This window comes from Juglans regia, chromosome 2 (genome assembly GCF_001411555.2).
Source record: "Juglans regia cultivar Chandler chromosome 2, Walnut 2.0, whole genome shotgun sequence".
NCBI lineage: Eukaryota > Viridiplantae > Streptophyta > Magnoliopsida > Fagales > Juglandaceae > Juglans > Juglans regia.
Window position 1 is genome coordinate 1020665 of NC_049902.1, and position 142632 is coordinate 1163296.

Sequence of the window (142632 nt, forward strand, 5' to 3'; positions counted from 1 at the left end):
GAAAGTTCTGCATTGCTGAATAATTTTTATGAAGCGAAATAGATGAGAAAGGGGTTAGGGTTTGAGTATAAGTTCATATATGCATGAAAGAATGATTGTGTTTTGTTTTGGAAGGGGAATGAGGAAAAACAGGCTTGTCCTGTATGTTGAGAGTTGAGGTGGAAGAGTAAGAAAAATATTCTGGCGAAGATTTTACGTTATTTCCCACTGAAACCCAGATTGCAAAGGCTATATATGTGTAAAAAAACAGCTCAAGATATGAGGTAGTATGAGGAGAAAAGAGTTAAAGGATGGCGAATATATGAGCCACCCAGCTGACTCACTTGTGTGGAAAAGGTTTGATGATCAATACCCAGATTTTGGAAATGAAGCTCATGATGTGCGTCTAAGACTAACAACGGATGGATTCAATCCATTTGGCAATATGAGTACAAGTTACAACACTTGGCCCGTAGTGCTGATTCTATATAATCTTCCACCATGAAGGTGCATGAAGGCGCCAAACTTTCTGTTAACTTTACTTAACCCCTATCCAAAATCACTTGAGAATGATATTGACGTATTCATGCAGCCATTAATTAAAGAGTTGAAAGATTTATGGGAGACAGGAGTCAGAACTTTTGATGCATATACATCGACATCTTTTCAGATGCATGCTGCAGTAATGTGGATGATAAATGATTTCTCAGCATATGGGAACCTTTCCGATTGGAGTACTAAAATGAAGTTAGCATATCCCACGTGTAATAAAGAAATTACAAGTGAGTGACTAAAATATTCACAGAAGATGTGCTTTACGGGTCATCGACAGTATCTGTCAGTAAATCATTCATGGCGACGGGAATGCACTAAATTTGACGAGAGAGTTGAGGACAGAACTGCATCGAACTAGTTGACTGGGGACGAGATAGTCGAATAGTTACTGGAAGTTAAAGAGAACAATTTTGACAAAGGTCAGAGAAGGACAAGGGAAAATGAGGCGCTGTAGAATTGAATTGGATAAAGCGTAGTATTTTCTTTGACTTGCCATATTGGCCATCATGCATGTTGCAGCATAGTTTGGATGTAATGCACATAAAAAAGAATATTTGTGATAATAATGTGGAGAAATGGATGAGCAGTAACAAAAAGATGAATGACACTATTAAGACGAGGAAAGATCTTGAGAGAACGAGAATTAAATATAATCTGCATTTGCGAATGGAATGTTAAATAGGGTGGTTATGTCGCATGCACGTTTTACGATGACAAAGGATGAGATGATTGATTTTTGCAAATGGTTGCAAGGTGTGAAGTTGCCAGATGGTTATGCGTCCAATCTCGGTAGATGTGTGAGCCCTGATGACTGGAAAATAAGTGGATTGAAAAGTCGTGATTGTCACGTATTTTTGCAAAAATTGTTACCAATGGGAATTCGTGGGAAATTGACTTCTAATGTACGAGTCACCATAACCGAACTTTGCATATTTTTCAAGGATTTGTGCTCTCGGGTTATAAATCGAGATATGTATGGAAGAAGAAATTACTACTATACTGTGTAAATTCGAGCAGATCTTTCCACCATCATTTTTTGATGTAGTGGTCCATTTAGCAATACATTTACCTTGAGAGGTACTGTTAGGTGATCCGGTGCAGTTCCGTTGGATGTATCCAATTGAAAGATATTTGGATAGATTGAAGCGCACTGTTGGGAATAAAATCCGAGCTGAGAGTTCAATAACAAAGGCATATATACACGATGAATGGTTGACATTTTGCTCTTTATATCTTCATGGTGTTGAGACACAATTTAATCATGAAGAGCAAAATGTTGATCTTGCTGCTCCTCTCCTTTGTGACCTATCAGCATTTTCTCATAATGTACGGCCTTTGGGTGCACAAACAGGATACAACTTAATTGGTGGAGAGTTAGGAAAAGCTCGGTGGTACCTGTCGAATAATTGTCAAGAGATTAATAACTATCTCAGGTATGTTGCTGCATACTTGGAATAATTCTAATTAAAAATATTAGTAGTCTAACATGTTATGTAATGCACATATTCTATTCTTTTGTACTTCCATATAGTGATTAAATGGACAAATTTAGGACAGAAGGCATAGAGAATATAGAAGACATGTGAGACACGAAGAAGAATTTTTCGGATGGTTTGAACAACGCATATGCATTTTAAATGTCTCATGACTTAAAATCACTATGAACTATTTTAATTGTTGTTTACTTTTATTAATTTTGTTACTATTTCAATTGTTAGATTTTGGAATAATGTGCTAATAATCCCGCATTAGCTCGTGATCCCTCACACAAAGCACTTCGATCACTGCATGCACGGTTCGAGATTATAGATTTCATACTATGGACCTTAAACGTAATCGAAAGATGCAAAAATGTGGTGTGTTGGTCAAAAGAAGTCATGGAATAGATGATATTGACTACTATGGTGTCATACGTGACTTTATCGGATTAAAATACCTATGTGAGAATGTGAGATATGTTTTTAAATGTGATTGGTGGAATATAGGCGGTGGTCGGATTTTGATAGAGATAGTCACTTTACGAGTGTCAATATTGCATGTAAATGGTACGAAGATTATCCATTCGTATTGGTTTGTCAAGCTACTCAAGTCTATTACTTAGTTGATCCAATGAAAGGGGTCAATGAAGATACTGGAGAGATAACTTAGCGAGTCATACAAAACTTTGTGCCTCAGAACATATATGATGCAGGAATGGTAGTGGATCACGATCATAGTGGAGACGAAGACGACACTCCGATCATAGAGGCCTACCAGGAAAATGGAGAGGATATTAATTTATTTGTTGATCTCGGTGCACTTGAACTAATCCCTAATGTAGAGATGACGTCTCACCCTTACATCTTGACTCATCCATATTAAATGAACATTCAGTTCATGAAGTAAGTGAAGAAGAAAAATATGAGTCTGAAGAGGAGGTCGATGAAGAAGATGAAGAAGAAGATGATGACGACGAATATGTTATTGAAGTCGATTCTGAAACAAGCATGAAAAATATTTCTGGAAATGAAGAATAAAAGTATTAAGTATTTTATTTACATGGGTGACAGTACAATACATTTTTTATAAATTATTTTATACTAATTTTTTTAAAATATTAATTATTTTCAGGAATGATACCAAAACGAAAACAAGAAAATGTGCCTCCTCCCCAAAGTCCCGAACTCGTTCACGACTCCTCAACTGAGGACTCCACTCTTGAAGACAAACAACCAATCGACACCTACCAGTAAGAAAAATTTGTTGATAATTAATTATATTTCAATACTTTGAGGACTGTATTTACTTATTTTAAAAATATTAAATTATGTTTTATCACGTCGCAGACATGGCTACACACGTGGCCTTGCTCTGGAAAGAAATAGAAGGTATGGAAAAATCAAGGTCAACATTCCTGATAACTTCACTGGAGGAGTGGACGACAATGCAACGTCGCTTTCCTCCTATGTCAGCACACTAGTCCAAGCTTATGCCACATTTAATGTGCAATCATGGAAAGATGTTCTAAATGAGATAAATGATCACATTTGGAGTCGTGTACTGGTGAGTTTATATACGAACGTAATTTTTTTAGAGATGTTTTGATTTAATATTTTTGACGCAATTCACTTCTTAAGATGAATTCAACCTCACTTTTGGCTGTAGCGAGGATGTGCGAACTGTGAACGAGTTGATGGTTACATTATTTCGACTTCACAAGGGACGATGTCATGACCACTTCAAAAAGTTCGAGACATTGGAAGAGGTTGTTCAGTCTCCTTTTCAAAAAAATGAAATTAGACGATTGGAGGAAGTATTGTGATCTTTTCACAAGTCCAGGTTTTTAGGTATTCTAGATTTATTCTCGTTAAGTTATTTACATCTATATTGGTTTCATATATTATATTAACATTGTTAATTTCTCATGCATCACTTAAGTTCTATGAATGTACAGAATAGAACGACTTTGACAATCCACCATCGCGCTAGCTCAAGGTCATTCCAACATCTTACCGATAAAATGGTAATTGATAACTTATTAATTCTCACCCATTTTTATCATATTCTTTCATTTAAGTACTAATATTATTTTTTAAAATTATTAATGTGTATTTGTTAGAAACGTGATGATCCTGAAAATTTCTCTCTCATTTATGTCTATGCCGCTACTCATACTGATGAGCACAGTGAGTGGGTTGATCCTATCGCTATAGATAATTATGTAAGTAGGTTTATTTTCTATGAATAGATTATGCAACATGTGAATTCATATTATGTTTGATTCCTCATTTCTTTTAATGTGTTACTTATTGTGTGTTTTTGTTGTAATTGTAGGAAAAAATTATTGAAATCCAATCAGCCTCTAAGGAATCCTCTTTTAGTGACATTAACATATTTACGCAAGTGCTCGGGATAAAATCTGGTTTGGTAAGAGGTTTGAGACGTTCTTTCAAATGTTTCGATTCATCCTCCAAGATCTCGACTTCGGAAGTTAACAATTTTATTAAAGATTTAGATGCAGCACGCCAAGAAATTGAGCAGATGAGGTCGAAACAATAGGAGTTGGAGTCTCTCTTATCACGACAGTCTGACTTAGAGACACATTTGTAGGAGCAAGAAAGAGACTATGATGATAGAATATGCATTGAAGTCCAAGAGCAAATACAGAGGGAGATGATGATCCAGATGGAACGTGTTATATCAATTCAACAGGATCGCAGTGGACGAGCAAAGAAGAAGAAATGATCAATATATCGTTATCATTTTTAGAAATTTTTATTGTCTATTTTTGTAACTCTATAAGACATTATTAGTTCTTACATTTATGGTGTAATGTGAAACAATTTATATGCTTTTTAGTTTTATGAAATTACTATTTTTTATCAGAACTTCGCATGTAAACAACAAACGTTTGAATCTAGCTTCACGTTCGAACTAAATACCAGCGAATTCGAACAAAATTCTCGAATGTAAAATACTTTGTTCGCACGTTTTAACACACAAACAATTTAAACGTTCGAATGATTATAATAGATACGTGCGAACGAAAAACTAACATCCGAACGTTAAAAATTTTACGTTCGAACTATTGTCTTTTAACATTCGTTCGAACTATTGTCTTTTACCATTCGAATGCTACATTTAAACGTCTCTGAGTTAACGTTTGAACGTAACTTATCATTCGTGCGAAGCAAAAACAACGAACATCAATTTTTTTACGTTCGAATCGTCATCAGTTAGGTGTTCAAATGTAGGTTTATATGTGCGAACGTTACTTTTTGTGACAGTTTTTAATTGTCACAAAAAATTATCACATTCAAACGATACATCTCACGGAAGACTTCCAACTGCCACAAAAAATATTTTGTGATGCCTTTTAGGTGACGATCTCAAACCATCACAAAAATTTTTTGTGACGGTTTCGTCCGTCACAAAAGCCAAATTATGTTGTAGTAATAAGAGCCATTATTCAATTTGCTTCTTGGGGTTTGGGGATTGTTTCTGCTTTGCAGTCTCGAAAATGGAAGAGAGCTTAGCTCGTTGCCTGAAGTTTTTCACAATTGTGTACCGCTTGTGTTTGGCAACTTTGAGCTTTGCTTTTGCTCAAGTTAGAGGGCTTGACGAGTAGCCACTGTCAAATATTACCATACTCAAGACCACTCTCGCACCGCGTGACTCTGTCTCCATTAAAGCCAGCCCTTAGATTCTCGAGTTACGGGTACAGATTGCAATAGTCCTTTATCAAAACGATCATTTTTTGTAGTTTTAATTTATGTGAAAGGTCAAAGTTATTGAGATTTTTAGTTTAGTTCTAATTGTATTAAAATCTAGTTTATATTAGGGTTAAGTACTTCTACTTTGGCTCATTGATTGTCATATAGACCGGGAAGCCAAGTCCTTCCACTTTTTGTGGCGCCTTAATTGTGCCCATCATATGATAAAGCTATGCTAGTTTTATGTTGGTACATTTTATATTGTGATTTGAGATGGTCCATTGGCTAATCTAGTAGAGGATGAAGTTTTTGGATACATTTGCCAAAAATCTCTTAGGTGACATGTGTCTTGTTTATAGCGCGGATGATGAATTCATTATTTGTCTAGTAAAACCTCATTGAATTTTAATTGGTTACTTTTGAGTTTTGATGTTCACGATATGCATATTTTTTTAACGGTATGAAGTTTTTATGTGTGGTTTTCTTTACATGATTACAGGGTAATGATATTGTTGGAATAGGTTGCAATATATATTTAAATATTGAAGGAAGAAAGTTTGTGAAAAGATTTAAAAAAATATGTGTGAACCAAGCCTCTCAAGTTATGGAAAATAAAATGAAAAGGAGCTTGGGAGCTGGTGGGATTCGAACCAGTGCATGGGCTGGAGAAGGGACACACCTCAACCACTTGCATCACTTCATTTGTGCTTTTAAGCATTATATTATTTAACATAACTTCAAACAATTAAGTTACAAAAGGTGCAATTTTTCACAGGCGTCTCCTTCAAGTCTATAAATCAGATATGTATGAACGCGAGGAAGACTTCTTCTTCTCTGTCCCAGTTTCAAACTTCGCCATAGAAACTCAAGAACTCTCCAAAATTGCTATTTGTAGAGTTATAGGCTTTGTTGTATCCTAGAGACGATTTGCTAGGAACCTATTAGCAAACTCTAACCGAGTGGGGGTAGATATTGTCTTAAAGACAATATTTCTATATGCCTCAAAGCCTACAAATTTCTCAGATTCTCTTTTCAATTTCTTATTTTTCAACAATTTTAAAACGATATTTCAATGGAATGAGGGTCTAATGCAGCAGGTTTCAAAGTCATGAATCAAGATTTTGTGAGATTGGATAGATTTGTTGGAACCAATTTCACACGTTGGCAAGACAAGATGAAGTTTCTTCTCACTACACTAAAGACTTTCTATGTTTTGGATCCAAATCTGAAGCCAATTTTTTATCTAGCTCCTAAAGATACTGAAAGTACTAATGTAGAGAGGAAGAAACGTGAAGAGGATGAACTTGTCTGCAGGGGTCACATTCTCAATACTCTTTCTGATCGTTTATATCATCTTTTTATTGCTATTAAGTCTCCTAGAGAAATTTGGAATGCTCTAGAAGGAAAATATAAGACAGAAAAATTAATTACTGGTAAATTCATAATTTTGAAGTATTTTGAATACTAAATGGTTGATAATCTATTTGTCTTAGACCAAGTGCATGAGTTGCAAGTTTTGGTTAACAAACTTCGCGGTCTGTCAATTAGTATTCCTAAGTCTTTCCAAGTGGGAGCAATCATTGCAAAACTTCCACCAAGTTGAAATAGCTACAGGAAGAAACTTCTGCATACGACAGAAGAACTCACTTTAAAAAAAATTGGAAAACATCTACAAATTGAAGAAGAGAGTAGAATTCGTGATGACAACCATTTTGATTCTAAAGTGAATGTTTACAGTATTCAAAAGGGAGATGACAGAAAACAAAATTATCTTACGACAAAGAAGGAAAATACCTTCAAGAAGAATTATTCGAATAACAAAGACAAGAAAAATAGGCCATGTTTTAACTATGGAAAAAAGGGCCATTATATTCGTGAATGCAGATTTTTAAAAAATAAGAAGAAAGAAAATGTTAGTAGTTCAAACATGGCAAATGCAATTGAAGAAATCATTGCAATTGTAACAAATAGGGAAATTGGCATGATAACTGAGGTGCATTTCACTTCTACTACAAATTCCTCCGATTGGTGGTTTTATTCTAGAGTTACTGTGCATGTGTGCAATGAGAAAGCACAATTCGAGAACTATGTTGTGGCTACTGATGGCCAAGAAGTTCTTGTGAGAAATCACAATTCTATTCAAGTTCATGGAAGAGGATATGTAGACATGTTGCTTACTTCTTGGAAGAAACTAATTTTAACCAAGGTTCTTCATGTCCCAGATATTAAAAAGAATCTTGTATCTACCAATTTGCTATGTAAAAAGGGCATAAAAGTTGTCCTTGAATCTGATAAGTTGATCTTGTCAAAGAATGGGGTATTTGTTGGAAAGGGATATTTTTGTGATGGAATGTTCAAACTCAGTATTATGAATGAAGATGTTACATATTCTTCTTATATTATTGAGTCATTTTCCTTATGTCATGGTCGTTTAGCGTATTTAAATTTTAAATATATGAAACATATGTCTAAGCATGGTTTAATTTCTTACAAGAATGTTGATGATACAAAGAGTGAAATTTGTATTCAAGCTGAAATGACTAAGAACCCATTTCCTACTGCTAATAGAAATTCACAAATTTTAGTACTTATACATTCTGATACATGTGAATTAAATGACATTTTGACTATAGGAGGTAGGAGATATTTTATTACATTTATAGATATTTTTTTAGATATACTATTGTGTATTTAATGAAGAATAAAGATGAGGCTTTTCACATGTTCATTTGCTATAAATCTGAAGTAGAAAATCAAAAGGAAAAGAATATAAAAATTCTTAGAACCGATAGAGGTGGAGAATATTTCTCACGTGAATTTTCTAATTTTTGCGAAGAACATGGAATTGTTCACCAAATGACTACACCTTACACACAACAACAAAATGGTTTGGCTAAATGGAAAAATAGGACACTTGTAGACATGGTTAATGCTATGATTTTAAGTGCAAAGTTGTCATTCAATTTGTGGGGAGAGGCATTACTTAGAGCATGCCATGTGCATAATAGAATACCATATAGAAAATTACAAATGTCACCATATGAACTATGGAATAGAAGAAAACCAAATCTAGATTATCTTAAAGTGTGGGGGTGTCAAGCCTTTTACAAAATTCCTGATCCAAAGAGGACTAAGGCTTCATTTGGTTACGCAGTCAGATGAGATGATATGAGATATTTTGAATGGTAGTAAAATTTTTGAGTTAAGATGAGATGAAATAGTTTGTAAAAAAAAAAAAAATGTATTTGGATAGTGAGATGAGATGAGATAGTTTTTAATTTCTGGGATTTGAAAAAGGTGTGGGTCCCACTATTAATTAGAGAGCCAAAATGTCACTGTTTACTGTCAGTTTTCACTGTTCACACACTATTCACTTACTATTTAGTTATTATCCATTACTGTTTATTTAAGTTGATGTTTTTAAAATCTAGAGATGAAATATAGTGTGTTTAGATAGGAAAAACTAGTGTACAGTACAAAAAATCTCATATGTATCGTGTAACCAAACCGAGCCGAAATTAGGACCTAGAGTAATCAAAAGTGTGTTTGTTGATTATGCTGAAAATTCCAAGGCATATAGACTATTAGACTTAAGCTCTAATGTCACAGTGGAATCAAGAGATGTTGAATTTATTGAAAATAAATTCAATAATGTTACTGAATATGTTTCAGAACCTAATCAAACACAAGTTTCTAACTCTAATTCGAGTATCTCTCTTAATAAAAATAAGAGAAAGTCTACAGATTTGCCAGTAGAGCAAAGAAAGAGTCAGAGAGTTAGAAAAGAAAAGAATTTTGGTCCTGACTTTATATTATCTCAAGCTATAGTCTTCCTTGTAGAAGGAGACATAAATATAGTCCTTAATAAAATACCCATTGTTCTTAACACAAAGGATGATCCAAAAAGTTTTGATGAAGCTATGTCTTCTAGAGATGCAACTTTTTGGAAAGAAGCTATAAATGATGAAATGGACTCAATATTATCTAATAATACTTGGGTGTTAGTGGATCTACCTCCAAATTCAAAAACTATTGGTAACAAATGGGTATTAAGAATGAAATTTAATTTTGATGGATCAATCCAAATTTTTAAAGCAAGGTTAATTGCAAAAGGCTTTAGTCAAAATGAAGGAATATATTATTTTGATATCTATGCTCCAGTGGCAAGGATCACATCTATTTATGTACTTATAGCTCTTACATCTATATATGACTTATATGTACATCCAGTGGATATAAAAACTGCTTTCTGAAATGGTGATTTGATGAGAAAGTATAGACGGAACAACCTGAAGGGTTTGTTCTGCCTGAAAATGAAACGAAAGTATGTAAATTAGTTAAGTCATTATATGGTTTAAAACAAGCACCAAAACAATGGCATGAAAAGTTTGATTATGTTATTTTATCTTATGGTTTCAAACACAATTGTGCTGACAAGTGTATCTATTCAAAATTCAATAAAGATTATGGTGTTATTATTTGTCTTTATGTTGATGACATGCTAATTTTTTAAACTAATATGAAAGGCATATGTGAAACCAAGAAGTATTTGACTTCAAAGTTTAAAATGAAAGATCTTAATGAAGCAGATAGTATTTTGGGAATCAAAGTGAAAAAACATAGTGATGGTTATGCACCATGTCAATCTAATTATATGGAGAAAGTGCTTCTTAAATTCAAACATCTAGGAATAAAAGAAGCAAATACACCATATGACTCTAGTGTAAAATTAAGTAAGAATTCTGGAAGGGCAATAACACGGCTTGAGTATGCTAGTGTAATTGGTAGCATGATGTATGCTATGCATTGTACCAGACCAGATATTGTCTTTGTAGTATGCAAACTTTCTAGATACACTAGTTGTCCTAGTATAGATCACTGGAAAGCAATTGGCAGGGGGCTTGGATATTTAAAGAAAACATTCTACTTATGACTCTTTTATTCAAAGTTTCCAATTGTACTAGAAGGATACTCATATCCTAGTTGGATTACTAGCACAAGTAACAATAAATCCATGTCTGGTTGGATATTTACCCTTGGTGGAGGTGTTATTTCTTGGGCATCAAATAAACAAACATGTATTTCTCATTCTACAATGGAATCAAAGTTTATAGCATTAGTAGCAGCAGGAAAAGAAGCAAAATGGCTTGGGAATATGTTGTTTGATATAAAGTTATGGCCACAACCTATGCCAACTATTTCCTTGCATTATGATAATGAAGCTACTATGTCTAGAGCATACAATAAAGTGTACAATGAAAAATCTTGACAGATAAGTCTAAGACATGATTATATTAGACAATTAATAATTGATGGAATTATTACGATTTTCTATGTAAGGTCAAGTTATAACTTGGCAGACCCTTTTATCAAAGGTTTATCTCGAGAATTGGTAATGGTTACATCTATTGGAATGGGACTAAAACTCTTTCAAAAGAATCACCAATAATGGTAACCCAACCTTTTTTTAGATTTAATTTGAAAACGAGTTTAATAGGTAATAACAAGTTACTGATTTGTGATTAGTTGAGCACTACAATAACAAAGTCTCATTCAGGATGGATCAGTGTTGTCTGTTACGATTACGAAGGATGAGTTTTACTATTAATAAAGTTCAAATATAGAAGTGTCTTGGTACAAGGACATAAAAGGAACTTCGCCTATATGAACATAGAAGTGGTGCCTCTTCAAACAATAAATTTGGGTTTATACTTGTAAATGTTCATTAAATCTGGGTGTAGCACAAGGCCATAATAGTGCTAATAACTATGAACCTTTATTTTGAATTAGATATTCTCATATGTTTGTTATTTCTGGTTTTGAGTTAAAACGTTTTGGTTTAAGCCTAGGCCACTAATTACTTTTTAGAACTTTGAATTAATCACACTAAGAGAAGGTTTAAATCGAAAGATACATTCTTTTATGCATGATAATATCAATACTGAAACTGAATATAAAATATATATTAGAGCCTAGTGGGGGATTGTTGGAATATGTTGCAATATATATTTAAATATTGAAGGAAGAAAGTTTGTGAAAAGATATAAAAAAATCTGTGTGAACCAAGCCTCTCAAGTTATGGAAAGGCACATGGGGGCTGGTGGGATTCAAACTAGTGCATGGGTTGGGGAAGAGACACGCCTCAACTACTTGCATCACTTCATTTGTGCTTGTAACCATTATAGTATTTAAACCTAACTTCAAACGGTTAAGTTACAAAAGGTGCAATTTTTCACAGGCGTCTCTTCAAGTCTATAAAACAGATCTGTACGAACGCAAGAAAGACTTCTTCTTCTCCATCCCAGTTTCATACTTCGCCATAGAAACTCAAGAACTCTCCAAGACATCCATCAAATAATGGGGGGCGCAATACCCATTCAACATTGCCATAAGAAGCCCGACTTGAGCAAAAGGGATTTTTACAACAAACATTCTTCTAACTCTCTGCCAGTGACATGATGTAAGCAGTCCCTTCCTATTCAAGAAAAATATTTGGTACAATGGTAAAGTCTTTTCTAGCATACAAGAATCAATAGGAACCAAACTCAGGAAGAGTATAGTCTAACCCCAACCCAACAAATGGTTTGCCTTGGACATTAAGCTGTCTGAACAAAAGTATATAAATCCACTGCAGATTAGCTATAACCAGTTTCTGGCACCAAAAGTGCCACTTCTCTCATTTTACACAATTGAAGCTCTTGCACGCAACTAGATGGTGCGCTTTACTTTAAACAAAAGAGCTGATGATCTTTCACAAAAGCATATCTAGTACTCCGTTTATTAATTGCTATTTAAAGGCCTAAGATCCATAGAAAATAAAGCCACTTGAGAATTTAAGGTGTTGATACTCCAGATTAATAATTGACTGGAAGACCTACTATTTAATCCTCTGTACAATTTTTTCTTTTTAAAGGATCCTCTCAACCAGATTTTCAATCGTGACCATAGACCAATTTTATCACGGATTTGCCAAAATGAATGTATGTTGAGCACGAAGAAAATATTAACTAAATTGAAACCACAATGGTTATTTGTGGCACCTGTATATCTGGCACTGCCAAGAAGAGTTTCTTGCTAATTAGTTTTTTAAGGTGAAGGTTTCAGAGATGCATTGAAGGATTATCCACTCACGAGATGGGGGTGCTTCATTGGAGCAACCATCAACAAAATGTATGGACCAAACTAATTTGGCAAGAATAGATTATTTCATACGCAGAAATAGCAGCATCCGATTTAATAAAGAATGATCTTTTGCGTGAGCACAGAGATGAATTATAATATTACATATTTTTTTTATATGAAATGGAGTACCTAAGACCATCAACACAAAGGAGTTTGTTATCGTCGTGTGCAGAAGAGAATTGGGAGAGATGTGTGCGTTGAGAAAAAAATTTGGAGGAGATAAATGGCGTTGGTGACATAATGCGTTGAGGATCAAGAGATTTGGGAGATCTGAACGCGAGCTGCATTTTTCCCTCCTAAAGTGTTTGTTTCTATTCTTTGCATTTTCTTTCTTTTTACTTTTTTTTTTTTATTATTATTTTTATTTCTGATAAAATTCTCCACGTAGGCCGTTGGTACGAAATCGGTATGCACCATCGCTTGCGCCCAGAAGAACTGGTCAAAGTTTTAGGGCGGTTTCCCAGTGACGCAAGGGGGGACGTATGCATGCAAGATATTGAGTGAACTTATAATATAATTATAGGCTCCATTTCTGGAATTAATTTGAATATTGGTTTCGCTTTTTACACGTTAATTAAAACCCTAATATATAAAGGGAGAAATGATATTCATCCAGCAAACAAGGAAATTAATTAACACGCTATAACACATGCAATACATGTGACAGCTTGAAGTACGTACTACGTAGACGATCGATTAGCTTTGGTAAGGAGATCCGTAGGCCGGCTTATGCAATTATGCATGATTTCTGGGAATCTTAGGTGCGGTTGGACAGGAGATCATGAGATGATGATAATTTTAGATGAAAATTAAATAATATATTATTAATATATTATTTTTTAATATTATTATTATTTTAAGATTTGAAAAAGATGAATTATTTATTATATTTTGTGTGAAAATTTAAAAAAATTGTACATCTAAATTCATCTTAATTGAGTTCTACAAAATTCACTCTATCATCTCAATTCACTGATATTAATAAAGAATTGAATTCATCTCAATTCAATTTAACTCAACGTCCAAACGAATCGACCTAAATGCATTTTTTTCCTTCTTATAAGCACGATCGAGGTCCCCTCAGTACTAATTGTGGCCTTTAAAAAAGAACTATGTATGAGAAGAACTCAATATTACTACAATATTAATTTTTCCTGTGGCCTGTAGCGATTTACCAAAGGACATGTCGGGTGGAATAATGTTTTGCATACCAATGGACACCACCTAAAGAAAGGGTGGCATTAGCCTCTTTTCACATATAGAAAGAGAATCTCAACTTTGGTTTCAACTCCTAAAACAAGAAGGGAGAAAGATAACTTGGGAGGAGCTCTTGAGAGGGTTGCATATATATATATATATATATATATATGCACATTATAATGATGAACTTGCTTAATTGCTCGATCTATTTGGTGAGCTCACGAAGTTGCGACAAGAGGGTTCTATACGCGAGTACCAAAGCCGATTTGAATCACTGTTGTCAAGATAGGAGTTCTCTCGCCTAAAAAACAGGGCAGTGCTTTTGTAATTAAGTGACCTTAAGGAGTACTCTATTAAAGAGGATGTGAAGGAAGCAAGGCCACAAGACCTATCAATGACAGTGGGGCTATCAAGAATTTATAAGGCAAGGACTAATGCCTTGCGAAAGACGACATGGGGGTAACTAAAGAAGAATATCGGAGACACTCGTGGGGGAGAAATGAAGACAACGCTGACGGTCAAACGACTAACCCCAGCAGAGCTCCGAGAACGGCAAAAAAAAGGCTTATACTTCAAATGCACTGAAAATAAAAGGCTTAAACAAGTTTCTAGAAGATAAAATTAAAAATCAAAGTAATTACACACCGCGTTTAGGTATCGCCCTCATTTACTTTTTTTTTTTTTTTTAATGTTTTCAATTAAAGAAATTAAATAAAAAATGAAACTTTAACAACCGGTACTGATCACTAAATTATTACAGTGTATATAATAATTTTGAAAAGTGATATAAGATTTTATATATAAAAATAAATTTATAAATTAAAGTGACTTGATCATGTAACGTAACATGTTAGACTTACTTCATAATAAAAATAATTTTATAATTTAATGTATCAATAGATCAAATTACATCAATTTATAAATTTATTTTTGTAAAATTTATTTATAACTAAAACAGTTATAAATAACGACTTTTATGTCATGCAAAAGTGAGAGGAATTTCGAAAACGCTAGCACTACGTACCGTGCGTACGTAATATGTATTGTTTGTTTTTAGAAATCTAGAAAAAGTAAGATTAAGTTGTGTTTGGATGTTGAAGTGAGTTGAATTGAGTTGAGTTGAGATAATAAAATATTGTTAGAATATTATTTTTTAATATTATTATTATTTTGAGATTTGAAAAAATTGAATTGTTTATTATATTTTATGTTAGAATTTGAAAAAATTGTAATGATAAGTTGAGATGAGTTGAGAAGATTTAAGAAACCAAACGAAGCTAAATTAAGGATTCGATTGAGAAACACTCTTAAATTCATTGCATCTCATCATTATAATTTTTTTAAATTTTTACATAAAATATAATAAATAATTCAACTTTTTCAAATTACAAAATAATAATAATATTAAAAATAATATTTTAATAATATTTAGGTTCCGAAGATTTTTAGGTTGTGTTTAGTTGTTGATCAAACTCAACTCACCTCAAATCAATCATTGAAATGAGACTCACTATTTTTTTACCTTTCTATAAAAAAAATTTAAATTCATCTTAAACTACTTCAATATACATTTTAATCTAAAAAATTAAACTCATCTCAATCTTAAAAAATTAAATCTATTTTAATAAAATCTATAAAATATTATTATTTATAACTCAATTTAACTCAATATACAAATGCAACTTAGCGGCTAAAAAGCACGTTGTAACAACAATAGTTTACTATTCAAAAATAAAAAAACAATAGTTTACAAGCTCGTGATCATCGAGTCTCTTGGCCACTAGCTCCTCTATATAACACGCCAATGTTGCCTCTCTCTCCCTCACAGCCTAATAACCCCAGCTTGCAACCTCCATTAATGGCTTCTTACAACTACTTCAGCTAGCTGAGTTTTCTTTCTTCTCTTCTCTGCATTTCTTCACTCATTCCAGAACTCCCCTGGTCCTTCTAAGCCAGAAAAAAATTAGGTTAACAAAAATGGCAGACACGGCCTGGAGCTGCGGCCTGATGATAAAGTTGTTTACAATGGGGATGCTATGGTGGTTGGGGAGCATGGGCTTGGCATCAGGTCACGGTCATGGCAGATTTGACAAGCACCCACTCTCTGAGATCGACATTTACAAAACAACTCTTGCCCTCCGTGACTCCGTCTCCATCAAAGCCAGCCCCCTCATTCTTGGCTTGAAGGTATCTCATGATTTTTCTCATCCACGTACAATTAATTAATGTATGCTAACTGACAGCTCCACGCTGCCAAGTTTTATTAATTTCTCTCGTTCTTTTCATGTCATGTCATGAATACGTTGTAATTTAAACTTCAATGATACGTGCGATATTATATATATATATATATATATATTTATATATGCAGGCCGCCCATATTCGTTCGTTGGCAGGATCAGTAATTTCATATATTATATTTGATTTGCTTTTCTTGGTGGAAGAGCTAGCCATTCATGTAGTCCATATGGCTGTCAGATAGAAAGGAACTTATCACCCAGAAATATGATCAATATATTAAAAGAAAAAATTAAGGAGCTAGCATCGACATGCAGTACTAGTGATGGCACAGGTAGGCCATGCACCAATATCCGTGTGTGTATATATATATATATTAAGATGAGTAATATTTTGTACAATATATAAGTTTTGCAGAGTCATTTTGTACAAAGAATCAGTGCAAGATCGACTTGCTTAGACTATACCTGAGATTACTCTTTTAACAAGTACTACACAAATGAGTTACGTACGATACATGTTTGTAAAAATTAAAATATAGGATAAATACGGTTATAATTATTTGATTGATGATTTGTTCATCCTATTATTGTAAGAGGATCACATATTTTAATCATTTATTATGGACGCAAAACTTTATAATATAGATTCCATAAGCTCGTGCATTTAAAATATTTTAAGAACATAATTAATATATTGAAGTTTAAAATGTTTAGATAAGCTGATAGACGCACGTACCTCCTTAATTAATTTTGATTATTTTATTAGAGGCATTATTATATATATCGGAAGGTTGGCCGCATGCGCCATGCAGATGGAAATCTTATGAATATTATATAAGATGATTTAAAAAATTATTATTTTTATTTATATGTTAATCTTTCGAAGTCCTGGTAATGGAAACTTATCATGATGAATATAATTTTCATGTTTTTAATAAAAATTCGGATAAATTTATCAGATTTGGAATCCTACATTTCAATGGAATGATCATGATCTTATGATTTACAAAAAATTGTTATTTGGGGTTGTTTGTATAACACCACATGTAATAATTATAATGTAAGTGCATGTTTATAATATATATATATATATCAATAATAAAATGTGGTCCAAAAATTATAATTTTTTATTTATAAGAATAATACTAAAAATAGTATTAGAGTGTGTAAACATCACGCCTTTTTTTTTAAAAAAAAAATGAGTTTATCGTTAAAAAATAGATTTTTAAATGTAGATCCCACATTTATAATTTTTTTCTCAAAAGAAATGTATGAAATTTGCACAGTACCCTATGAATGATAAACTGACATGTATAATATTTTTCGGATGCATCTATTGATTACATGCAAACAACATTGTTTTATGATTAATTTATCATTCGATTATTGGTGCTGATCATGATATATCATTGTTTATGCAAAAATACTCTTAATAGTTTGTTGCGTGTTTTCGATCTTTTCTTTGTATGATTACAGGGCGAGGATAAAGAATGGGTGACAGTGAATGTTGTGAACCCAGATCCATTTGAGGATGATTGGGTTGGAGTTTTCTCGCCTGCAAAGTTCAAGTACTAATCATATACATCTCTTAGTACAATCTAGCAAGCTACTCAATTTCAGTACACATTAATACCGTTGAATTTTAGAATGCAATTTAATTAGTGTTTGGCTTTTTACAAACTGATGATATGGAGATTAATATAGCCATGCAACCAAAATTAATCATGCACAGATAGGGAATTAGAATGTTTAGGAGTTTTGTTGCATATTTTTCTGTGAATGCTCTCAAGTTGAAGGAGTATTTTTGTTTTGAAATGGCAGCGCATCGACCTGTTCGCCAGTGACTGGTGAAGAAGAGGAGCCATATATATGCTCAAGCCCGATTAAGGTGTCTCCAATGTGAACTACTTTGAAATTAAAATTAGACAAAAAATGAAAATTTTGTTTGGTTTTTTGGTTCTCCTAATTAACATATTTGATGTTCTTTACAGTTCAAGTATGCAAATTCCTCCAATTCAAAGTATACAAAAACTGGCAAAACTGTTCTCAAATTCCAGTTGATCAATCAGAGGGCAGATTTCTCCTTCGCATTATTTTCAGGCGGTTTGTCAACTGTATGTCCATTTCTCCCCTAAGATCCTTGTAAAGGTGTTTTTATGCTTTATGTTTCCGCATCACTTACAGTTCAGATTAACCAAGATTTCCTCATGTGTATGCATGCTAATGAAAAATTATGTTTTTGGATGCGCAGCCTAACCTAGTGGCAGTTTCAAATTTCATAACATTTGCTAATCCTAAAGCACCTCTATATCCTCGCCTTGCTCAAGGGAAGTCTTGGGATGAAGTAAGTCCATTTCACAACAGCTAATAACACCTATAAAATCTTCCTTTCTCCATCCCTTTTATTAATAGCACCCAAAGTAGACTTGATTTAGGAAATTGCAACACTGCCAGGAGGGTTTTTCATACATATTTTGGATTTAAAATGACACATGTATACAAATGATTCAAGCAGTGATCTTTTGATGATATTTACAGATGACAATAACTTGGACTAGTGGATATGCATTAAATGAAGCTGTTCCATTTGTTGAATATGTTGTGAAGGGACAAGCTAAAGCTCGATCCCCAGCTGGAACATTGACAGTTGATCAGAACAGCCTTTGTGGTATTATTCGTTCCATCTACACACGAGTATTGCATACTTTGTTTGTGGTACATAACTAGTTCATTGCTTTCAAGAAAGCTTTTAGTGATGAAAAAAGTCTATGAGTGTAATCTTTATATTTATAATTTAGGGCAAACCTTTCACCAACTTTCCAATGCATTTGAGCATTACCTTGAATCATGTTTCTTATAGTTCTAATGTTTTGGGACATACCAAGTTCATTGATATCTGCTTTTGAATTCAAAGTGAGCCGAAAGGCGGTTGCATAATGTGATTTCCTTGGTATTCTGTAGGTTCTCCTGCACGGACGGTAGGGTGGCGTGATCAGGGTTTCATACATACAAGTTTCTTGAAAAATTTATGGCCCAACTTTGTGTATGTTTTTCTACATTTTTCTTGACATAAAACTATCCTAAATTGTTGACCGAAGATATCTATTGAAGGTTGGTTATGATGGTACTTCAGGTACACTTATAAGATGGGTCATCTCTTATCGAATGGTTCATATATCTGGAGCAAATCCTACTCTTTCAGATCATCCCCTTACCCTGGACAAGACTCACCACAGCGTGTTGTAATATTTGGAGACCTTGGGAAGGTAGTTATGAGATCAATTGACTGAATGAAATCTATAGATAAAAAATTATAAAGAGATTAACTCCAGTCACCAGCTGATATATCCATAGCCTTGGGAGGGAACTTGAAAACCTCTGCCAAGATTTTAATTAATAAGATTTCTTGTGCATGAAATAAGGTAAAAATAATTTTCATTTTTACCTCTATATTTCAGGCTGAACGTGATGGTTCAACCATGTATGCTGATTATCAGCCAGGATCTCTTAATACTACTGACCAACTCATCAAGGACTTAAAAAACATCGACATAGTTTTCCTTATTGGAGATTTAGCTTATGCAAATGGATACATCTCACAGTGGGACCAATTCATGTCACAAGTTGAGCCCATTGCATCAGCTGTCCCATTTATGATTGCGAGGTTTGCCCCGTTACTCGTTTCCATCTAATCATAACCTTGTAAAAACAAATCTCAAATAATTAAATTCATCTCTTTGTATTAAGTTATGTATCTTTTATTGGTTATCATGCAGCGGTAATCATGAACGTACGTGGCCAAATTCAGGAGGCTTCTATCAACATAGAGATTCGGGAGGGGAGTGCGGTGTGACTACTGAGACCCTTTTCTACGTTCCTGCTGAGAATAGAGCCAACTTCTGGTAAAAACAATCACATATACGTTTTTCGAGTTATCCGATGGATTTGTAGCAACTTAAAGCATTCCTTTATTTTTTGTACAATGATTTTTCTTTCTGAGATTCATGATGGAAATTTCAACTCAATGAGCAGGTATTCAACAGATTATGGCATGTTTCGATTTTGCATAGCTGACAGTGAACATGATTGGAGGGAGGGATCAGAACAGTACCGATTCCTTGAGCACTGCCTTGCAACTGTGGATAGAAGGAAGCAACCTTGGTTGATCTTTGCTGCTCATAGGCCTCTAGGATATTCCTCTAATGAATGGTATGCCGAGGAGGGTGCATATTCAGAGCCAATGGGAAGGGATGATTTGCAGAAGCTTTGGCAGAAGTACAGGGTAGACATTGCCTTTTTTGGCCATGTCCATAACTACGAAAGAACATGCCCCATTTACCAGGTAATGGATGTTGCAAAAATCTCCACACTTTTTGTCTCAAAATTTTAAAATGATAGTAAATTAATGGCAACTTCAATTATTTAAATTATATATATTGTCTAATAACATTTCTAGACCAAACAGTAACATCACTTCCATGCCATTTTTTTAACCTTTTTTGTATGTTGTTAATGTTGGTGTTGTAGAATACATGCGTCAAATCTGGAAATACGAGTTATTCCGGCGTCATGAATGGAACAATCCATGTTGTCGCTGGAGGTGGAGGTAGTCATTTATCATCCTTCGCCACAGAAATACCCAACTGGAGCCTTTTCAGAGACTATGACTTTGGCTTTACAAAACTGACAGCATTCAACCACTCTTATCTGCTCTTCGAGTACAAGAAGAGTAGTGACGGAAATGTGTATGATTCCTTCACCATTACAAGGGAATACACCGATGTCTTGGCTTGTGTTCATGATAGTTGTGCACCAAGCACTTTGGCTGTTTGAGAATGTCTCTTTTTTCTTGGGTTTCTTATGCCTGTTATAAATTTGCAGAAGCAAACTGATATGGGATGTATTTTTCTTTCAAAGTTGTTGTTTTGTAATTCAATAAATGGCTATGGATGGTCAAAGTTGTTAGACTGTGATTCAGTCATATCAAGCTTGATGATTTAGATTTTAGTTTCCTATCCATTAGGACTTAATCACCTTCCTTGATCACCTTGTATTGTATCGTAATGCCTACCAACTGCAATAAATGATTTATAGGACTTCAAGGCTTCAAGCAAACTGATAAGAATATATATGTACGCATCGATATATGTACAAACTGATTTATAGGACTTACTTTCCTTGCACTTGTTTTATATACTCGTACGCATTGACACCATACGGTCACACTAGACCACTAGTAGGAGTACCAAACCATACTGATCGAGATCCGAATCGTCATAACGGGCCAGAAAGGACTATTTCCCCACTTCCACATGTGTATTTTTTACGCATCAACGTATATGTATGTTAAGAATATAAATATATATATATATATAATATAAATAATCAAATTTCCTTCCTCCCATCAACTTAAATTTTTGATATAGGTGATGATTTCATATATATTAAAGCATACGTCCTTAACTCGAACTCTGACTATACACTTCTTTATCCTATTTAATTAAGTATATTGTTGTATAAAACCTCTGTTAAAATTAGAAACTGATAAACACATAATATTTTCATATTACTTTACATGATTAAAAGGCAAAATGAGAAATATTTTTATAAAAGAATAGTGATATCTACACAATATTTTATAAAAATAATATTATTTATAAAAATATTTTTATTTTAAAATATAATTATAAAATGTGCCGTAAAAGGTACTGCTCGATATTTTTGCTAGTTAAAATTTTTTTATTGAGCAATGTTACACAATTTCTTAATATCCACATATCACATTTTTTTAAAATTTTTAAAATTTTATTTTTTAAGTTTATTTTTTTAATTAATTCAATTTTTTTATTTATTATTTATATATTAAATATTTGATAAAATAAGGAAATAATTAAAATTAAAAAAATATATATAATAGATAAAAATTATATAAATAATAAGAGATTTAATAGATTTTATCTAGAATATATCGAAACACATGGCCGATGACACATTCCATCCAACGGTTTCTGCCTCTACGAAACTACATAGACCAGTCGTGGTTTCTTACGACTGAAGCTGGACTTTCTCTCCTTCTCTCCCCTTTAACCTCTCAAGCATTCCATTTCACCTTGTCAGTCCTGAAAGAAAATTCAAAACCCATAAAAAGAAAGAATACAAAAAACTCAAACACGGAAAAAATGATAATCCTAAGCATCTTAATAGCATCTTAGTAGCAACGCCCTATTCAGTTTGCTTCTTGGGGTTTGGAGATTGTTTCTGCTTTGCAGTCCCGGAAATGGAAGAGAGCTTAGCTCACTGCCTGAAGTTTTTCACGATTGTGTACCTCTTGTGTTTGGCAAGCTTGAGCTCCGCTTTTGCTCACGTTAGAGGGCTCGACGAGCAGCCACTGTCCAATATTGCCATACTCAAGACCACTCTCGCACTGCGTGACTCTGTCTCCATTAAAGCCAGCCCTCAGATTCTCGGGTTACAGGTACAACTGTACAAATTGCAATAGTCCTTTATCAAAAAGATCATTTTTTGTAGTTTTCATTCAGTAGCAAAAGCAAAAATCTTTCAGAAGTTACTTTTTGAAAATTAGAAGGCGAAAGCCTAATTTATGTCAAAGTCAAAGTTATTGAGATTTTTAGTTTAGTTCTAATTGTATTAAAATCTAGTTTATATTAAGGTTAAGTTCTACTTTGGCTCATTGATTGTCATTTAGACCGGGAATCCAAGTGCTTCCGCTTTTTGTGGCGCCGTAATTGCGCCCATCATATGATAAAGCTATGCTAGTTTTATGTTGGTACGGTTTATATTGTGATTTGTGATTGTCCATTGGCTAATCTAGCAAAGGATGAAGTTTTTGAATGCATTTGCTAAATACAGTTAGGTGACATGTGTCTTGTTTATAGCATGGATGATGAATTCATTGTTCGTCTAGTAAAACCTCATTGCATTTTGATTGGTTACCTTCGAGTTTTGATGTTCACGATATGCCAATTTTTTTACCGTTATGAAGTTTTTGATGTGTGGTTTTCTTTACATGATTACAGGGTGAGGATACTGAGTGGGTGACTGTGAATCTTATAAACCCAGATGCCTCTGTGAATGATTGGATTGCAGTTTTTTCTCCAGCAAACTTCAAGTAATGTACATCTCTAGCTGTACCAGTTTGTCCAGTCTAGACAGTCAATTTTCAGTACACAAATAAGACTGAATAGTGCAATCTAATTACTAACCGGCTTTCCACAGACTTTTTTTGTTTTTTGGAGATCGTAGTCATTTGTTGTATGGAGACAATAGTCATGGGAAGAACCAAAGCTGTGCACTTGGAGGACAATAATGTTGAAAAGTTTGCATCTTCTGTTAATGCATAAATTAAAGGAATATTTTTGTTTTGAAATGGCAGCTCGTCAACCTGTCTACCAGCGAATGATGAAGATCAGGCTCCATATATATGCTCAAGTCCAATAAAGGTGTGCCCAGCATGAATTTAGAAAACCTGAGATTACATAAAACTGGCAAATTCCTCAAATTTGGGTTTCGATTAATTTTTTTTTTCACTTCTCTAGTTAACCTATGTGATATTGAATATCTGTGTTCCAGTTCAAGTATGCAAATTCCTCCAATTCAAAGAATACAAAAACTGGAACAGCTGATTTGAAGTTCCAGTTGATCAATCAGAGGGCAGATTTCTCCTTTGCATTATTTTCTGGTGGTTTGTCAAATGTGTGTCCAAGGTTCCTGGCTGTTCTTATGCTTCATTAATACGTTCATATAATCTTTGATTGGACTGTATTTATCCTGTATCTTCTCACCTTAGATCTTTGTGAAGGTTTCTATACTTCAGGTTACTTCATCTCTCACAGTTCAGATGAACCTGTTTTGTTTTAATTTATGCAAATAAGAAATTAATGCTACTGAATATTGCAGCCTAAACTGGTGGCAGTTTCAAATTTCATATCATTTGCCAATCCTAAGGCACCTCTATATCCACGCCTTGCTCAAGGGAAGTCTTGGAATGAAGTAAGTTTACTAAAATTAATAATGCTGTAAAATCCTGTGATGGGTGTTGAATATTAGCTCCCAACCCTGAGCAATACGCATGTCAAAGAGAAACTTGCTGTTATTAGTTTTTCCCCTTTATGTTGGTCTTTATGAGTTCTTCACCAGTTAATCAGGAAGCCTTTTTGCAAGAAGTTGATAAATCTCAGTTTGTTATACACAAAGATGATGGTTTTCCAAGTTCCCGCCCCTCTCTTACCTTTACTATAGGAATTTCCAAACAGTTCCATATAAATAAGTGATCCTCCGGCTATTGTTGAAAGTTTATAAATTATCTCTTCTTTGGGTACTTGAGGCCAGTTTGGACATGTAGGACACGTATACTTACTATATAAACTGTTACGTAAAATATTGATGCTATACAGATGACTGTAACCTGGACTAGTGGCTATGCGTTGAATGAAGCCGTTCCGTTTGTTGAATGGGGTGTGAAGGGGAAAACCCAAATTCAATCAGCAGCTGCAACATTGACAATTGATCAGAACAGCATGTGTGGTATTGTTCATTTCAATCCACCCATGACTGCACCACATTGCATAGCAATAAATTGCAAGTTGATTGTACAATGCTTGATTTATTTAATTCATTTTTTCAAGAAAGCTATTCATGATGAAAAAAGTCCTTGATTTATAACCTTTCTATCAATAAAATATGACAACCCAATCATCTGTTTTCTAATATGTTTGAGAATTGCTGCCAATCATGTTTCTCACGTTATAATATTAGTTTAGGTTTCAAAGAAAACTGAAAGACTCTTCTTGATAAACAATACTTCATTGTAGCCCTTTCTATCCTTTCTTTAGAATACAATAGTGTATATATATATATGTATGTATGTATATGTATATATGTTTATATGTGTGTGTACGTCATTTGTACTTGGGCATTTGCCTAGTTCTATCAATAATACTTTTATTAAAAAAAAGTGTGTACACACATGCCCGTGCGCATACACATATATCCATATATATATATATATATATATATATTTTGATGACGGGGGATCCACCCCACGGCAAAGCCCTTAGGACTCACCCATGGAACCTAAATCCCAGGGAGACTAGCACAGCAACCCACCGCCATGGCCTCCCACTTAAATCGCAGTTTGATCCCAAGGGGAATCAAACCTGTGCCATAGGGCTCATGCACACAAGTTCACCCTTACCACTTGGGCTACGCACGGGTGGGTAGCCCGTGGACCAGTTATTAGGAATATATATATATATATATAGCTAGAAACAATTGATAGTTAGTTTGCTTACTTCTAGTTTCCAATTGAATCAGTTTTTGTTTTCTAGGCATGATCTCTTATCACTATGAGCATAAGTTTTTACAACCGAGACTTCATTTGTTGTGATAATTCAATCAAGGGGATTTGCAAGGCTGTTGCATTACTTGATTTCCTTGTTCCTCTGCAGGTTCACCTGCACGGACGGTAGGCTGGCGTGATCAAGGTTTCATACACACAAGTTTCTTAGTAAATTTGTGGCCAAACTCTCTGTATGTGTTTATTCATTTTCTAGACATAAACCTATCCTCAAATATTTGCAACTATCTGAATCTGTTGAAGGTTGTTATGATGGTATTTCAGGTACACTTACAGGATGGGCCATCTTTTATCTAATGGATCATATATCTGGAGCAAAACCTATTCTTTTAGATCATCTCCATATCCTGGACAGGGCTCACTACAACGTGTGATAATATTTGGCGACATGGGGAAGGTAAGACTGAGTATAGACTGAATTAAATTTAGTAGTAACTATAGAAAACAAATTTCTATACAATATCAGGACATTTGGTATTTTTCTATTATGATATATAGAAAAAGCGTTGAGATATGCACTTATTTTTAACCCTTTTCTGGCTAGAGCTTCCATACTTTCTTGATATCCTCTCTTTCTCTCATTAGGTGTATATGATGTATACTCCAACTCTCCATGTCTACCTTGATAATGCCTTTGTTTCTTTTTCTTGATCATTAATAAAACTTATCTTGCTTACCAATATTTTTTACCCATAATAATTTCCTAGTGCCTGTAACCATCTTTGGTTTGTTGACTCGATTATTTTCATTGTTGCCTTCACAAATATTTTATATTCCATTATTGGCTGCCCATATCATCAATTTTTGGGCACACTGGCAATGGATATCATCATTTTGCCCTGAGAAGCCCTGATTGGAAGGTTTTTTTTTTTTTTATTTGGGTTCCTAAAGCATGGTTGAAAATCACACAGTCGTGCTGCTTTTCTGTCCGTGAAATATATTTCCATCCCTCTGGATAATTGCCCTCATGTCAATATCATAAAGAATCCCATATGAATGAAAACTGTGATCTGGCAAGTGAGACATAAAAAACCATGACTCTGAGATATTTGATGGAATTTTTACATGGCTTGTAGTAATATGTGAAAGAATTGAAGCGGTGCATGTGGCATGGGTTGGGTGCTAGATGAGTTTTAACATGGCTTCTCTTGGCCAATCTTAGTTTTAACTTTAAATTTTGGTTGTTGTAGGATTATAATAAGAATAAAGACTTACTAGATAATTAGAAGTTGTTAAGGAATTGTTGATATTATATCTTATTTTCAGTTGTAGACTTTTTTAAGCAAATTATTATGAATGAAGTGGGCTATCAGATGTTTTTTTTTTTTCGAGAAACAGCATTCTATTTCTGAGGTCTCTTTTCCCCAAATTAAACTGACATAGGCTGTGTTTCTTTACCTCGAAGAAACCAATGTGCGTTGCAGAGGTCCTATATGTAGACATGTAACGAAAACTCACTCAAGTCACATTCAACTAATGGTTGAAGGTAGTTTATATACTCATATTTGTAGACACAGGACTAGATTAAGGTCAAACCTTGAATCTATCTACTGACCTTGCTGTGTGGGCACCTGCTGGTATCTTAAGAGGACAAGAAGATTCTAGAATTTTCACTTACTGGTTTCTGATCATCAATGGAACTTGCATTCTGAAGGTGATTAAGATCATTACTCAGAGTTTAAGAACCGAATGCTAGCCCTTCACTAGCAATTATGTGCATGTCTGTTGATGGTTAAATTGATTTCTTGTGCATGACAGAAGTTTTTTTTGCATTTTCAGGCTGAGCGTGATGGGTCAAATGAGTACAGCAATTATCAGCCAGGAGCACTGAATACCACCAACCAGCTCATTGAGGACTTGAAAAATATTGACATAGTTTTCCATATTGGAGATATAACTTATGCAAATGGATACATCTCACAGTGGGACCAATTCACGTCACAGGTGGAGCCCATTGCATCAGCTGTCCCATATATGATTGCAAGGTTTGTGCAGTTGATTGTTATTTCTTTCCATCTGGTGTAAGATTGGTGTAACTTGATGATATTGGATAAAGGATCTTTTATTTGATTATCTGGCAGTGGTAATCATGAACGTGACTGGCCAGACACAGGATCCTTCTATGAAAATACGGATTCAGGGGGAGAATGTGGTGTGCTTGCTGAGACCATGTTCTATGTTCCTGCTGAGAATAGAGCCAAGTTCTGGTAAATTGCTTTTATATTTTTCCAATTTATCAGATGCATTTGTTGAAGTGTTAAAATATTAGAAAGAGGCTCAACAATGCAGTTACACACGCAGATGGAAGAATAAACCTTGTCAAGAATACACAGGAAACGTCCTCGGGATTAGCAGACAGTAGAAGTTAAGATTACATACACATGGTTCCCCAAAAGATTACTCTACTCAAACAACTCGACATTGCACTTAGCTGCTAACTACGTTTTTACACTTGGTAACAATATTACTCGAGTTTAGATCACACCACACCTAAGAACAGTCTATTTCATTAGGGAGAGGTTGTTGATTCCCTCATGTTTTGAAGTAGAGCCACCTTTTCCTTTATGGCATATTTGGTATGTGTGAGTTGTGCCAGCATGGGAACTTTCTCCTATGATTTTTTTATTTGCAAAGTTCTGTTTTCTCTTTTAATATAGCCAGTTCCTATGAAACCGGCACCTGGGTTTTGTGTTTGCTTAAACTGATAAGGGTAGTTGCATCCCTGCCATATCTTGTTCAACAGGCCAGTTTGGCCCATTGTTTCTAACATCCCTTTATTTTCTGTAGTGATTATTGTTTTCCCTTCTTTCTGTGCTTTGTGACCAAGATTTATCTAAATCTGCAGGTATTCTACCGATTATGGCATGTTTCACTTCTGTATAGCTGACAGTGAGCATGACTGGAGGGAGGGAACAGAACAGTACAAGTTCATTGAGCATTGCCTTGCATCAGCAGATAGACGGAAACAACCATGGTTAATCTTTGCCGCTCACCGTGTCCTTGGATATTCCTCTAATGATTGGTACGCCAAGGAGGGTTCATTTGAAGAGCCCATGGGAAGGGAAAGCTTGCAGAAGCTCTGGCAGAAGTACAGGGTAGACATCGCATTTTATGGCCATGTCCACAACTATGAAAGAACATGTCCTATTTACCAGGTAATGGATACTACAAGATACATGGAGCTTTCATGAGATCCATGGAAACATGCAATTTCCGTGATGCTGTACGTGCATGTGTAGCTTTAGTCAATCACACGTTAATCTATAACTCATTGATTTAACCATGAGCTGATTAGAGATATAAACTTGTCAAATTTATTAGCCAACTCTTATCTCGCATTAAAACTATTTTTCTCTTTTGGATTTCGAGATTATTAGTATTAACAAGTTTGAATGTTGATATGGCTTCCATGCATTTCTCTAATCTTTTTTATATCTATGCTGGCGGTGTAGAATCAATGCGTGAGTTCAGAAAAGTCACATTATTCAGGCACCATGAATGGCACAATTCACGTTGTGGTTGGAGGGGGAGGGAGCCACTTATCAGAGTTCACCACAGCAATACCCAACTGGAGCATTTACAGAGACTATGACTTCGGCTTTGTCAAACTCACTGCATTCAATCACTCTTCCCTGCTCTTCGAGTACAAGAAAAGCCGTGACGGCAATGTCTATGACTCCTTTACCATTTCGAGGGAATACAAAGATGTCTTGGCTTGTGTGCATGACAGTTGTGCACCAACTACTCTGGCGTCGTGAAATGTACCTTGAAATTCTTTTTGAGAAATCTCTATGCCTGATTGATCCATGCAAAAGTATCTTTACAAGTGGGTGTGAAAATATATCCTCTATGCCAATTGACATGATAGGTACTTATTTGTAGTAGAATTTAATTTTAAACTACTTCTATTAGAAATCAAATAGTCATGTTAGCGATATGAAAATTATTTGTGGAACACGAACTTGTAAATAAAATGAATCTTGATGTAATTGTACCGTACACTAAATAAAAGTAATTAAGGTTATAATAGTTATTGTTAGGGATGTCATAGCTTGTAGCTGTTTCTTTCGTGTTTTTTTTTTTTTTTTTCCCATTAAACGATAGTTATGACAACCACTAGTTGGAAGTGTTATTGGATTCGACATTGAACCAATATCGAAAAGATCAACAGGAAAAAATTGTTTCAGAAAACCACATTCATTAACCACCATGTATTGTATCATGAAACCTACAAGAGTTAACAGTTTGAAGGGGTCAAGCACATTCCAATTACTATAAGCACATGATTCCAGCAGTCCATAAGTGGCTCATAAACAAATACAAGTATATAACCGCTTGTCGGATCCAAATAAAAAAATTCTGTAGCTATGATTGCCATCAACAGATGTTTCAAGAATGAGTCAGCCTCAGTATTGAATCACAAATGATGGGAGCATTTGGGAGAGTGCGGCATCGCAATGGCATCATGCTGCTTGTAGAAGACCTACATGGAGACCATGAATGGCATTCTGATTCTCACAGGACATGAACCTCCAATTTCTATCACCGACGGTCACCATCAACCATCCATCTGCACATTGGAAGGTTTGTTTTCTTGATCAATTGAAGAGCTAATAGATCCTATCAGATCATCATATCTTATAGGAGAATGCCGAGCCATATACTGGAACATAACCTGCAAGTGTAAACTCCAAAAAGAAAGCCGTTAAAGAAACCGCTTTACAATAATATGATATAAAAAATATGAAGGTGGGTTTGGGGGGGGGGAGGGGGGTAGAGAGAGAGAGAGCAGGAAATTAATTTCTTTTTTTCTTTTGAGGTTAAGAAAACATAAAAAGTAGCTAGTTATACAGCCTGTGCACGGATAGAATGGCCATCCAGAACCCAATTAGCAATATTGGGAATACCAACTACAAATCACAGAGGAATTTAGCAACTGAGGAATAACATCTCCCATCTTTTCATGAGTATATATATTGAGCAAACGAGCTCAGCATTCTCAAGGCATAATCTTTTTGTTCCTTTTCTTTTATATTTACTATCATGACACTAAAAGGGAACGGGCAAGCATAACAGAACAACAGCAACATTACCGCATCGTTGCATAAGAAAAAAAGTGGCCAACCGTATAGAGAAGCTGCAACGGGACTTTTTGTGGAGTGGATTGGGGGAAGAGTTCAAATTTCATTTGGTTAATTGGTCACTTGTATGTATCCCAATTTCTAGGGGTGGCTTGGAGATTCGTAACTTGACGAAATTCAACCAAGCCTTATTGGGTAAATGGTTGTGGAGGTACCAAAACGAAAGGGGAGCCCTATGGAAGTCCGTTATATATTCACAGTTTGGGGAGGATGGTGCTAATGAGATATGTGGCACATACAGAGTGGGTTTGTAGAAATACATTAGGACACTAGGAAATCTTCCGAAGACATGAACATATTGTGGTGGGTGATGGCTCTCATAGTAGATTTTGGTGTGACAAAAGGTGGAGTGAATGTAGCCTACAAGACACCTTCCCTACTATTTTTGAAATCGAGCGAGAAAAGGATTTCACGATAGCCGATCTCTTGGTCTTCTAGTGGTCCCCTCAATAGAATGTAGAATTCATTAGGACTGCCAATGACTGGGAGATGGAGACTATCACAGAGTTCTATGAGGCATTATATTCTATATGCATAATAGAGGGTACCACAGATAAGATGAGCTAGAGCCCTTCCAAGAAAGGTAAATTCAATGTCATATCGTTTTACCAAGTTCTAACAAGCCCTGGAATGACTGTTCCCATGGAAGAGCATATGGCAGACGAAAGCTCCTTCAAAAGCAGTTTTTTTCGTATGGACAGCATCTCTGGACAAGATCTTCACCATAGATAACTTAAGGAAACGTCGGGTAATAGTGTTGGACTGGTGTTGTATGTGTAACAACCATGGTGAATTAGTAGATCACTTATTTTTACACTGCGAGGTGGCCCGGACCATGTGGGATGATTTTTTCACGAGAACTACATTGTTATGGGTCATGGCTCTAAGACTGGTGGATTTCCTTGCAAGTTGGAGAGACCTCCAATGCAACTCACAAGTGGCAGCGATCTGGAAAATGATTCCTATATGCATGTGTTGGTGCATTTGACGGAAGAGAAATGATAGAAGTTTCGAAGATCGTGAGAGAACAATGAATGAGCTCAAAGCTTTCTTTTTTAAAACTTAGGCCTCGTTTGGTTACGCAGTTCAGATGAAGATGAGATGAGATATTTTGTTAAAAGTTGAATGATATATTGTTAGAATATAATTTTTATTTTGAGATTTGAAAAAGTTGAATTGTTTATTATATTTTGTATAGGAGTTTGCGAAAGTTGTAATGATGAGATGAGATGAAATGTTTTGTGTATCCAAATTGGGCCTTAGTTCTTATGGGCAAGGTTATTGTTTGTAATGGACTAAATGTCCATGATCTTTTTTCGATTGTAAACTCTAATTAGGTTATTCTCATGTATACTCTCTGTGTACTTGGGCTTTGCCTAATTCTATGAATAAAATTTCGTGATTACCTATAAAAAAAAAAGGGCAACATGACCTTCCCCTTGCTTCCATCAGTGCAGGTAAGGTTACCTGCCTTATACTGGTTAGTCATAAGAAACTATCCCAACTCCCAAGGTTAAAACTACTGTTTTTTTTTTTTTTTATAAGTAAAAGTTTAAAACTACTGTTTTACAACATTAAGGCTTTTTTCCTTCACTCATTGCGAGAATCTACTAATTTTTTTGGACCAGGTAATCAACATCTGAGACGTATCAGGACCCCAATCAGCTTTAGGGAGATGAATGTTTGTACAAACCTTTGAGTAACTATCTGCAAAAGCACGTGCTCGATTGGACTTGCCAAGATAATGTAAATCAGCCTTCTCAAGCTTCCCATCCGCAAAACTCAATCCTCCATTACCGATTGCAAAGCGCAGAAGATTTCCAGAACACAATCCTGACTGCGTGTAAATATATATTAAAGAATAGGCTTGTTAAAAAAAACGAAAAAAGTTATGAAGAGACATGTATGGACACTAAGCATGTCTAGAATTTTCTATTTATATTTCTAGGATGCATCACTTAGTAGGTATAGACAGTCATTTGACTTAGTTGACACCAACAGTAATCAAATCACTCACCAAGTAGGCTAATCAAGTTTTCATCAGTAACAAAAATTTTATTAAAAAAGGCAAAAGGCACACTCTGATAAACAAACCTTCTGCATAAATCCCCCATCTAAGCAGCCAAATACCACAGGAGGATCATCTGATGTGGTCAAGCTCCCATTATCTTGTAGCTCCAAAACTACCTGACCCAATAAACAAAAAATCAACTAATCACAATATATAGTCATCTTATCTTTTGTGATACATGTTACAGGTATCAAGGTTTGCGAAGACATTAAATGTATCAAAAGGTACTGAAATTTGTTGACCTGGAAATCTAAATTTCTCTATTCTATCTTCTCAAACCTAGTCCACAAGATCAAACTTCCAAAAGAACATTGATGGCATGAAACATTATTTCATTTTTGCTAAAATAATAGCTGTTATCAAAGTCCATCAACCGGACAGATGGTATACAGTAATCTATTGTCATAAAGCATTATCTTAAAAGAAGAACGATAGATGAACTAATCCAAGTTAAAGCTCTTATTTGGATACATTTCATCAACAAAATAATGGTAACAGTGATTCCCATTCCTGTATGAAGCAACATGCCAGGAGTGAGACATAAATGTTAAAATGTGGCCAAATCTATTTCTAGGTATTCCATCCAAACAGTACCTTTCATCCACATCACAAATGATCTTCCCAAGACTATGTAGTTGGCTTTCTCAATCTCAACTCGACTAATAATAAATATTCAATATCTGGCATCTTTGAATATCCAAGTATCCAGTATGGAATGGTGAAAAAAGGATATCTATGAGCAAGCATTTGGTACAATATGTAGAGCAGTATTGGCTTTAGTGTGTCCATTTTGTTAAAGCCTTCATTCCTTATGTGGAAAGATAATGCCTATTACATAATAAGAAGCATGCAACAGAAAAACTGCAAAGAAAACAATGTGTTTAGTACAAGACAAAATGATTGCAAAGAATTAAGTTATACATACCACTCCAAGGTGCAAATTTTTTCCCATAAACTACACAGCAACTGATTAACAATGAGAAAACTCTGTTAAGAATGCACACTTTAAACAAGATCCCATGTTTGGCAATGAGAATGCAAGTGTTTTACACAACACAAAATCAATGTTCAAACGCTGTAAATTCTACTAAATTGAAACACAATAAGATGGAACTCAGTTGCAAGATACCAGTTGTTGGCTTGGAATCTGTCCTTTACTATCTGTGTCAATGACATATTGGCTGCAGTTTTCATCCTTCCATACTAATGCTAGCGGTGTATTTCCAGTCTGGTAATGTGCATGCCTAAGGAAGAAACATAGAAAGTGATATTAGGCAGGACTTAAATTTTTTTCCAAAAAAAAAAAATCTTTTTTCTCAGTAATTAACTCACACCCGACAGGATATATACCCTCAAACTCACCCACCTCTCCACACTTATGAGGGGTTGAAGTGTCGTTAGGCCCAAAGGAATCTATCAAGCCATAAAAGATAAAATACAACATATAATACAACATATAATACAACTAGGTCAACAACATGAAAACTCTGGATTTAATAATAAGACAAAAAATGTGAAGTGGCTGGACATGGACGCAAGTTAAAATTGCGCTCCTTTGCATATCTTTGTTGCACCCTAATCAAAGAATCAAATAAGCCTGAGGTTCTATCTTGCTTTCGCCCCATCATACTCCTCAAAAGCAGTAAATAACAAAACTGATCGCATCCATGCAAATGAGACAGCCATGTACATGGTTCAACAATTTGCATGCCATCCACAATAAACCAGAGAAAAACAGAACAGCTTACCTCCCAATCCAGGCCAAAAATAAACCCCAAGATGGAATAACACCCCAGGCTTCTGATATTTCTCAGAACAGGGAGTACGACACAACCAAATATATTCCCACGCAATGCCCTAGGACTTCCTACTCAAGTAGCTAATTCACCAATTCAGCAAGCCCAAACCGTTTCCAATTGAAATCCCACATGAGCAAAGAATTATTCAATGCAATAAAAAGAAAAATGAAGTCCTGTTGTTTATGGGTAAATAACAAAAGATGGGCATCTTTCAGAGATATAAACAGCATTGAAACAGAGAACCATAAAGTTTCCACGGAGCTATATAAAATACACTGGTAATAAGATCTCAGCCGATGCAACATTAGAAAGTTAATGCATTTATAATTGGCCACCCTATCAATGTAAAAGATCTTACTTATTATAAAATAACAAGCCGTCTTTCACGTAAGGGGCTTCTCCGGTATAGGCCGCAGACAGACCAGGCTGGTCACAACTATAAACCGGAACCAGACTAAACCTGTATCTATGATATTGAGAAGGCGGGTCACACGCACCAGTTTCGGAAAGCTTAGAGTTCAACCAAAAGAACCTGAACTCTGCCGTGCATTCATAGAGAGAGTATCCCCGCCAGCAAACCATGTCGACCACGTAGTATGTCTGATCCGACTGATAGTCACAACAACAATTCTATCACAACAATCAACAACAAGAACAACGGCTTTCTTAAAAAAAATTCACATTTTTAATGTGGGTACCTCGTGAAAGATGCAATCAAGAATAGAATAGGACTGGGCAGAGCCTGAAGCATCTCTGTTCCTAGCCCCGTTGGGTAAAGCAGATGGGAAATGGTGCAGTCTAGAACCGTTCCGTAGCCTACTAACTGTTGTACCGTTTGTCGAAACGACGAAGCATCGCTTCCCAGCAGGCCTTGCAAATACATACCTAACCAAAACAAAAAACAAAATTCAATAATGGTGTTAAGAAAAATAATGAAATCAATTCAAAATAATAAGAAAAAGAATAAAAACCAGTCTTGAGCTAGTTGATCGGGGACGTCGATCATCCACTCGGGAAGCATAAGCTGTCTAGCGAACCATTTCCGAGCTTGGGAGCCTTTGAGCTTCGAGGCCTGTCGAATATCGATTTCGCTCGCCGAAGCTTCAGGCTCGGGTTCGGTTTCGACTTCGACTTCGACTTCGACTTGGGGCTCTGAGGTGGATTCGGGGTGCGGGGAATGGAGGTATATGAGGGTGGAGGCTAAGCAGCGGGCATGCTGCTGAGCGTCGCGGCGATTCTGTGCTTGGCGCTGCAGGGAGAGTTCCCTGCGCCTCTGTTGGTCGGAGATAGCCGGTCGTTTGAACGGACGGCGGAGATCGTGGGGTGCCATTTTCTCTTCCCTCGTCCACCTTCTCTGTTACGAAATCAGTGCTTTGCCTTGCCCCAAAAGTAATTGTAGAGGCGCCGAGACGTTATCACGGCGAAAAGGTTCTGTTGTTTTTTTTGTGGGTTCTTTTTATGTATTTTGAGCTAAAGGTCCAAAATGGTCTATAAAGTCGAGTTTTCGGTTGCGTTTGGATGTTGAAGTGAGTTGAGTTTAGTTGAGTTGAGATAATAAAATATTGTTAGAATATTATTTATTATTATTATTATTATTTTGAGATTTGAAAAAGTTGAATTATTTATTATATTTTGTATTGAAATTTAAAAAAGTTATAATGATGAATTGAGATGAGTTGAGATGATTTTTGGTTCCAAACGAAGCCTTCAACGTGTTAAGGCAACATAAGTTGCCCGGCCTACATGCGTTGGAGTATAATACTACGTCGTATTAAGGGTGAACTCGCAAAACTCGAAAACAAGAGCCCAGACGCCTTGCAGCTTTTCTATTCTAGTATCTGGAAATCCGCCGCCAAGAAGGTTTAGAATAGAAGTTAAGAGGGAAGAACTCAGATTCTCGAAGGAGAACTTATCTGTGTTCTCTTTCTGTGTTTTCGGAAGAATGGAGCGCAGTCTGTGGGGTCACTTGCCGCTGTTGGTGATGTCAAATTCGAAGGATTCGGTGGAATACATTCTCCAAGCCCTTTGGAGAACCCGAAAGACCGGCCTTGACGCTGCCGACCGCCTCGTCATCCGCGAAATGCTCCAGCTTCAGCACGACTCCGACCTCGATCCTGTAATCTCCCTCCATTTCCATTTCTCGGCACTCAAACATTATGTATAAATTGACTTTTTAATATCTTTAAAACCCATAATTACTTATCCAAAAAACAATTTGTGGGTTTAGTTGTTTTTGGATGTCCTCTAGTAACTTTTTATGTTACGCGGTAGCGCGGTACCAGTTTAAAAGGGTCTTAAAAGGTTCACTTTTTATTCATTTCTTGTACTCTGCAGCTTTTGGTATGCCTTCGCATGTTGATCCGTAGGTGTGTTTACGAGAATGTTAGCAAGGACGACATTCAGAAACTTTTTCCCAGTGAAGTATTGCCTGAACTTCAACGACTATTGACGCTTCTGCTGCAAAAGTTTCAGCGAGAATGGCGGGAAGATTTGCTCAAGGATCAGGTCAGAAACTTTATTTTGGTATACACAACCTTATTGTCTACCGCTACGCAGAGCATGAAAAATTAACGCATGTCCCGATAAGCTAAGCTGATAAGAAGAAATGATGGATTTACTGACTTAATTATTGTACTAGAAGAAAGAATAAGAATTATCAGGATCTTTTGCGGGTGGCATGGACAGCTGCACTAGGGAGGATACTTTGAATAATTTGAGGAGGAGAATATCAGTAGTGGATTGGTACATGTGCAAGAAGAGCGGTGAAACAATTATGGTTGCAATGCGAAGAACATGGGCCTCGCATTTCCATCCTTTTGGTGTTTATTGGGTGATGCCGTAAAGGGTACTTATACAAAAAAATATTTGGCGATACCCTAAAGGGTCGTGGAGTTGATTGCTGGCTGGGGGAATCAGAACATGGCTCATTGCAGCATGGAAGTGAGGAGGATGGTTCCTTCACGTCTGATGTGATGCTTGTGGAGGGAACGAAATGTACTGGACTTTGTTTGTTGTGATAAGGCAATGAAGGAGCTTGAATCCCTAGTGCTAAAAACAGTTTTATGTTCAGATGTCAGCTTAGAGTTGCTCTAGCTTCCCTAGTATATTGATCTATGTCTATTGTTGTAACGTTGTTCATCTCCCTGATTTGGTGCTTTCTCTTGTATAAAATTGACCAACTTATCAAAATTATTATTCTAATATACCTCTTTGCTAACAAGAAGGTTACAAAAGTACTTAATGGGTGATTGGCCCAGACTTGGTGCCAATAGGTGAGATTTTTTAACTTCGAAAAGTGGAGACACAATGAAACTTTGGGTCTACCTGCTCTGATGATACCTTGTTAAGTTACTACTAACTAAGCTGATCAGAAATGATGAACTTAATCTCTTTACCATTATATAACAGCATACAAATTTATCTTCTTTTTTTCCTTTTTCCTAAATGAACCATATCTAGGTCTCTTTACCCCGGTTGAAGGCAATGACATGGAATATGGCAAATCAGAATACAGAATCAGCAGACCCTATGGCTGTTATAAATTTGAAGGTACCTCAGATCCTCACCTACGTTTGAAATTTAGTGGTGAAAGCCACTTAGATGACTATCCTTTTCTTTTGGACTGGCTAATTTAGATACTGAGATTCTATGTATACTTCTTGTGTACTTAGACTATGCCTTTTTCTATTAATAAAGTTATACTTTTACTCATAAAAAAAGAAAAATTAGAAACTAAGAAGAGAAATAGATATAGATGGACGTGTATATAGCATGCCTATTGACTGTAACTACTCTATGTATAGCTTCAAAACGATGCACAGTCTCACTCAGGAGAATTGGATGTGAAGTTCCAATTAGCTAAAGATACTCTAGAGATGATGCTGAGTTCCATGTCCTGTATAAAAGACCAGTTGTCTGACATGGTGAGTGTCATCCTTGATATTTGCCTTTTCATTCTGAAATGTTTTTAAAAGTGGAAATATGGTTAGTTTGGCTGCTTTATTGCCTAAATACTTTCTATCGTCTTTTCAGGATGAGACCTCAAATAGGCGTTCGTCCCAAGAAACCAATATGATCTAAGTTTACATATGCATGAGATGCTGCTGGTATGGTTCAGCCTCCGCATATATATATATATATATATATATATAAATATTGTTTTGTTCATAGCAAAAACTTGTTCCTACATGGATTTTTTTTCAAATAATGTAAAAGAAAGAACTCCTGGCAGAAGCTATAATTTGTGAATATCTTAATAGAAGTTAACCATGATAATATATAGATGCCATATGATCTTTTTTTCCTTGCACTACTAGAAGAAAGAAACATGGAAGAAAACCATAAAGAAACTATGCCCAGATGTGTGGTGTTGATAGAAACGATGATGAAAATGTTAGTGGTAGTGGGGATGGGTTGGTTGTGAAGCGAGGAAAATTTGAGTGTTTGTTCCTGAAACCAATAGGTAAATGGTTGATATTAGTGTTTTTTTCTTTTTTAAGCTGTACTGCTTTGGAAAAGTAAATGTGAAGGTCTGCATAAAACCATAATCCTTTTGCCGCTGTAGGCAAGATATCAATGAAGTGAAACCAGGGACAGACCCGGGGAATGGGAGGTTTTGGCTCATTAGAACTATCAAATAATTATTGGAATCCTCTTTCACCTTCTATAAAATAGTTTTTTTCTTTGTAAAAAATCATAGATATTGCAGCAGTATCGTGGGACTAATTAATGCTTTGTGTTTTATAGTGCTACGCTTATTCCAGTTGTATTGCAGATCAAACGCCATGTTTTCAATCATGCCCAGATCATGAACTGCTCATGAAAAGTTAGAACCGGCTTGTCACCAGCACCTCTTGTATGTATGTATCAAAGATGAAGATGAATATGTTTACAGTACCATCATTTTGCATTGGCCACATGAAACATTGTAATTGTACATAATACAATCTGGATTCTTTAATTCTTTATGAAAACATTTTCATGCAACCCTCTGAGGAAGTTAATGGTCCCTCTCATGTTCTATATGGTTACAAAGATAATTCCTCGTGGCTGGTGGTGCCAGCGTTACTCTTTTTCAAGGTTTGAATGTGTTATCTCAAAGTTAGTCACGGCTGTGGCATTAGGAAATCACCAGTGGGAGTTGTCTCTGCTGCAATCCGCTCGTCATGGAGAAAGCTTGCCCAAGTTGGAAACCATTTTGTTGAATATCCTCCTATGAGTGATATAACGACCATTTTTGGTGGAGGGATTGTTTTGAATATAAAATTTCAAAGGTGATGATTCAAAGTTTATCTACAGTAGGCAATATCATAACAAGTATGTCATGTTTCCATTCCATTCGAGTGGGGTTAATGGTGATGACAGCCTTTTATCTTCTGTTGTGGGGCATATTTTCATCAAAGAAAGCAAACCACAATTATTGATAACTGAGGGAATCTTCTGTTTGCAACAGTGAGCCCTTAAATCCCACATCCCTGCCTCCAGATTTCTGTGGTTTTAAGGCCTCCTTTGTTTTTACTTCTTTCAAATCATCTCATCTAATCATTATAATTTTTTTAAATTTTCATATAAAATAAATTAAACAATTCAATTTTTTCAAATCTCAAAATAAAAATAATATTAAAAATATATATTCTAACAATATTTTATTTAATTTTTAATTTTAATGTCAATTCATCTTGTATGTAAAAACAAACGAGACAGAGAAGTAAACAGGATTATAAAGTATCATTGATATTACAAATGGATTAGATTGATATTACAAATGATTAGATTAGCATTCATTGGTATGAGAATCCAATTTTAAGCTTTTAACGAAACTAAGCATGACGGACGCTTAAGCAAGTAGATTGATGAACTACCCGGATATTACACACGACCGACTAAAGAATCTTTGCTACTCTCTTCTGTCCCAGAAAATGGGCGTGGAGTTTCAAGATTGAAGATTACAAATGGCAGATGGACAATGGTTTTATTTATTAGATCATAAACTAAAAAGATCGCATAAAGTTCATGAATACAGCAAAAGAACCAAAAAAAGGTTAAAACTTGTCCAACTGAACTGGAGGAAAATTAGTTTACAGGAGCTTGACTATGTTACCATCACCATATTAGACGAGTTTCCAAGAAACCACAAATGACAAACCGGTAGAAACGATCAGAATGTTATTTCTTCATTAACTCTTAAACCCTGCTGTTTTGGGGCAGGGGGAGAACACCATCAAAGAAATCGCCAAAGTAGCCACGGGGCTCGTGTACAAGCCTTGAGATGATATCTCTGAGCGTGATCACTCCTTCTAGATTCCCATCATCATCAACGACGTATATCCGGTGGATCTTCTCGGAGTCGAGTAGGAGAATTAATTCTTTGACTGTGTTGTCCCTTTTGCAAGTAATCATGCCACTCAAAATTGGGGAGACCTCCTGATGATTCTCTAAGTAGCTTCTAACAGCCGTCAGGAAGTTCTTTGCAGTGATAGATCTGTCATAAAATGTCATTTGAGAGCCAAGGGAGTCAGCTTGATCGAACACTTTGTTTGGACCAGCGCCTAAAACAAACTTAGTGTAATTGCATACTTCCTTAAACCTGTTCTATTTATCAACATATTTATATCATGATTTGAACATAGAATTCTGATGTCGTAGAAAGATCCATCTATTGGCATAGTGTAAACATGAAGTCAGATTCATAAACATTTCATATGCATCTAAGATGGCCACAACCATACCTCAAAAACAAACAACCTAGCTGTGTGCCACCTAATTATGGTGCCAACCCTCATATCACTTCCCTAATGAGGCGAATTACAATAAATTTGTCATGCATAGACGTCTGTTGGTGCTGAGGATTCAGCATCGACCATGAACATTACTCAGATTTATTGTTTATAAGCTCCTTCAAAACTCTTGACAATCAATTTCATCAGCCCAACGGACTAGTAGGGCCAAGGCCCCAAATGCCCTTGCCAGGAAAAACAGTACAAAACATTTTAGAAATTAATTTGGCCACAAACCTGTAATCATGATAGATCTCTGGTGCTGTTAGCAGGAACTGAACGTCTCTTAAGCTTATATTACCCACTGCCCTGCTACCTCCACTTTCAACAACAGGTATCCCTCCAATCCTCTTTTTCCTCATCAGCTTAAATGCCTGGAGCACTGGTTCATCCTCATAGACCTGCAGAATAAAGTCAAGCGTATAAGAGAATTTATCATCATGTGAGCACACTTCTAGGCCAAGCTTACTACCGTGCCCTAGTGAATATCAGTTTTCAAGCTCATAAATACTTCTATGGTCTCAAATATCATACATAGATCAAAGACATTTTCTAGCAAATGAAGGTAAGCAAGCAAACCCTTCTGTACTGAGGGGGTTTTCTTGAAGGCCTACCACAAGATTGAGTTTCGTTCAAGAAACGGATTCTAGCCAATTGAAAGGATCCTCTAATCAATCCAGAGATCATTTCGATTCCATTAGTAATGAGGATTCGGAATATCACACATTAATCCATCAATGAGAGATTTAACAACTACAAGAAAGATCAATTCTTTGGGGGTCATTTCCTTTCTTCAAACAGAAAGGATAGAGATAGAATCAGACCAATTTCCTTAAATGCCTTTCTGGATATTACTTAATGTCCCAGCTATTTACTAAACGTGATTATTCATCTGCTTCCGGAAGAAATTGAAGAATTTCTAGGGAAACCTGCAAGATCCATTCGTTCTTTTTTTCTCTAAGAGATGGCCAGAACTTCATCTGAGTTCGAATTCTTCTAGCTTAAACGTATCAAAGAGAATATCTTAAACTAAAAGTAACATCTGAACATAGATCTAATTGTACTAGATGGGAACCCTTTGTTAGATAAATATAAATGATTCAATCTATCCCTTCCCATCACTTACGATTTTGGGACAAGTAGTGATTTTACATAGTATCGGAGAAAAGATCCCGAGTTTGAACCCTAATTCTACACTTTACTCAATTAATTAAAAGTTCCACATGTTAAGCCCACTTATTAAAGGGGAGTCTAACTCACACGTGAGGGGGAATGTTAAGATAAATATAAATGATTAATTCTAAATCTTCCCATTAGCATAAGCTTTTAGGACAAGTCGTGATTTCATACCCTTTACACAAAAGAAACTTATGAGATTATGGTATTACAAGCAAACAGCATTTTTTACCGATTAAGCATTATGAACTGAGGACGTGGATAACAAACCTAGCATCCACCAACATGAACTGAGAAGAGAGATGCACCTTGATAACACGATCGGATGTCATCATGGGAAGACCAAGCTCCAATAGTTTCTTGGTTCCCCAACTTTCAAACCACTGAAGCCCAGCACATTCTGCTAGCATATGAATAACGGCAGATTGTGTGATGATGTTATCGATTTTCCCTTCACCCAAATCAACCACAGGAAGACTCTTCAATTTGTACTTTGAAAGCAGCAAGAGCATGGTCAGAAAAGAATTGGATTTCTGCAAAGCAAGAAATGGGGCCCAACGGAATGACCCAGAGATGTCTCGAACCTGTATGCTATGAAGTTAACAAGTGTTTTCTGCAATTTTTCTGGAGAACTGAAATGTAAAAAGCATTTTAAACTAGTTATAAAAATAAGATGTAGAACCTTTGTGTTCTTATACAAATCAGAAGAAGTCAGAGCTTCAAAAAAGTTTCCTGGAGTTGTTGCAGCAGATTCGGGGCCTAGACATCCAAGATCAGGATTCAATCCATTAGTTGCTGCTGCAAGGGCAGTTCCACTGGCTGGACTGAGTGGACTCCTGGGAGATGGTGGTTCAGACTGCCAAGAGCATAAATTGTCAACTTTTCAGTTTTGGAATTGTGAAGATAGCCAAGTCAATGTAATACATTCATGTTGAAATAAATCTTAAATAAGAGAGTTAAGGGTACTAAAAAAATACATTAAGCTATTTGATAAGCAGAAATATACAGAATTCTATCTTTACATCTGCTTAAGTCCCCCTTGAATGGAAAATCCAAGTCAGCTTAGTTAAATAGTTCTATTAGGCCCTCTTAGTCGTAGCTCTATTTTACACACACACACACAAACACCATATAAGCTTTTGTAGGTTTCTTTTTCATATACTCCTCAGCAAATAAGCAATGAGTTGCTTGGCATGCTAACCTGATGCAGAATCCAAACAACAATCCCTGCAAACTCAACAATGCCAACGTATCTGTCCATCCAATTGGCGTCCTTGGGTGCATCAACATCCACCACCGGTGCGCTAAGAATTTTATGTTCAGCCAGAATTTGAACAGCTTCGGCTAGACTGGCATCTGATCTAATCTCAACTGGACGCGAAAATCATGATGCGGTTAGCACGGGAAACCAGGGAAACCAAAAAAAGTATAAAATATTGGATACAGAGGAAACAATACGATTTGCACATCATGTTTATCATATGCCAAAGCCTGTAGACCCATTCTATAACAATGACTTGTAATGCAAATACAGAAATAAATGATGTTGGTTAGTCAATTGATCCAGAAAGCTTCGAAAGCAGTCTTCACTGTCACAGATAATTGGCAGACAATGTATATCTAGCTACCACAACACAATAAACAGCAATCAACCAAAAAGCAATTCTATCTCATCTAGTTACTTATCCAAAAAAAAAAATCTATCCCATCTAGTTACATTTCTTTGTTTGGCTAACCAGAAAAGCTCAAGAATAAAAAAGAAAATTGTGTTAAAATTTCCTTGGTTTTTTCTTCCCCACAAATTTCTCGATCAATCGATTAGAGAATTATCTAGGTTATGGCTACTCTTCTTCACTAGCGCTCCCCATCCCCTTGTTCCAAACCTTGGGTACCTCCTCATAAACCAGCATAAGAAATTAAAACATCTAAAAAAGACCCCGATTCTGGCAGAACTCTAAACAGCTGGTAACTTGGATGATCCACAGAATTTGCCTCTAACCGTTACATATTAAACGTTGCATGCCAAGTTCACCTTCGATCACCCTCAATTTGATGTCCGATGTTCAACAATTACAAGCCTTTGTCTCCAATCTCAACAGTTACACAAACACAAAGACAGACACATGCATGTGTGTACGTATATGTATAATAAATATATATAAATATTTATAGTACCTATATTTGAAGAAGCCGGAGGAAACGCAGAAACGAGGATGCTCTCAAAGCAAGCGTTGAGCTTCTCAGTGGGACTGAGCTGTGGCTCCATCACGTCCCACAGATCCTCCACCCGCATCCCCAGCTTTGCCTCTGGACTCGACAACCCACTCCTCGGACTCTCACCCATCGCCGCCATCACCCTAAAACTGTCTATAACTCTCTCTCTCTCTCTCTCTCTCTCTTTCTGACTTGCTCTGTATCTGATCACTTTGCAACTCTGAATCCGACAAGCGTAGGATCTCTCACATAAGAACAGAGTGTAGGAAACTTAGATTTATAACGTTTGTAACGAATCTTATCATACACCTGTCATCTGGACCGTTAAAATATTTGATCATGATTGCACATATTAATGTCAATTTTGCAAAATTTCCATATACAATTATAAAAAAAAATCATAAAAATGAATTTATAAATTGATATTAATTTATATATTACGTTAAATTATTTTAATAATAAATATAGTTTTATAATTTGTATAATAATAATATGTTAAATTTTTGTAATAATAAATATAATTTTATAATCTAACTTGATATATCAATCCCTAAAATATTTATATTAATTGTATGTTTAATATACCAATAAATAGATTTATAAATAAACTTTTATATCATCTTATATTTAAATTTTTAAGGATTTTGTTAGTAGGAAAATAATATTTAGATTGACTTGGAACACGTGGAACGTTGTGATGGGTGGGGGTGCATTTATCGTTTGATGGAGTCGAGTGGTCAACTGTCTAGCGAACTATTGCAATGCTTATCCGGTTTGTCCTAATTTGATATTTATTTACAAGGACAATTCTTATCCGGTTTTTAATGAAAGCCACTGGTGCCCGAAGCTAACGTGCACCAGAGCGTGCTTTGCGCACTTATGTTTCCTGGTGTAACGACACGTGGCTATCGCCCCCAGTTTTGTAGAGCGGCTTTTGGAGTTTCAGATACTGTTAGCAGTTGTCAGGAATTAGGAAAGAGAAAAGCCACTCCCTCCGATTCTTGATCCCGATACCTTCTCCGACTGATGTGGCAACTGCCACTTGACTTTTTTAAAAAGAAAAGAAAAAAAAAAAATCAGAATGATTGATTTCGTTTTCCTTCCTTCACAAACCCCGAGCACGCCACCTCTCTGGCTCTCTGCCCAAAAAAAAACCCCCCCTCTCTTCTTCCGAGCTGTTCGAGAAGCTTACCTTTTGTTTTTAAATTTCTCTTTTTTTTTTCTTTTTTCTTTTTTTTTCTTTTTTTTTTATCAAATTTCAGTTTGATCTGGTTTTTTAAATTTTTGTTTATGTCAAATTTTTATCTTTAGCTCTTATGTTCAATTGAATGACTGTATTTCGATTGTATAAGCATTCATCCGTTAAAAAGTATTTTTCTTTTTGCCTTTTGGTTAATTGCATAGAATTTTAATTTACAGAATATGTAACAGATAAAATATAACAGGTCCATAATATTTCTTCAGCCTAACCCAATATAAAGAATTCGTCAAGAGAAAAGAATTAGAATGAGAATGAGAAGACAAAATTGAGAAGAGTATCGAGGTGTTAAGAGAAAAGGAAGAATGATGTAATATAAAGTAAATGAAAGTGACACAAAATAAAAAGAATAAAAGATAAAAGGCAATGGCACATACGATTTCAGGGACCTTTTGGCCAAGCTTCTCTAAGACTTCACATTCTTTAACCTCACAACAAAGACTCCAACAAGATGAAGAATACTATAGGATGAAACTCAGAGATCAACTGTACAGTGAATATGAGAGATTGTAAAACAAGTTTATTATAGTGAAATCTCTCGTCTCCAAATCCCTGTGGACGTAAGCCCAGTGTTGAATTACATAAATCTGTTTGCTTTTTCATTTATTTTTTTTGCATTTAAATACTATTCACTATCATAGATATACGTATGGGCAACTGTACAGTCACACTGAACCACTGCCGGAAGCTCCACACAACACCGATCTAGGCCCAAAACAACCTCAATGGATTCGAGATTAGATTTTTTTCTCCATCCAAACTGTTACGCTATTTTTAGACATTGATAGAAGATATCAACCAAGTCTTTTTGCATAGTAGATTATATAATGGATTACTTTCTAGGTGTAATGGGGCAACAATGTTGCTTTTGCTTAGAGAAACGTTTTATGCATGTTAAAACCACGAGGCCACAAATAAGCTGATCAAAGCTAGGAAGAATCTCACAAAGTGCGAAAAAACCACTCTCCATGATTGCCTAGAGATCATCGATGAGACTCTGGACGAGCTTCACAAGGCCGTGGAAGAACTCCGCTAGTACCTGAACAATAAATCATTGTCCCTCCATGCCGATTACCACAAAACCCTGATTAGCTCTGCAATAACCAACCAAGAAACTTGCCTGAATGGGCTCTCGCATGATAAAACCGATAAGCACCTTCGGGTTCTCGCAAGATGGCAGGTGTTTGTTTTCTATTTTTTTTAATAAAATCAGCGTTCCACGTCAGTCAGCGAAGTGTATCGGGAGAAGGAATCGGTTGCTGTAAAATGACTCATTAGGAAAGAGTAATGTTATCTTATACATTTTTTACTATTATTTTATTATTTAGTTTTTTTTTTCTTTTTTCTTTTTTTACTATTTGAATTTAGATTAAAATTTTCAAAATATAAACTTATTGTATAATTTAGAAGAAAATAAACCTAATCAACTAACGTAATCACGTAATTTAATTAAAAATAAATTCAATCTTATAAAAATTGATTCAGAATCTTTTAGATTATGCAAGAATGTCATTTTTTCATATTTTCAATACAGATTCAAAGATTCAAGTAGTAAAAAGAAAAAAAATAATTATGTAGTAAAGCAGTAATAAAGGAAATGTAAGAGCATTATTATTCATTAAGAAAGTATCCTCATCTTAGCCTCATTATTTATTAACCTTTATTTAGTTATATAATAATAATTATTCTTAATAAATAATATTATATGCCATATATAATTTTTCTTTATTTCGCATATATTATTATAATTCCGCATTTATTTTTATATAGTGAATGATTTTTATTCATCAACCAACAATGGGTAGTATTCGATAAGATTCTTTAGACCGGATAACATAAAATCTTAAATGAAATAATCAAGTTCAAATCTCCCGCTGCTGTATATATATATATATAAAAAAAAAAAAACAATGAATATTTGGTATTATTGAGTAAGACATGACTGTCATTAACTACTATACGATATTATGATATGGTAAATTTCAAAAAAAATAAAAAAAAAATATTATGATATGGTTGGTATCAAGCATATACCTTCACGGTTTGTTCCTTGATATAATGGGCATTCAACTATTTTATCAGAATGTTTAAGCTCTCCATTTACTTAATTTTCATTCTAATGCATTAGGTTATTGGTTCGAACCATGCGTTATGGTTCGATTATATATCCATAATATATATAGAAATAATATACAAACTATACAAACTATACTAATATCTTATTATTATATAGCCTATTGATTTAATAATAGTGTTTAATAACTTATAAATATTTATATTTTTTAATCAATAATAGCTTTAAAGATTATTAAACATTGCCACGTGAGTAAATGTGATATTGGTAAGGTTGCTACATGCAGTAGATTAAGGGGTATAACGAGTCTGGTTTGATTCTATTTTGTATATTTTTTAGAATCAAATCGATATTACTAGTTTTGAAAATTTAAGAATCGATATCCGACCAATTCACTATCAAAACCAAAAGTTTCGATTTGGTTCGATCCTATTTTTTCGATTTTACGGATTATGTGTATTAGTAATAATACAATGTTTACATATACTTCATTATTAGTTTATATTATAGTACAACTACATTATTTTATAATAATTAACACATACTAATATAATATTGAAATTAACTATAGTCTATATAAGTCCTAGAATTTCTATATGAGTATATATGATCAAATGTGTACAAATATATTTATAAAAATAATAGATATTATAATTTATTATGCTAAAAATGTATTTATTCTTGATATATATATATTAAAATTAAGTTTACGTTAATAACTTAATATTAATATTTATGTTTAAAATTAAAATTTTATGTTATATTAATTTTATATTATAAGAGTAAAATTTATATATTATATTAAAAATTATAAGATTAATTTTATGTTATAAGATTAATGGACTTGAATAATAAGATTAGAATTTCATGTTATATTAATTAGCAACTTAGCATATAATATATATGATATGATATAAAATTATATATAATATAAAAAATTAATATATATACCGATCCGCTTTAGTTTGAACTAGTCTTCAAAATATGAAAATCGGTACTGCACCAGTTTAGGACCAGTTTCGATTATTAAGAATGAGTACCGTACCGAACCACTCACAAACCCAACTGAACCCAGGTCCTGTCTAATTCAATCGTTTTTCTAGTTTTGTTTTACACCCCTACAACGGATGCTTGCTCTCCTCAAAATCTGCCCCGACTAGGGGTGTGCATCCGAAGTTTTGAGAATATCTGGATTTTTAAAACTAAGCAAATACCCACCAAGGTAAAATCAGTTACAATCTGGGCAGGTATTGGATACTCCGATTATAACCGATATTTGGTTTTGACTCTACTTACATTTTTTTTTTTAACTCTAATTTTTGTGCATGATGTCTTTTTGGAAGAAAATTCTATTTTTTAGCCACTCCGTCTCAAGAAAATTTCGTCTACATTTGTCCCTCAAGTGGTACAAATAGAATAAGAAAAATGCTAAACATACTTAAGAAAAATTTATAAAATACCTTATTTCTCTACATGGCAGTTATTGATATGTTAAAAATTATAAAATTTGAATTTCAAAATAAAACTAACCAAATGAGTATTGTAAGTAAAAATGTAAGTACATATAATACTATTCATAGAATAAACTATAACTAAATTGAAAGCCCAACACGAAAAAAAACAAAGAAAGAAAATTAGACAATATAGAGAAGAGAATCAAAGACAAAAATAGAAAGCAATCAGATAAATGGATTAACTAACCTAGATGAAGATCAGAGAGAGATAGAGGTTGAGAAGCAAAGAGGGAATAAAAAGGAGTGAAAGGATGCTCAATAATAACAATAATAATAATAATAATAATAAATGATATTTGCAAGTGAGGCAAGAAAAATAAACTGCCCAGCCCATTTTCATGTGAGGCAAGAAAAATCCACTGCATAGCCCAAGATATATACTGGTAGCTTGTGATATAGTTTTTATAATTTCTGTATATAATAAGGCAATTGGTCCAATTATAACTTGACTCTTAACATTTTTGGACGAAAAATATGTTATTTACAAGAGATCGAATTTCTTTTAAGAGTATGATATTTTAAAGTCTTTATATTATTATGTAGTATAATTTAATTTAAAAATCAAAACTTATAATGTTGCATTCAAATAGTGAGATATTCTCAGATGAATAGTAATAAAAAAATAATAAATAAAAATAATAAATTATTCTAAAAATACCACCTCAAATATTACAACTTCAAGAGCTGAATTCCGACGGCAAACAAGCCGAGGACAAATGTTATCGCGGTAAAACTCAACTATTACAAAACTCCAATCCCGCCCCGTCACGTCCCGTTATATATAGCCAAGTGGAAAACGTGCACTTTACTCACTCGCTCTCCTGTCACCGTACTTCTCGAAAGGGTTTTTTTTTTTTTTTTTTTTTTCCCAGGCGCGATGGAGGGCTCATCGTTCTCTCAGCCGTCCGATTCGAATCATCCAACGGCTTCTGGCGCGTCCAAGTTCCTCGCCGACCTTCCCTCCCTGGGGTTCTTCTCCTCCACCGTCGTCTCTTCAAACCCGGTGATCTCTCTTCGCCTTCTCACTCTATTTAAAACTTTTAAAACCTTGCAGTTTTATCCAGTTTTCTTTTTGGTTGCCGAGAAAAAATCGAGGATAAATTTTTAAGATAATGTTTGTTGTTTGGGGCTTGCGGAGGTTAAAAACAAAATTTATCTTTTAACTAGACGTCAAGCAAGCACTTAAGTTGGTTGTGGATGTGTTTTACTCGTATTTATGTTCGCGCTACCAAAATATGCAAATCTTGCTATTTTTTATGCTCACTTGGTTACCAAACAGGCGGATTAGGGCTTTTGATCTCTGATACATGCGTAATTGGATGAGTTTTATTTATTTAGACTGTTAGTGATGAATGCTGTTAAACGATTCAATTGGAGACATGATATATGGAAGTACCTTTTTTATAGATTTTAGTTGGTTATCGTTTTGCATATACCTGGATTAGGTTGGGTATGTAAGTACTGGAATTATTGTGGGAGAAGGGAGTTTTAGTATTGGTTGTGATTTTTAAAGTAATCATCTTTAGTACAGTCGGAAAATTTTGTTTTGCTTGTTTGGAAATAAAAAGTTGTTTGATTGAAGCGGTTTGTGCATATTATTAGCACTGGATACAGACATGCCTCAAATGTCTGCATGCATATGCTATCTGGTTTTGCAAGGATGTGATTGTACGAACCACATTTGACGTCATTGATTCATGTGAACTATTGTTTCTGCGTTGTATTGATTAAAGTAGTAATTGGTTGTAAACTGAATATGCTTTCAAATTTATATTTTCAAATTCAAAGAGTAAGCATTATAAGGTATATGACACTTGTTGGACCTTGTTTTTCAATAACCAGAATATTGGAGCTTGAATGTAGGCTTCTGGATGAATTAGAGAAGGGTACCTTCTCCCAATGTTTGTTTTTGAGCTGGAAAAAGCAGTTTAGTCTTTAGATCTAAGGAGGTCACAATACTTACAGATAAATAATCTTTTTGTGAGTGTGTTTCTGGCTCTCTGCCTCACGAGGGACTTACTGCTACTATTGATAACCTTAGATCCGAGTTGATGTGAAATACAATGTGATACAATTGCTTTTTAGCAATTTGCCCTGAGGACAAATTTGGATGTCAATTGCTGGATCTTTTTGACGGTTCATAGAGAAGTAAAGTAGATTTACAATGAGTCCTACAGTTCTTAAATATGATTGATTGATTTCTGCAAATGTAATTCGCATGATCATGCATTCACAACCCATTCTCAGATTTACAGCCTCTACGATAAGCAAGTGAATGCTGTCCTTAAAGGCAACTAATTGCTGTTTTTGTTGTTCTTTTACTTCATATTGTGTGGATATTAGTTCATACATTCAATCACTGTTTTGCTGCATAGTCACTTTCCCTGTATGATAGTACCACGATGCTCTCAAGAAGGCCGGGATTAATCAGTCGGCTCCTAGGACTCCATTCCTTATTTACATAATTTTTTGGATTCGATTCTTGTAAACAGATATTGCTTCTTCTTTTTTTCCTTTTGTTTATTTTGCTTCCAGCTTTATAAGCTGTTCTGGATAGAAAGATGGAACCTGCAGCACCCTGCTGCGAGAATATAGTTTCAATTCATATTGCCAGAGATACCATAAGAGGTTGGAAGTAACCTTTCAGAATCCTCTCCTTTAAAGAAATAGAAACTTTAGAGATAAAGGGCTAGGCCATATATTCGTGAGATTCATGTGTGCAAATAGACTATGGTCGTTTCAGTTCCTCAAATGCTGAAGCCCATATATGATGACATAGGAATGAGCTTCTAGCATTTATTTATTTGACACTTTGTAATTGACAAATGTCCATGGAGCTTCTTCCAAAAGCACTGCAATGTAGTTGTTTCAGCATTCGCAAAAATTCTGCCCATGCCAGCTCTTATCTAGAATACTTAAGAGAGGCTTTAATTTCTTTTAGGGCCTTGGAGATTCCTACCTATTGTCTTGATCTCTGTATGTTATCCATACTTTCTAATATGTTATGAACCTAGTAAAGCTCAAGCCACATCACATCTGAGCTTATACTAGAAAAAAGATTAGTTAATATTACAATTAGAGTCCATTTGAGTGAATTTGAATCATTATAAATTGTAAACACTCCTACCTCCCAAGAAGTGTAACATCTCATTCACCATCCTCATACTAAATCTGAGGTATTACAATTCCCTTCCCCTAATTATTAAAATATTCACAGTCATTTGATTATACATGACACAGTTAAAATCCCACACTTATGGTTGGGATTGTCTCCGATACCATCTGTAGCAATTGAAGGAAAGCTTGAGTGGGCGTATGCTCCAAAAGAACTAATCAATGTTACAATTGGGGCCCCCTGAAATCAATATAAACTGCACAAAACTTCTTTTTCCCAGACAATGTGAAATCTCAACACGACCCTCTCATACTCAATTTTGGGTATTACAAAATATTAGGACCATATAATCCAGAAGGCTCAGGTTAAGGTGCTAGGGCAAGTTGCTGTCCTTGGTTTTCCTCTATCATCGAAGAAGTTGGTCCTTTCCATTTGATGGATTTCTATCGGGTGGCAGGATGACTTGACTTGTTGTATAGGAGCCCAATACCATTTCAGCAATAAACTTTTTTTTTTTATCAGTAAATAAAGATTTTACTGCTGAGGAGTAGACATATCCTAAGTACACAGGACATATACGAGAGCAACACCTAGGCATGATTGACTTTGCAAGAGAGTCCTTAAAAAATCTACCTGTTACTATTAGAATTGATAATTAGATCTTTGGTTTCTATGAAATGTTTTTTCGTAGCGTTTCTCTTTCTTGATCATAAAAGAAGTAACTTAGAAAATAAATGAGTTATTATATTTTTTGTCTCATCTATATTTGTGCCTTTTTCATTTTGGATTTTTGCTCTTTGATATTTGTCTTTTGTGTACATAATTTGTCTTAATTCTCTTGTACATTAGTAACCATTTAAATTCATTAGATTCTTGTCACGTGCATTGACCTTTTGTTTACATTTGAACAATTTGTGCAGGGTGGAATGCGAGTATATATTTGTGACCATGACACGTCACCTCCAGGTCTCTTATCCTTCAGTTTTCATTTTAGGGATTGCACTTTGCATTTGCGATTGCATTCATGTTTTCTTACTTTGCTTTCCTATTTGTTGGACATTTCCCTCTTAGGCAAGTGTATCAATTTAGACATGCTATTGGAATTCCCATATCTTTTATTCAAGTGACTGAACATTTCACAGACAAAATTTCATCAAACTGAATCTGCCAGACGTTATAGGACTCTTTGAAACTTATGGAATGATATTGACCGTACGTTTGTAATGTGATATAATTTTTTATCAGTGGTAATGTGGTTCCAAATGTTTGAACGGAGAAATCATAATGGTACATTGAGGTGATTTGTTTTCTCTTTGTATACCATCTTGTGTACGTTGGGCTATGCCTATTCTTTAATACAATCATTTACTTATTTTAAAAAAAAAAACATTGAGGTGATTTGTTATAAATTGCAAGTTATCAGAAATGCATGCTCTTTCTATTTTTGCTCATTATCTGTTCGAAAACATTATGGACAAAATGTTGGCAGGACAATATTCCATACCATATACTATTTCTATTTTCTTCATGTCATCAAACAAAATGAAAGAAATGGAAATAAGGATAGCTGAAATGATATTATGATCCTTATTTATGTTGTGACGTTTTCATCAACTTTTTCCACATCATTGTGATCCCTGATAGATTTCAATATGACGTGGAAGCTCTGATGCTCTTTCTTGTACATCCAGAGGACCAACAAATAAAAACAAACCAACAGAACATATTGATCAGATCACTCATGCTTAGGAGACAGAAGGGCGATTCTAGTTCAAAGGATGTGAAGGGTGTAACTGCAACCGAGGGTTCTAGAAAGAGGTATTGCTACCTTATCTTATGGATGAGTAATGTTTGCCACATCTTGTAGATAAATAAGGTTTGACCTACCTTAATTATATTTACTTCTGTATATCTCCTCCTATCAAAATTCTGAGGTATCTTTTCTGATCAAAAGAACAATAATTCTGAGGTATCTCTGAGCCCATACTCCGAGGGTTTAGATTTTTGACTACATATTAACTCTCTTTTGCTACAAAATGACTTGAGTTTGTATCATGAATTTACTGATAAAAAAGTTAATTTATGAAGCATCATTTACTTCTGAACAAACTTTTTCATCTGGCGCCTGGTTGCCGGTTTGCAAATTTGAACGTGCCTGATACATGCTATCATTTAATCATTTCAGGGTTGCTGAAAGAGCTCCAGATTCCCGAACTTCAGCTAAGAGAGCCAATAGTCAAATTAGTTCTCGACAAGGTAAGCTCTTATGGTCTTGTGTTTTATTATCCAATTTTTCATATGTAAAAGTCATATAAAATGAATGGAGGCATTGAACATCCATCGGATGGATTAATGTGCTTTAGATGTTGGAAATTCATTTAAATCTGTTGGACCTTTTAATTGTTAAGACATACATTTCATATAAATTAAGGATCTTGTGCTTTATTTTAACCTAATTTTTTCCTTTTTTGCACTCTTGGATGTGCAGAAGGATCAAACAGTCAGGCATCCAGTAGAGACTTCCAGAGCTTCACAGTTGAGAGGCTCCAGAGCTTCACAGTTGAGAAGCTTCGTGCCCTTTTGAAGGCAAGAGGTCTTTCCCTTAGAGGAAAGAAGGCAAGTATTAAGACAATTTTATCGGCATCCAGCTTAGAAGTATCCTTTACTTTCTAGTAGAGTTGGAAGTTCAGGTCCTCATATTTGTCACGTCCCTTTAGATATGACTGTCGAACTTCCCATTCTCTATCCTGGGTACATGGGTTTCGCCTAGACATTCGTTTCAATAAAATCTTTTATTACTTAACAAAAAAAAGAAAAATTCCCATTCTCTATCTCCTTCCGTTTATACCTAATTGATGCATGAAATCATATGTGCAGGATGAGCTGATTACACGGCTGAAAGGGCCTACTGGATAAAACCTAATTTCCGACTTTGGCCAGGCTTCTTCTCTCTTTCTTTCTGTTTTTCCAGCCTGCTTGCTTTGCCCTCGACGTTTACACATCCAGAGCAAGTAGGGTTTGGTTTTTTTCTTTGTTTTGGATGCAGCATAGGATTAGTGTACAATGGAACCATGATGATTTGAAGGAAAATCTGTGGACAGTTGTGTTTTGTATGATGGTGTATTTTAGGTATAGTTGTGCCTTTATGCCAATGTTTTAGTATCTCAACTACCATGCATGTACTTTGTAGAAACACATGGGAAAGATCTTCATCATTTCATTGTTGTACAAACATATATATATATATATACACTACATACAATAGACACATACCCTCACACACTTATACTAATTACAAATATGTCTTCTAACACTTCCGCTCAAGCTGGGGCATAGATATCATATAAATCGAGTTTGAAATACATAAGTTTTAACTGACTCCAACACAAAGATTTAGTAAACACATACGTGAGTTGATCAGTAGACTTCACAAAAAGTGTAGTAATGTCACCACTTAGTATCTTATCTCGAATGAAGTGACAATTAATCTCTATATATTTAGTCCTCTCATGGAATACAGGATTAGAGACAAAATGCACTGCTTGATTATCACAAAGTAACTGAAGAGGGGTAAGAGTTGGAAACTCAATCTCTTGAAGGAAGTGTTGCAACTATGCTAGCTCACTAGTAGTGTGAGTCATTGCCCTACATTCAGCTTTTGTACTAGATCGAGCTACTGTTTGTTTCTTACTCTTCCATGTAATCAAGTTATCCCTTACAAATGTATAATATCTAGTAGTAGATCTTCTATCTGAAAGAGATCCTGCCCAATCAACATATGAAAAGATTTTAACTCTAAGATGTTTATTTGGTCGATACAGTAATCCAAGGTTAAGTGCTTGCTTAAGATAACGAAGAATATGAATAACAGCATTCCAATGTGAGACCCTAAGCGTTTATAAAAATTGACTTAGTACACTCACTGAATAAGAGATGTCTGGTTTAGTGATAGTGAGATAATTTAATTTTTCAACAAGTCTTTGATACCTACCTGGATCTCCAAACAATTCCATTTCCTCTTTCAAGAATTTACGATTTGGGTCTATAGGGGTGTCAATAGGTTGTGCATCCAACATGTCGGTTTCTTTAAGAAGATCAAGTACATATTTCTTCTAAGATAGGTTGATACATTCTTTAGACCTATTGACTTCAATTCAAGGAAATATCTAAGCTTGTCTAAGTCTTTTGTCAGAAATTGATCATGTAAGCATTATTTCATCTTAGCGATTCCAACAGAGTCACTCCCAATAATTACAATGTCGTCAACATATACAACCAACAAAATGTGATATGTATAACTATGTAGGTGAAATACTGAATGATCTGTTTGGCATCTATGGAGACCAAATGACAATACAACATCAGAAAACTTCCCAAACCATACTCGAGGAGATTGTTTCAAATCATATAATGCATTTTTTAACTTGCATACATTATCTCGATACTCCCCCTAAGTAACAAATCCAGGTGGTTGTTCCATATAAACTTTTTCATGTAAGTTGTCATGCATAAATGCATTTTTAACATCCAACTGAAATAAGGATCAGTTTAAATTAGTAGCAAGAGAGATCAACATTCGAACAAAGAAGATTTTGGCAATTGGGGAGAAAGTTCCCTCGTAATCAATGTCATATGTTTGAATGTAACCCTTAGCAACTAAGTGGGCTTTCAGACGTTCCACAGAACCATCATGATGAAATTTGATTGTACATCTTAAGAAAATAGGATTTTAAAAGTTGAGAGGTAAAACATGAGAATGAAGGAGATAAGGCATGATATAAGACAAATTGACTAATTGGATATTGAGTAACACAAGATTGAGTACCTTTGCAGAAAGCAATGGGTGGAGAGTCTGAAGTACTAGGTAACTCAGGATCCGAAGATGGAGACACTGTTGGTGAAGGCTTGGAAGCCGGTAGCCGCGAGCGATACGGGTAAACTTGTAAAGGAATTGGGGGAGGGGTGGAGGTGGAAGACCGGCGACAGAAGGGGAAAGTGTAGGAGTAGATAATGGTAGATGATCACACTCAACACTAAAAAATGTGTCAGAGAAATAGGGTATAGACTCAAAAAAGGTAACATCAGCACTCGCAAAGTAGTGTCTAATGACAGGACTATAACAACGATATCCTTTTTGAGTCCGAGAATAACTAACAAAAAAATACTTGGTAGAACGTGGTTCAAGCTTATCAAAACTTGGGCCAAGGTCATGAACATAGCAAACACATCCAAAAATTTTTGGACGAAGAGTAAATGGTGGAGATGAAGGAAACAAGACGGAGAAATGAGGGGAACCATTGAGAATTAATAAAGACATATGGTTAATATGACAACAAGCAGTCATAACGCCATCACTCCAAAATTGTTTAGGAACATGCATGTGTAGAAAAAGTGTTTGTGTTACATCTAACAAATGATGATTTTTGCATTCAGCTACTCCATTATGTTAGGGTGTATAAGAACATGAAGTTTGATGAACAATTCAATTGTCACTTAAGTAAATAGCAAATACACTAGATTGATATTCTCTAGCATTATCAGAACGCAAAACTTGAACTTTTTTGTTAAATTGAGTTTTAATTTCTTGTCAAAACACTTTAAATATAGAAAGAAATTCAGATCTTGCCTCCATCAGAAACACCCATGTCACACGAGAGTAGTCATAAATGTGACAAAATACTGAAACTTGTTTGATTCAATTTTGATTGGTCTCCATATATTAGAGTGAACCAATTCAAAAGCACTCGATGCTTGTTTATCAACTTGAGGTGCAAAAGACATATGATGATGTTTACTGATTTGACATGTTTCCCAAGGAAATAGAGACACATTTCCTAGATCCCTAACCTGACACTTCAAAAGGGAAAGAGAGGGGTGACCCAGATGAAAGTGTCATTCATAAGCAGATGATGAGGAGGATGTAAGAACTCGAGTGGGTGACTGTTTAACGTCAAGATAATACAGACCACCAGCTTCATGCCCTGTACCAATTTTGTTTCCCGTCTTGAGATCCTAAAAGACACATGAAGAGGGATAAAAGGTCATTGAACATTGAAGACTTTGAGTAATCTTACTAATGGACAATTAGGAGCATATAGAACATATGATAAGGATATAGAGTCGATGAGCTTAGTGGATCCAATGTCTGTAACTTTAGCAAGAGAACCATTAACAAGAGTAACACTTTTTGGAGATGTCACATTATCTAATTTAGATAAGACAGAGGACAAACCAGTCAGATGTTCATTAGCTTATGAATCAATGATCCATAAAACTTGAGTGGATGAAGAAAGACATGTAGATGTTGTACCTGATTGGGCAAGAGTAGTTGTAAAAGATGAAACTCGTGTGTGACCCAAAAGCTTATCATACTCATCATTTGATATAGTAATCATAGCTTGGCAAATGACTTGATTAGCGGATCCAGATGGTCTACCATTTAGATCCTAACAATAGTTCACCGAGTGGTTAGTCCGACCACAATGGGTGCACTTGCGAGATTTTTGACCTCTAGTGCGATTACCTCTGGCATCATGTCCCCCACGTGAACCTCTACCACCTCGACCTCCACACTCACCAGGAGCAACATAGGAGGCAACTACATCATGTAACTGTAACTCAAATTTAGTTGTTATGGATGCAGAAAAACCAAAATTCAACTTGAGAATACGAGAAACACAATCTGGAAATGTAGAAACTTGGCTCAAGTACCCGACTAACAAAATTTCGGTCCTGTTTCAGTCAGAATTACACTGTAGTGGAATATATCGACTCTGAAATGCACTGTTTCGGTTGGTATCGGACAGTATCAGCTAAGAACCAGCCGGTATTGGGTATGTATCAGCCTATATCGGCTTGTATCGGTCGGTATCGGTATCGGCTTGTTGTCCTTAAAAGCATGAACTAGGTTATCCTAACCGAGAATGAGGAATCTGAGTGTTACCTTATCCTTGTTACCAGTGTTATTCTGGATTAGGAATAGACTTTTATTCCAGGTTATGGTTATCCACACTCGATGATAGGATAACATATACTTGCAACCAAACGTTCCGAAGCTTCAATTGGTTCAAGCAACAGAGCTCGTTTTCGGCGGCTGATAAAGAAGAAAAACTTATTGGTAAGCTCAGAAAAGGACGACAAGTTCACCCCTTGTGTCTTGTAGCGGAGACGACACCGGAAACTTGCCAAAGACACCTTCAAACACCTACGGGCTGCCGACGACAAGGAGAGAAGCCACTGGGATGTGCGGAGGAGGAGGACGACAATGAATCCGGCAGCTGCAAACACTAGTGAGCTCGATTTTAGCAACAAAAATTAGATATGACACCGGGAAACAATCCAACTAGTTCAGACCACAATGAGTTTGATTTAGGCGTGAACAATTGTACACCCTTTACCACCATCGATATCTGTGAGCTCTGATACCATGTAAAAACACATGGGAAATAACTTCATCATTTCATTGATGTACAAAAATATATATACACTATATACAATTGACACTTATACCCTCACACACTTATACTAATTACAAACATGTCATCTAACATAAACCAAAAACTTAAAATATATGTTGGGGTATATGTGGGGACTGATAAAATAAAAGAAGTAAAGCAGCAATATACAAAGAAAGGAAACATTGTAATTCTGCAGTGAAACCTTTTCTCATTGCATGTATTCATTTGACGTCCAGGCCTTTATATAGGCAACCAATTACATGGCAGACCAATAGAGAATTTACAACACAAAAATGTAAAAGACTTATTACAGCTGGAAAAATAACAATTTAACAAACTCTGCAAATAACAAACTCTGCAGCAGTGGCAGCATGCTCTACGTTTCTGTTTGTGCTGCCTCCTCTGTGATGGGCTTCTCTAGTTTTCGTTTCTGCAGTGGTGTATTATGTAGACATAGATTAATACGCCCCCTCGAGTCCAATGGGGTGTCAAGAACATTGAGACTCGTCCTTAGAACAGAAAATCGATCAGCAACCAGTGGCTTAGTAAAGACATCAGCCAGCTGATCCTTGCTGCTACAGAAACAAACTTGAAGAGTCTTGGCAGCTACCCTATCACGTACAAAGTGAAAATCTATATCCATGTGTTTGGTGCGTGAGTGATAAACGGGATTAGAGGTGAGATAAGTGGCACCCAAGTTGTCACACCATAACACAGGCGGCTTCAATATGGGAAAGCCAAGTTCTTTTATCAAGGTCTGAAGCCATATTAACTCAGCAGTGGTATTAGCTAGAGACTTGTACTCAGCCTCAGTGCTTGATCTTGCAACGGTGTGTTGCTTTCGAGAACTCCAGGAGATAAGATGATTTCCCAAAAAAATGCAAAACCCTCCAGTGGATCTTCTGTCATCAGGACAGCCTGCCCAGTCGGCATCCGAGTAGGCATGCAAAGTGGAACCAGATTTCTTGGCAAAAAGCAGACCATGATTGATAGAAAATTTTAAATATCTTAGAATTCTTTTAACAGCAGTCCAGTGAGAAACTTTTGGATCATGCATGAATTGACAGACTTTGTTGACAGAAAAAGCAATATCTGGTCTGGTTAAAGATAAGTACTGAAGGCTGCCGACAACACTTCTAAAAAGTGTAGGATTTTCAAAGGTTGGATTATCAAACTTGGAAAGTTTACTGGAAGCCGACATGGGAGAGGAAATAGAATTTGCTGCAGTCATGTTGGTTTTTCTAAGAATGTCAGAAATATATTTTCGTTGAGAAAGCAACATGCCAGTTGGTAAGTAATCTAATTCCAATCCAAGAAAATAGGAGAGTCGACCTAAGTCTTTTACGGGAAATGCATGGCTAAGCTCAGTAAGAAAACTGTCAACTGCAGTGGTCGTGGGAGATGCAATGACCATATCATCTACGTATACTAACGTAAAAATGCAAATGTTTGAATTTTTCAAGATGAACAGAGATGGATCCCCTTGAGAGGCAACAAAACCATAACTAAGAAGCCAGTTGCTTAAACGTGAGAACCAGGCACGGGGTGCCTGTTTGAGGCCGTAGATAGCCTTGTGTAATTGACAAACATAATTTGGGTGTTTGGGATCAACAAAACCAGGTGGTTGCTGCATAAACACAGTCTCATTAAGCTGTCCATGGAGAAAGGCATTCTGAATATCAATTTGTCGCAGAGACCAATTTTGAGCAATAGCAAAAGAGAGAACTAACCGAATGGTGGTGGGCTTAACAACGGGACTGAAAGTTTCATTGTAGTCAACTCCAGGTTGCTGATGAAACCCCTTGGCAACAAGCCGAGCTTTCCTTCGTTCTATCGAACCATCCGAGTGAAACTTAGTGCGGAACACCCACCTGCAACCAACGAGATTAGAGGCATTTTGGGGGGGAACAAGAGACCAGGTTCGGGTTTCCATGAGGGCATCATACTCTCTATTCATAGCTTCGGTCCACTCAAAAAATTTGGAGGCTAGGGTAAATGTGGAGGGTTCATCGGGTACGGTTTTGGTAGAGACTGAACAAGATCGAGATGGGTATGGAATGGTCCCATCGGTGAGAACACGTGGTCGAGAAGAGTGAGTCATGGAGCGGGTGATGATTGGTGCCCGAGGAGGAACAAGAAGAGTGTCGGTTGGAAGAGAAGGGGAAGATTCGATAGCAGGGGAGGACGAGAGAAGAATTGGGGAAGATGACGAAGAGGAATTAAGAGAGGAAGGCGGACTCGGGTTTGAGGGATTGATGGGTTGATCTGGTGATTGAATTGGGCTGGAGGATGGGCCGGGAGAAAGCAGGCCAGATGAGTTGTAAGGTAGACATGATGAGGGAATGGGTGGTGGGCCTAAGATGGACGGGTTTAAGATAGGTAAGGAAACACGGGTGGATTTAGTCTGTGTTGGGGTAGTGGATTCAATTTTTTTGCAAGGGAAAGAGTGTTCATCAAAGAGGACGTCGCGTGAAATGTATAGGCGATTTGTTCTGAGATCAAGACATTTATACCCTTTGTGTGATGAACTGTACCCAAGAAAAATGCATGGAGTGGATCGAAAGTTGATTTTATGACGATTGTATGGTCGTAGATTTGGCCAACATAAACACCCGAAAATTTTTAAAAAAGAATAATCTGGAGATTTTTTATGCACCATGAAATATGGACATTTAGTTTGAAGCACTGGTGTTGGAAGAAGATTTATCAAGTAAGTAGCTGTTTCGAACGCATCTTCCCAAAAAGAGAGAGGTAGAGAAGCATGAGCTAATAAAGTCAATCCAGTTTCAACAATATGACGGTGTTTCCGTTCAATGAGCCCATTTTGTTGATGAGTGTAGGGACAAGAGAACCGATGAATTATTCCAAGTTTTGTGCAAAGTTCAGTGAGAGGACGAAATTCTCCTCCAGCATCAGTTTGAAGAGTTTTAACTTTGGAATTAAAGAAGCGTTCAACAAACTGAATGAAAGATGAAAATACTTGTAGAACATCGGATTTAAACTTTAAGGGAAATATCCAAGAAAATCTAGTAAAATGATCAACAATGGACAAGTAATATTTGAACCCATTTCTTGATAAAACAGGAGCTGGGCCCCAAACATCAGCCCAAATTATTTCTAAAGGCCCATTGGTGCGTGTTGAGCTAGAAGGAAAGGGAAGTTGCCGAGCCTTAGCAAGGGGGCAATCCGGGCAAGTGAATGGAGCATCCTTTGGGAAATAAGGCAAACAGTTGGAGCGCACAATTCTGGAGACAAGGCTGAGAGAGGGATGGCCAAGACGTCTATGCCATTGGGCGATGGAAGTTCTTTCACCAAGAGCTGCGGATGGAGGAGAAGAAAAGCGAGGCGGAGGAAACCGATACAGTCCATCACGAAGAGGACCGCTGATGAGGAGCTTCTTGGTCTTGAGATCCTTAACAGAAAAATAATTGGCATAGAATTCAAAGAAACAGTTATTATCGGAACAAAATTGAGATACGGATACCAAGTTTTTGGTAATAGAGGGTACATGAAGCAAATTATGAAGATGAAAAACACATGAGTTAGAGAGAAGAGAGGATTCACCGATGTTGTTGATGGTCAGCCCATGTCCATTACCCACTCGAATCTGTTCATTTCCAGAGTATGGTTCGGAGTTGAGGTTGAGGTGAGAGAGGTCATGGGTGATATGGTTTGTGGCTGCTGAGTCAGGATACCAAGTTTGATCAATAACAGAGGATGGAGCGGTGTAGTGAGCTGAGAATGAATTTGGTGGTTCATGTTGATATGCATGATCAAATCTATAGTGGCATTGAAGGGCTGTGTGACCTGGTTTTTGGCAGACTTGACAGGTAGGTCGATTTGTGGAGTAGCCAGGATTGGACTGATTTGGGTGGGGAGAAAATCGTCCTCTAGTGAATGGCCTTGTTCTTCCTCTGGTGTATTTGTTCCCCCTATAATTTCCTCTACCACGTTGATCTCGGGGTGAATGACCAGTACTAACATTCACAGATGGTGTAAAAGAAGTGAGAGAGCTCGTGTTGCGTGAGTTGTGAGACATTCTACTTTCATGAATGAGTAAGAGGTGGTAGAGCTCATGGGAAGTGATTGGATCAGATCTGGTGGTGATGGATGTAACAAATGACTCATACGATGGACCGAGACCATTTAGAAGGTAAGTGACAAAGTCTTTGTCTGACAGTGGATTACCAGTGGCAGTAAGTGTATCGGCAAGCATTCTTACTTTGCTGTAAAACTCAGATATAGATTGCTCTCCTCTAGACAAATTTGTGAGTTGAAATTTGACTTGGAATTCTTTTGCTTGTGAGTGTGAGCTGAACATTGATTCGAGGGAGACCCACAGTTCTCTCGAGGTTCTAGCTGAGATGACATTTCCAACAACAGATTCGGTGATTGAAGAAAAAAGAATACTAAGGATCATTTGGTCTGTCTTTTGCCATGAAAGAAATGCAGGATTATGTTTTAGTTGAGAATCGGACTCTGTTTGAATGTATTTTGAGGGTATTGCTTGTGTGCCATCAATGAATGCAAACAAATCTTGACCTCTCAAATAAGCGGATATTTGAACTTTCCAAATCAAGTAATTATCATGAGTTAACTTGATGGAAACAATGTGAGAAAAAGATGAAGGGATGGATGAAGAAGATTGCGGATTTGTGGGTGATGTTGTCATGATAGGAGGTGGATCAAGAGACTGCTAGTCAGCAGCTCTGATACCATGATAAAATAAAAGAAGTAAAGCAGCAATATACAAAGAAAGGAAACATTGTAATTCTGCAGTGAAACCTTTTCTCATTGCATGTATTCATTTGACGTCCAGGCCTTTATATAGGCAACCAATTACATGGCAGACCAATAGAGAATTTACAACACAAAAATGTAAAAGACTTATTACAGCTGGAAAAATAACAATTTAACAAACTCTGCAAATAACAAACTCTGCAGCAGTGGCAGCATGCTCTACGTTTCTGTTTGTGCTGCCTCCTCTGTGATGGGCTTCTCTAGTTTTCGTTTCTGCAGTGGTGTATTATGTAGACATAGATTAATAGGGACTGGTTGTGGAGCTGAAAAAGTATTTGTTGAAAGTTGGCTCAAGCCAAAATTCGCTCGACGTTGCTCGACATACCGCTCGAAGCTCAAGTCCGAGAGTCCCGCTCGACACTTAGCTCGAGCCAATGTTCATTTGGTTGTTCGCTTGATGCACGCTTGACACTCCACTTGAGTGAAGTATGTAGTTTTTGCCAAATTAGGTTTCCAGCGCCACTCACTATAAATATATCATATTTGACTTGTGTTGGATGGCCTCAAGCATATTTTGAGAGAGAACAATTGTCTAGTGAATGCATATTGTGTGAGATAACAAAAAGCCCTAGAGAGTGTGAGTTGAGATTGAGTGATTGTAATCTCCTCTGGTTAATAAAATTTATGCAGTTCTGTGGACGTAGGCAATTTGCCGAACCACGTATATTGTGTGTTGTGTTCTTGATTGTGTTGCTTTTACTTTATTTGTCATCGTTCTCCTTCAAATTAGACATTGGCTCTTGATACCAGTTGTTGTGAAATGTTATGCAAAACACACACACCAATGACGACAAATAAAGTAAAAGCAACACAATCAAGAATACGACACATAATATACGTGGTTCGGCAAATTGCCTATGTCCATAGAGCTACAGAAATCTTATTAACCAGAAGAGATAACAATCGCTAAGGGTGCGCTGGTTCTAGCGCATGGTAAGAGATCTAATTCTGTGTATTTGACATAAGGATTCAGTTATGCGCAAGGAAATACAATAGTGCAAAAAGGCAGGCTTGATCGCGCGAAACATGTGAGGAAACCAAAGAGAGTTAGCTTTGCTGTTCCTCATGAAAGCCTGTGAAAGTTGGCTAAGGTTGCCAAAATCGATTCAAGACCGGATACTCCTGGTGCAATGAGAGTTGTGAGTTGCCTTGTGGATGTGCTGACTAAGGGTGATGTATGTGGAAGACTGAAGTCGGGCTTGATTTCAGTGAGTCTTCTAGCTTGAAGACGGGAGCTGTGAGCTGTAGAGATGATTGGACTTGGCTAGAAATAGTAGCTGGCATGTGGAGACTAGTTTTGGAGCTAAAAAAGTGTTTGCTGAAAGTTGGCTTTGAGCCAAAGTTCGCTCAAAGTCACTCGACATATCGCTCGACGAAGCTCAAGTATGAGAGTCCCTCTCGACACTTAGCTCGAGCGAGATAGAAACCCCAGTGTTTGCTTACCACTCCGTTCGAGTCAATATTTATTTGGCTGTACGCAGTTTTTACCAAATTAGGTTTCTAGCGCCACTTACTATAAATATATCATATTAGACTTGTGTTGGATGGCCTCAAACATATTTTGAGAGAGAACAATTGTCTAGTGAGTGTATATTATATAAGAGAGCAAAAAGTCATAGAGAGTATGAGTTGAAATTGAGTAATTGTAATCTCTTATAGTTAATAAGATTTATGCAATTTTATAGACGTAAGCAATTTATCAAATTACGTATATTATATATCGTATTCTTGATTGTATTGCTTTTATTTTATTTATCATCATTAAAATTTGTGTCTTGTATAATATTTCACAACAATTTATAGCCATAGGGATTTTGTTTTGAAAATTAAACAAAGGGGTCATTCTCTCTCCATCTTACGTAAGCAATGATATATTTAGGTTAATTGCGAAAAGTGGAGGCCTTTTGGACCCCACTCTCTGTCCATGCCTTGGGGACTTTGTATTTCAACTCATGATGCAGTTAAAAAAAAAAAAAAACCTTTTTGAAGGGGCGGCCTTCAGAAATACAGTTTCAATGTTGGAGATTGTGATAGGCTTAATAAGGTCTTTAAATTTTAAAAGAGAATCTAGGTTACGTGTTTGGTTGAGTGCCTAACGCTGCATCTTACCATGATCCGTCGGCCAGTTAAAGCTATGCTGGAGCTGACATTTTCCCACTTTTGTGTACATTCTGTGTGTTGGTCGACTTTAGTTGAAGCGCGCAAAGCTTTTTTTCTTTTTTCTTTTTTTTTCTAAACCAAAGTGGCCTGGGGTTGAATATATGATTGATTTTTTCTTAATTGTATAGATCCTTGTGATTTAAGCCATGAAGAGCCGTTTCCACCCTCCATCGAAATAGTTGTCTGCACTTCATTGGATCAATGCTAGTTAACAGTACACGTTTTTTTGGTAGTGTTAGAATATTATTTTCCTCTGTTACTCGATATATATTGAGTGTTATTTTTTAGTTTTCTTTGGTAATTGAAGGTTCGTAGAATATGTTAAGAGATCGATGGTAGTTTTGTGGTAAAAAATATATATATTCCTCTTTTCTTTTTGCTATTTTCTTTGTATTTTTTTTTTTAGATCTCGTTTGAATGTAAAAATAATTTCATCTCATTTTATTTTATTATTACAATTTTTTTAATTCTCCCGTAAAATAGAATAAACAATTCAACTTTTTTAAATCTCAAAATAATAATAATATTAAAAAATAATATTATAATAATATTTTATTTAACTTTTAATTTTTATCTAAAATCATCTCATCTCATCTCACTATCAAAACAAAACCTTAAGGTGTAACTAGCTAGAAGAAGTTTTATTAAAAATTTTGGTAAAATTGAAAAGCCAAAGAGAGATTATGGATAACAAACCAATGGGACAAGAACGAAATTAATGAATATCATTGATTTTATTTGACAAAACAGATGGAAAGAAAATCTGAGTGAATCTATTGATAATATACATTCAAAAGCTGGGAATGTGATTGATTTTGTCATCCACCCAAAAACCAAACTACAACTTCATATATATTTCTTCATGTTGAAATGGCCGGGAGATATTGCAGCCATACATGATATCACACATCTCTTTTTGCTGATTAATTACTTACATTATATTCTCATAAAGTATACTTTCAATCCATATCTTCTCATCTCAACATTATAATTTTTTAAATTTTTATATAAAATATAATAAATAATTTAATTTTTTAAAATTTTAAAATAATAATAATATTTTAAAATAATATTTTATTTAATTCATCTAAAATTATTTCATTTCATCTCATATAAATCCTTGCGGGAAAAGCAGGCTGATCAACAATATGATGGAGTCCTCCAATCTCCCACAAAAGATTTGATTTGATGCATACTTGTCATAAGATACCCAACCCCAATATCTATTTCTCAGAGAGTTTTAAAGAAAAAGGTTTTTGGTATGTGGAAATTGAGCCAGCTTGATGAAGCTGGAAGATAAAACAAAAACAAAAAAGAGCTTCGAGATAATATTTATTGTATGGACCCGCCAGCTAGCTAGCTAGATATCAACTTTGCCATCGAAATCATGTATAAGCAATCTGCGCACAAGCATCACTACTTGATTGTTGGTGCATGTGCATTATATATGTGGCTGTTTCCTTTTCTCCTGCTTTATCACATTGTATAAATGTGATGGCTCATCAATTTTTTTTTTTTTTAATATCTAATTTTAAAAGATTGATGCGTCTTTGAGCATGATAACATGTTTTTCTGTTAAAAAAGAAAACATTTTTTCTCACATGTTTAAGGAATATGTGGTAAATTTATAGATTATGTTTGGAAAAACTTCACCGACCCAATTTGGAGATTTGGGTTCGAATAATTCTTTACATCAGTTATTATTTACTATCTTACACTCTATATCTTATGCAAAATATCATATACTCTATAAAAAAATTATTAAATGTGAAATATAAAATAAATAGTGACTAATATATAACAAAATCCTTTAAATTTTGTTAACGAGGTCAGGTCCCCAAAAGTGGAAATAAAAATACAGGCATTATTTTTTAAGCTCTTTCAAAAGAGATAAAACATCATGTGGAGAATAACTGAACACTTCAACATGGCCCACAATCTAAAAATGACACTTTCTTTTTCGTTTCTACTTTAAAATATTGCCCTAAACAAGGGATATAACATTCATAAAGATTTTTAGAAAATACGAACTCTTGATTTATTTAATAGGTTTTGAGCGTAGTGAATATTTTGTTGGAAGCATTAACTACTTCAAGTGTGAAGAGAAAACATTTAAAAAAAAATTAAAATTAAAAGAAAAAAAAGGAAGAAAAAATGGTTATTAATTTATATTTTACACGAGTAATGCTACTCGTATATACAATTTTACTAATAATATTATATGTACAATTTCATTATACACATAATTTTATATTTACACAATTTTATCAATATTTTCTTTTTAATTTAAATTTTAAACTTTAAAATTTAAAATTTTTACCGTCTTCAATTTTATAAATATAATTAACATTTCTCCATTTTGTATTGGACTGAAGTGCCAAAGCCACCTATAGATAAAACCAAAAAAACCACCTATAGATACTTAGATAGACACAAAAGATAAAGCCAAGCAACGACCAGCAGGAGAGATTTGGATTCTTAGATGAGTTAAGATGAATTGAGATAGTTTGTGAATAGTAGAATAAAATTTGAATTATTTATTATATTTTGTGTGAGAATTTGAGAAAGTTGTTTTGAGATTTGAAAAAATTGAATTATTTATTATATTTTGTGTAAAAATTTGAAAAAATTATAATGATGAGTTAAGATGAGTTGAGGTGGGTTGAGGTGGGTTTTGAATTCAAACATCTCCTAAATCTCGTTTAGTTATGCAGTTCAGATGAAATAAGATGTTTTATTAAAAATTAAATAAAATATTATTAGAATATAATTTTTATTTTAAAATTTAAAAAAGCTGAATTGTTTATTATATTTTGTATGAAATTTTAAAAAAATTATAATAATAAGCTGAGATAAGATGAGTTTATGTATCCCAACCAAGCATAAAAATTGATAACATAAATGCTTTGGGTTTCGAATTCAGGATCCAAATTTTTGTCTCGAATGATTTTTTTTTACTTAATAATTAAGAAAATATTTTTTTTAACAATATTGTGAATTTTTTATTTTTTATAAATATTTATGATGATTAAAAAATATATTAAAAATAATAAATAAATAAAATAAAATATACTGTTCGGATTTCGGAATCCAAATTGGGGATACTTTTCTGTAGCTGTAGGGGAACTCAATTGATAATAAAATCGTGTGTGGGGTCAACTCCTAGTTGATGTCGTTTTATTGGACGGTGAGCTTTGTCGTTACATGTTATTATTACGATGAGTAATGATATATGTAATATAACATATTATATAATAATATAATATTATTATAAAATGAAAATATTTTTATAAAATAATATTATTTTTATAAGATATTTTATAAAAATATTATTTATTTAAAATATAATTACGTAAAATATTAAGAAAAATATCGTAAAATCATTTTCTAGGTTGTCATGCTAAAAAATACACACAACTCATGTCACTTTCAAATCTCTGACGATCTGTTATTATTATTTTTTTCCTAAAGACTTTTGTCCCTTTCTTTCTCTTCACAAAAAAAAGAAAGACGGCGCTGTACGTAATTCTGTTTTTATTTTTGGCTCGTGAAAAATGAGGATTAATTGGCTGGAAAGTGGATCCAAACAACATGTACTACGTACTCTCTGAATTAGTTTTAGGATTATTCTATCATATCGAATATTTGTTATAATAAAACCATTTTAATGTAAAAATTAGTATAAACATTAATAATGCCAAATTGGATGAGTTTCTCCTCAACAAATTATAAGGTCGAAAAATCCTATATATATATATATTTGTCATCAGATTTCATGTCATACACACATACACACATACATATATATATATATATGGTAGTAAAAAAATCTTACGTTGTTCATGTTTCCTTACAACACTTATATTAATGTTCGTTATACATGCACTCCATGACACATTTCTAGCTATTCATATGACATTATCAAATGATATTAATCTTAATAAAAAATTGACAACGCGCCAGAAAAAAAATGAAAATCTTTGTAATATTCTAAACCGCTAGTAAACATGGCAGCAAATACTATTATATCAATTAGCTTTACTATATATATTGTTTTCTCTTTTATATTAATTAGGTCAATATATATATATATATATATATATATATAGCCATAGAACTAGATGCAACACTCATTGTGGACTGATTTCACTCTTTCTTTGCTCTTCCATGGCAATTTATGAGTCTTTGGTAAGACGTAATAGTATTAATGAGGCCCAACGTTAATTTCTAATCGATATATATAGACTCATCGACACTTTTTTTTCTTTTTTTTTTATTTTATTTAATGGTTAAGTTTTTTAAATATTTAAAGGTGTTTAAAAAATAATTGATGGTAGGTTTATACATTATTTATTGTAGTCGTGTTTTTTCTTTTTCTTTTTTTTGTTCAAAAAGGTTTTATAAATTTCCTGTTTCAATTGTTTAGAACTCTAGTGTTTCTAATTTGCTTAGCCTTTGTATATTTCTAAATTTATTCCTTTACCTAAAGCCTTGGTTTTCGGGTTTTTTTCTCTTTAACCCCCGATTTTTTTATTTTTTATTTTTGTAATATGGTATTCCTCCATCTTGGGACGAAGCTAAAACTTTAATTTAGGGGGGCCAAGACACATGTAAAACATTTAATAAAAAAAAAATGACAACTTCATATAGACTCGTCGCTCTTTCATTAAATAGAATTCACAATGATTTATGACATTTGTGCTAAATCTTTTGGCAGCTTCCTTATGATCAATGCAGACTGTAAAATAATCTCCAAAAAAGGCGTTAAATCAAAAGAAAAATATTTAATAAATCATCGTACATTAAAATTAAGAACGACTCACATTCTTTCTTAATGATCAAAATTTCTTTAGACTATTTCTTTTCTTTTTTTTTATTAGTTCAATGTTAAAATAATAAAATACCGAGTCCCACGAAAAAAAAATAAAGTGACGGGCAAGAAAAGAGGCTCTAATAGTAACCAACCTGCACATACACTCTTACTCTCTTTGTATCTCTCAATTTTTTAAGGACTAATGAGAATCCTGATACAAAGACTCTTGTGCCATGCATATAGTATTTTCCCAACTTTTTTTTGTAATGAGTTTCATTTCATAATGAAAAAAAATATTTACAATTATGAATTGTACAACCGACGCATAATCATTTTGAAAAAAATGAATAAAATATGAGACTCACATGAAAAAATTAATATTTTAATAGTAGATCTCACTCTTTTTCAAAACGAATACGCGGCATTTACGCACTTCACGATTTTTATATGTAAAATTACTCTTTAATAATATTATGAAATTCTTCTATTAAAAACAATCTCGAACCCATGTAGCTAGATTAATCCTCCCTAGCTAGCTGCCTCCATCATAAGCGAGGCAAATTAATGAGATTTACATATAATTTTTTTTTTTAATGAACAACAATATTTGAACCCATTAATTAAGTAGTACATATATAATATTATAATAACACTTTTACTAAAAAATTATACACTTGTAGTTTTCAGCCGTGTGGGGTTTTATTTGATATATATAATAATAACAATATGATGAACATATTAATTAATGTATAACGATAATATATAATTTGGTTGCATGTGTGGCCTCAAGAATTGAAGAGAGTCCAAAAATATCGACATGCACGACGGCACCAAACATTGAAAACTCGGTGAAGGCAATAATTGCATGCAATATTTATCAGTTTTGATTCTTGAACGTCAGTGTGAACACAGTACTACTTCTATCAGTGGACCACATATGCATGATGATCATGAAGGGCCAAATGAAACTAATTATATATTTATATATACACACACATAATATTATTATATATTTATATCAAAGTGTATATTATATTATATAGCAGATAAGGTGGCATGATTGGTTGGTCCATTAATTAATTAAATGCCGTACAATTATTCCCAGCTTGGAGTTTGTGTTGTCCTTCGGGAAACAAAAACGTGTCTTGCATTTAATTTAAAGTAACGTTAGATATATTCGTAGAGTATGTAAGTATCGCGTATTTTTTTTAAATAGATCAATGATTAAAGAATTACTTATTTTTTTATGTAGATCTCATATTTATTTATTTTTTTAAAAAATTATGCGGCGCTAGCTTGCACACTCCACGATTGTAGATATCATTTCTATTTAATTTCTCACATGTTGCCTATATGTTTCTCTAATAGCAAGAGTAGTGATACACGTACTTATAATTTTACATACAAAATTCATTTTATCAATTTTCTTTTAAATTTTTAAATTTTGAACTTTAAATTTCATAATCTTCAATCTATCAATAGTTGAAATGTGAAAAATTAAATTTTTTGTAGTTTAAGTATAGTTAGCATGCACCTTATATAGCATTTCTCTTTCTCTAGAGTCTAAACTACGGCTATCAGCTAGCTAGCTAGATTAATAGTCACAAATTAAGAATAATAAAAATTTTGTTAAGATATATTTTACTTGGAAACTAAACTTGGAATTTAATTTGGTTCCATTGTGAATATATATATATATATATTTTCCAGTAATCGAATAAAAAAAAATTCCTTCTATGTTTATATATAAGAAGAGAAGTCCAGGAGCGTTTGAAATTTAAACACTAATTTTCCTTCATTTTCTATTATTATTAGTAATTTACATGACCATTAATTTATAATTAAGAATGCATGGTCTGACGCAACGATATTGTTTAACACGTGAAATAACTAATTAAAGGTTGTTGACTAAAAAAAAAAAAAAAATTCGTCTCTCGAACGTTTATATGTAGAGATTGATGAGTCATCTCTTTCTATAAAAGGTGAAGTTGAGTCTCTATTCAGGTAGAGAATGTTGTTTCTTAGACGTTTGTCTGTAGAGAGTAACAGCAATAGTGAAGATCATCAGACCAGTCACACAATGGCAAAACCAACAATTGTGTTGAGGGAGGTCAATTTTTTTATTGTACGACACATTTATGTAAAAATTAATGTTAAATACAGGGTGTGTAAGCTCTATGCACTCCATTTGAAAAAAAAAATAGGATTCACTATTAAAAAATAATTTTTTCATATAGATTTTAGATTTATTTACTTTTTTTAAAGAGAGTGGGCGGGATGTGCACATGGTCCTAGGACTGCAAACATTAATTCTCTTATATAAATTAAAAAGAGATCAAAAAATTATAAAATTATAAAATCATAACTACAAACTATTTTTTAAATAGATCATCAACCTTAAATAATTTTTCTTGTAGTTTCAGTTTGAATTTCATATTAAGAAACCCATGAATAAAACTTTAGGATCCATATTAATAAGTTTATTAATTCTCCTAAATTTAATTTTAATTTTAATTCTAGAAAAGCCACATCCTTGAAAATAAATAATATATAAAAATTAAACAAAATTTTGGGACTATAAAAAATTTGGAGAGAGACATTTATAGATATATTAAAATTTTAAAAACATTTTAGAGAGCATATGGAGATTATTATTTTTTTGGGGGTCACTTTCTATATTTGTAGAATTAAGCATAAAATTTAGGGATTATTATATAATTTCAAAAAGTTTTGGGCCCCCCTTGGTACAACGTGGCTCCACCACTGCAGTCATAAAAATAAATAATATATTGGTGGAGTTTCAAATGTATTATTTTAATTTTTAATATTATGTTTGATATAAAAATATTTTAAAATATATCCAATCATAAATGTAAGTTTTTCAAATAACTAGTAATAATAACTTTCTTTAAAAAAAAAAAAAAAAAACAAGTGAAATGAGTGTTAGAATGTTATTTTTGGAGCCGCAATAGTAAACACGCACGCGCGCTGAAAATTAGGCTAACGTGCAAAAAATGTATAGCCGAATAATATTATTGCGGGCGAGGCGAAGAACTTAAGGCAGAAATGATCAATCTACAGGAAACGTAGGTATCTCGTCCCACGCTTAGTACACGTACTACCAAAAATCAACACGTAGCCATGTCGACGGTTGATTTATTAGGCGCATGCAAGATTTTTTTTTTTTTTTTTATACACGTACTTCGATCTTGGAATCTTCTAATGAAAAATCAAGATGTTGTCAATTGATTTAAAAGATCTCGACCATGCAAGATTTTTTTTTATATCACTACAAGAAAAATAAACATTTATAATGGATTATTTATAATGATAATGACTATTTGTGACGAAATTAGACTCATGTTGACAGGTAATAAAGTTGTAAAAATATTATATTCGCATCCTAATTTTCCTATATTTATAATTATAATAAAGAGTTATTTCACGACCTCTTTCAATTAATTCGATCTTTATGGTTATAAAATTGGAAAAATTTATTCATCATTCATTTATTCATTATCTTCTTATTATTCCATGATGTGACATTAGATGATAGGTTCATAAATAAAATATAATAAATAATCTCCAATCATCTAATGCCACATCATAAAATGATGGGAGAATGATAAGAATTAGAATAATGAGTCGTAGCATTACTCTATAAAATTATGATCTTATTCATTATAAGAAAGCTTTGTTAGATGCTTGTATATATTCCTTAGGGACCTGATAATAAGAAAATAGCTAATCCTATATATCTAGAATGTCTATCACATGGTTTGGACTTTTATACAAGGAATTAATAGATCATAGTCATTTAAAAAAATAAGCTAGGAATAGTAGTCCCTCCTCCTTTTGAGGAATAATCATTCATTTAACAAGAAAGAAATAATTATAAATACATGATAAAATTACTCATACAATATTTTATAATGAATACCTATATATAAGCGATATTCCACTTCACAAAGCAGCTTGCTCTCTAGCTCATTCAAGATTTTAATCTTAGAATAAGAACTCTAGCTAGAGCTAGCTAGCAATTGGTAATCGGCCTAATTAATCATCTTCGTTAACTATATATATATATATATATATATATATAATATTGAGCGCGCGGTATGGCCATATATAGTACCTAACGATATTAATTATAATGACATTAATTAATGCATGCATTGGGATTTTCTTCTATTCAATTCCGTAAACTCCAAAAATATGATAAAACGAACATATATATTAAACTCCAAAAATTATAATTAAACACATTATATATATAATAAAGCCCTAGCCTAGCTAGCTAGCTGATATATTGCTCAGGATCCAAAATACGTTACTAATTTAATCATAATTAAGCCATGCATGCAAGGCATGATCGAGGCATGGTTTTGTCTTCATCAATTATTCATGAGATTTCAGTAATCCCGATCGAACAACAATATATAAAAATGGTTTCAAATTACTAAGGCCCTGTTTATACATAAACACTTAATCCAGTTCATCTCATCTGATCAGTTTATCATTATAATTTTTTTAAATTTTTATATAAAATATAATAAATAATTCAATATTTTCAAATTTTAGACCTCGTTTGTATTCGTAACTCATCTCAACTCACTTTAATTCATCTCATCTCATCATTACAATTTTCTTAAATTTTCACACAAAATATAATAAACAATTCAATTTTTTTAAATTTTAAAATATTTTTTCTAAATTTCTACATAAAATATAATAAATAATTTAATTTTTATTCTACTATTTACAAATCATCTCAATCCATATCAACTCATCTTTAAATTCAAACTATTTTTTAAAATAATAATAATATTAAAAAATAATATTTTAATAATATTTTATTTAACTTATTTAAAATCATCTCAACTCCTGTCTAAATTAGTTAATTAAATTCTTAACCCGAACACGTACAAGTATTAGCAGCTAGCTAGTTTTGCAAGTACGTACGCTTACGCTAACTGATCTTAATTATAATTTCATGCAACGCTAGCTAACTATATAGGCATTCAAACCACGCTAAAGTAATATAGTTCCGGCGCCGTAACATACACGTACTTATATCATTGTTGGAATTGTCTTTTTCCTTCCTGCACACGACTCGCCATTTCATTTTTCTTTTAAGCTCGTGAACCACGTGTCAATTGTGCAGTACTGATCTTTTTTATCTTCTAACCAAATGTAGCCTAGCTAAGACATCAATGTCGGCCCGGCCCGGCCCCGCTCCTTGATCTCTCTCCACTCAGATCTGTCTCTAGCTATCTGTCGCAAATTTTCACCCCATGTGTTCCGCGTACGTACGTGTATATATATATATATATCTCCCTTCTGACCCTGATTTTTCAATTACTAGTGACTGGTCGTCCTGAGTGACATATTCTAAGGCGATCGAGCAGCTGATCAGCCATGTTTATCTTCCTTTCTTTCATCTCTCTAGGGTTTTTCCTGTTTCTCTATTCCTTCTTCTCATTCATCCTTCATCGAGTTCACAGTACCAGTAGTACTGGTCATGATAATGATCATGGCCCTCCTACACACCCAATCATCGGCTGCCTTATCTCTTTCTATAAAAACCGCCACCGTCTCTTGGACTGGTACACAGACCTGTTATCAAAATCTCCGACGCAGACCGTTGTGGTGCACCGGCTTGGTGCGCGACGTATCGTTGTGACAGCAAACCCTGCCAACGTCGAGTACATGCTCAAGACCAACTTCAGCAACTTCCCCAAGGGCACGCCTTTCACGGAGATCCTCGGCGATCTTCTTGGTCACGGCATATTTAACGTGGACGGTGAATTATGGTCCACCCAGCGCAAGCTAGCGAGCCATGAGTTTAGCACAAAGTCTTTGAGAGAGTTCGTTGTCAAAACCCTTGAAGATGAAGTCGATCACCGATTGATACCGTTGCTTGAGGAGGCCGCTGGAAGTAACAAAGTCTTGGACTTGCAGGAAATACTGAGAAGGTTTGCGTTTGACACCATCTGCAAAGTCTCGTTGGGCACAGACCCCAGTTGCCTTGACCTACATCGAGCGGTGCCGCCTCTTGTAAAAGCCTTTGACAGTGCCTCGGAGATCAGCGCCATGCGCTCAATGGCCCCGGTGTTCTGGTTTTGGAAGATCAAGCGCGCATTGAACTTGGGATCGGAGAAGCAACTCAAAGATGCACTTCGACTCGTGCATGGCTCAGTGCTCGAGATCATAAGAAACAAGAGGCGAATACTCGAAGAAGATCGAGAAAACAGATATTGCGAGAGCGACTTACTATCGAGGATGTTATTGGCGGGACACGACGAGGAGGTAGTGAGAGACATGGTGATAAGCTTCATCATGGCCGGCCGAGACACGACCTCCTCAGCCATGACATGGCTGTTCTGGTTGCTTTCCAAGTACCCAAACCAAAAGGAACTGATTGTAAAGGAATTGAATTCCGTGCTAGAAAATGGTGAAAAGCAGTTAGACTTTGAAACACTCAAGGAGATGAAGTTCGTCAAGGCATGCTTGTGCGAGTCCATGCGGCTCTACCCGCCGGTTGCGTGGGACTCGAAGCACGCTCGCCAAGGTGACACTTTACCCGACGGAACTCCGATTGGGAAGGGAGATAGGGTCACGTATTTTCCTTATGGGATGGGAAGAATGGAGGAGCTGTGGGGAAAGGACTGGTTCGAGTTTAATCCGGACAGGTGGTTCGATGAACCGGGTGGGATCGAAGGTGGAGGGGAGTTGAAGCTGGTGAGTCCTTTCAAATTTCCGGTTTTTCAGGCCGGTCCGAGGGTGTGTCTTGGGAAGGAGATGGCTTTTACACAGATGAAGTACGTGGTGGCAAGGATACTGAGGCGGTTCGAGATCGTGCCTGTTTGTGACGACCGGCCGGTTTTCGTTCCTTTGTTGACTGGTCATATGGCTGGTGGGTTCAAGGTCATGGTCCGGACTCGAAGTAGTTAGTGGCTGTGGAGGAGAGATATTTTGGCATTTTAGCTCCAACCAAATATTAGGCAACATTGCACTAATATTGCACTTGTAAATTAATATTTTGGGAATTTGTCTTCCTTTTTCTTTTTTCTTTTTCTTTTCCCCTCATATATATATATATAATATATATGTATGTATATGTATATATATATATAATTAGCCATATAAATTGTCCTTAATTAATTTACCAATTTTATAATAGTCCAATAATCCCTAGCTTGGGAATTTTATTAATTCATTATATATGCTATTGCTGTTCATTTTGGAATATTACATTATTTGCATGTGAAAAGACAAGCAGAAAACGTGTGATAAATGATAATGAATAGGTTATGGGATTTGTAAACTCTATCGAACAGAGTTACACTTACTATTTCTTAGATGGTAGTCTATAGAGATTTACGGTATAAATTAGACCATGTCAATTACAATATTGAATTAAAAAGTTATTAATGTTATAATTAACTTATTATATATATGTTTTAAATTAAAATTATAATATCCGTTATTGATAAATATAATATGTTTTATAAAAGAAAATAGAATAGATAATTTTAAGACATAATTCAAAGTACTTAATATTTTTAATTTGGGTGAATATTTTGAAGTGAGTCCTGCTACAGCCCCCGCTCCCTCTCCCGCTCTTGGTCCCGCTTAGTGTAAAATGTGGTGTTTTTTTATTTTATTTTTTTATATATGTATTTTTTAACATTATAAAATATTTTAAAAAAATAAAAAAAATTATAATATTATTAGAAAATACTTACTTAATCATTAAGTAAAAAAAAATATATTAAAAAAATAATTTTACACTGAGCGGAATCAAGAACAGAACCGGGAGCGGTAAGAGTAGCATTATTCTTTTGAGGTTTAATTAATTAGCCCATCAATTATCATGACTACTACAACAATTAAATTCGCATGAAAAGACAGCCAATCAATCAATCAATCAAAGGTTTTTGATCGATCGCGTTTGTTCCCAATAATATTCGATCTAATGCTACATATATTATGCCATGAATTGAATTCCGATGCATGATGTATGCATGCTGCCTAGCTAGCTAGCTACTTTCACCACGTAATTAAATTCATGAAGTTCCAGCAAATGTATGATCGATCGATATAGAATTTGATTGAATGGTCAATATGCAAGTTGTAGGCATATTATCAACCTTTGAACATTACATCATTCACTTAAAAGGAAAATTATATGCTGCATGTCCAAACATATCTTCAATCCATTTTCTGTAAAGATTATAAATCGACGATTGAGAGAGCCACTTATATATGCTCTTTATATGATCCCAGTTAATTGAATTCACAATATTCTGCATAGAAATATTTTATTTATAATCTCCAAATGAAGATTACATGTGCAAGTTTTTCGTTAAATAAAAAAAGATATCATTTTTATAATAATATTATTGTAATTTTAAAAAAATTTAAAAATAAAATTAACTAGACTTATAATATAATTCTCATTTAGAGACTGTATGTAATATTACTCTTTACATTTTTTTTTTTTTTGAAACGAATCATAGTATTATAAAGAAACAGAGGAACCAAGATTACACAGATGGAGTTAAATCCATCGCAAACTCATCCTCAGCTAGCTCAAAGATGAAAACTAAGCTAGACAGTGACCAAAACAATTGTCACTTCACCTTACAACTTCTTCCTATACATTGAACTATTTGTGATAATTATAAGAGTCATTCAATAACTTGAGAATCCGCTTGATGTCTGGGAGAAACATTACCAGACTTAAACTGAGCTAACTTGTAATCCTTCAAAGATTGAACTGCCTGTTTGACAACAATAGAGGGATGGGAGAATAAGTTATCAAAGATAAATTTATTCCTTCTGAACCAAATACCTCTAACAATGACAGAGAATTCCTCCATAGAAGTCTGATTTGAAATACCATGCAGATGCTCAAATAACTCCTTAAAGTTACTTACTCTACATGAACTCTTTTGAAAAACCATAGGCCCCTGACTCCATACGTCCATGGCAGAGGTGCAACTCCATAGAGCATGAGTAATTGATTCCTCTTCTCTACTACAAATAGGACACAATGGAGAATCTATAATCTTTTTCTTGAACAAGTTCAGTTTAGTTGGTAATGACTCAAGACATGCTCTCCATAAGAATACTTTAATGGCATTTGGGATCTGATAATTCCAGCAACATGTCCAGTCTATGGATTTCTGCACTACTCGAGAAGTTTGACCCTTTTCCATATCCAGCAACTCCTTTTGCTTGTAGTAAGCACTTTTCACAGTGAACATTCCATTTTTAGTTCCGAGCCAATCCATCTTATCACTAGCACCTGAAGCACTAATGGGTATTTTGAAAACTATGTCAGCCATTTCATTCCCCAAGACAGAAATCACCAAATCTCGGTCCCATTGCTTTGTCTCCTCATTAATCAACTCAGAAACTAAAGCTTCTTCATGCAAAACTTGTATGGGAGATTGGATTTTAAAGCTTGAGGGACAAGGGATCCATCTGCAATTCCATATTTTGATATTATGACCATTCCCCACCCTCCATAAGGACCCTTTCTCAATTAATCCCCTAGCAGCAGTCAGACTTCTCCAAATAAAGGAGGGTCTAGAGCCCAATTTAGCATTGAAAAAATCTGAAAACTGATGGTATTTAAATTTTAGAACCTGAGCAGCCAATGAGTTAGGAAATTGAGTAAGTCTCCATCCTTGTTTAGCCAACAAGGCTAAGTTAAAACTCTCAAAATCTCTAAAACCCAGACCACCTGCACCTTTAGCTTTACCCATTTGCCCCCAAGAAACCCAGTGCAACTTCTTTTCATTATCCATATGGCTCCACCAAAATTGCTGCATAATTCTGTTAATCTCCCTTAATAAGGACTTAGGAAATCTGAATACCCCCATACAATAAGTAGGAAGGGCTTGGACCACAGCCTTCAATAAAATTTCTTTACCTGCTTGGGAGAGAAACTTGGTTTTCCAGTTACTGACTCTTCCTCTAATTCTGTCCAATATTCCTTTAAAAGCAACATACTTTGATCTACCTATAAGAGAAGGTAAACCCAAGTAGCTCTCATAGCAAGAAGAAGCTCGAGTCCCTGCAATGCCCAGGATAAAATCTTTTGTTGCTTTTCTTGTATTTGCACTGAAGAAGATAGAAGTCTTTTGTTTATTAATCTTCTGCCCAGAAGCATCTTCATATAATAGAAGGATTCTATTAATGGCTGCCCATTCTGTTACATTTGCTCTACAAAAGAGTAAACTGTCATCTGCGAAGAGGAGATGGTTAATGCTTAGAAAACCCCTGCAAATAGGAAAGCCATGAGTGTCCTTAATAAATTCAGCATGATTCAACAGACCACTAAGAACCTCAGCAATAAGTATAAATAAATAGGGGGACAGAGGGTCCCCCTGTCTGATGCCTCTTGAAGGAATAAAACTCATTTGTGGTTGCCCATTAATAAGATGGAATAGGAAACAGAAGAAATACAATTCATGATCAACTCTATCCATCTTTCGTTGAAACCCATCTTTTCCATAACCTTTCTTAAAAAGATCCACTCCACTCTGTCATACGCCTTGCTCATATCCAGTTTAATAGCCATATAACCTTGTTGTCCTTTTCCTTTGGTGCTCATAGAATGCAAGGCTTCAAAAGCAACAATCACGTTATCAAGGATCATTCTCCCAGGGACAAATGCACTCTGAGTAGGTGAAATAATTTGAGGAAGCACTATCTTGAGCCTGTTGGACAGCACTTTAGAGATAATTTTATAGAGAACATTGCATAAAGAAATAGGTCTGAAATCCAACACAGATTTGGGGCTTCTTAATTTAGGAATTAAGACAATAAAAGTATCATTTATGAGTGTCAAATCCCCACCAAGGTTAAGCACTTCAAGAACAGCCTTTGTAACCTCACTGCCCACAGTTTCCCAATGAGTTTGGTAGAAAACAGCTGAGAATCCATCTGGGCCTGGAGAGCCCAGAGGATTCATTTGGAATAGAGCCGACTTAACTTCCTCGGCTGTAAAGCTGCTTGAAAGATCTTTATTCATGTTATCAGTCACTTTTGGATGTATATTTCTCAAACATTCTTCAAATACCATAGGGTGTATAGTAGAGAAAAGAGACTGATAATGCTGATTAAAAGCTTCAGAAATCCCATCTTCATTCGAAATAACAGAACCATCCTCAGAAACCAGATTTTTAATCTCATTAGTCTTTCTTCTTTGATTTGCACATCTATGAAAGAACTTTGAATTTCTATCTCCATCTTTCAACCATAATTGTTTTGCTCTTTGCTTCCATTTTACATCCTCCTCTTCAAGTAGTCTGTCAATATCCTTCTGAAGCATCTTGACTGCTCCTGTAGTTAAACCAGTATTTGAATTCTGTAACAGTGATAGTTGGTTAAGTTTAGACTGAGTTTCCTTTCTTTTATAAGTCAGAGAATTTTTATTCCATAGATCAAGTGCTACTCTGCATCTGCTAAGGCTGTTGTGGACCGAGTTTAGAAAGCCCTGCTGAGATGGTTGATTCTGCCAAGAAGTTTGGATGATAGTGCTACATTCTTCATGTAAGTTCCAATTTGCTTCAAATCTGAAAACTCTCTGTCTAACTCTTTCCTCATGTGACAATCTCCTGCCTCCACTTCCCAATGACATTGCAAGAGGGCGATGATCTGAAGATTGGGCTGCCAACGTGCTTATTCTGAAATTATCAAACAAATTGGTGCAGTGCATGTTGCCAAAAACTCGGTCAAGCCTTTCCTTGATGAATTGGTCACCTTCTCTATTATTGTACCAAGTAAATTTTGGACCTTCATATCCTAAATCACTCAATCCACAATACTCCACACAGGATCTAAAGGATTCCATTTGATGATAAGGCCTAACAGCAGCTCCATACTTCTCATGATTATGTAAAATTTCATTGAAATCTCCAAAACATACCCAAGGCTTCTCTATAATAGGTCTCATCAATTTTAGTAATCTCCAACTATCACCCCTTTTAGCAGTTATAGGAGATCCATAGAAACCCGAAAGTAAGACCTCTAGACCAGATTCTTCATGGTGAGCTAACATGGATATATGATTATGAGAGTAGGACTCAAGATTCATAGTAAGATTATCATTCCACATAAAGGCAATTCCCCCCCTCAAACCAATACTATCCACCACAAAACTAGAATTAAAACTCAATTTATTTCTAATCTCCTCTACCTTTTTTCTACCACACTTTGTTTCCATTAAGAAAACAAAATTGGGCTTCTTAGTCTTCACTAACAAGTGAAGTTCCCTCACTGTTCGGGGGTTCCCAAGCCCCCGACAGTTCCAGCTAAGGCCTATCATTGTTGTTGGTGGAGCTGCTCAGCAGCCTCCACCAACTTAGTAACAGAATTGAAAACTTCCTTACCTCTGCCTTCTTTCATTTTCTTTGCTGGTTCGGAGTCATCCTCAAGAGAGATCAATTCCCTTTTCCTATTTTTATTTGGTTCAGAGTTCAGCATGAATGAATCATTGGAGTGGTCTTCCCTAGCCCTGCGTTTCCACGTAGTTCCTCCTCGCTTTGACACATCCATCGTGACAGACGGTAGAGTAGGAATCGACACATAAGTTTTTGCCTGGGCCTTTTCACAAACAGTTGCAGCACAATGAGAGGATTTTACCGAGTCAGGAATCAATTGCTCTGTTTCCAGAGAAAATTCAGACCCTGCTTCTTGTTGATCTATAACATCTCTCGAGGGAATATCTGTTTTCATATTGCTTACAGGAGAATCTCCCATAATAGGATTTATCAAAGTCTCACTTTGAAAGAAGAAATCTTGCTTAAAAACATTTGTATTGGGAAGCTCCTCGCTTTTCTCATGGACCAGAGTTTTTCCTCTTACAGTATCCTCATCACAGCTCCTAGGAACCACCTCTTGATTCCTCCTCTGTCGTTGGTATTCATCACTACTACCACCATACTTCCTTGTCTCAAAAGTCTTGGTGTTAATTGGTTGTGCCCTTAACCAAGGGCCAAATTGTGAGGGTTTCGAATTATCATTCCGTGACAAATTTATCTGCCCTTGACATCCCTTTAACTTATGAGATAGAATCCCACAATTAAAACAGAAGGATTGTAGACGCTCATACTTCAGTGAGACCCAAAATTTATGATCCTCCACTTGTAGCCATTTACCTCGTAACAAAGGTTTATATAAATCCACAGCTACTCTGACTCTCATGCATCTTCCCCATGCCATACCATCCGAATCAACTTCCACTCGAATTACATGGCCAATTGACGAGGCTAGGATTCCTCCAATTTCTTCCGTCATGGCTGCTAGAGGCAGACCATGTAATTGCACCCAAAAGGGTTCGAAACGGAATAGCACTGCACTCAGTGGAATAGATTCATCAATTTCTTGAAGAGAGACTAAGTTTCTGTCAAAAAACCACGGACGCCCTCCAAGTACCCTCTCCTTGTCAGCCAAAAATTGGAATTCTATGAAGAAACGGAAATCCCCCAGATCCTTAAACTTCACCCAACCATCCAACCTCCATACCTTGGAAATAGTCACCCGAAAAGCTTCACTATTAATCCCCTTTTCAGCCAAAACTCCCCCTACCACACAGAATTTTCCACGTAAAGAACTATCTTTCAAGTTCTCAGGAGAAACCAATAAGATTTCACTTTCCTCCGAGGTCAATTTTAAATTCTCCCATCGTCGTGCTAAATCCTCTTCCTCCATCACCCTTCAAAAGTTACTTAGTACTCACAAAACTAGATAGCTCTCACAAGAGAGACGTACACCCTTGCCCTAGCAAAGATACTAAAACCTCACTAAGTCTCTAGAGAGAAAAGGAGGCACTAGGTTGTCTCATATTACTCTTTACATAATTTAACAAAACAGTACACCAGTACCACATAATTCATCAGTGGCATGTACTCAGACATATACACGTGCTATATATAGCACTCTTTTGATCCATATATATCCTCCAAGCATCTCAGTATGGCATTTATAACTTATATAAGACGTTTTATAGATCATTGATTATTCTTCCATATTTACGGATTTGGATCTCCTAGATCAGTTTCTATCCAAAAACTCTTAAAATTTATTTTAAGTTTTTTTTTTTTTTTATCAATAAAATTGAGGTATCGTCATCTTATAAAAAAAAAAAAAAACCTTAATTTCAAGGCACTTAAAGTAGGAGAGATTAGATAGATAGATATATGAATTGAACCCTACATTAATATATATACACATGATGAATTGAATCCTATATTACCCACGTTCACTTTAAAGAGTTTTGAATCCCAAATTGATCACATGCATGGATTGGCATGAAGTTTTTCTACTTCCTTACCAATTTAATTAGACTATTTACCACATAATGCTTTATTAATATTTTGACTAATCATGTCATCGATCCATCATGAAGAGCGCAGCTAATCTGGACCTTTTTACATCACAAACAAAAGAGAATAAACGACCCTGTAGTTGTGTGAGAGATATATATATTATGAGCTTTGCTACATAACCTCCACTACACTCTACACTTTACACTTTTTTAAATTTTTAATATTTTTTTAAAATTTTTTTTTAAGTTTATTCTTTTTAAATTATTTCAAATTTTTTATTCATTATTCATATAATAAATATTTAATAAAAGAAAAAAATAATAAAAATTAAAAATAATGTAGAGTATGAGCATTTTTACACGAGCATGCATATACACGCACGTGCTACGTGTGACCAACCCCTTTTTAAAATCTTTTGTCTTCAAGTGACCATGTGAAACAAAAAACATGTCGGTCCCATTCTTATCGTGAAACTGTTAATGAAAACTACAGTTCATCATGAGTTGAGTCAGCGCCTAAGGTACGTATATATATATATGATCGATGTGATCCGATCTCTGAAACAGCCTGCTGCAATATGATTGCTTTAATTTGCTCATATTTATCATAATTTACTTGGGGCGGAGACAACTACTCCTCATGTACATCTTCATGTAGGGGTCGGCAAATCTAATTCGAAGTGCCATCCAGCCTCCCTATTAACAGTACACACTGAAATCTGATCTCTCTTCTTTCTAACAAGACCAGTAGTACTGTTCTAAAATGATATATACAAAGAAAAATTCTCCATATCATACATTCTTAGACTAGTTTGAATATTTAGAATATTTTAATATATTTTTTAAATAATAGTAAAATAATTTAAATTAAAATATTTTATTAAATTTAAAAAAATGAGAGAGAACAAATTAAAAAATATATATATTACGATAATGTGCCTATATTTACAAAGGTGTAAAATATTTTTTTCCCTTGAAGAATATCAAACTATCCTTTGAGGCAAAATTACAATGCTCAGAACTAGTCATACTATTCATAGCAAACAACCATACTATTCATAGTAAACTTATATATAGGGATGCACGACATAAATCCTAATCTCACAATTTCTAGGTTACTCACTTAAGTGAAGTGTTGAGCAAGTTTCGAGTGAACTCTTTGCCTGAGTGCTCCAACGACTTGTCGTGTGAACGTCAAACAAACAATTTGTCTAGCATTTCTTGAGTCACAAACAGGGTCCATGTTTGCTTCGGCTTAGGCCTATCAGGCCAAGCCTCATTGAAACTCCACCAATAATCGTGATGAATCTTTTTCGGGTCGGGTCATTAAATGGGACCGCCACAAAATTATAACCCAAACTTCACAAACCCAACATTAATTTGAATGCTCATATATATATATATATATATATATATTCTCCTTTGCATCTCTCTTAGTTCTCTGACTACGACCTCGTTTGTTTTCAGAAAACATCTCATCTCATTTAATTATTACAACTTTCTCGACTTCCAATACAAAATAAAATAAACAATTCAACATTTTCAAATCCCAAAACAAAAATATTATTAAAAAATATATTCTAACAATATTTTATTCAACTTTTTAACTTTAATCTCAACTCATCTCATCTGCGAAAACAAACGAGTCTGTGTCATCCAAATAAATAAAACCAAAACCAAACAAACAAAAATAAAGAACAATCTCTAGCCTTCACATAGTGCCAATTAAAATATTACAGCAATATATAATTCTCGAGCAAGTGAACCTTACCTCGATTTATAGAACTTCAGTCGGAGCTAAAAAAAGAATCTCATCGAGCACATATATAGTTCAATTCCAGTCTTATCATCGCGTTGAGTTAAAAGCAATATTTAGAATACCGTACTGGACGCCGTACTGGTCAAGGTATTGGAACGAAATATTTCGATATCGGTATCGTTTCGTGTACCGTTTCAAGACAGTCGATATATGAATAAATTATATATAAATACATATATATATATAAAAATTATAAATAGTCTAGTCTGAATTAAAAGTCAAAAAATGAGTTTGGAGTTTGAAAAAATGAGAAAAAAAAAATTAAAGGTCGAAATATTCGGTACGGGCCGAAATACAGGTCAAGACAGGCTGAAATATAGGCCGGTAAGGCCGGTATTTGGGCCGGTATAAAATATATGTAATACCTGTACCGGACCAGTGATCGGTACAACATATTTCAACTATACCGACCGGCTCGGTACGGTATTTAAACAATAGTTAAAAGTGTAACAGATAATTAGACTAGATTATTCGAAATGATAAAAGAACAATCCTACTATTTATTCTGTAGTCATATTAATTAGTTGTCTTAGTTTAAGTGATTTTTGTTTTTTGTTTTTAATTTGAATCAATTAAATGAAAAATCACTTGAAATACGCTCGGCTTGTATGACTGAATATACTCTCTGGATTTACAAGCTTCAAGCCCTTTTGGAATAAATATGGGCCATATTGGGCAACTCTTTTTACCGATCAAGGCCGATAACGTAATTATCTTCTAAGGCCCAACATACAAATAAGTATTGGGCTAGCCCACGCATAAACCCTAGCGTCTCGATTAGGGTTTCACTGGCTCTCGTCAATTTATTCTGTGTATATATCTGAGACTTTGATCAACTTCGTTTCCTTTGGCTGGGATTTCGGAAAGGGAGCAGTGACTAGAGAGGCAGCAGGCATGGTTAGTTCCTCTGCTGATACCGATATCACTTGGGTTTTGCTTTACGTGCTTTTAGAAGCAAACAAATATTTGCCTCTCTCTCTCTCTCTCTCTCTGGTTTTTTTTTCTTCTTTTTGCCTTTTGATTTCCTAGGAAATGCATTGTTTTGAGTTTTCAGGTGAAGTATTCGAAGGAGCCAGACAACCCGACTAAGTGTATGTCGATTTCACTTTTTTCACAATTCAATTATCTAGTTTCATGAGATCTTATTTCGTTATTTGTGTGATAGCCGAGAAAATACGGGATAGTAAAGAAAGTTTATATCTTGATCCTAAATTTTCGCTTTTATTTTACTAGAAGATAAATTTCCTATAACTCTAGCCTCAGTCGGTTTTTCTTGTTTATTGTCTGCTAAACATAGATATAACATATGAGATTCTAAATTTTATTTTATTTCTTATAGTTTCCTCAGCAACTATTCTTAATGCAATAGAAAGTTGACATGCTTTTCTGACCTTTTTTCAGCCTGCAAAGCCAGAGGCTCTGATCTCCGAGTTCATTTTAAGGTACCTTCCGTCAACTTTGTTGAATCTCTCACTTTTATGTATGTGGAGTTTGTTTTTAACGTGGCTCATTGTGTTGTGTGCATAATTTTTCAGTTTTATGCTATTGTTCAGTTCATGGCTAGGCAGATATGGTCGTGTTTGTTTGATTATACCTTTTTCTTTAGACTATTTTTGTTAATTTTTTGAATGTTTCTTTTATGTATGTGGAGTTTGTTTTTGTTAATCTTAGATCACTTTCTCTGTGGAAAACACTTGGATGACTTTGTTTATTTATTTATTCTGTTGGAGCTGGAACCAAACTTCCCATGGTACTTAACCTATTACTGTGTGGGCTTAGGTGCCATTTAACATAAAAGCTACTGGCTTCATTGATTGTTATATCAAATATCAAATTTGGGATTAGATGATATTATCTTTGGCTTGTGACAGTCATTGGAAAGATATGATGCGTGTATTCTGAGCAAACTCAATAGCGTTGTTCAGATAGACAATTTCTTAAAATCATTCGACTGTTATATGATATTATCTTTGGCTTGTGACAGTCATTGTAAAGATATGATGCGTGTATTCTAAGCAAACTCACCAGCGTTGTTCAGATAGAAAATTTCTTAAAATCGTTTGACTTGTGATGTTGCATATCATCAGCTTTTGCTCACTCTGTATTTTTAAACTGATGGAAAGGACCTATCAAGGTTCATGAAGGGTACTTTGCCAACTTTTACAAACCTACTCCAAGGTTTTATAATGTAAACCTCAGTGGTTGTTCCAAAATATTAGCCAAACTTTTGAAAACCTACTTGAGTGGCTATTAGCCAAAATGTTAAATTCTTGAACTTAGTTTTATGGTGCTAGTCTGTCCTAAAGTTCTATTCTCTCAACTTGTGAAGAGGTGAGTCTTTATTCATGAATCGCGACTCACCCTACCTTCCTGCACAAAGGAAATGATTTCATTAGAAAGGGTGAAACATGAAGGGGAAGAAGGGGATATGATATGTTCTCCTTAACCAGAATACAAAAGGGGAACCAGAGTAAAGAGAAAAAATAAATTTCATAAATGATATGACCTCATTAAGGACGGAAATATTTTCACTTGAATTCCTTTGTGCTTAATGCTCTTCTTCAACTATAAAGTTTGCATTACGACGATATAGGAAGGAAAAATGGAACTTTTACTTAATTAGGTATAAGTTTATCTTTGGCACCTTATTAGCATAGTTTTTTCTACCTGCTTCTTGGTGTGTGTTGTTTCTTTTCACTGTTTATGTGCTTGGATTCATTTCTCCTTTGCTTGTGCAGAATACAAGGGAGACAGCCCATGCCATTCGTAAGTTGCATCTGGTCAAGGCCAAAAGGTATTTGGAGGATGTTTTGGCCCACAAGCAAGCCATTCCATTCCGGCGCTTTTGTCGTGGTGTGGGGCGAACTGCACAAGCTAAAAACCGTCATTCAAATGGACAAGGACGCTGGCCTGTTAAATCTGCTAAGTTTATTCTAGATTTACTCAAGAATGCTGAGAGTAATGCTGAGGTTTGTAATAATTGTCTGGAATTATCTTATTCTGATTCCATTTCTGCTGGATAACAACAGGGTGTATTGTTGACTGTCTGTAGGTGAAAGGTTTGGATGTGGATTCACTTTATATATCTCACATCCAGGTAAATCAAGCCCAGAAGCAAAGGCGTCGCACATACCGAGCTCATGGAAGAATTAACCGTGAGTGCTTTCTATTGACTGCTGCGTTGAGTATCTTTTTCTATGTTAGTTGATGTTCACCTATAAATTTGTTTCGCAGCTTACATGTCATCTCCATGCCATATTGAGTTGACTTTGTCAGAAAAGGAAGAACCTGTCAGAAAGGAGGTAATTCGAGATATAGCAAGTTGTTAGTTAAAATGAGTGCTTGATGGGGGAAAAATTGATGTGCTTGGTGTTATTTAGTGTGGAACTGCTTGATTTCTGTACATAAAACTTGATTGTATACTCGTTATCTTGTTTATTATAGCATGCTAAATCAGTCAAAAGTGGTATGACATAACTCTATGTATGCATCTGATTATGCAGCCTGAGACTCAGTTGGCTCCTAAGAAACCAAGGGCTCAAGCACTACGCAGTGGTGCTTCTTCTTAAGATGCAGAGTTGTAGACCGAGTTTCAACAAGTCTTTTTCTTGGTTCTCCGCAGTAATGTAAGAACATTTTTGTGTGTTTTACTTGATAAAAGTGTCATGAACTCAGAGCTTGTCTTCCGGGAGATATTTGTACTGTATTTTTGGCATCTTGATGTGAAACCATTTTAACTTTTGCCATTCGTCATGCATTTAACATGAATGGTCAAAACTGCTTTGGTTCTCTACGTATTATTACCTAGCTGAGCTGGTGTAGCTTCGACCCAACAACTGGGATATACGTGTCAAAATCAATCTGTTTATCATTCACTTGACATTTTAAGAGAAGAAGAATGTGGAATCAGTTTCCGTTGCCCTATTAATGACTTAAGGGTAGGATTTTTAATATAGGCCGAAAGTGTTTCATCTCATCTTATTATTACAATTTTTTTAAATTTTCACAAAATATAATAAATAATTCAATTTTTTTTAATTTTAATTTAATTTTTTCAAATCTAAATACAATGATAATATTAAAAAAATAATATTTTAATAATATTTTTTAACTTTTATCTAAAATTATTTCATCAAATCAGTCCATATTGATTTTGACTCAACTTGAGTTTGAGTTTGAGTCGGATTTTTATAGAATTTTGATTTAGGATAGACTTCACTCGAATATAAGTCATCTTTCTTAAGATACTTTCAGAGACTAAAGTCAAGGGTAGAATCTGTGATAATTTTTAAGGTGCCCAAAGAACAAAATCTATAATAAGATGAAATATTATAAATATATCTTGAAAGTCAGGTAAAGAGTATTTGTAAGACCGACTTTGAATGGCCGACTATATATTATATTCATAAGACCGTGGCTACGTAATACTGGTAAAAATTTGTACACCCACAACAAAATGATTGAGTGGATCAAAGTTTGATGAAAATTAGACAGCAGACAATGTGCATGGTGAAGGATGGTTGAATGAGGGAATACGTGGTCAGGGCATGATAGGATTGTGAAAAGTGCCTTTGATACCATGAAACAAATACCTTTGAATGTAATTGTGCGGAATTTGTGCACTCTCGAAATTAGTCGAAATTTTATTCTCAGATATCTGGAATCAATAACAAATTAATATATATATATATAATAAACTATATAGTTAAATGCATGTGGTTCAAAGTGTAATCTACACTAATAATCTACATTCAAGGAGCTTGTATTTATATTTGTTACAAAAAATTGGCTGTAGCCGTTATGTGTGAGCTAATAATTATGTGCTGCTTTGATTGTACTTTGTGTCTTCACTGAATATGTTGGGATTGCTTAACCTTATTCTAACAAAAAGATATTTTTAGACCGTGTCATTGAGAGACATTTGCCTTTTCTATATCATCCTTTTTCTTAATTCTTATTGGATAAAGATTCTTTTAAATCTTTATTGAGTAATATTACATATAATTATAAAATGCGTAAACGTCGTGCAATCGCTTTGAAAAATAATAAGATTTTATATTAAAAAACTAATTTTTTAATCATGTGAGTTCGGTATTTATTTATTTATTTTTAAATAATTACACGATACTTACATACTTATACTATAATTATCATTTCTCTATTAAATATTTAATAACTATTATAAAATTCACTTTGAAATCCAACCTTGAGGCACGTATCATGTAACCTACCCTCGCAAGTAAACTTCATCCACCCCATTGCCCCAACACCGATAACGTCAAACTCTATACCTAGATGACCCTACCTACATTTTTAGATTTTACTAATTTCGTATATTTTATTTGAAAAATAGTAGACTCATTATTAAATATATATATATATTTATGTAAATTTCATTTTTTTTTTAAAATAATGCACATATTTTATAACTATACGAATAATTTCCTTTTTTGAATCTTTGGTTTGGGACTGCTGTCTCTCACGTCAATGCATTCTGGTCCCCATTTCCATGCCCACTCCCAACCTTTTTATTTTATTTTATTCAAAAAAAAATAATGTTTCATCAATGAAAAGTTTTTCATCGATTTTCAGTATTTTCATTGTTGGCATAGTTTCTTTTTGTGTCAAGGCCACTCTTTTCCTTGACTGCAAGAAAAGGTAAAGCCAGATTCGTGGGTTATGACGAGGAATTGCTTTAATTTTTAAGATATTTTTTTATAAAAAAGTGGACTTTATATTAAAAAAATCATAAAATAAATTATTTTTTATTTGAAAGATTTATTTTTTTTATAAAAGATTTATACAGATTTATCTATTTGAAATTCATACTTAATATTATTAGGAAGTTGCTTCTCAAATTACAGTCTTAAGAACACTACTAATTGTTCCACATAACCGTTATAAAGTACCTAAAGTTACTGGTTAATGATCATTTGGAGGAAGTGATTTGAGATTATAACATTTGGCAGGTATATATGCATTTGATTTCCATGCCAACCAAACACTTCAAAAAATATATATATTTTTTGAATGTCCATAAAACAATAGAAAAAGAGTGATTTTCCGTTCCATTTTTTTTTTTTTTTTTACAGAAATATAGCTTCTTTCTCTTTTTAATATCGTCTCGTCATCAATCATTATTATCTCATTAGGACCCTGAAAATGATGTAGAAATAGATGTACAAACTAATTGACTTTTGCATTTAAACACATCATCACACCATTGACCAAATATATATATATATATATTGATTTTTTATGGATTTTGTCGAAGCTACATCGACTGATAACTTATTTTAAGTCCGTGCATAAAATACATTATTTATATTATTTTAATAATAATATTTAATTTGTAAGATTTAAATTTTATAATTTTAAATTAAATTATACCATATAAATATTTTGTTAGATATATTATACACACCTACTTATAAATATAAATTTTTATTTTAAAAATTCTATATCTCATCACCCTTGGAGTGATCCATAATAATTGGAATTGTTTTTAATTAGTATAATGCTACACTTACCGGGAAAGGCCATCGAAAACTTCTATTGAAAGCATATATTTTTAGTTTTAGTTTTTTTTTTTAAATATTTTTTAAACCTATTAAAATATTTTTTAAAAAAAAAATTATAAATTCATTAAAAAATACTTCCTTAATTATTAAATAAAAATAATAATTGATAGTTTTTCTCGATATCCAATCACGATGATAATAGCATTATGCTTTCGTATAACCAAAAAATAACAAGGGTTAAAACTTTAAAAGCAAGACCAACCCACACAAAATAATTGTTTGTAGCTAGGATATGTTGCAGAGAGTCGAAAGTCAAAGCAAATAATTGTTTACAAATTAAAATCACATATTATATGTGGGTCTTAATTAACTATACCATTCCAACACAAATATATATAAATATATATATATATATAGACATATAATCATAAAATGTATAAATATTATACAGTCATTTAAAAAAAAAAGAGATATATTATTAAAAAAATTAATTTCTTTTTATGTTAATTTTATATTTATTTATTTATTTTAAAACGACTACACGGTACTTATATATTTACGACTATAAATATTATTTATCATATATATATATATATATATTTACAAATTAATAAATAATTAAAAAAACATGGGGGTTTCAAGATCTCCGTGCACCAACCGAACACAAACAGATTAATGAACTAAAACAATTTGCATCGTAATTAATAAAGAATGTTCCTTTGTATTATCTATCCTCTCCCTCTCTCTTTCTCTCTCTCGCTCTACCCCCTCTTCATTTCTTACGTTACAGCTTTCAAATAGAGAGACAAAAGAGTGAAAAGCAGGACCGGGAGAGAGAGCGTGGGAGAGATAGGCATGGTTTCAACGAGGCGAAGTGGATCTATCTCTGGTAACAACAACAGCAAGAGATCATCTTCCTCCGAAGATAAACCTCCCTCACCTAAGCGTCAAAAGGTGTTCTTTCCCACCACACCGAACGAAAAATCTTAATCGAATTCAACGCTTTTGCTTTTGGTTTGTTCAATCTGTGGGAGCGTCGAAGTCTCTGGGCTTGTTGAGCAATTGATTTCTTTGATTTCAGGTTGATAATGGCGGTGCCTTGGAGAAACCGACTACAGCCGTGGCTGAGAATTCTAAGGAATCTTGTGGGCCTGCGACATCGGAAAATGCTCCGACCGCCGGTGACGCCGTCAGCCCTGGGAAGGGCGAGGCCGCCCCTGTTGCGGCGCCGATCGCTCAGGGTGCGCGTTGCTCTCTCACTCTCTGTGAAGCTTTTTTCTCTGTTTGCGTATTTTGAATTGTCATTTTTCTTAAATATTAAAAAATTTACAATTTTAGAGATTTGCTTTTGGTTTTGAAGGGGCTACGCCGGCTGTGATGGTGGATAAGCAGAAGAGTTCGTTCTCTTCGTGGAGTGTATACCAGAAGCGGAACAACCCGGCGACGACCTTCGAGAACTCAATACCGTGGTGCATGCTTCTATCACAGTCTGCTCAGGTTTTTTTTCCCTTCTGGTTTTTGGGTGCTTATTAACTATACTGTCTAGCTGAATTAGTTAGCAAAGCTTCAATTAAAGCATTTCTTTTGGTTAGCAGCGTTTTTTTGGTATCGCAGTCTTATATTTTCGGCTCAAGGATCGGATAAGGCGGCACACTCATATATAAATATTTCGGGTTTCAAATGAATTGGAAATTCGGTAACTTTTTCTATGTGTTAAGTGTCTCCTTTATATGCTGCAGAATCGAAATGTTCCCATCAACACCGAGACCTTTGTGATTGGTTCAAGTAGAAACTGCAATTTTCCTTTGAAGGATCAGAGTGTTAATGGGCATCTATGCAGAATCAAGCACATGCAGGTACATATATCTTGGGCTTTGGTTAGTAGCAAAAATTTGGTAGGATTAATACGAACTTCGGCATTTTTTTTGCTCACAGGCAAGCACATTCCTGTGCTTGCGATTTAGCTTGCTGTGATTGTACTTGGGAATACTTGGGTTTCCTGTGTTTTTGGTGATAATTTCCTTAGAAACATGTACATGCAGTGTAATTAATTGTTTATGGACATAATCAGGGTGATGGCAGTGATGTAGCCGTGCTAGATATTCTCGGGAGCAAGGGAACAGTGCAAGTGAATGGGACAACTCTCAAGAAGAGTGGTGGCAGCCGTGTGTTGAACTCAGGTGATGAGTTGGTATTTGGAGCAAACCATGCTTACGTATCCTTTTCTTTAGTTTTTGGGTGTTTAGTTAAATTAGTTCTCTTTTTCTCCCCACCCTCTTTTCTAGTCCTTTTTATGCTCTTCCTCGTATATTTTCCTGTGTTATTTTTTTTTGGAAGAGTTTTCCTGTGTTGAACTGTATTCATGTTTTTTTTTTTCTTTTGGTAATTGAAGATTTCATAAAAAAACATTGATCTTTCATACTTTCAACTCAGATCTTTATCAACATATTTTCTATCGCTGTGTGTATGTGTTCCTTAATCCTCGTCAACATAGGTCTTTCAGCATCTGATAAATGAGATTTCAGTCAAAGGTGCGGAGGTTCAAAGTGGTATTGGCAAGTTTCTGCACCTTGAAAGGAGGGCAGGGGATGCTTCAGCTGTGGCTGGAGCTTCCATACTGGCCTCTCTTTCTAGCATGAGACGGGATCTTTCTCGTTGGAAGTCTCCAACTCAGACCACCAACAAAGTCCACCAGGGTCATCAGATTCCTCCTCATTCTCTTGTTCACGATGGCACGGAAGTTGAGCTTGATCTGGAATGCAACTCGGCACCAAACGTCGAGAGTGATAAAGCTGCAGAAGTTGGAACAATAGACAAGAGCACTCTTCATGATTGCAACCCAGACTCTGGCATAGAGGCAGGCAATGTAAAACTCTATGGGGTGAATGATTTGCTAAGGCCTTTGTTCAGGATGTTAGCTCAATCATCTAGTTGTACACTGAAATTGAGCAAAAGTATCTGTAAACAGGTTTTGGAAGAAAGAAACGATTGGATGAGGGATTCGCAGCCAGCATCAACATCGGGAATGTCTTTGCGGTGTGCAGTATTTCGAGAAGACGTTCGTGCAGGAATTATTGATGGCAGACACATAGATGTTTCATTTGATAATTTCCCATACTATTTGAGGTATATCTCTTTCATGATATCCTATGTTCACTGTTTTTTACGAGCATCATGCTGTTGCAATTCATTGGATCTCTTCAAATCTTTTATATCTTTTCAATTCCAAATTAGTAGTATGTGCAGTTTTTTTTTTTTTTTCTTCTGTAAACAAGATTTTATTGATCAAAAGAATAGGTAAAAGTCCAAGTATATGGGACATATACAAGAGCAACGCCTATATATGTGTGCTTAATTTAGAGATACAAGGAATTTATGAAATGACAAGCCATGAAAATCAATTACAATCGACCAATGGAGTAAAATATTGAAAAATAGACTTCTAAGCTCCTCCGTTAACCGCGCTTGATCTTCAAAACTTCTTTCATTCCTCTCCCTCCAAACACACCATCATAAACATATTGGAACCATCTTCCAAATAGAGGCAATCTGAGAGTTACATTGGATGGCTTTCCAAGAAGCTATGAGGTTGTGATACCCCCCATATGATAAGGATAAGGGTAGATGGTGTATGAGATCCCACATTGCTTGGAAATGAGAAGTTCTTGCTCTTTATAAAGTTTTAATGGAGTTTCAATTATATCATTGACTAATCCGTTTGAAGTATAGACCATGTGGTTTGGGCCTTCTATTGGGACGTTACAAATGGTATCAGAGCTTATCTCAACCAGAAATGTGGGACTTGAGCCGTGCCACCTACGACGGACTGACCCAACGAGGACGTCGGTAATTTAAGGGGTGTAGATTGTGATCTCCCATATGATAGGGATAAGGGTAGGTGGTGTATGAGATCCCATATTGCTTGAGAAGGAGGAATTCTTGCTTTTTATAAGGTTCCAATGAGGCTCCAATTGTATTATTGACTAGTCATTTTGAAGTATAGGCCATGTGGTTTGAGCCTTCTATTGAGACGTTACAGATGTCCATTACCTGTCTTGGCATCACCCAAGCTAATCCCACCCGAGCAAAAACTTCATTCCACAATGTCCTGGCAATCTCACAATGAAGTAGTAGATGGTCAACCGACTCTCCACTCTTTTTACACATACAACACCAATCCAAGAATATGATTCGATAGTTCCTTAGATTGTCTAGGGTGAGGATCTTCCCCAAGGGGCGCCTTTGTCTTCTAAATACTCTTCCATGGAAATGAATTTGCACCATGTACTATCATGGCTTTGTAGAAGGAGCAGACTGAGAACTTCCCTATCTTATAAGGGTACAAAAAGATCTTATCTTCAACTCCCGCCAACAACCAGGTGGAGTACACTAGGTCATAGAACTCCAATAAAACCCCAATTTCCCAATCTTGTGCATCTCTAAGAAATGTGACATGCCATTGTGGAGTGCCGTTAAAGAGTATGAAGAGGTCCACAATCGAGGCTTCTTTCATGCTTGCTAAGCTATAAACTTGTGGAAAAGTTTCTTTGAGTGCCATATCGCCACACCATACATCGTGCCAAAATTTAATTTTGGATCCAACACCCATTTTAAAGCGAGTATATCTGAAATATGTGTGCCAACCTCTTCTTATTTGCTTTCATAGCCCCACCCCATGAGGCCCACTCACCTCCTTGGCACTAGGGGTGTCAAATCGTGTTAACGGGTCGTGTTCGTGTCGTGTCAAGGTATGTACATTACACTTAATGGGTCAACACGAACACGACCCGTTAAGGATTTCGTGTCAAAATTCCAAACCCGAAAATGACACGGTAAGATAATGGGTTGACACAACACGACACGACCCGTTAATGAATAAGAAATAAATTGACACGATGCGACATGACACGACCCGTTCCGTTTCAACCCGTTTACATTAATGGGTTGAACAGACACGATACGACACGACACGACACGACCCGTTTGACTTAATTAATTTTATATAAATATATAAATATAAATAATATCTATAAAAAATAAAAAACTAACTACAAGTCTAAAATTACAATCCAAACAAATATGACCCACGCAATTTGTAATAATATTCATTATTAAAATTATGTCTTAAATATAATAAACAAAACATACAATGTAAATATATTAATGTTACAATCCCAAATATAATAAAAAATTAAAAACACAGATCTAAACAAATTTAGAATTTGAAGAAGGAAGTGGAGCGTCCTTGCCCTTTAGGTCTAAGGGTATAAAGGTAAATTTAATTTTCTTAACGGGTCATAATGGGTTATAACGGGTTGACCCGTTAGTGACCCGTTAAGCAATCGTGTCTTAACGGGTCAACCCTTTTTGACCCGAACCCGTTAAGGCTAAATCCTAACCCGCTTTTATCGTATCGTGTTCGTATTGGGTTAACGGGTCGTGTCACATATTGCCACCCTTACTTGGCACCCTATCCTCCCCATGGTTCCCCATGCTTCAATTCAATGACGCTTCTCCACAAAGCTGCCCTCTCATTGTGATAACTCCATAGCCACTTACCAAGCAAAGCTTTGCTGAAAAACTGCAAGTTCCGAATACCCAAACCTCCTTCTTGAATAGGGGAGTAGATTTTGGCCCATTTCACCTAGTGAAATTTGAACTCATCATTGGTCCCCCCCATAAGAAGTCACGTTGAAGTTTCTCCATGCGATGAGCCACTTTGATGGGGAGCGGGAATAATGATAGGAAATAATTTGGCAACTAGGAAAGAGTGCTTTCGATTAGGGTGACCCTCCCACCTTTGGATAAATACATCATTTTTCAACTAGCCAATTTCCTCTCCATTTTTTCTAGAACATTATCATAAATAGATATTGATTTGAATGGAGCAGCCAACGGAAGGCCAAGGTATTTCATTGGCAGCTGAGATATCTTGCATCCCAAAATGGAAGCCATACACTCCACATTAGGAACATCCCCCACCGACACTACTTCTGATTTGGCCAAGTTCACTTTCAACCCTGATACAGCTTCAAAGCATAAAAGAAGAGCCCTCAAGGGTTGGATATCATCATGTCGAGCCCCACAAAAAATTAGAGTGTCATCGGCGAGTAATAGATGGGACATGATGTGAGTGCTAGTGGTGGCTTCCCCTACTGAGAATCCATATATGAAACCACCCTCCTCAATGCCTGATATCATCTTGTTAAATGCTTCCATCACAAAAACAAAAAGTAACGAAGATAGAAGGTCACCTTGTCTCAAGGCTTGGGAACTTTTAAGAAAGCCTTTCGGTGAGCCATTCACTAAAGCCGAGAAGCAGGCCGTAGAAATACAATGATAGATCCAAGTACACAATTTCACACCAAAACTACATCTCTTGAGCATGTAAAGCAAGAATCTCCAATTGACATGATCATAAGCTTTTTCCATGTCCAGCTTGCACAATAGCCCTGGCTCTCTCGACTTGAGTCTACTATCCAGGTATTTGTTAGCAATAAGCACCGAGTCGAGAATTTGCCTACCTTTGACAAAAGCATTTTGAGGCTATGATATTAACTTATTCATCACCTTACTCAATCTATTTGCCAAAACTTTGGAGAGAATCTTGTACACCCTGCCCACCAAGCTAATGGACGATAATCACTAACCTCCACAACTCCCACCAACAAGTTTCAACTGCTTGAGACAATTTTGACCCATGAAACAAAGATCAGCCAGCAACGTCCCGCCTCCACAGTGATCGAGAGAAAACCCTAACTCATCCATCCCGCCGCCACCCCTCACCCACCTTCGATCGGAGAGTGACACCTCACCTCCGTCACAGACGAGGCTGATGGGCCCCGACATTCTCACTGAGGGCCGTCCAGCATTGGTCCTTTCCAGCGAACTGGTTCTTTCGCTATTCCTCTTTGTTGAAGGTGTCAAAGTGTCGCTTTGCACTTCGACACCGCCACAGACTTGACCGACGGACTCCGGCAACTCCATTGTGGGGCCTTTGATGTCAGTCCTCCTCTGGCGACTGAGAGTTTTCTTTGTTTTTTCTGTTACCTATTCTGGCGACCTGCGACTTGAGCCTTTACCTCCGCCACTGCCACAAACTTGATCGATGGACTCTGGTGGCCCCTTTGTGGGGCCTCCGATGTTGGTCCTCCTCCGGTGACTGGGAGTTTCTTCTATTTTTCCGTTAACTCAGTAAAGAGGCACTGCGGCTCAGCCTCCCGAAGCTTTTTGCATAAATACTCAACAAAATGAAGCCCTTCAGCTTGGGAAACCCTTGCATCTGAAGTCGAAGGCATTATGGGTTAGCTGGTGCGCTTTTGGGTGGAATCGAAGGCTTTTGAGCTTTTTCCAGAAACATGGAGGTCTTCATTAAAAATTGTGGAGAGGAGCAAAAGGGTTTGGAGATTTGTAGTGATGGGTCGTAGTGGTATAGAATGGCTGATGGCTACGGTGGAAGCAGTATTACAGGTGGAGAGAAATTTGGATTTCACAAAACACTTGCGCGAAGGAAACAAAACATTCATGGCTCAACGATGCTCCAACGAGCATGGTAGGTATCTAACTGTCACCGAATATGGTGGAGGAGGCCGGCAGAGTGTTGTAGTCATTCCTGAAGGGTATGAAGGTCTGGGTTGGGAGAAGTTTGCTGTAGAATTACTCGGAGTTGCGGATATGCTTTTTGCTGATGGGTCAAGGAAGGAAAACTAGAAGAAGAATGAGAACATCAACTTGGAGGTGAATCATAAAGACCCAAGTGCATCCACGGTGGCAAGGCGATCATATGTGGCAGCTTTGAAGACGAGTCATGCTTCGGGGGTTCACAGTGAGGGGAATGGTGAAAGTGGTCTGCAGATCACTCCTCAAAACCAGCTTGTCGCGATGCACAATTCTTTAAAGGCGATGGAAACCCAACTTGTCAAGTTGAAGACAACGATAGCTTTATTGTCTACGAAAATAGACCTGCATTCAGCTGGAGGCAACAGGGGTGTAAGAAACAAGACTAAGATAGACCCGAATCCTTTAAACTCATGTAAAGGAAAACGGAAAATCGGATTTGGCCCTGTCCTTATAACCAGATCCACGAGAGTATGGTAGGTCAAAAGAAAATCTGGGCTATTTGAAGTGGGTTCTACGTCGGGTATCGGCGTAGAGACATCAGTAATGGAATGCCATTCGCCTTAGGTAATACAGGATAGACCGATAGTCGATATTACACCTTTGGTACCCGAAGAAACTATGGCTCTCTCCTCGGAGTTGAAGGAAAATGGTGTATTGCCGAGGTCTGAAGGAGATGTAGGATCCGCTGAAGTTGCACATAAAGGGTTACCAGAGGTGAAGGGACTTGATGTCATACCATTGGAGAGAACCAATGGAGTTGCTGAGGAGGTACGGGATTTGAATATGGGTTTGGCGTTGGTGCCTTGTGTAAAGGAATGTCTAGAGTCAGGAATGTAGCTGGATACTGTGTCTGGGGATAATGTTGCTCCTTTGGTCTCTCTTCCTCCAATAGCGGATTGGATTCTGCCTAAAGTTAACGAGATTTAGCAGTTCGTGAGAATTTCACATGGAGGATGTAAAGACCAATCTAAAGAACTAATCACTACGATTGAGGCAAGCCACGCTCTTGAAACCAAATCAAGTTTCAAGAATAGCAGGGAGTTACAGAGCCTTTCTTGGGTAATCAACTACGACACTAAGGGTGGTAGCTCAACTAGAGGGAAATCTAAAGGGATGGCATTGTGAAGACGGGGAAACAAGGGATTGGGGTGGGGTTTTCGGGTAGAGTTTTAGTTTTACGGGAAACAACGGGTTGGGGTTGGGCTTGGTGTATTTTGGGTTGTTTTTTACGGTCTTTTTAGGTCATTAGAGGCTTTCTATTATGGAGAAGGTGTTTTCTTGTATACATTTGGTGTACTTGGTTACTCATTTTGATATATATAATATTTTTACTTATAAAAAAAAAAGCCATAGAGAATCCATCCTGGCCTGGAGCTTTGTCACCTGCCATGCTTTTCAAAACTCCCCTGACCTCTGTCTCTTCAAATGGCCGTTCAAGCTGTTCAACTTCCTGCGACCCAAGGATGTCGAAGGTAAGCCCATCTAATCATGGTCTCCAGGAGAATTGTTCCAAGAGTACATTCTTATAATATTTTACATGATCAAAGATCTCATCTTGGTTTGAGGAAGCCACCCCATCAATCATCAACGTCTCTATGACATTGTTTCTTCTATGTGAATTAGCCAACTGGTGGGAAAATTTGGTGCGTTTATCCCCTTCCTTCAACCATAGTTCTCTCGACTTTTGGCTCCAAGATATTTCTTCAAATAGAGAGACCCTTTTAATATCCGTTGTCACTTGGATTTTGAGAGCCCTCTCCTCTTCAGATAGTTCCCTCTCCTCTTCCACTCCCTCCAAACCTTTGAGTTCCTTGAAAAGAGTATTTTTTTTGGCCTCCCACATCACCAAACACGTGCTCTATCAATCCTTGACCAAGAGGGGAGTTCTCAGTTGCTAGACCAAGGGAAAGAGCCACCTGCAAGAGGAATATCCAGTAAATCGTGTTCAGAAATAAAAAGAAGAGAAATCCACCATAGCTGGGTTAAAACTAGAGCCACCCGATCTTTCACTCGGGAAGCGAGTGACGTTGAAGTCACCATCAATACACCAAGGTAAGTCCCATATGCTACTTGTCCTGCCAACTCATCCCATAATAAACTTCTAGTACGATCTATATTTGGACCATAAAGTCCAGCGAAAACCCACCGAAAGCTGTCTACAACATTCTTGAAGGAACAAGCCACCATATAATCCCCCAAACATTCCTCCATCATTTCTACCACCCTTTTATCCCACATCACTAAGATGCCACCCGAGGCCCCTTGGGATGGTAGGTAATGCCATCCCACTTGATGACAACCCCACATACTCCTTATAATGCAAAGGGGAATAAATTCTAATTTCGCTTCTTGCAAACATACAATGTCCACTCTCCATTTACGTAGCATGTTTTTAACTTTGAAGCGCTTTCTCTTCTCATTCAGCCCCTTTACATTCCATGAAACAATTTTTAGTTTCATAAAATAACCTCCATTGCCCTTCCCTTTGGTCTTCTACGGTTAGAGCTCCTCTCGCTTCCTCCAACATGGACTGTCCAATCAAGCCTTTTTTAATTCTCTAGCTTTCTTCTTTGAAGAATTGAGCTCCCTAAGCGAGCTAGGATGAGGCTGTCCAGCCTCAATTGCTGCCAAGAGAGCTATGAATTGGTCCTCATGGTCTTCACACAAGATTCCCGCACAACGTTGAATCTCCTTTGCCTTGTGTAATACCCAATCTGAGGTCTGAATGTTGCTATTGTTGCTTGGGTGGATAGAAACCAGTGGAGTAGGTTCTTCCCAGTGAGCAGCTGCATTGACCAAAGGACTTGCTTGTGCCTCCCCAACTGGTCTGAGTCATGATGTACCATCTTCAAATACTCTCCCTGGGCCCCAGCTGAGTCAACCACTACCAAAGCATGGCTTGGAATTTCTTCATCCCCCCTAATACACTCTTTGTAGGTCCACTCCACTTGTTGAACAAAACCCGGGCTCCTTATACCTTCGATTTCCATGATCGACACTGTCTGTGAAGAGATCATGGTGTTGTCGGACAGACATTTCTGCTTCAAAACCAAGTTCCATAGTTGTTGTTCTTATCGCCGGCGCTGGCACTGACACCACCACCATGGCATCCTGGATGTCAACCGCTGGTTCGCCTCCCTCAGTCGACCTTGTTTGTGATGTCCTAGACCTGAGTGATGTTGTCTTCGACGGTATTGTCGTAGCTCCAAATGTCAACCCAATTTCGAAGATCGGGTGACCCGGCCTTTTGACCCACCATTTCTGGGCCGGATGTGCAGTCTTAAGATACAATTCCATTTTAATGACTTGCTTTATATTCTACTTTGTTTTCCCTTATTTATGTTCTAGATTGAGGCCATGAAAAAAGAGTTTTGGGGATATTATGCAACTTGGTAGTTGCTTTTGTCTTGGGTAAAAACCTAGATATTCTAAACATATTGAATCCTACCTTTGTTAAGGCAACTCTTGTATCTGTTTTAACTTTTAGTGTACCCTTTGGTTATCAAATTGTTGGATTCAAATTCTTTGGCAGCGATAGAAGAAGAAAAACTAATTTCACTAAGTTATTATTGAATGCATTGGGTAATGCAGCTGCTTTATATTGCTCTAGGGTGGCTTAGAGACCTAATATCCTAGGATTAAATAGTAAATGTTGGTTGTACTTTTTACTTAGAAAAAGAAAATGATGGTGGTGCTTTAACTTCTGAAGGTTTTTTTTTTTTTTTTTTTTTTTTTTTTAATTTTTAATGTAGAGATTGTAATAATGCTGCAAGAATAAGTACAAGGCCCTTGCTTATCGATGAACCAGTTTAGTTTTGGTAGATAGTGGCTTACCTTATTTCATAAATTCCATGGTCTGTGAATTCTGAAGAACTTTTTTTGGATATACGGGAACTTTTTTCTTGATGTTTCTTTGGGGACTTTTCCCATGGATTTTCTATGGATGAAATTCACTTTTAGGGACCTGAATTCCTCCAAAAGGTTTTATTTCATGCTAGAAGCAACAAGGGGGAATCAAAGGTAGTGTGGGGTTGCTTGAAGCACCTGAACCCGATTCCTGCCCTCTGCTCAGTTAGGTTTCAAGCATTAGAACATTTCACCTTGATCAGTGGAACTTTTTGGAGTGCATAGTGAGGGTATAAATCAGTATTAGGAATCTCTGTTCACTTGTTAGAATGATTGTAGCACATGCCATCTATTCTGGAGAGCCAAAGTTTTGGTGGCAAACATTATGTGAGACAAGGTGAGTGATAACTTGGTTCTAATAGAAGTCTTTAGGGATGGACGTTGGAAATTTTTAATCACATCATATCATTTGTTTATAGCTCTATATAGTTATTTTCTCATTCAACCTTGGAAATCATCAGATAATTGATTATTAGCTAGGTGTGTTGTGGTTTACCAACTTAGATTTTATAGATTGGTAACCCCTAAGGGTTGGCTTAAGTGGTAAAGGCCTTGGTCTTGGTGGTATGCTCCATCTAGGTCTAAGGCTCGAATCCTCTTGGGTGTAAACAATTTCTAGGGGCCATCGGACTAGGGAAACTTCCCCTTGAATTACCCGAGGTGCACTTGTGGGAAAACTCCTAGCCGAGGCCCTATGTACCCTCGGGATTAGTCGGGACTTTGTTCTGGGACACCCGGTGCCAAAAAAAAAAAAAAAAACAGATTTTATAGAGCTGTAATTTCCTTATGCTCATTTGTTGACTGGTGCACAGCTTGTTGGATGGCTCTTGATCTTGAATTAAGCAATAATAACTTGTGGTTTCATTTTTTTCCCTCTCTTGCAGCGAGAACACAAAAAATGTGCTGATTTCAGCTTCATTTATACACTTGAAGCATAAAGAACATGTAAAGTACACCTCAGAGCTTACTACTGTGAACCCTCGAATTTTGCTTTCTGGTCCAGCAGGTATGTGAGTATTTTGTGCAAGGTTTAATATTCAAGATATGTTTCGAGGTTCTATTGACTTACCTTCCAAAAAATTGAATTCGAATTTTTGTTTACAAATCTCTTTGTAGGGTCTGAAATATATCAAGAGATGTTGGCAAAGGCACTTGCTAACTACTTTGGGGCTAAATTGCTCATATTTGATAGCCATTCATTTTTGGGTGTAAGATAAAATTACCTTCTTGAGTGTAAAATTAGAATTTCATTCATGCGTAGCATCTTTTTTTATTCTAATACTTGATTTAAGCTCTCCTCTTTCCTTACCGACTGTTTTGATGGGCTCCAATGACTACTGCTCATTACGCTCCATTGATTTGTTCTCTTTTGATGTGATCTTTTTTGCAATACCCTAGGTTTATGATATGAGGATGGTGAATGATATCCCACATTGCCTGAAAATGAGAAGTTTTTGCTTTTTATAATAATTCCAAAGGGCTCTAATTGTGACATTGACTAGTCATTTTGAAGTATAAGCTTAGATGTGGCTTGGAATTTCCTTGGGTCGTTACTAATGGTATCTAAGTCAATCCCAATCAATAGTGCTAGACTTTTTTTTTTTTTTTAAGTAAAAATATTATATATATCAATAGGAGTAACCAAGTACACTGGACGAATACAATAAAACACCTAGCCCATACTAGAGAGCCCCTATTGACCCAAAAAGCCCGTGAAAAACTACCCAAAATACCCCAAGCTCGAATTGGAATGGAACACAACTCCCCAACCCCAACCTCTTGTTTCCATCAAATCACTCCAAAGGGCAAAAAAATATCACTCCCTTTCAAAGTCAGATCCCATTCACCACCCTCTTATACTCCATTCAAGGCTTTTTTTATCGGTAAACAAGATTTTATTGATCAAAAGAATTAAGTATACTCCATTCAAGGTATTACACCTCGCATCCCTTTTTTAAATGTTTTAATATTTATTTTTTGATAAGTACAATCTCTCATCTTTATGTTCCTTAAGTCTTCATTAGGTCAATCCATTGTGGGTGACACAACTCAAGTCTCGGGAAGACTAAAAAATGGAGGGCATTGTGAAGACGTTCTCATAGAGAGAGTTTCGGGTGGAGTATTAGTTTTATGTTCCTTGGCAAGATCATCTCGCTTCTTGGCAATAGGGGATCCCATTCACTGCTGTCTTATACTTAATTCCGTGCATTACAATCTCTCATCCTTGGATTCTTGATCTTGTGAGATTATTTTGCTGTAGATGGTATGGCTTAAATCATACATTTGTAGTTGAGCTTGGCTCCGATACCTTTGGAACTACCCAAGGAAAGCCCAGGCTAAATATAGGCCTCTCCAAAAGGACTAGTATAGGTTGCAATTGTAGTCCTTTTGAATCATTATAAAGGGCAAGAAGTTCTCACCCTAGGCAATGTAGAATCCCATTCACCACCCTCTTATACTCAGTCCAGGGTATTATATTACTTGTCTTTATTAAAGATGATTAAGCTGATCAATTGGAATATCTATAATAAATGTGTTGTAGGGTTTGTCATCAAAGGAAGCAGAGCAGCTGAAGGATGGAGATAATGCAGAAAAGTCCTGCAACAGCCCCAAACAAAGTCCTTTAACCATGGACTTGGCTAGGAGCACGGATCCATCAGCAGGTGAAGCGGATCCACCCAGCTCTTCAAATGCACCTTCTTCTTATGGCCTAGACTCTCAACCTAATATAGAGACTGAAACTGTGCCCTCTCCCTCTGGGACAGCAAAAAATTACTTGTTTAAAATAGGTATGCCATTTTAAATTATATCTAGAGATGCTTCCAGCTTTTACCCCACCTTTTGGATGTTTCAATTTCTCTCCCCTGGCAACACTTATACGAATATGATTTATGCAGGTGATAGAGTAAGATTTAATGGTTCGACTTTGGGTGGCTCATGTCCAGCAGCATCCCCTTCACGGTAAAATGATTCTGAATAATTTACCATGGTTATTTATCTTCTTGTCTCAAGGAATACTTCCTTTCCAGATTATGTTTGCCTTTTTTATCTCTGTTTGATTTCCAATTGAACTTGAGTTTTATATTTATAAGAGAATTCATCCTTAGGCAGTGTGTGCGTGTCTCCCTCCCTCCTCTCTCAATTGAATGTGATATTACATTTTTATCATGTTATTTTGCTACAAGATGAACTTTTATGGTGACAGTGCTGTAATAAAGTATGCTTTATGTCAAATATGTAGGGGGCCACCTAGTGGAAGCCGTGGGAAGGTGGCATTAGTTTTTGAGGAGAATCCATTGTCCAAAGTTGGTGTAAGGTTTGATAAAGCCATAGAAGATGGGGTTGATCTGGGAGGTCGCTGTGAGGAAGGCCATGGATTCTTCTGCAATGGTAAAATCCTACCCAAATTACACATTTTGACAAGCTTAGACCTTTCAACTAGTACTATTATTTTCAGCATCCTCTCTTGATATTTATTAACTCTCTCTAATCTCTATTTTAGTTACGGATCTTCGTTTGGATAGCACGAGCGTGGAAGAATTGGATAAGTTACTTATTAATACTTTGTTTGAGGTAGTTTTCTTCCCTGCATTAATGAATCGAGTCTTTTGAACTTGATCTTGTGTTTTTGTTTCATTATCTTCTTGATGACTTGATAATATCATATAATCAGGTTGTGACCAGTGAGAGTAGAAGCACACCTTTCATTCTATTTATGAAAGATGCTGAGAAGTCAATTGTCGGAAATGTAGACTCATTGTCTACATTCAAAAGCAAAATTGAAAAGCTTTGCGATAATGTGGTCGTAATCGTTTTGCACACTCACACTGATAATCGCAAAGAGAAGGTAATGTTAATGTGATTATGAATCTGTCAACCATGTTGGGGACTTAATTTCCCCTCAATCATGTCTTGTATATATGTAGCATGCATTTGGCCTATCAGATCATGCTGTCTGCGTTCCTTATGCTGCATTTTGTTGACTATATGCTTAAATCCTGATAACTTTATTTTTTCTTATTTTGCCAGATAATATATCTTTTCATTATTAAATTTGGAACTTACTAGATATGAATAAATGCTGCAACACATCATTTATCAAGAATAGGAGCAGTGGTGTTGGGGAGGTCACCTAGCCTAGGAGTGCCTGGATGAAGTGCAAACTGCCTTCATCTGGAAAGGGGAATGGGAATGGGGATCGCTGACTACCAAGACTGAGAGGCATACAACTCTGAAAGAGGGAGTTTAAAATAGGTCCTGGTGGAGAAGTATTCATCAAAGTCTTCTCCGATATGTTTGCTGCTTTCCACTATGGTGTTGGCCAACTAGATTATCCTATCCACATCCTGCCATCAAAGCATTATGCCATTTACCTGCTTTTATGCTCCTTAACAGAGCAACCCACTTTTTGAGGGTGGCATTTGGAATGGTGACTTACTTGTCATTTTTCCTTCTTGGTGACTTAATAGTTATTTAAGAGAACAAAAGAAAGTGGACCTAGAAAATAGTATGATAAGAGGTCATCAGTGTCGAGTAGAGGTCAAATCTTGGATACATGCGAAGCCGGTACTTTTTAGCTTTGTTATGCACAATTGTGATGATCTCACTGTATATTTGTTTTTCTTACAGTCACATCCTGGTGGTCTGCTTTTTACAAAATTTGGCAGCAATCAAACCGCACTTCTTGACTTGGCTTTCCCGGTAGAGCTTATACCTCTTAAATAATCATGGCCCCCTATTTTGCCTTGAGGTTTTGCAAGTTTTGGTTTCTCTTTTTCCCATTGTGAATGTGGGTTCTTTTGGTATGAAAAAAAATGGCCATCACACTTTGCAGTGTTATTATCTTCTGGTTTCTTTACGCATAGACTTTTATAGAGGCGTTTCTATAAGTTAATCTTATTTTGATGCTTTGTGATTTCACTGACATATCATCATCGTTCCTCTTTTTCCTCTTACTTCATTTATTTAAATATGCAGCAAGGACAAAGAAAAGGAAATTTACAGTTTAGGATATTCACTTTACTATTTTAGGGTTTGAATTGTATGTGTGATTTTATTCTTCAGCCATAATATCTAAAAACTTGTATAATTTTCAGGTAAATGTGTTTTTAAGAAAGAAAATCTGTACAATAACACGGGCATACTGCTGACACAAAAAGATCACATGAAAGATAAAAGTCCCATCACCAACTCAGAACTACAAATATGGTCGTCACTAACCCATCTTTGAATATACCAACAATATATGCCAGACCACCAAAGCCAACAATTATCTTGACTTGGCTTGAGACCGTCAAAATTTATATCTTTTTGGCTTGTAGTTGCTAAAACTACAAGTTTCAAACATAGAAACTTTTGATAGCTGAAATGCAATTCTGAAAGGGAAAGGCGCGGATAACTACGTTGTTCTGGGCCATATTGTGAACTGACTTAAAGTCTTATATGGGGTTCTTTCACTTTTATTTTCATCGAGTTTTTGCAGGTTAAGATTACTTCTAGTGTATGATATCTATATTTTACCTATTATATATATAATGGAGAGTAGAAGCGGGAAAGTTGATTTCTTTCACTCTAATAACTAGTTTTTATGCATGGAAATCTTTGCTTTTTATATTTTTGAACATTTCTATGTGTTCTCTTTGACATAAAGACAAACATATTTGAGTGGCTATTGTATAGGTTGCTGACTGAAAACTCTGAAATTGTGTTGTGGCTGACAAAATTGTTCAGGAGTATAATGTTACTGTCTTCTGATTTTCTCAGGATAGTTTTGGAAGGCTGCATGAGAGGGGTAAGGAAGTCCCGAAGTCGACAAAAGTTTTGACTAAACTTTTTCCCAATAAAGTAATCATACACATGCCACAGGTCTGAGTAGTGAATTCTATCCGATCATTTACTTGGGTTTTCTTTCTCAATATATTCTGAAAGCTTATAGATCATTGCAGGATGAAGAGCTTCTTGCATCATGGAAGCAGCAATTGGACCGAGATGCAGAAACCCTCAAAATGAAAGGAAATCTGAATTACTTGCGCACTGTCAGTGATTCTTCCCTGCTTACATTTCAGATAATCACTTGTCAAAACACATTTCAGAGAATCAAGCATTATTGTTGCTTTTAATACTAAGTTCATAATTACTTAATAGATTGGGACTATAGTCAATTGACTATTTAAATAAGTTATAAAAGTGTGGAATCTTGAAAAGCTCATTTAGGATGTTATATGTTTAGTGCATGGGGAGCATTGTGTCTTATATGATAGCGACACTGCCTATAAAAAAAAGGAAATCTTTGATGATACTGATTGTTGTGCATTGTTATTTGATTTTAAAATGAGGTGTTTTCCAAATAATACTCATAGTTACAGCTGATTTATGTCTAGGTTCTCGGACGGAATGGGATGGAATGTGAAGGAATTGAGGCATTATGCATTAAGGACCAAATGCTCACAAATGAAAGTATGAACTATTTTTATATATACTTGATGAGTTTACAGTTTTATTTTACTTTGTTTTATTCTATTTCATTGCATATTGCAGGTGCAGATAAGGTAGTTGGATGGGCTTTAAGCCATCATCTAATGCATAATCCTGAAGCTGATCCTGATGCTAGGCTTGTATTGTCTAGTGAGAGGTAATTAATGGATTACTTACAGCCATCATGTTCATTCTTTCTTGGCTGAAATATTAGTCATTTGATGGGAATTAAACAGTTGTAATGCAATGTTGCAATTCTGGCAGTATCCAGTATGGAGTCAGAATCTTACAGGCTATCCACAATGAATCGAAGAGCTTAAAAAAGTCACTTAAGGTGATTAGTGATTATCATACTTTCCCATGGGTAGATTATAGTTTTGAATTATTTTCTTTTGGGCACCTATTGTTTAATAATTTTCATACTGATTGTTTTCACTGAAATCAGGATGTTGCGACAGAAAATGAATTTGAGAAGAGGCTTCTAGCTGATGTTATTCCACCCACTGACATTGGAGTGACTTTTGATGATATTGGGGCTCTTGAACATGTAAAGGATACATTGAAGGAGTTGGTGATGCTTCCTTTGCAAAGGCCTGAACTTTTTTGCAAGGGCCAATTAACTAAGGTTTTATATTCTATCTGACAATGTGCTGCTTTATATAAATATTGGGAGTTACAATTTATTGATGTATTGGATCAATCATTGAAACTAAGGTTGGACACGGACCCTCTAGTGGGAACCAACTGACGGTCTTAGGCCATCCAAACTAAGCTGACTCCACTTGTTATCAATTGGTTCATCACTGGTGGTGGGATGGTGGTGTGGTGGCCTTGCCACCAATGATGAACCGATGAGGAAATAGTGAGCATGAGAAGATTTATTTTCAATAACCGACCTGCATCCTATCGGAAATAGGTTTCAGTTAGTGACCCCCGCCCCAACCAATCAAAGCTTGCCAGTTCTGACCGGGGTTGGGGGTGGGGGTCAGTCGAAACAACCAGTTGGGTGTCATGCATCGGGTCTTTTTATAAAGGCACAGAAAAACTCTCACTTTGCTCTTATGATGTTGTTTCAATCGTTATGTGGTTCTACAGCATTCATTTTTACTTTGATCATTGGTCTATAATAGTTTAGCCGAGAGTTTAAATTGTTTTCTAAAAGCCGTTCAACTCTTGTTTTTAATTGTTAACTTGCTGCATTGTCATTGCTCGAGTTCTGACTTGGGTCGTTGAAAAGTTGCTTATATGTGTAAAGCATATATGTATAAAGGGTCTTCATTTATATTTAAGTATAAATGATACTGTTAAAGTAATTTAATGTCTTTGACCTTGAAATTAGATTTTTCTTATGTTATTGCTTGTCCATCTCCATGCCCTTGGATCCTTTTTCCTGCATAAGTTTTCTATTAGCAACACTAACTGCTTCTTTCAGATTTGACATGCTCATACTGTTGAACACAGAACTTGTATAAACATCTGCTATTGAGCTTATATGATGAAGTATTTAGAAACCATCTAACTGTATATCCTGTGTCCAGCCTTGCAAGGGCATATTATTGTTTGGCCCCCCTGGAACAGGTAAGACAATGCTTGCGAAAGCTGTGGCTACTGAAGCTGGTGCAAACTTCATTAACATCTCCATGTCAAGCATCACGTCCAAGGTTAACAATGATAACTTGCTTTGTCAAAGGTGACACTGTCTCTGTAACAACTTTATTTAATGATTTTTAAGTCATGGTCTTGTCCTTCTTACTGCAGTGGTTTGGTGAGGGTGAGAAGTATGTGAAGGCTGTATTCTCACTTGCCAGTAAAATTGCCCCTAGCGTTGTATTTGTTGATGAAGTAAGCTTTTTTAAACCCTTTCATGTGGAGTTTATGTTTTTTCAGTCACCCTAAAATTAAAATCTTTTATTACTTGGTCCTCGTATAGGTTGACAGCATGTTGGGCCGGAGGGAAAATCCAGGAGAGCATGAGGCCATGCGAAAGATGAAAAATGAATTTATGGTGAACTGGGATGGCTTGCGAACGAAAGACACAGAGCGGGTTCTAGTACTTGCAGCTACAAATAGGCCTTTTGACCTTGATGAGGCAGTCATTCGAAGGCTTCCCCGTAGGTAAAACATCATTGCAAATTCGGCCATACGTACATAATATACACCTTACATGCACATACATTTCTCGTGCTAGGTTGTTTATTTTTCTGAGCTTTGCTCAGTTATTCCATTTCCACATCCTGATAACTTTGTGACAAAGGCTCATATTTTTATGATGGGTGCTCTTCCACAGATTGATGGTAAATTTGCCAGATTCTGCAAATAGAGCAAAGATACTAAAAGTTATACTGGCCAAAGAGGACTTGGCTCCTGACATTGATTTTGATGCAATTGCAAATATGACAGATGGATATTCTGGCAGTGACCTGAAGGTGATTTTGTTACTATTTTATTGATAGTTGACAGCTTTGCTATTATTCACTCTCATCATATTTGATCTGTCCTTGCAGAATCTATGTGTAACTGCCGCACACCGTCCAATTAAAGAGATATTGGGAAAGGAAAAAATGGTTTGTTGCTTCCATCGAATCAATGAGAAGTTTAGCAATTTATTCTTTTTGCTCAACAGTTCTCACACTGTCACTTGTTATGTATTGTCATAGTTATCTGGGGCAGGTTGCACCAAATCTTGACCTGCCAATCTAGTTACCTAATATCACATGTTTGCTGATCAAAATACCAAATTATTCAAATGAGTAATTGTTAGATACTCATAGAATACATTTTTTTTATAAGTAAAAATTGTATTCATCAAAATGTAATAGGTGAAGCCCATGTACACAGAAAGTATACAAAAGAAACACCTAGTTACATTCTAAAACTAAAAAAGCGACGACAAAAACTCATTGGCAACCCCTCCATTGAGTACAATAGCAGAAAACCAACCAATTAAAGAACTTATAAAAAATTTCCAGAGTTCATCTACATTGTGTTCCCTATTATTAAAGCACCTCTCATTCCATTCCAACAAAATGCACCACATAATACACAAAGGAATCATCTTCCATGCGGCTGCCACTTGGGAGCAAGTATGAAGACTGGTCCAGCTTGCTAGTAAATCGACCACTACTAAACACACCATCCCAGATCAGTCTAGCTCTTCTAAACACACCATCCCACAACACTTTAGCCACATCACAATATAAGTAAAAAATTATATATATCAAAAGGAGAAACTAAGTACACTGAATGTATACAAGAAAATACCTTGCCCACAATGAACCAAAAAGTCCGTGGAAAAACAATCCAAAATACACCAGACCCGACCCCAACCCCTTGTTTCCCGTAGAACTAAAACTCTACCCGAACACCCAACCCCAACTCCTTGATTCCCTGTCTTCACAATGCCCTCCTTTTAGACTTCCCTCTAGTTGAGCTACCACCCTTAGTGTCGTAGTTGATTGCCCAAGATAGACATTGTAACTTTCTGCTTTTCTTGAAATTTGATTTGGTTTCAAGCACGTGGCTTGCCTCAATCGCAGTAATTAGTTCTTTAAATTGATCTTCACATCCTCCATGTGAGATTCCCACAAACTGCTGAATCTCGTTAACTTTAGGCAGAATCCAGTCCACTAATGGAGGAAGAAAGACCAGGGGAGCAACGTTATCCCCAGACACAGTATCCAACTGCACTTCCGACTCTACACAAGGCACCAATGCAAAACCCATAGGTTCTCCAGCAACTCCATTGTTTCTCTCTATTGGAGATTCTGGGGTGACAACAAGTCCCTTCACCTTTGGGGTGATAGCAGATCCTACATCTCCTTCAAACCTCGGTAGTACACCATTTTCTTTCAACTCTGAAGAGGGAGCCATAGTTTCTTTGGGGACAAGGGTGTAATACTGACTATCGGTCTATCCTGTGTTATATGAGGCGAATGACATTCCTCTGATGTCTCTACGCCGATACCCGATGTATAGACCCTGCTTCAAATAATCCAGATTTTCTTTTGACCCGCCATACTCTACTGGATCTGGTTATAGGGACAAGGCCGAATCCGATCTTCTGTTTTCCTTTTTTTGAGTTTAAAGGATTCAGGCCTATCTTGTTACTTACAACCCTGTTGCCTCCAACTGACAGCTGGTCTATCACCCCCCTCCACAAGGGTTCCTCTTCCCCATGATATCTCCATAGCCACTTCTCCAACAACACCTTATTAAAACTACACAAGCTATGAACCCCCAATCCTCCATCAACAATTGGACAACAAACTTTTCTCCAGCTCACTAAGGGAGTCTTAGACTCCTCTCCCAAAACACCCCACAAAAAAGCTCTATACAACTTTTCAATACGGTTAGCCACTCCGACTGGAAAAGGGAATAAATAAAGGAAATAAGTTGGGATATTAGAAATGGTACTCTTTATAAGATTGATTCTACTCCCTTTAGATAAATAAATTCTTTTCCATGCCACCAACCTCTTCTCTATCTTCTCAACCACCCCATCCCAAATATGCTTAGCCTTGAATGACGCCCCCAACGGTAGTCCCAAATATTTCATGGGCAGATAAGCAACTTTACACCCCAGTAATTCTGCCAAGTTATGAATATTATATCATCTCCCATCGGGACCAGCTCCGATTTACTTAAGTTCACTTTTAGTCTGGAAATGGCTTGAAAACATAACGGGACAACCCTCAAAGCTTGAATCTGTTCCCCAACAGCATCACAAAAAATAAGAGTATCATCAGCAAAAAGCAAGTGAGATATGGAAATGAAGCCATTAGAATTAGATCCCACCGGAAAACCTGAAATAAAACCTCCTCCTACCACTGCTTCCACCATACGGCTCAAATCCTCCATAACAAGAACAAATAAAAAAGGCCCTGCCTCAAGCCTCTTTAACTCTGAAAATAACCACAAGGCTGCCGATTAACTAAAACAGAAAACCGAACAATTGAGATACAATGTCTTATCTAGCCACACCACTTGTCACCAAAACCGCATCTTCTAAGCATGTATAAAAGAAAATTCCACTTTACATGATCGTATGCCTTTTTCATGTCCAGTTTACAAAGAACCCCCAGAACACCTTCCCACATACGACTATCTAAACACTCATTTGCAATCAGCACAGAATCTAAAATTTGTTTACCTCTAACAAAAATATTTTGAGGTTTAGAAATGATCTTCTCCATCACTTTGCTCATTCGATTTGCCAAAACCTTCAAAATAATCTTATTAACACCACTCACCAAACTAATAGGACGGAAATCCTTCAACTCCGAAGCACCCACTCTCTTTGGGATTAAGGCAATAAAAGTGGCATTCAACGACTTCTCAAACTTTTGAAACTCATAAAATTCATGAAGTACCTTCATCACCTCCTTCCACACAATCTCCCAACAATCTTTGAAAAAAGCCATAGAAAACCCATCCGGACTAGGAGTTTTGTCTCTCCTCATCCCACAAACCACCTGATATACCTCAAGCTCTTCAAAAGTCCTCTCAAGCCAGCTTGCTGAAAAAGCATCCACAACTTCAAAATTCAAGCCATCAATTTTGGGTCTCTAAGCTTCTGTCTCACTTAGGAGAGGACTATAAAACTGCACAACATGCTCTTGAATCTCATCAGGTGTGGATAGCAAATTATTTTCAGTTTTGAACATTTCAATGGCATTGTTACGCCTGTGAGAATTAGTCATTTTATGGAAAAAGCTAGTACACTTATCCTTAAGCCATAGAACTCTCGATTTCTGCCTCCATGATATTTCTTCCCTCAAAAGAACCCTCTCAATTTCTGCCATCACTTCTGTTTTCCTAGACGAAGTCACCTCACTTTCCCCTTCAGCCTCTAAGGATTGAAGCTCATCCCAAAGGGATTTTTTCTGCTGCTCTACATTTCCAAAAACTTCCTTATTCCATTTCTTCAAATCAACTTTCAAAGCTTTAAGTTTACTTGCCAAAACAAAGCTAGGAGTCCCCTCAAAATGATAAGAAAGCCACCAGCTTCTTATCTTATCAACGAAACCCTCCACTTCAAGCCACATATTCTTAAACTTAAAATACCGTTTACTCTCATGAATACCCCCACAATCAAGTAAAATGGGAAAATGGTTACAACATACCCTTGACAATCTTTTTTGGCATGACTTCGGATAGTGAGCCTCCCATGAAGACGAGACTAAGAATCTGTCCAGTCTTGAGCCACCTCTAGAATTTTCTTATCTTATCAACGAAACCCTCCACTTCAAGCCACATATTCTTAAACTTAAAATACCGTTTACTCTCATGAATACCCCCACAATCAAGTAAAATGGGAAAATGGTTACAACATACCCTTGACAATCTTTTTTGGCATGACTTCGGATAGTGAGCCTCCCATGAAGACGAGACTAAGAATCTGTCCAGTCTTGAGCCACCTCTAGAATTAGACCACGTATATTCACCCCCCACCAGTGGCAAATCCAGCAGTTCCAAGTCAAAAATCAGCTGAGAAAAATCCTCCATAGCTGTAGTCATAGAAGATAAACCCTCCCTCTCACTTGGAAAGCAAATTATATTAAAATCCCCACAAATGCACCAAGGCAGCTCCCACAAAGAATAAAATCCTGACACTTCATCCCACAGCAAGTATCTATCCGGATCCCTATTGGGTCCATATACACTTGCCAATGCCCATGTCCACCCATCTTCCAAATTTCTTAAAACACAGGCCACCAAGAAAACACCAATACAATCTTCTACCATCTTGACAACTCTATTATCCCACATTACTAAAACTCAACCAGAAGCACCCGAAGAAGCTAAATATGTCCAGCCTACAAATGAACCTCTCCACAAGGTACAAATTATACTCCTGTCAACAAAATCCAGTTTGGTTTCTTGGGGGCAAACGACATCAATCCTCCACAAGCTATGAACCTCATACTTGGAAGGTGGTCCTTCCAGCCTATCACTAAAGATTGGTGGTTATTAGATAGCCACTAAATTTGAGTGTAAATCCTTTGATGGGTTGGGAGTGCAAATGTGTATGCTGCAGGACTACTTAACAAAGTATTCCCGTAAAATGGTCTTCAAAGTGTCCTCAGGAACCCTTTAATGCATATTTGCTCTTGGTTCTGAAGCCTTGCTATATACACCAAAGGTATATTTTCAATAGCTTTAGCTCAAAAAGCACATCCTCCTCTCCTACTAAGAGAAATGATATTTGCAGTCATAAAGTGTCCAAGTACCATGTACTCCTTTTTAAAAAAGTGAGTAAATATGAGACCTATATGAAAATTTTAGTTTTTTAATAGGATCCCAGTCTTTTTCAAAAGGAGCGCGACACTTGCACAACTTATGATTGTATCTAGCATTACTCTCGTACTAATGGGGTTGAGGTGGTGATGGTGGTTTAAAATCCACTGGGTGCATGTGACTTTCAAATAATATTAATAATAAAACACACATTTAAGAAACTGTGAAATCGAAGTGAACTGTAACATAAAAGAGAAAAACCGAAATAACGTATCTGTTTACTTAAATTTATAACCAGCAGCTGATGCAGGTGCTCTTTGTATAGTAGCAGATCAATCATATGTGATTATGTTAAACTTTCAGGAGGGTGCTGCAGCTCTAGCAGAAGGTAGACCCGCTCCAGCTTTGAGTGGTAGTGCAGATATACGGCCTTTAAACATGGATGACTTTAAATATGCTCATGAACGGGTAAAGTGAAACTTAAATATCCACTAACACAACCTTTTCCTTTTGTTTTTGTTTTTATTATTAGTATTATTAAAAAAAAGAGTTTCAATTGACTTTTGATTCATTTTAATTTTTATGTGGGAAAAGGTATGTGCAAGTGTTTCCTCTGAGTCCGTGAACATGACTGAACTTTTACAATGGAATGAACTTTATGGTGAAGGGGGTTCTAGAAGAAGAACGGCTCTCAGCTACTTCATGTGAGGCCTTTCCTGCACAAATGGTTCTTTCTTCCTTAGAATTCTCTGCTCCTGGGTTCTAAGCCCGTGTTTCAGTGAATTTTGCTCTTCTTATAGGGCTTTCTAGGGAGCCATTTTGTCTGTAAAATGAAGTATAGGCTTTGTAAGTTATTATTTCCCCTCGAGTTAGATCTGTGAAGGTGGGAATAAAGTGAGTGAAGCCTCTTCCAAATTCTTGGCTTGGCTCCACTGCTTTTGTTTTGTTCCCCATCCCCTTGTTGCCAACATAAAGAACTTCTCTTTCAAATGTATAAGCATGAAGAAGAATGAGAACTAAGCATTAGAAGAATGAGAACCCTATGCAAGTATTTGTAGTCATTCTTTACGGGGTGTCTGTTTGAACTCAACAATAAGCAGTGCCACCAACACCATATGACACTTTCGATTTGGCTATATGGATGTGTGTATATGCATGTAGAGCCCGTTGAAGGATTTTGTTCCTTGACGATATTGAAGGAGTTTGTTCCTTGACTATATTTATTGTGAATGGTCTATTTATTCATGCTGAAGCAAAGATTATTGGGGAAAAATGTTTATTTTTTTTTCTTTTTCTTCATCAAGAATCTGCTGAACTTGACACTGAATATCAAAGAGCCATTAGAAAAGCTTGCTTTTCCAGGGGTCAAGTGAATATTTTGATTTTTGAGAGTGGTATGCCCTAATCAAAATCCTAAGTCAGGGAGAAATCTGAATCGACTTGATAATAAAATAACTTTATTAAAAACTTGCATCCACCTCAACATATTGTATCCTTCTCTCTCTATGAAGATAGGGCTGGAGATTAGAATCTACATCCCCATCCTCTCCTTTGCTACTATAAAAGGAGGACATACCATTTGAACTACAATCAATCAATAAAGATCATATTTTTGTCTTAGACCTGAACCCCTTACCCTCCATGATTTCAATACGTAGGGTATTTAAATAGTAAAATTTGATTGATAAGATTCAAGTTTTAAAATTTATTTTTCAAATCAAATATGCCATATAAGCATTTTATTATGTATGTTCTACTTACCTATTTAAGAATGAAATTTCTCTTTTTTTTTTTTAAAAGAAGAATTTCTCTTTTTAATATGTTATCATAATGCCATTTGGCAAATTTTTTTTCTTTGAAAAAAAAGAGACAAAAATGTGATCTTAATCATAATGTAAATTTTACAAATGTCACTATGATCGATTATTTAAAAAAAAAAGAACTGCTACAGATACAAAAAAATTATACAAAATAAAACTACAAACTGATGTAATTTTATAGAATCCGTTAGATCTATTTTATAATAAAAATAATTTTACAATCTGACGTACTACATCAAATTATATCAGTTTGTGGGTTTACTTTTGTGTAATACCTTTATGGTTAAAATATTTTTCTTAAAAAAATGTTTTTATTCCGTTAGTTACTGTTAAAATGCTGCGTCAGTCAAGAAAATGTAAATCGTCGTAAAGAAAATGTTGTGCAATAAAGTTTAAGTTTAAATAGCTCTGAGTGAGGTCATGAGATTCGAGACTTCTACGGATCAGCCACTGTTCAAGACTGATCTATATAACACACCTTAGCTATCATTTTTTTTTTCTTCTAAACGCTCGTTTTACCCAATAAAAAGTTTAGGTCTACTATTCATTCATCAAATTTATTTTTTATTCACTTTTAATCTCCAAATGTCTTTTTTATTCACGTTTTATCTCCAACCGTGTTGTAATAATAATATAAGAATCAAATTAAATTATTAATCAATATATGATTAGTATAATTGTAAAATATGAAAAAAAAATATTTTTATTAAAAAAATAATATTATATTATTATTTTAATGAATTCAATAGCTAATTCAATGTGGAGTTAGGTTTGAAAAGTTTTGGATTTATAGAAATCATGTATTTTTCATCAAACTTTAGAGATAATTTTGATGAATGCCAATGTCCTAAGCATTGACATTGGCTTCATAAAAAACTTTGCCAAATGTAAAATATGATGAATTTCATCAAAAGAGAGCTGCATTGGATTAGCCAAAAAGATAAATGTGAAAATTTGAGTTATAATAAATTTATAGGTTTCTTCAAATTTGAAGAGCTACTGTTCACTCATCAAATTTATTTTTTATTCATTTTTAATCTTCAATAGTCCTTTTTATTCACGTTTAATCTCTAACTATTTTGTAATAATAATGTAAGAATAAAATTAAATTATTAATTAATATATGATTAGTGTAATTATAAAATATTAAAAAAATAATATTATTATTAAAAAAATAATATTATATTATTATTTTGATGAATTCAATAGCTAATTCAATGTGGAGTTATGGATAAGGAAGTTTTAGATATATGAAAAATATGTACTTTTTATCAAAATTTGAAGATAAATTTGATGAATTCAATACTAATGCTCTAAATCTCAGTCCCCAGTCCCACTTCGTCTCAATCCCGCACCCTTCCCCCTCCAATCAATGTTCTCAAAATATTTTTTATAGATTTAATAAAATAATACAAAATAATAAATAATAAATTAAAAAAAAATAATTATCTTCCCATCTCCATGGCTGGAGCTCAAAGTATTAGCATTGGTCTATGTATATGCATATGCAAAATCACCTCCTTTGTAACTTTGTCATTCGAACAAAATTTTCATATTGATTTATATATATTTGAGACAAAATAATAATTTTATTATTATTAATTTTTTGCTAAAATCAAATTTTTTATATATATTTTATAATTAGCATCCACTATATACATTTGACATTAATAATACAAATGTAATAATTAAAAATATATATTTTTTATATATTATATTAAAAATATAGTAAAATAAAAAAATATATATAATATATTATAATAATAAAATGAATGTGCAGGTGAAAATTTGTTGTGTTGTTGAATGAGAGAGAAAATGAAAAGATTGTAAAAAAGAGAGTGGGAGGAGAGAGAAATAATGATTAAAATATATTTTATAGAATGAATAATAGTTATCCAAATTTAGATAAGCATTATTCATATCTAACTAAATATTTAGATATATATAAATTAATATAAAAAATTTTAAGATCTAAATATAATTTTATATATATACATAGATTAATGTGATGCTCAGCCTCTGCATCTCTCTCTCTCTCTAAAACTCGAAGTGAAAAAATGAGTATTTGAAACCCAAGATTCTTTATTTGTCTTTTTTCTTTTGGTCTCCCTCTGGTTGTTCCTCGTGGTTGAAGCGAGGAATCCAGTGTCGTATTGAATCCGTGAAGTGTTGCGTTTGGCGAAGTAGACTGGGAGACAGTTTCGTCGTTTGCTTGTCTCATTGATGAAGCTGCTTCGTCGATGCTAGAGGATTCTCATCCTCTATCTACTCCCTGTCTTCGATCTCAGCGCAGTGAAGCCAAGCAACAAACCACCGATCAGAGCCCTCCCCACCACGACGCGAGCCAAACACAACAAGGAAGGTGGATTTCAGAATGGCGGATCCGATCCCGGCAGCAACACCGCCGAGATCCGCCACGGACTTTTTCTCCGACCCTCTCGATTCTCACCCACTCTGGTTCAAGCCCTCTCTCTTCCTCTCCGCGAACTTCGACTCCGAATCCTACATCTCAGAGCTCCGAACCTTCGTTCCCTTCGATACGCTCCGATCCGAACTCGATGCCCATCTCGCCTCCCTCAACCACGAGCTCATCGACCTGATTAACCGCGACTACGCCGACTTCGTTAACCTCAGTACCAAACTCGTGGATGTTGATGCTTCGGTGGTGCGAATGCGGGCCCCGCTGGTCGAGCTCCGAGAAAAGATCGAGCAGTACAGGGGTTCCGTGGATCGCTCGCTCGTGGCTCTCAGAAATGGGTTGAATCAGAGGTCGGAGGCCGCGTCTGCGAGAGAGACCCTGGAGCTTTTGCTCGACACATTTAAAGTGGTGTCGAAGGTACGTCTGCGTGTTTGTATGTGGATCTTATTTGAGCTTAGTCGGATTTAGAACAGATCAGCATAAGATTTGGTTTTCGTATTTGTAACAGGTTAGCAATGCCTGATTTAGGGATAACATTTGTGACTTATTAAGTGGCTGCTTTAGTTTGGAGTTCATTCTGTGGTTGCTTAATTTACTAATGTATGTGGAATTAGATTTAAAATTACATAGATCACACAATAGAACATTTGGATAATGAAGGCACTATGATTGAGTTTGACATAATTGGAATTTCTGCACAGCTTTGGTTCTTGCAAAGTCGATGACACACCGTGTAGAATTCAAATAGAGTGGAAATCTTTGCAGTCTTATATTTATTTCAGTGAGCTAAACAATTTAGTGAAGTGTAACTGTGTGTTTTTCAGGTTCAATTTACAATTTTGGTTCAATTTACAATTTTGGTTCAATTGCCTTTAGAAGCCTTCGATCTGATTCTTGGCTTATTGCAGATCTGGATCCCTGTTTATTTTTGTACAATACAATGGTCTAATGTGCAGGTTGAAAAACTAATAAAAGAACTACCGAGTATGCCTGCTGATTGGTCAAATGGAGATGCAGATTTGGCAGAGAAGAATTCTACAAGCAATGGGATTTCCACACAACATGTTGAGAATGGGACAAACCTCAGAGAGACTCAGAGCATGCTTTTGGAGAGAATTGCCAGTGAGATGAATCGGTTGAAGTTCTATATGGCTCATGCACAGGTCTTTTATTGCTCTCCCTCACATTTCGTTTTTTCTTTTTGCCACATTTATACATGTTTGACATTTTATCTAGGGTTCTTTCAATTGCCTATTTCTTTGACAATAAGATCCTGCATGATAAATTTATCATGACATTTAAAGTGAACAAGAGTATTAAGATTGATGCTGTTTCTTAAGTAGGAAGCTTGGGGAATGATGCTAGTGAATAAAAGTTTGAATGGAGCTCGACTGTTAGTTAACAATAATAAAATAAAGATAACTAAAGTTAACATGCTTAAAGAAGAGTAGGAACATTTTTTTTGAACTATTATGGAAGATATATATATATATATATATCTGTTTAAATCTACCAGCTTGACCATTAGTTCTCTCACCAACAGCCTTAAATAACATCTGTCTTTCTTTGTTGCATACTCATCTTTTTCTGATCTGTAACTATAGAGGTGTTTGAAGAACTTAGGGCCTTTTATTTCTTATAAAGACTAACTGTTAGGAAAGGAAAACAGTAGAGAATATTATTTCTTATTCATTTTATATCTTTTAACTCTTTGTGAGAATGAAAGGAGGATAGTGGAGTTATATGTCTGCTTTGCGTGAGTGTATGCATGTGGAGGGGAAGAGTAGGGAGAAGAAAATAATTTTGAGTTTATTGTAAGTATTGATTTTCTGAGAAGTTGGGAAAGTTGCTTGTAAGAGGCACAACAAGCAAATTAGTTATAAATTATATGACATGATGGTTGAAGATGCCAAGGTATTGTGTTCTTAGCTGTTCTGAGAGATTAATTATTTGTAGTTGGAAAGTGACTAAGGTGGGTTTAGAAAAGATTGATCAATGAGTAAGCATTATATGAGGTCCAAAGGGAAACAGAGATTTCTGTTAAAGGATGTGCAAGACTCAATGAATCTGAAAAAAGTTTCTGCCATGTGAAGCATGGGAGCTAAAAAGGGTTGCTTACTGAATTATGTGTTTGTGTGCATGGTATTGTCTCTATTGATGTGTTGTATGAGATCGAGGAAGAGGTCAAGAGTGTGTGTTGGTGTGTCAGACTTCTGAACTGAAAGGGTTGATTGATAACCCAACCTTTATGCATGTTTATATAACAGAAAAATGGTGATCCCTAGGAATGTATACTGTTGTTCTTTGTCAAAACAGGACAGTTTTCATAATTTGCTTGTATCCCTCACTCATGCTTAGTGGTACTTAGCCATATTCTGTGTATACTCCCTATGTGCTTGGGCTATGTCTTTTCCTATAATAAAGTTTTACTTTTACTTATCAAAAAAAAAAAAAAGAAAAGAAAAAAGGAAGGGCATTCAAAGTGCAAGCTTATTGTTAGATGCTAGATGGGCTGGCAGGACGCAAATGCTATTTCCAGCCTCAGCATTTAATTGGGGAAAGGAAAGAATGAATTTCAGTTTTCTTGTAGGGGTGGGTCATGTGCAAAATTGGTGCCTACAATTTAACTGATGGGCGAGCTAATATTAGCATGTTCTATAACGTGAAAGATTTAGACTTTTAATTTTCTTGCTATGGGTATCTCATTCCCTTAAATCTCTTAGTACCCAACTTCATGTGTTAATTTTTTTTTTATCAGTAACTGCATTTGTTAAAAATTGACGTTATGATTTTAAAAAAGCATATCCTGGTTCATTGAGTCTTTGGTCCTTGTTCATTCTGTGCTCATCTCGTTTCTATATTATGCCAGTACAGAACCTGCCCTTCATTGAAAACATGGAGAAGAGGATTCAGAGTGCTAGCCTAATATTAGATGCAATTTTAGGACATTGTTTCACAGATGGGCTTGAGCACCAGGATGCGAATGCAATTTACAATTGTTTACGTGCTTATGCTGCTATTGATAACACTAGGAGTGCAGAAGAAATTTTTCGTACAACTATAGTTGCTCCATTGATACAGAAAATTATCCCGCATGAGACATCAGCGGTAGTTGCAGGGTCATACACAGATGAACTCGAGAATGATTATCAGCAAATCAAGCAAAGTATAGATAAAGACTGTAAATTCTTACTGGAAATTTCATCTACAGGTATTGCCATCTAGATTTTTTGTTGATACCAACAACTTAAACTATCTCAGATTTTATGATGAGCTAAGGTTGTGAGAATGGAACTTCCATTAAAAAACCTAAGATCTTAAATAGTACCTGACAATGAAAAAATTCATCCATTGGTGCAGTCATTGGTCTTTATTTTACAAAATCCGTTCTTAGATTTATATGATCATATTTTGATTGCTTCTATCTTTTACTTGCAGCCTATTAATTTGTGCTTTGCCATGAAACTTATCTATAAGCAATAGCTTTGCAAATGAAGCATGTATGCCAGTTTTTTTTTAATAAAGCACGTCTTTGCTCATAGCCCCAATTGAGTATGCATTGCATCATCAATTATCACTTTGGAACAACCTTGTTGACCTCATTCTATCTTGGCTACAACAATATCTGGATGATTGACCAAATATGACAAAAATGTCATGTTATGGCATGTCAGATAATTAGCTGTTTCTGTAGGTACAAATTCATGTCTATTGTTTTTGAATGCTATTAACTGGTGGGATGCCGGTTGGGTTGTACAGAAAATTCAGGCTTGCATGTGTTTGACTTCTTGGCCAATTCCATCCTTAAAGAAGTTCTTCTCGCAATCCAAAAGGGAAAACCAGGCGCTTTTTCTCCAGGAAGACCCACGGAATTCTTAAAAAATTATAAATCAAGCCTAGATTTCTTGGCTCTTCTAGAAGGTAGTGATCAGCTCTCTCTCTCTCTCTCTCTCTCTCTCTCTCTCTCTCCCCTTCTTCTTCCTCTCTTAGATTGTACATTCAAGATTGTGAAAACTCTGACACAACTACCGATAAGAAAAAAGATTGTAAAAACTTTGACACAACTAAAATGACCATAATGTTACATGGGTTATGCATATAGAGCATCTCGTTCATTTTACCAAATAAGCTCTGATTTTCATGCAAGGGTACTGCCCATCTAGATCTGCTGTTGCTAAATTCCGATCAGAAGCTGTTTACGTTGAATTCATGAAGCAATGGAATATTGGAGTTTATTTCTCTTTGAGGTACCCTCTGCAACTCTATTATGGTTTGTCTTCTTATAAATTGGGTTAAGTAGATTACTTGATGATGTGGGCTGCTCTTTAAACTACTCTTACCTCAGGTTTCAGGAAATAGCAGGGGCTTTAGATTCTGCACTTAATGCCACCAGTCTTGTGCCGGTTCAAAATGTGCTTTCTGCTCAAGGAATTTCTCTTGAATTGACTTTAAAACAAAGTGTTACTTTGTTGGAGAGCTTGAGATCCTGCTGGAGAGAAGATGTTCTTGTCCTCTCTTGCTCTGACAAGTTTCTTCGATTATCTTTGCAGCTTCTTTCGAGGTTATTTTATTGAAACTTGGAAAGTTTCTACCGTATTCAGCCGATATATTGATACTGCCTATTTTTTAATATGCATTAGATACTCAAATTGGTTGTCATCTGGACTGGCTGCTCGTAAAGTGGTGGGTAATACAGTCTCCAGCCCTGGATGTGAATGGGCTATTTCAGCTGTCCCAGAGGATTTTATTTTTGTGAGCACTATATCCTTATTCACTGTATTTATCTTGGTCCTTCAGTTTGCCAATATACAGCATACTGGTCTGTGATTTGTGGATCTTCTGTTCTCAACTGTAGGCATGTGGTGTAGTCTTGCTTAGTAATATAGCTTGCCACACTTGAGAAGAAGAAGAAAATTATGGAAATATTTTGTTCCTTCTTTCATGCCCCTAATAATATGTCTCAGATTGATGGCTCAGACTAGCCTAGGCTACTTATCACTTTCTGTAAACATGTCACATGAATTAGGAATAAAAGAATTTGTCTCAAAAGAAAAATCAAACATGCATTTTGATAACTCACAAACTGATAGAGAGTATTGGATTTGCAGATCATTCATGACATAAATTTTCTGGCCAAGGAGATTTGTGGTGACTACCTGGAACGAGTACTCAAACTTCTGTCTTCATGCTCTGCCGATGTTCTTGATTCAATAAAACAGAGCATTTTACAAGGTGGAAAGTCATTGAAGGATTTGGTTCCTCTGTTAATTAATACAATAATAGAGGCACTAGTCGAAAAGTCAATTGAGGTAAGTTATAATTTTTTAATTCTATTGTTTGAATTGGCCATGGAAGGTGACAAGGTGCTTCAAATGTTTTCTTGATAGTGATAGGTGTGGTCATGACTTGATTTATCTGCTAATCCAGCTGTGGAACTGTGGATTCTGAATATTTATGCCCCATTTCATTTGTTAGCATCTGGAATGATTTTTTTGTTCATATGTTTGAATGTTTTTATTAGTTCTGAACCTTTTTTCGGTTCATATTTTTTTTCTCAAAAATAAATGTAGGACTTGAGACAGCTGAAGGGAATAACCGCAACTTACAGGATGACTAATAAACCTCTTCCTGTCAGACATTCACCATATGTGTCTGTAGTATTGCGACCCCTGAAGGTGTGCAATTATTTTTAATTTATAGTTGTTTTGTGTCATCCTCTCTGTTTTTTTTTAATGGGCAATACTGAGCTTGTTATCTTTCGTGCTATCCAAGTATCTAGTGTTGCTAGATTCCTTGATTGTTTCCTTCAAAGCAGCAGTTTAAAACCAAGTGTAGATTTCATTATTCTAAATGATCTCAGACAGGAAACTATCAGCTTCTTTTGATTATTGATATGTGATGGCCTAAGGATGAGAACCTCTCGCATCTTCTTGTATATACCATCTTCATTGAATCTCTTGATTTTATTGAGGCCTTTTAGAATTCAAACATAGCATATGTATGCTTGTACCATTTGAGTTAATTAGTATATGAAATCTGGAATGTGGACATGAGAAAAAGCTAGGCAACCTACAATAGATCTATTAAGTTTCAGCGTACTAGATGGGCTTGGATACTTGGTGAGGCTGTGCATTGAAGTGTCAGATTTATCTAATCCATTTTTTGCATACGTCAGCATATGGAAAGAGATCTAAAAAACAAGAGTTTTGCTACTCATCATTCCCACACACCACACTTATTTTTATTTTATTTTTTTAAAATATTTTTTGGTTTTATTCTTCCTAAACTAATTATTTTTTCTACTCATTATCCATATACCACATATTTGGTAAGAGAAAAAAATAAAAGAATAAAAAAATTATATGTGGTGTGTGGATAATGAGAAGAATTTAAAAAAAAAAACAATGGTTAATCGGATCATTTGTACTGACCTTTTTTCTGGCAGTATATCCTATCTACTAGAAACCCAATTACCTTATAGATTTGAACTATTTTTTCCATAGTAGATTGATCGATACTAGTAAATAAATATAAGTCATCGATATGGATGTCTGATTGTTAATTTTACTCACTGGACGGTACTTGGGGCTTGGCCACATTCACGATTCAAGTTCATTTGCCAACTCTACACTTGCAGATTAACATGGAAGATAACTTTTTAATTATAATTCTTACATGTACTAACCAACTCCTTCCAGGCTCTTTTGGATGGAGAGCGAGCTACAATATACTTGACTAGGGAAACTAAGAACGAACTACTGGATGGTGCTGCAACTGAGATCACTGGTCGTTATTACGAATTAGCTGCTGATCTTGTCAGCGTGGTTAGTTTCTAAATGCCAGTTAGTTCTGTAAAATTTTTATTCTTCTAGGATTCCCTTTGCCTTGCAGTATTTAGAATTGAAATATTATCTTTAAAATTTTCCATTGTCATCATGACCAGGCTAGGAAAACAGAGTCTTCACTCCAGAGAATACGACAAGGGGCACAAAGACGAGCTGGAGCAAGCTCTGATGTGTCAGATCATAATGTGTCTGACACGGACAAAATCTGTATGCAACTATTCCTTGATATTCAGGTAAGAATAATGACTATTATATTGTCTCATTTTATTTTTTTTATTTTAATTATTTATGTATTTAATTTTTTTTATTAAATAAAAAAATGATTATTAGTATATTGATATATATATTTTACTTTTTAAAAATATTTAAATAAATTAAAAATATATAAATAAATAAAAAGAAAAATTTATATTAGTGAACATGCCTAGATGTCAAAGCTCTGACACTACCCATTCAGGTAAACATAATCTGTATGGCCGCCTGGTGAGTTTGGTTACTAAATTAATCTCAACTCATCGTTACAATTTTTTTAAATTTTAATACAAAATATAATAAATAATTTAATTTTTTTAAATTTTAAAATAATAATAATATTAAAAAATAATATTCTAACAATATTTTATCATCTCAACTCAACTCAACTCAACTCACTTCAACATCCAAACACAATCTAAGATTTTCCGTACATATACTTACACAAATTCACAAATATTTTGACCAGGAGTACGGTCGCAACCTCTCTGCCCTTGGGGTTGACGCAGCCAATATTCCAGCATATCGTTCTTTGTGGCAGTGTGTTGCTCCTCCAGATAGACAGAGTACGATTAATTTGTAGAGTTTGGGCATTTAGCTAATGTGGGGGTTGCAGATGAATTCCATTGCATGTTGATTTTCTTGTGGGCTACATTTATTGTCTGGTTTAATGTAGTAGTCGTTTCTTTTGACGTTCTTTGCAGTGTTGTTATAAACTTATAATAAGATTAGAGTCGCAAGAATACTTGCATTGAGGCAAAAGTTTTGTACTTGTAACCTTTTTTTCTTTTTCGATGCTTCTCCACCGGCCATCTCTATTCTTGTAAAAATCACAGAGAGCTCTGATTGTGATGATATCAAAATTGTTGTAAGTTTCTACCGAAACTCAAAGTTGTTTTGGACACTGATAGAAGATTATACCTTTCCGAGTAACGTTAGACATAGTCATAACTGTACGTATAAAAAAAAAAAGATATAGTTATGATTATGCAAGTATCGTGTACTCATTTTAAAAAAAAAATGAAGTTTATTATTAAAAAATTAATTTTTTTATGTAAGTTTTATTTTTACTCTTTTTTCAAAAGAAGTGTCCGGTACTTGTGAATTCTATGACTGTAAATATCATTTTTTTTTAAAAAAAAAATTGATAAATTTGAGACCTATACTTTTGTTTCAAAGGGATATGAGATTGTACATCTTGAGAATGTAAATATTATTTTTAACACATCAATGTATATTAGATAATTTAGAATTTTTAAAAGTTCGAAACATTTCAAATGTAATGAAGAAGGAAGCTGAATGTTGATGAAGGTTGATGCAAGAAGATGAAGCAGAGTGCACTGTATGTGTTTGATAAAATGGCTAGAAGAAATTGTATTGTCACGGGAGTGCCTTGAGAGCTCTCAAATCTCCTTACAGAATTCACTACTACAATGTTCTCCAAAGGTAATCCTCTCCCCTCTATCTGATTTTCCATTATTTCTTAATTTCTGACATGTAACTAACTCTTACTATTTGTTAAACTAAGCTTTATAAACTTGCAAATAAATTGACAGTTGAATTGAAATTAATTCATTTCAACTTATCATAACAATTTTTTCAAATTCTAATACAAAATATAATAAATAATTCAACTTTTTAAAATTTTAAAATAATAATAATATTAAAAAATAATATTCTAATAATATTTTATCATCTCAACTCAACACAATTCAATTCAGTTTAACGTCAAAACACAGCCTAACTCACAGACTTAAAACGCAACAAGTTCCCATTTCCGTATTTCATCCCAACGCACCGTTTGAAGTCTTTAAACTCAAACGGTGCGTTTCACCTTATTAAACGCTCAACCCATTACATAAAACGCACGCACCCTTAAGCATAAAATAAAACGCACGCACACTGTCCCAGACTCAACACAAAACGCACGCAGACGGCTTCTGTGTCTTCTGGACCCATTTCCCTCCACTTTCGACGTCGTCGTTTATAGTTGTCACTTAAAACACTTCCAACCTTCCACTACACACTTCACACTTCGACTTCCAGAGGACCCGAGCTTCTTCGCTTCTCCATGTTAGGTTTTTCTGCTCCGTTTGAGTTCCAGCCGCCGGATCCATGACACTAAACGTCCTGAACCCATTAACAACAATGCGACTTTACCTGCGCGGTCTCTTCCACGTTGGTCGTAGAGCCTCTCACCGTGTAAGCCCTCTCTCTACGAACACCCTGAACCCCATTAACCCATTTTTCAATACTATCAATGTTTCGTCATTGCATGCTTCTTTCCTTGATTGCCCTTTGATTTGGTCGACCGGCTTTCTTTTCATAATCAGATACCATTTTGTCAGCAAATCAAGCCCCAACCGTACTTTTGATGATATTAGTAAAGAATCAATTTGTAATATTTTTCAACTTATTCAACAAGAGCAGTGGGATGACAATAGGATTATCTGTTTGTTTGACTCGGCGCTGGCGCCCATATGGATGTCTAGGGCTTTGGTGGAATTGAGAGGGGATCCAAGGTTAGCTTTGCGGTTCTTCAAATGGGTGGGAACCCGAATCGGGTTTTGCCACACGACGGAGTCATATTGTATCTTGATCCATATATTGTTTTACGCGAGAATGTTCTTGGACGCGAATAGTATTATTAGAGAGTTAGTTTTGTTGACGTGGGTTTTGCCAGGTTGCCATGTGTTTGACGTATTGTGGTCGACAAGGGGTGTTGTTTGGGTTCGAGGGTTTGGTGTGTTTGATGCTTTGTTTGTTGTTTTGACTGGGCTAGGAATGCTGGAGGAAGCGATCGAGTGTTTTTTGAGGATGGTGAAGTACAGGGTTTTGCCAAAACCTCGGTCTTGTAATGAACTTTTGCATAGGCTTTCAAAGTCAGGGAAGAGGGAATTGTCAAGGAAGTTTTTTAAAGATATGGTTGGGGCTGGAATTAGTCCTTCGGTTTTCACATATAATATAATGATAGACAATATGTGCAAAGGAGGAGATTTGGAAGCCGCCAGAAGCTTGTTCGAAAAAATGAAACAAACTGGCCTTATGCCCGATGTTTTCACATATACTTCTCTTATTGATGGATCTGAAAAGGCAGGCAAGAGGAAATTGTCGAGGAAGTTTTTTAAAGATATGGTTGTGGCTGGAATTAGTCCTCCGGTTTTCACATATAATATGATGATATCCAATTTGTGCAAAGGAGGAGATTTGGAAGCCGCTAGAAGCTTGTTCGAAAAAATGAAACAAACTGGCCTTAGGCCCGATGTTTTCACATATAATTCTCTTATTAATGGATATGAAAAGGCAGGGAAGAGGGAATTGTCGAGGAAGTTTTTTAAAGATATGGTTGGGGCTGGAATTAGTCCTTCGGTTTTCACATATAATATAATGATAGACAATATGTGCAAAGGAGGAGATTTGGAAGTCGCCAGAAGCTTGTTCGAAAAAATGAAACAAACTGGCCTTATGCCCGATGTTGTCACTTATAATTCTCTTATTGATGGATATGAAAAGGCAGGGAAGAGGGAATTGTCGGGGAAGTTTTTTAAAGATATGGTTGGGGCTGGAATTAGTCCTTCAGTTTTCACATACAGTATAATGATAGACAATATGTGCAAAGGAGGAGATTTGGAAGCCGCTAAAAGCTTGTTCGAAAAAATGAAACAAACTGGCCTTATGCCCGATGTTGTCACATATAATTCCCTTATTGATGGATATGAAAAGGCAGGCAAGAGGGAATTGTCGAGGAAGTTTTTTGAAGATATGGTTGGGGCTGGAATTAGTCCTCCGGTTTTCACATGTAATGTAATGATAGACAATATGTGCAAAGGAGGAGATTTGGAAGCCGCTAGAAGCTTGTTCGAAAAAATGAAACAAACTGGCCTTATGCCCGATGTTTTCACATATACTTCTCTTATTGATGGATATGAAAAGGCAGGCAAGAGGGAATTGTCGAGGAAGTTTTTTAAAGATATGGTTGGGGCTGGAATTAGTCCTTCGGTTTTCACATATAATATAATGATATACAGTATGTGCAAAGGAGGAGATTTGGGAACCGCTAGAAGATTGTTCGAAAAAATGAAACAAACTGCCCTTATGCCCAATGTTGTCACATATAATTCTCTTATTGATGGATATGGAAAGTTTGGATTCTTGGATGAATCGGTTAGTATATTTGAAGAAATGAAGGATGCAGGTTTCGAACCTAATGTAATAACATATAATGCTTTAATTGATTCTTTCTGTAAATTTGGAAGAATGCCTCGAGCTTTTGAGTTTCTCCAAGAGATGAAGATCAATGGGGTGGTACTGGATGTTGTAACTTATAGCACATTAATTGATGCATTTTGTAAGGAAGGGATGATGCAAGAGGCAATTAAATTTTTTATTTACATGAGACGTGTTGGTCTTCTGCCCGATGAATTTACTTACAGTTCTCTGATTGATGCAAGTTGTAAATTAGGCCATCTAAATGATGCTTTGGAGCTGGCTAATGAGATGATGCAGGCAGGAGTTGACTTGAACATTGTCACCTACACAGCTCTAGTGGATGGTCTATGTAAAGGTGGGAGGATAAAGGCAGCAGAAGAAATCTTTCAGGCAATGCTGAAAGCTGGAGTAATTCCTGACCATTTTATATACACAACCCTTATGGATGCTTATTTCAAGGCAGGAAAAACTGCAGAGGCTCTCAATTTGCTGCAGGAGTTACAGGACTTGAATATTGAGGTCAGCGTTGTTACTTATTGTGCACTAATTGATGGTTTGTGCAAAATGGGACTGCTTGAAGAGGCAATCAAGTATTTTAATAGCATGAACGACATTGGTATGCAACCTAATGTTGCAGTTTATACTGCGTTAATTGATGGTCTTTGTAAAAATAATAGTATTGAAACAGCCAAGAAGCTGTTTGATGAAATGCTGGACAAGGGTGTGATTCCTGATAGAAGTTCTTACACAGCTTTAATTGATGGGAACTTAAAGCATGGTAATCTTCAGGAAGCTTTGAATTTGCGAGGCATAATGATCGATTTGGGTATGGAGTTTGATCTGCCAGCATATACTTCCTTGATTTGGGGTTTTTCTCGGTGTGGCGAGGTGCAACGAGCAAAAGAGCTGTTTGATTAGATGATTCAGAGGGGTTTCCATCCTGATGAGATTCTGTGTATATGTCTATTGAGGAAGTATTATGAACTGGGAAAAGTGGATGAAGCCATTGAATTGCAAAATGAGATGGTCAAAAAGCGTCTAATTACTTGCAGTGCAGTTCCCACTTTACAAACTTGAGAGAAATATATTTCCAGCCTTAGTTCGACGGAGCTGTGTTCAGTGTTTGGATCAGAAACACAACACAGTTTACCTTTCCTAAATGGGAATATGAGAACCCAAGGTATACATAATTCCTCGCTTGTTTCTTACTGGATGGAATGATGTTGCCAAGTGATATTTGATGGTTCATGATTAGATAAATAGGCTGGTGCTGATACTTATTGGTATTCTGTTTTCTTTTTATAAGAACTTATTGGTATTCTGTTCAAAGTCCCTCCTTGTCTCATCATGCAAAGAAGAAGCTAGCTAAACGTCATCAGTTCCAAAGTAGCGGTCACCAAAGTCTCCCATCCCTGGTACCACATGGAATTCATCATTTAGTGCCACGTCAATCTCTGAAGTCACGATTTTTAGTGATGGAAACTGTTTGTATACTCGATGTATACCTTCAGGAGCCTGAATTCATTAACCCCCCAACAAAAAAAAAAAAATTATGCACTGATTTTAGCTTTACATTTCAGCATGGAAATGGAGGAAAAGTTAGAAGAACCAAAAATAATAAATCTGGACTTATTGAGGAAGCAGCTAACTCACAGATATGAGGTTGAGGAAAATAATTTGAGACTCTGGGACTCCCTTTCGTACAAGAAGTCCAATTGCTTGGATGGCTGAATTACCTGCAATAAGTAAAGAAGGCTGTGTCTCTTGTTGCATCCACATAACTGTATATAACTATATATATATATGTTTATTATGATAATGATATGATTCAAGTTGAATGGTCACCAGTAGCAAGAACTGGATCCATAAGGAGCACATGCCGTTGTGAAATATCTTTTGGAAGCTTCTCATATATTAGCTGCATGGAAGAGGAAGGAGAGTTTGTTTGATATATGAAGGGAACTCAACTCCTTTTCACATTTCAGAATTAGAACTCAATAAATACACATTTCAAGTTGTGTGTTCATAACACCTGTTTCCCATTGTCACCTGAACGGTGGATGAGGATTTTTCCAATTTTAATTCCTTTACAGCATGCACGTAGTGCGTTCTCCATGCTCTCTCCACTGAAAATATTAACAGTTTAGAAAATTAGTTACATGCTGATACTTTTTACAATAAATAGTTTGATTAAAAAAAGGACATAAATTCCTCCATCAAACGAAGAGAGGTTCTTCTCTGATCAAAAACCAATGAACCCCAACAACTAAACAGCACTTGATTCTGTGCTCACCTTCGAATAATGGATACACCACATAATTTCTTGCAGAAATTAACTCCAGTATACACTGATCCTGGAATAGAATGACAAGATATTCTGAGTGATTTATGGCAGAGTTTAACATAGCAGCACCGAGTATAGATAATAATTGTTGCAGTTCGTCCATCCCGAGTGTGCACTGCAATTTTTTTGTTAGCCATAATAAAAAGATTTGAGTTGTACCATTTCATTTTTCATCCCTCCACCCTAAACACACCTGTAGGAGTGATTACTTGCTTCTCTGTGAAAGGCAAGTAACCAAGACCGTGTTCCACCACCTGAAAAATTAAGGGTTCTTAGAATTGCTTAGACACTAAACTAATGGTCCTTGGTGTAAACAAATTAGGCACTGCATACCAGACGAATTAGACGATCCGAGTAAAAAGCAAAGTCATGTTTTGCTATTTCCCTGTCACGAATCAGTGTGTGCATGCCTCTTATCTGTAAAATGGATCCCAGCATTACATAAAGCACCAGGGAAATATAAAATGAAGCTCAAGTTGAGAAGATTAGGAAACTCAGGCGCACACTATTAGCTGGATTCTATCCCCATGTAATATTTGTTGTACTCTTCTCTCATAACATTTCACAGCTCTATGCACCCAATGAAAATCATAATTGCTGGGATTAATACTAATTACTCACCCGTCGTTATGCTATCAGAGTAATGTCCAGTGTAACTCACAAAACAAAGCAATACCCTATTATTGGATAGAAAGAAGAAAAGATGACGAATACCTGGAATGTAGAAAGAATTACATTCAGATTGGGATATATCTTGCAGAGGTTATGCTGACCAAGCTTTGTGCGGATATGCTGCACAATTAAATCGATTGCAACATGATTCTCGCCACCCCGGGGTATGATGACATCGGCATACTTCTTTGATGGAAGAATAAAATTATCAAAAGCCGGCTTGACAAACTTTGAATACTGCAAGTTGATGAAATAGTCGGAGACCATATTTTATAGTGTGAATGATTGAAACTCATTCACAATCAAAACTCGAGCACGGAAGACTAGATACCCAACAATTAAGGAATGCTGAAAATGCAAGAAAACAGAGACCAGAAACAAAATGACACAGGCAAGAAAACAGTTACTGGACACGATATCCAACACCAATAATCATGAATATGTGTTGTTGTTTAAACTAAGATAAAACAAAAACATGACAATTTGCAATCTGATCCCTTTTCCCTTGTTTTAAAATAACTTAAGCTGTTACTATTGCATGGATGTTTTTATGTTGTATGGCGATGTTAGTGTTACCGCGTTGTAATAATCTATAACTAGGATCTTTTCTCATTTGTATTTTTGCAGAGGGACCTGTAGAAGATAAAACTTTAAAATAAGCACGAGAACGTGCATCAGGCTCCAATCCTTCATAAAGGCATATGATCCTCTTTCTGCTTGCAGGGTATGCATCATACATGAGCTCTTGGTTTGCCCAAATGCACTTCTCATCATGTTGTTGACATGGACACACGTCTATACATGGCCTCGGTTTCAATTTTAGTTATATCAATGAGTTTAGGAAAAGCAAAGTGATTCTTGCCTGTTCAAGAACAGAGTGTACATCTCTGCTCCTCTCAACAGTGTCACGCTTTATTCTTCGGGCGAGCCTTGTATCAGCGTCTAAATAAAAATGTAAGACCATAAAGATGGTGATCAGAGGACAAAAAAATTATACCAGTTGAAAGTGTTCTGAACAGAAGTTAAAAAGTACAGAGATTAGTGGCAGATACAAAGTTATTTACGGACATTAGGCAAGGATAGTGTCCAAAAAAAAAAAAGGGATAGTGTCCACAAATAGCTAGTGATAGCATTTATATTATGGAATATCAGCAATCTTAGGTTCACAAACCCAAAATTTTAACAAGTTATAACCTGCATCAACAAAAATCTTCATATTCATCAAGTTGCGGACACGTTGGTCATGAAAAACCAATATCCCCTCCAATATGATTACATCAGTTGCGTTGACCTGCCAAAGCACGAACAAACAAAACAAAATGAAAATTTTTGTCAGTAAACCTTCAAATTGAGACAATTAGCCATCAGTGCATACAGTTAAAATGATCTATGTTGTCGACTAATGATACAATAATATATTATATTTACATATTTTCATGTTCTTAACCCTGCTTTAAAAAGGAAAAGAAGAGAAAAATACGGCAGGTACACTCAGAATCCACACTAGGGGTCAGGCCATTAAATTACGGTGCCAACTTCATATTTTTCTGTCTGCATTAACTTGTTAAAAGAGACATTGGCTCAAACATTGCACAAACTTTACCAAGAGCACAAGCCCGACATCAACTTGCACCCCAATACTAGGTTTATTTTTACATAAAACATAAAATATACCTGTCTAAAACTGTCAGAGCACCTTCGATGGTCCTTAAAATTGTATATTGGTACCTGAACAGGCTGACCAGATTTAAGCTTGCCAATGCACTCTAAGAGTTGTTCTGTGTCAAATGCATCTACGGAGAAACCATAACCAGCTTACTAAACATTCACAGGAAATTCAAAGCCTAAAGTGCTATTAGTCCATAGTAGGCTTACCTGGGTGATCAAAATTATACTCGTGGACATGTTTCAATTCGTCATCTGTTAGACCACGGTAGAATGAGTCCTACAAAAATTATTAAAAAAAATTGTTAAGAAACTAAAGAATCTTACTCAGTTGAAATAGTAACAAAAATAGTATCATCCATGAGGAAAAAAAGGATGGAAGCAATGATAGGCAACAAAGCACAAGTAGGATACTACTCCAATAGATTAGAAACTCAGGGACGATAAGAACTACACAGAATAGAGCAAGACTAAGTTTTACCTGCCTTATTATATATTACTGTGATTTTTAATTCTTGGACCACTCCATAGGTGGAAAAATACCCTTATCTTATAATATTGTTGTGAAATGTGTTGTGAAAATGTGTTGTGTGTATATCAATACTCGTATAAAATATCCCTCCAGGGTTCGAGTAGTACAAATACAAGCTTTGCAAAGCTCATCGAGGTATGTGTATACCTTTTTCATTAGAATCTTATAATGAACAGATTGATTATCAGAAAAATGGAATTATACCTGATTGACAAGCACAACCCTATGGTCATGGAGTTGTTGAATTATCATGTCACACACCGTCGTCTTGCCCGATGCCGTACCTCCCGATACCCCTGAAATTTTCAGAAATTTACAAAAGATTAATTAACGTACGAACGTTTCCCGTGTTTCCCGTCACGTAGCATTAACCACTCACAATGCAGACAAAGTACTGTTGATCTTCATATTTCAATATCCGTAAGAATATGATCAAGTTCACAGTCTGTTTGGATCCCGAGAAAACTGAAATCGAAAATGCACTCTCAGCTGTCAATTAGAGCATTCCTTTTTTCTTTATTACCCTTTTAACACTAAAAGCAAAAAGCGGAGAGCGGTTTTTTTGGCGATCTCCGAGTTCTGGTCCCAAGAACAGAATAATATGAATATGCAACATACAATACATAATACTGTATAGTATTATTATACATTACCGATGACGAAGGGCTGTTTGTGAGGTGCGCTAAGATCACCGGGGCTTGCAGGGAAGGAGGACAAAACACGTTGAGAAGACGAGGAAGCTGGAGATGACGCGGGGGAGATAAGAAGGCCGTCGGGACGTAAACCGGAGAAGTGGACACCGGAGGCAGCTTCAATCGGATACTCCATTGCTGCAGAAGGCGTTGTTGTTTCCTCAGCCATATTATATATGATCACTTCCCTTATTTTGTTTGTGGGGGGATTTTTTGATATTATAATTTGATTCCAAAACGTTGGTAATATTTATAACAACAAGTAATTAGAATCAGAATAGAGAAAGATCGATGGTGAATCGCGTAAGCTGCAAGCGAATCTCTACCAATGGAGGGGTTTTTCACGTGCAAACACTAGCTTCTAACGCTCAAAATTCTGTTTTCAGTACGGCCCCACGTTGGATTCGATTACCGTTCGTCTGATTTGAAAGACTATTCCATTTGAGGTAATGGGCACACCATATTTATTTTTTATTTTTTTATTTTATTCTTTTTAAACTAATTAAATTTTTCTATCCATAATGTATATACCACATATTTGATAAATAAATAAATAAATAAATTATATGTGATTTATGGTATATGAATGATGAGTAGAAATTTTCATTTTAACTTACGGCTTCGCATATTTATTTATTTATTTTCTTTTCTAAAACATATATATTTTCTATATTTTAGTTAGAATAATTCTACCTGAAAGTCTTTACATCACAAATTATTCTCTTAACATAATTTAATTTAAAAAATATTGTTAGAATATTATTTTTTAATATTATTATTATTTTGATATTTGAAAAAATTGATTTGAGATTAAAAAAATTGAATTATTTATTATATTTTATATAAAAATTTGAAAAAATTATAATAATGAGATGAGACGAGACATTTCTGAATGCAAACGGGGCATAAATATTACTCTGTTAACCAACCGTGTGAATGATGGATTCTATATTAATTTGTAAATATAATTTTTCTTAAAATGTCGAATAAAACAACTACGAGTGTGTTTACATCTTTAATTAAGGAAAAAAAAAAATTATTCATATCTTTTTCTTATAATCGCTTTATCCTCTTCAAACATGAAGAAATTTTCATTATTTTATACATCAAATCAAAAGAATAAATAATTATTTATTATTTTCATCACAAATATTAAAAAACATTATAACT

General features: G+C 35.6%; 13 protein-coding genes across 24 annotated transcripts; 9 read left to right on the forward strand and 4 right to left on the reverse strand.

Annotated features, from left to right (window-relative positions):
- Positions 1–15950: 15950 nt before the first annotated feature.
- On the forward strand, positions 15951–21434 carry LOC108995021 (probable inactive purple acid phosphatase 27). The gene is made up of 12 exons (XM_018970518.2): positions 15951–16295; positions 17825–17916; positions 18170–18236; positions 18340–18462; positions 18600–18692; positions 18887–19016; positions 19310–19391; positions 19482–19614; positions 19807–20012; positions 20125–20250; positions 20381–20690; positions 20876–21434. Exons 1-12 carry the CDS (start codon positions 16086–16088, stop codon positions 21179–21181), a joined length of 1878 nt encoding a protein of 625 aa, XP_018826063.2. The 5' UTR covers positions 15951–16085; the 3' UTR covers positions 21182–21434.
- A 942-nt stretch (positions 21435–22376) lies between these two features.
- Positions 22377–29599, forward strand: LOC108994819 (nucleotide pyrophosphatase/phosphodiesterase-like). Its single transcript, XM_018970239.2, has 12 exons — positions 22377–22823; positions 23386–23477; positions 23742–23808; positions 23939–24061; positions 24266–24358; positions 24763–24892; positions 25816–25897; positions 25989–26121; positions 27504–27709; positions 27806–27931; positions 28570–28879; positions 29177–29599. The coding sequence occupies exons 1-12, from the start codon at positions 22626–22628 to the stop codon at positions 29480–29482; spliced, it is 1866 nt and encodes a 621-aa protein (XP_018825784.2). The 5' UTR covers positions 22377–22625; the 3' UTR covers positions 29483–29599.
- A 303-nt stretch (positions 29600–29902) lies between these two features.
- On the reverse strand, positions 29903–36195 carry LOC108994902 (snurportin-1). The gene is made up of 7 exons (XM_018970344.2): positions 35707–36195; positions 35434–35620; positions 35094–35344; positions 34066–34180; positions 32960–33052; positions 32559–32702; positions 29903–30399 (listed from the first exon to the last, which is right to left on the reverse strand). The coding sequence occupies exons 1-7, from the start codon at positions 36063–36065 to the stop codon at positions 30283–30285; spliced, it is 1266 nt and encodes a 421-aa protein (XP_018825889.2). The 5' UTR covers positions 36066–36195; the 3' UTR covers positions 29903–30282.
- Positions 36196–36477: 282 nt separating this feature from the next.
- LOC108994618 lies at positions 36478–39721 on the forward strand. Of its 3 annotated transcripts, none has more exons than XM_018970006.2 (6): positions 36478–36851; positions 37070–37240; positions 38195–38284; positions 38539–38658; positions 38768–38841; positions 39482–39721. In XM_018970006.2, exons 1-5 carry the CDS (start codon positions 36678–36680, stop codon positions 38813–38815), a joined length of 603 nt encoding a protein of 200 aa, XP_018825551.1. In that variant the 5' UTR covers positions 36478–36677; the 3' UTR covers positions 38816–38841; positions 39482–39721. The 3 variants fall into 3 exon arrangements, with proteins under 3 accessions (XP_018825551.1, XP_035541727.1, XP_018825473.1); XM_035685834.1 differs by having other exon boundaries at positions 39499–39721; XM_018969928.2 differs by having other exon boundaries at positions 36479–36851; positions 39510–39721.
- Positions 39722–40673: 952 nt separating this feature from the next.
- LOC108994542 (SNF1-related protein kinase regulatory subunit gamma-1) lies at positions 40674–45182 on the reverse strand. The gene is made up of 6 exons (XM_018969821.2): positions 44863–45182; positions 43889–44058; positions 43370–43543; positions 42996–43271; positions 41749–41912; positions 40674–41216 (listed from the first exon to the last, which is right to left on the reverse strand). The coding sequence occupies exons 1-6, from the start codon at positions 45038–45040 to the stop codon at positions 40919–40921; spliced, it is 1260 nt and encodes a 419-aa protein (XP_018825366.1). The 5' UTR covers positions 45041–45182; the 3' UTR covers positions 40674–40918.
- Positions 45183–50530: 5348 nt separating this feature from the next.
- On the forward strand, positions 50531–56080 carry LOC108994467. The gene is made up of 6 exons (XM_018969728.2): positions 50531–50750; positions 53783–53828; positions 54554–54680; positions 55048–55118; positions 55351–55478; positions 55740–56080. The coding sequence occupies exons 1-6, from the start codon at positions 50625–50627 to the stop codon at positions 55776–55778; spliced, it is 537 nt and encodes a 178-aa protein (XP_018825273.1). The 5' UTR covers positions 50531–50624; the 3' UTR covers positions 55779–56080.
- Positions 56081–77469: 21389 nt separating this feature from the next.
- On the forward strand, positions 77470–79263 carry LOC108994389 (cytochrome P450 94B3-like). Its single transcript, XM_018969621.2, has one exon. The coding sequence runs from the start codon at positions 77511–77513 to the stop codon at positions 79044–79046; it is 1536 nt and encodes a 511-aa protein (XP_018825166.1). The 5' UTR covers positions 77470–77510; the 3' UTR covers positions 79047–79263.
- A 9770-nt stretch (positions 79264–89033) lies between these two features.
- On the forward strand, positions 89034–92092 carry LOC108994320 (60S ribosomal protein L17-2-like). The gene is made up of 7 exons (XM_018969494.2): positions 89034–89152; positions 89310–89346; positions 89657–89697; positions 90994–91224; positions 91308–91410; positions 91490–91557; positions 91759–92092. Exons 1-7 carry the CDS (start codon positions 89150–89152, stop codon positions 91822–91824), a joined length of 549 nt encoding a protein of 182 aa, XP_018825039.1. The 5' UTR covers positions 89034–89149; the 3' UTR covers positions 91825–92092.
- A 3429-nt stretch (positions 92093–95521) lies between these two features.
- Positions 95522–121291, forward strand: LOC108994069. Of its 4 annotated transcripts, none has more exons than XM_018969262.2 (28): positions 95523–95730; positions 95858–96017; positions 96137–96273; positions 96516–96632; positions 96848–96991; positions 97271–97657; positions 97745–97902; positions 107187–107308; positions 107419–107510; positions 108845–109091; positions 109200–109263; positions 109544–109692; positions 109805–109875; positions 109976–110149; positions 110932–111003; positions 112066–112167; positions 112248–112337; positions 112683–112758; positions 112840–112933; positions 113041–113110; positions 113222–113401; positions 114315–114437; positions 114535–114618; positions 114707–114891; positions 115064–115202; positions 115281–115340; positions 120376–120480; positions 120607–121291. In XM_018969262.2, the coding sequence occupies exons 1-28, from the start codon at positions 95632–95634 to the stop codon at positions 120718–120720; spliced, it is 3615 nt and encodes a 1204-aa protein (XP_018824807.2). In that variant the 5' UTR covers positions 95523–95631; the 3' UTR covers positions 120721–121291. The 4 variants fall into 4 exon arrangements, with proteins under 4 accessions (XP_018824736.2, XP_018824807.2, XP_018824876.2 ...); XM_018969331.2 differs by having other exon boundaries at positions 97271–97642; XM_018969395.2 differs by having other exon boundaries at positions 97271–97633.
- On the reverse strand, positions 116352–120368 carry LOC118344500. 2 transcript variants are annotated; one of them, XM_035685275.1, is made up of 2 exons: positions 119193–120368; positions 116352–118981 (listed from the first exon to the last, which is right to left on the reverse strand). In XM_035685275.1, the coding sequence occupies exons 1-2, from the start codon at positions 119542–119544 to the stop codon at positions 118341–118343; spliced, it is 993 nt and encodes a 330-aa protein (XP_035541168.1). In that variant the 5' UTR covers positions 119545–120368; the 3' UTR covers positions 116352–118340. The 2 variants fall into 2 exon arrangements, with proteins under 2 accessions (XP_035541168.1, XP_035541166.1); XM_035685273.1 differs by having other exon boundaries at positions 116352–118787; positions 118999–120368.
- Positions 121292–123846: 2555 nt separating the features above from the next.
- LOC108993935 (conserved oligomeric Golgi complex subunit 2) lies at positions 123847–132239 on the forward strand. 2 transcript variants are annotated; one of them, XM_018969028.2, is made up of 12 exons: positions 123847–124668; positions 125208–125414; positions 127126–127462; positions 128011–128172; positions 128399–128498; positions 128597–128812; positions 128892–129003; positions 129360–129560; positions 129822–129926; positions 130950–131075; positions 131195–131329; positions 131818–132239. In XM_018969028.2, the coding sequence occupies exons 1-12, from the start codon at positions 124207–124209 to the stop codon at positions 131929–131931; spliced, it is 2277 nt and encodes a 758-aa protein (XP_018824573.1). In that variant the 5' UTR covers positions 123847–124206; the 3' UTR covers positions 131932–132239. The 2 variants fall into 2 exon arrangements, with proteins under 2 accessions (XP_018824573.1, XP_018824626.1); XM_018969081.2 differs by lacking the exon at positions 129822–129926 and having other exon boundaries at positions 123865–124668.
- An 813-nt stretch (positions 132240–133052) lies between these two features.
- On the forward strand, positions 133053–136634 carry LOC108993536 (putative pentatricopeptide repeat-containing protein At2g02150). Its single transcript, XM_035687544.1, has one exon. The coding sequence runs from the start codon at positions 133464–133466 to the stop codon at positions 136473–136475; it is 3012 nt and encodes a 1003-aa protein (XP_035543437.1). The 5' UTR covers positions 133053–133463; the 3' UTR covers positions 136476–136634.
- LOC108993608 (uridine kinase-like protein 1, chloroplastic) lies at positions 136556–141703 on the reverse strand. Of its 5 annotated transcripts, XM_018968829.2 has the most exons (15): positions 141424–141703; positions 140975–141066; positions 140449–140518; positions 140248–140366; positions 139768–139864; positions 139436–139515; positions 138616–138810; positions 138235–138318; positions 138095–138155; positions 137851–137911; positions 137590–137683; positions 137403–137475; positions 137211–137293; positions 137063–137072; positions 136556–136969 (listed from the first exon to the last, which is right to left on the reverse strand). In XM_018968829.2, the coding sequence occupies exons 1-15, from the start codon at positions 141629–141631 to the stop codon at positions 136923–136925; spliced, it is 1374 nt and encodes a 457-aa protein (XP_018824374.1). In that variant the 5' UTR covers positions 141632–141703; the 3' UTR covers positions 136556–136922. The 5 variants fall into 5 exon arrangements, 4 of the variants coding, with proteins under 4 accessions (XP_018824374.1, XP_018824299.1, XP_018824223.1 ...); XM_018968754.2 differs by having other exon boundaries at positions 136556–137072; positions 138616–138756; positions 141424–141702; XM_018968678.2 differs by having other exon boundaries at positions 136556–137072; positions 138616–138759; positions 141424–141702.
- Positions 141704–142632: the final 929 nt, after the last annotated feature.

What these genes read in the sequence shown, in the direction of transcription:
- LOC108995021 (XM_018970518.2), top strand. Translation starts at nt 16,086, where the DNA reads ATGGCAGACACGGCCTGGAGCTGCGGCCTGATGATAAAGTTGTTTACA. An exon ending in AATTTATGGCCCAACTTTGT is followed by an intron (nt 19,392 to 19,481) that starts GTATGTTTTTCT and finishes ATGGTACTTCAG; the next exon opens with GTACACTTATAAGATGGGTC. An exon ending in GAACATGCCCCATTTACCAG is followed by an intron (nt 20,691 to 20,875) that starts GTAATGGATGTT and finishes TTGGTGTTGTAG; the next exon opens with AATACATGCGTCAAATCTGG.
- LOC108994819 (XM_018970239.2), top strand. Translation starts at nt 22,626, where the DNA reads ATGGAAGAGAGCTTAGCTCACTGCCTGAAGTTTTTCACGATTGTGTAC. An exon ending in TGATCAGAACAGCATGTGTG is followed by an intron (nt 24,893 to 25,815) that starts GTATTGTTCATT and finishes GTTCCTCTGCAG; the next exon opens with GTTCACCTGCACGGACGGTA. An exon ending in GAGAATAGAGCCAAGTTCTG is followed by an intron (nt 27,932 to 28,569) that starts GTAAATTGCTTT and finishes CTAAATCTGCAG; the next exon opens with GTATTCTACCGATTATGGCA.
- LOC108994902 (XM_018970344.2), bottom strand. Translation starts at nt 36,065, where the DNA reads ATGGCACCCCACGATCTCCGCCGTCCGTTCAAACGACCGGCTATCTCC. An exon ending in TTGATTGCATCTTTCACGAG is followed by an intron (nt 35,345 to 35,433) that starts GTACCCACATTA and finishes TGTGACTATCAG; the next exon opens with TCGGATCAGACATACTACGT. An exon ending in AGATTCCAAGCCAACAACTG is followed by an intron (nt 33,053 to 34,065) that starts GTATCTTGCAAC and finishes TTATTGGGTCAG; the next exon opens with GTAGTTTTGGAGCTACAAGA.
- LOC108994618 (XM_018970006.2), top strand. Translation starts at nt 36,678, where the DNA reads ATGGAGCGCAGTCTGTGGGGTCACTTGCCGCTGTTGGTGATGTCAAAT. An exon ending in ACGACTCCGACCTCGATCCT is followed by an intron (nt 36,852 to 37,069) that starts GTAATCTCCCTC and finishes TGTACTCTGCAG; the next exon opens with CTTTTGGTATGCCTTCGCAT. An exon ending in TGGCTGTTATAAATTTGAAG is followed by an intron (nt 38,285 to 38,538) that starts GTACCTCAGATC and finishes CTCTATGTATAG; the next exon opens with CTTCAAAACGATGCACAGTC.
- LOC108994542 (XM_018969821.2), bottom strand. Translation starts at nt 45,040, where the DNA reads ATGGCGGCGATGGGTGAGAGTCCGAGGAGTGGGTTGTCGAGTCCAGAG. An exon ending in CATCCGATCGTGTTATCAAG is followed by an intron (nt 41,913 to 42,995) that starts GTGCATCTCTCT and finishes TTTATTCTGCAG; the next exon opens with GTCTATGAGGATGAACCAGT. An exon ending in GAGATCTATCATGATTACAG is followed by an intron (nt 41,217 to 41,748) that starts GTTTGTGGCCAA and finishes ATTTTATGACAG; the next exon opens with ATCTATCACTGCAAAGAACT.
- LOC108994467 (XM_018969728.2), top strand. Translation starts at nt 50,625, where the DNA reads ATGGAGGGCTCATCGTTCTCTCAGCCGTCCGATTCGAATCATCCAACG. An exon ending in CCGTCGTCTCTTCAAACCCG is followed by an intron (nt 50,751 to 53,782) that starts GTGATCTCTCTT and finishes CAATTTGTGCAG; the next exon opens with GGTGGAATGCGAGTATATAT. An exon ending in TTTCCCTTAGAGGAAAGAAG is followed by an intron (nt 55,479 to 55,739) that starts GCAAGTATTAAG and finishes TCATATGTGCAG; the next exon opens with GATGAGCTGATTACACGGCT.
- LOC108994389 (XM_018969621.2), top strand. Translation starts at nt 77,511, where the DNA reads ATGTTTATCTTCCTTTCTTTCATCTCTCTAGGGTTTTTCCTGTTTCTC.
- LOC108994320 (XM_018969494.2), top strand. An exon ending in ATGCTGAGAGTAATGCTGAG is followed by an intron (nt 91,225 to 91,307) that starts GTTTGTAATAAT and finishes GACTGTCTGTAG; the next exon opens with GTGAAAGGTTTGGATGTGGA. An exon ending in AGCTCATGGAAGAATTAACC is followed by an intron (nt 91,411 to 91,489) that starts GTGAGTGCTTTC and finishes TTTGTTTCGCAG; the next exon opens with CTTACATGTCATCTCCATGC.
- LOC108994069 (XM_018969191.2), top strand. Translation starts at nt 95,632, where the DNA reads ATGGTTTCAACGAGGCGAAGTGGATCTATCTCTGGTAACAACAACAGC. An exon ending in AAATTACTTGTTTAAAATAG is followed by an intron (nt 109,092 to 109,199) that starts GTATGCCATTTT and finishes TGATTTATGCAG; the next exon opens with GTGATAGAGTAAGATTTAAT. An exon ending in CTTGTATTGTCTAGTGAGAG is followed by an intron (nt 112,934 to 113,040) that starts GTAATTAATGGA and finishes CAATTCTGGCAG; the next exon opens with TATCCAGTATGGAGTCAGAA.
- LOC118344500 (XM_035685275.1), bottom strand. Translation starts at nt 119,544, where the DNA reads ATGTGGGATAATAGAGTTGTCAAGATGGTAGAAGATTGTATTGGTGTT. An exon ending in TACGTGGTCTAATTCTAGAG is followed by an intron (nt 118,982 to 119,192) that starts GTGGCTCAAGAC and finishes AAAATTCTAGAG; the next exon opens with GTGGCTCAAGACTGGACAGA.
- LOC108993935 (XM_018969028.2), top strand. Translation starts at nt 124,207, where the DNA reads ATGGCGGATCCGATCCCGGCAGCAACACCGCCGAGATCCGCCACGGAC. An exon ending in GGAGTTTATTTCTCTTTGAG is followed by an intron (nt 128,499 to 128,596) that starts GTACCCTCTGCA and finishes CTCTTACCTCAG; the next exon opens with GTTTCAGGAAATAGCAGGGG. An exon ending in AACTATTCCTTGATATTCAG is followed by an intron (nt 131,330 to 131,817) that starts GTAAGAATAATG and finishes TATTTTGACCAG; the next exon opens with GAGTACGGTCGCAACCTCTC.
- LOC108993536 (XM_035687544.1), top strand. Translation starts at nt 133,464, where the DNA reads ATGACACTAAACGTCCTGAACCCATTAACAACAATGCGACTTTACCTG.
- LOC108993608 (XM_018968620.2), bottom strand. Translation starts at nt 141,631, where the DNA reads ATGGCTGAGGAAACAACAACGCCTTCTGCAGCAATGGAGTATCCGATT. An exon ending in GTATAATTTTGATCACCCAG is followed by an intron (nt 140,367 to 140,448) that starts GTAAGCCTACTA and finishes GTTTCTCCGTAG; the next exon opens with ATGCATTTGACACAGAACAA. An exon ending in GAAGATTTTTGTTGATGCAG is followed by an intron (nt 139,516 to 139,767) that starts GTTATAACTTGT and finishes ATTTTTATTTAG; the next exon opens with ACGCTGATACAAGGCTCGCC.